The following is a 144179-nucleotide window of genomic DNA, read 5'->3' as shown; positions in this document are numbered from 1 at the left end:
CTATCAACGAATCTACACTTTCTCGGTTTAATATTCCTTTACATACTCTATAAAGTGTAGTTGTTACTACAATGTACTCGCCTGCGGCTCGTACATTCCACACGCGAATTTACACTTTCCTGTTCATTCTCCTTAAAGGCAGTGGACACTATTGGTAATTACTCAAAATAATTGTTTGTATAAAACCTTTCTTGGTGACGAGTAATGGGGAGAGGTTGATGGTATAAAACATTGTGAGAAACGGCACCCTCTGAAGTGCCATAGTTTTCGAGAAAGAAGTAATTTTCCACGAATTTGATTTCGAGACCTCAGATTTGGAACTTGAGGTCTCGAAATCAACCATCTAAACGCACACAACTTCGTGTGACAAGGGTGTTTTTTCTTTCATTATTATCTCGCAAGTTCGATGACCGATTGAGCTAAAGTTTTCACAGTTTTTTTTATTTTATGCATATGTTGAGATACACCAACTGTGAAGACTAGTCTTCGACATGACAATTACTAGTGTCCACTGTCTTTAACGTAGTTATACACAGCCTGCCTTCCGACCACGCCCAGTGGGTCCAGCGTCAAACTTGTTTCCGGGGGCTGCTCGGAGGAGTTTTAAGGTGTCGACCTTCTCCTGACGGAGTGTTGAGGATCCCAGTGGGTCGTTAGTAATCCCGTGACCGACACAGGATGAATAATCGTCAACCTCGTCATCAATTATTAGCGAGTATAGTCTCCGCCTTTGGCGCCAAACTACGGTTTCGGATTGTCTGCTCAGGGGACGTGGTTTAATTGAAAACAACATGGCTACCGGAAGCATCTGAGTCCTGCTACATACATGACCCAATTTCATGGCTCTGCTTACCGTAAGCACCGAATCGGCGCTTACGGAAGCAGGAAATTCTGTGCTTACGGCAAGCGTATTTCACGGGTTAGTGGCGAATTTTAGCTTCTGCGCGTGCGTACTCCCCCGTTACAGTGGCTCAGGCTAGTATGATGCGCGTGCTTTGCGTACGCCCTCAGGGCTTCAAACGAGAGGACGGAGCCTGAAGCCGAATACAAAGCCGAATCCGTTGTTTCTAAAAGAGCAACACTATTCAATATTTATTAAAAATAAACTTGAACGAAATCACTAAAACAAATTTGCCTCATCGTACTTGTTCGTTTCGAGTTAAGTTATTATTTTGGTCGTATGCTTGAAGTTTTCTGCGCTGCAGTTCTGCTGAAATTTGGAAAAACTAACAAACTTTATATTTTATTATACAGTTTTGTTTTACTACTATTTTTTTCCTCGCCGCTGGCAGCGCACTCGTACGTTCTGACCCAACATGCCACTCCGCTAGCACTTTTGTGTGTTTACCAGTGTTGTCCAGTGCCTTTAATGTGTTTTCTACAAAACACACTAAAAACCTACTTGGGCAGCCCTCACCTTGATCCCAGGTCCTCGTTTTGGGCCGCACACATCTTTTTTTCCAGGTCAGGCTGCCACAGGCAGTAAAGCTTGGATTCTTGTTTTGTTTGTTTGCACATAACTGGTCACCTGATAACTACAGGTACCTGCTACCCAGAGCCAGTGATTCGATTGGATACAATGATTGTCATTTTATAAACGCAGTGACCAAAAGCTGCCGTAGCTGTATTTGTTTTGATTGGTCTGAGGTCACCTCGGACGACCAATCAAAACACAGATATGGAAAGCTTACTTTTAGTCGTCTGCAAAATGTTGGTGTATAATCTGACTGCGTATCTCTGGGTGCGTTCGTTTAGCTTCCCTGGGTCAACCCCGAGGTGTGGCGTTTTTTTTTTCCAGGACGAACAAGTGCAGATAATTACCCACGTGCGTCCTGGAAAAAAAAAACCCACCACTCACCGGGGTCGACCCATGGAAGCTAAACGAACGCACCCTCTATATGAAATGTAGGTCAAAGGTGTAGATACACGCCGGCTGGAGGCCGGTCTCTGGCATTATTCACAAGCCTCGAAGTGTGACGTCAGATGTTCAGGCTAACACTGACCCAGAAATGGGTCAGATCCATGAACCGGGTCAATTCTGACACAGGACAATTTCCTTTATCACCTCTCACTGAAACAAAAGTTCGCAACTCTGACAGAATCTTTGAGCTGGCAATACATTGTCAAATCCACACAACCCCAATTAGACATCAAGTATTTAACGTGTCTACTATCCCTATCACACAAACATTGCATAAGTTACTTTAAATTCTGTCACACATTTAATTTAACAAACACTCCTTTTCCGAATCAAATCTCTTTGGCAAAATACCCTCAGGGCAAAACAAATATTAAAAAAAACGATTGACCTTGACACCTTGCCCTCTTCCATGACGTCTTTGCGAACGTTTTTAAATCCTGCCCTCATTAATTATTTAAACAATTACTGTAATTGATGTAATTTCACAGTTAGTGAAGTGCCGACAAATAATATAATATGATTTGTTTGTTTCGTGAGAAATTGCTTTGGACCAATTGAATCGTATAACCATTAAGTGGCAAAAGGGATTCGAACACAATTAGCTAAAAGCTTAAAGGAATGGCACACAATGGCAATTTGGAATAGTTTTATTCTTATTCTTGTTTTCTTATTCTTATTAGGAAAACTGAATGTGTATTGTTACATGATTACTGTCTTATACTTACAGTAAGTGGAAATCAACGCAATGAATGTGGACAAACCTCAAATCGATACCCGCTGCCAAAAACATAGGATTTGAACTGCCTCTAGCTACCGGGCAACCTCGGTAGTCTAGTTGGTAAGACACTGCTCTAGCCAAAACATAGGATTCAAACTGCCTCTAGCTACCGGGCAACCTCGGTAGTCAGACACTGCCCTAGATTTGCAAGGGTCCTGGGTTTGAATCCCACCCGAGTAACATGCCTGTGATATTTGTTTTCACAGGACTCGGGAAAGTACTGAGTATACAGTGCTAACACACATCGGTGTATGGGTAAAAACCCAAATTTATAAACCTCAAATCCTCAATGTTCTCTAACTGAATTAATCTTTTCAAGCAAGTTCAAGGTGGGTCTGTCATACATCATATTGCCATGATTAAAGGCACTGGATACTTTTAGTAACTACTGAAAATAAATGTAAGCATACAAAACTTACTTGTTAGCGATCAATGGGGAGATGTTGATAAACATTGTGAGAAACGGTTCCATCTGAAGTCACGTCGAAAAGAGTTATTTTCTCACTCAAATTATTTAAATTTTGATTTGGATACCTCAGATTATTATTTTGAGGTCTCTAATTCGAATTCAAACATCTGAAAGCACACGACTTCGTGTGACAAGGTTTGAGCGTTGGCGTTCTCGGTTTCTTTTTCGTTATCGGGGCCTTACAGACAGCTGTCTGTGTGTATGTCTGGTCCAACACTTCTACGCAACATACACTTGAACTATGGTGTCTGTGTGGGGATAGGGGTTGAGTTTTGACATCAATTATTACAAACTTGAAATGTGTCACATAACAAATACATGATGATGTAGTTGAGACTTCATGCACACACTTATGAAAGCTTTGCGTGGCAGCCATGAAGGTTAACAATGAAAATATTGCCTGTGTAGAAACAGTTTTTGTTCGCCATGGACGCGGTAAAAAATTCACGTTCGAAAGGCGACGCGCGAAAATGAACACGGGAGATAGGCCTTTGACGCGCTAATTGTCACGTGCTGACGGCAAAAGGTCACGTGCTTACTTCGTATCGGTAAAATTATCAAGAACCAGGCCTCGGCGCAGGTTTAAACCACTTGTTGAAAACCTCATCACCACACATTGATTCCCTTATTAATTAGGATGTATCCTTAAAGGGTGTATGTACTTTTTGTAGGGAAAAAAACCCACAGTTTCCACAGATTTACACTAAACCTACACAGTTTAAAGATAATGATAGTAGAAAGCTTCCCTGAAAATATTACTTGCTGAGGTGCTGTAGTTTTTGAGAAATGAGTAAAACAATGTCATGAAAATAATTTTGTCTCATGAGACGAAAATTATTTTAATAACTTACAAACGTATTTTTATGACATTGATTTACTCATTTCTCAAAAACTACAGCACCTCAAGTAATATTTGAAGGGAAGCTTTTCACTATCATTATCTTCAAACCCTTTTAGTTTAATGTAAATCTATGGACATTTTGGAAAAAAGTACCCAAATCCTTTAATTTTTTATTAACTCCTAAGGAGTCATAAGACTATAGTCCTAAGTTAGGACCATATTTGCGAAATCGACCCCGGTCACATGGGGCCGGGTATCCAGGTCATTTCTGACTCGGGAGTTTGTAGATTTTGCGAGGTTGACAGAAGGGGAGAAAATTGGAAACAAAAGTTTGCACATTATTGTTTCCCATATAATTTTTTATTTAAGTCTTTAAAATATTTGAATAAGATTACATTGACTTTTTTTTCTACTTTGTCTTAACAATGACAGTTGTCTTTAGTTTATGTCTGGTCATTTGAACTATTTGTAAGCTCTAATTATTGCGCGAATTTCAACGCTTTCAGCATATTCGACACAATCAAGGTCTAAATACTGTGGTTATAAATAATTTTTAATATGTTTTATTTTGTACAGTTTAATAAGAATTTTCAAAACTACAACTACGTTACGTGTAAGGCACTATTGTGCACATCAGTTCAAAACAAACGTGGATTGAGAGTTAATTAAATGATTACCAAAAACAACACCAGATAATATCAATCTTCTGCAAAAATACCGTCGCTCAAACAATATATATTATGACGTTCAAAAAGAAAAAAAGGGAGCCAGTCTAAATTCATCTTCTAGCCTCGGTTTGATCAAACTGATTTTGAATGGAGGACAAAACAAGATCAATTCATTCAATTCAATTCAAGATGGGGACACTATGTGCAGATAATTATAAGGCATCGCCGATAAATGTGATACTTTTACAAACTATAGGTGGCAGCAGACTTACCAGGTAAAATCACTGTTTTTGGAAATGTGGGCGTGCTTAGCTAGAACGACGTGAACATAGACCTTTTCGCAAATACTGGGGCGCGCGCGTAAAGCTTGGAATTAGGTGCATTGTGGTCTTGCTGGTAGCAAAATTTGATTCATATCTATCCCTCAATGCACCTCATTCAACAGTCTGCGCTTGCGCATTGGTATTTGCGATAATGTCTATTGGACATTTTGCCTGGTAAGCCTGCTGCCACCTAGCGTTCAAAAGTATCCACTGGTAGACACGGCTACGGCTACGACTACGGTATAGCGACTATGGCTACTGCTTGATCGCCACGTCATCGTTTATGATAGTACAGTATACAATGATGAAGTACGGTGTATGTCGTGTTAAAGGCAGTAGACACTATTTTGTAATTCCTCAAATAATTATTAGCATAAAACATTACTTGGCAACTAGTAATGTAATGGGGAAAGGATAGTATAACATATTGGGAGAAACGGCTCCATCTGAAGTAACGTAGTTTTCGAGAAAGAACTAGCTTCCACGAATGTGATTTCGAGACCTCAGAACCTAATTCTGGGGTCTCCAAGCACACAACTTCGTCTGTCAAGTTTTTTTCTTTCTTGTTGCTTCCATTATTATCTCGCAACTTCGACGACCAATTGAGCTAAAATTTTCACAGGTTTGTTATTTTAAGCATTTGTTGAAATACACCAAGTGAGAAAACTGGTCTTTGACAATTAACAATAGTGTCCATGTGTCTAAAGTACGATACGTCATCATGATAAAGTACGTTGTATCACGCTGAACTAACGGTATGTCATGAACATACCTTTAGCGAAATCCTTAGCAGTAGCTGTAGCCGCAGATTTAGAATACTTGAACAAAGATTCTTAGAAAACGCACATATTTCAGTTTTGAAGATGACATGATGCAACTTCGAAAGGTAAATGTATCTGGAACAGCTGGCATCAGTGTATCCGTTAAATGTATCTGGGTTCGTATAATAATATGTGTGACAAAGTCCTCTCTACAATCGGGTTACTAAAGGGGCGCACACGCACCAAAACCACCAAAGGGTTTATGTCGTCTAGTACCTGTACGTCCTTACACTACTCTACCTAGCTTGACGTCGAGCGGGTCGGAGAGAATTAGCACCGGGAAACGTATCCCATCACCTGAAATTATTCAAACAAAACATAACATTATTATAATCTTATTGATATATAGTGGATGAACTTTGGAACACAAAGTGGCAATATTTACCGGGTAAAATCTATTTATCACGTTAAATGTGCGCATGCTCAGAAGTACGTGGGCAATGTAACTGTACCTGGTAAGTCTGCTGCCAGCTAGCGTTCAAAAGTCTCCAATTTAATTTAAGCAGCCGTGTGGTTGTTATGTTAAACCTCAACACAATAAATGAACTCGCTTCTGATTAGGGGTATGGACAATGTTTTACGTTTTTGTATGTATTTGTGTTTTAGTCCCTACTAAACATTAACAGTGTGAAAAAAACAAACACAACTGGTAGCACTTAAAGACCCTGGATCCTTTTGGTAATTGTCAAAGACCAGTTTTCTCACTTTGTGTATCTCAACAAATGCATAACATAACAGACCTGTTAAAATTTGAACTCAATTGGTCATCGAAGTTGTTGGGAAAAAAAGGGGGGAAAAAACTATCCTTGCCACTCTTGTCACGCTTTAAGAGTGCTTGAATTCGAGACCTCAGCTGAGGTCTCGAATTAAATTCAAATATTTTTTTTTTTCATTTTTTTTTTCAAAAACTATATTACTTCAGAGGGAGCTGTTCTCACAATGTTATATACAATCAACAGCTATATCCATTGCTTGTTAGAGATAATTAGTTTTTAATTCCAACAATTGTATAAAGTAATTACCAAAAGTATCCAGTGCATTGAGTATTGAATCCAACAGCTTTGTATAAAGTTCAACCCCCCTACATCACTTCTCTTTTAGTAACGTATACTTTTTACGCACCAACTCACAAAATGCCCGGTCGGTCTGTAATGGTTTTTGCCATTCTCACAGCGGCAACTTATTTGGCTCTCCTGAATAATAACAAACGTCCTCCATGTTCGAGACGGTAAATTCGATTTCACGGTGTATCAAGAAAGGAAACAGATAGCCGGCCACAGGTCGGAAAATCTGGGCTATTGAAATCTAATTTTATTTAATTAGTCCAATAAAAGCAGATAGGAAACCTGGATAGTTTGAAGTCTAGGTTTGTTCATAAAGACCTTGTTAGACTCGGAGCTCAGGTTCCGTCTAATCTTACCTCCATCTCTTTTGTCGTCTCTCTTGTCGTTGGTGAAGAAACTAGGGCTCAGGGATCCGGTGTCGAATTCTGAGGGAGAAATGAAGTAACGGTTTCATAATAAATGGTTTATATAATGCATTTTGTGGAATGAATGACATCAGGGAAGGAAATGGAGGGAATGGAAGGTACCGTTCCATTGAGGGTTTAGGAAGTTGGTCTGCAGGCTTATGATAGCAAAGTCGGGCAGAGTACAATTATCGCTTAATGTTTCAGCAAAAGGTTGACCTCTGAAGTAAGGTAGTTTTTTAGAAAGGGGTAAATTGTTACTTAAATATTATAAAGGTTTCAGGTCTGGAGTCTTTTAATGTAAGGCATCTGAAAGCAAAAATTTGTTTAAAGGATTTGTTTAAAGGATTAACCTTACAGGGTTTGAAGATAATGACAGTGGACAGCTTCCCTTCAAATAAATACTTACTGAGGTGCTGTAGTTTTTGAGAAATGAGTAAAACATTGTCATGAAAATACGTTTGAAAATGCTTAAAATAATTTTGGTCTCATGAGACGAAAATTACTTTCATGACATTGTTTTACTCGTTTCCCCAAAACCACAGCACCTCAGCACGTAACATTTTCAGGGAAGCTTTCTACTATCATTATCTTCAAACTGTGTAAGTTTAGTGTAAGCTGTGGACATTGTGTTTTTTTGTCCTACAAAAAGTAAATACAGAAAGTAAAATGTTTTCTCTTTAATTTTTCTCTTGCAACTCTGATGACCATTTGAGTCAAACCTTTCACAGATGTGTAATTTAACAGCTGATGCTCTAGTCACCCACTCCAGTCTTTGTATTTTTAATTAATCCAACCCTAACTTCTATCTTTAGACCATGTGAACTGTGTTTACAATAAGTGTGACCTTGTACATTCTTTGAGTATTCTGGCAGGCACAATACTGCACAGGTCATATGGGAAAGTTTACATTTTGTGTCATAATTTCCACATAAACCCAAGAATTATGAAAGTAAAAGCTGGACAAGTTTTGAGATGTGCCCCCTTTCATCATATCAAAAATTGATAAGAATTAGACAGTGCAATCTCCATGGAATGTCATATTTTATGATGTCTTCCATTAGGCTGTGTACAAATCGTGCCTGCAGGAAGTCCAGGCTCTGTGGCTATTTTGTATACATGTCACAGGTCACATCGCCAACAGCATGTACTTTGCTTGCCCCATCACTGCATCATTATGACGTAGTTGTTGATAGAGAGCTCATGAAGGTTTTTAATGTAATTAGTTGTTTCTTTACTAACCATTATATTCCTTGCTTCTAACCATCTGTGGTGATCGTAATAGATAATATTATGAGCTTATAACCAGTCAGCTTTTACATGTTTACAAAATACCTTTTATTTTTTCTCAGATATCTAAATCAATATTTGTAAAATTATTCCTACCTTTGTTCTTCCTGCTAAGTAGGTCAAATGCAGGGATTCCAGTCAGTGTTGCTCGCTTTTCCTCCTCATCTAGAACAACAAATAAAACCAATAAAAAAATATTAATAATAAACCAATTAATAAATAAAAAAAAAAAAAAAAATCTGGTTTGACCAGACAACTTAAACAACTAGTGGATAAAGAACTATATCATGTAGTTCTGAAAAACGTCGAGAAATATCGGTAGATGGTAACATAACAGCAATGTCTTGGAGTCATGTCGCAACGGTGGGATTTTACGGTCAGTAGTTTGCCAAGACTAACAGCTGAGGTTGTCTTTAAATATATTATGGGGACGTATAATGTAATCAATTAAAGACAGTGGACACTATTGGTAATTGTAAATGACCAGACTTCTCACTTGGTGTATCTCAACATATACAAAAAATAACAAACCTGTGAAAATTTGAGCTCGATTAGTCGTCGGTTTTGCGAGATAACTATGAAAGAAAACAACACCCTTGCCATATGAAGTTGTGTGCTTTCAGATGCTTGATTTCGAGACCTCAAATTCTAAACTTGGGGTCTCGAAATCAAATTCGTGGAAAATTACTTCTTTCTCGAAAACTACGTCACTTCAGAGGGAGCCGTTTCTCACAATGTTTTATACCATCAACCTCTCCCCATTACTCGTTACCAAGTGGGTTTTTATGCTGATAATTATTTTCAGTAATTACCAATAGTGTCCACTGCCTTTAATCTGGCAGTTAACATTGAATATTGTTTTCAGTAAATGAGGAAGAATGTTACTATACTGCGAGGAGGTATACGGGCTTCTCCCATTATTGTTGAAGGGATATATTGAGCTAAGTTTATTTAACAACGTTTCAAAGCAAACATCAACTTCGAAAATAAACAACCATCAGATAATTATCACATGATTTTTCTGGACGACTTCGACAAAGTTCGGTTAGAATTGACATGGGTTCGGGTCATGTGAGTCCTTTGGGGTGTGCATAAAAAAAAAAAATATTGTACCCACTATGTTTAATTATAGTTTATCAAATGGTTTGTATCATTGAAACACACACACAAATAATCTAAACACGTATCCACGTCATAAAACAAATGGGTGTGGGGCCTACACAAAAGTGGGTGCTTGCTTTAAAATGAGTTCAAAATTAAACACTGTTTTAAGAGTGCAGGAATTTGTCAAAAATACCCAGAATTCAGGGAATCCCAGGTTACTCAAAACATGCGTTAGCCCCCCCCCCCCCCCCCCCAAAAAAAAAAAAAAATAAAATAAAAAATAAAAATAAATAAAATATTACTATGGAAACGTACAACCCACCGTTTGACGTGTTCCTAGAAGCTTCTGCATCATAAAAAAAACTCCAATTGCCAGCGTGAATGTACTTTCAGTTAACCTAAATACAATTATTTTGCAGTTTCTGTGGAGCCATAATTGTTCACTTGACACTAATGACAAATGCCTTGGTCATTTAGTTGATTTATACTTTTGACAATCGTGTCTGTTTTCATTAACTGCTTTTCATCATCGGTGGGGCGGTGTTTAAATGAATGAGATCCATAATGAAGCAAATGTATACATACGATTGCAAAGGAGGGAGCGATTATAGATATGACTGCACTGTGGAATTGTGCGCATTAAAACGGCATGGTTATCCCCCTTGTTGTTTGGGTTTATCGTGGAATTGACGAAACTTGTTACGTGTACGATTAGAGGCATCGGACACCTTCGGTGATTGTCACAGACCATTATTCTCACTTGGTGTTTCCCAATTACATACTTACAATTGATAAAACAGTGACAATTTGGACTCGGTTGTCATCGAAGTTGTCAAAGAATAATGCTAGAAAAAAAACCTTGTTGCACAAAATGTGTGTGCTTTCAGATGCCTTAAAAAGGCTTCACGCCTGAAATCTTTAAACCTTTTACTAATACAAATACAAGAGCTCCCCATTGCTCGTTGGCAAGTAAATTATTATGCTAACAAGTATTTTGAGTAATTAGCAAAAGTGTCCAGACTCCATTGCCTTTTTAGATGAGGTTGCCCTTTACTTACCATAGTCACGCTTGCCCATCATGTCGAATGCTGAGATGCCGGTTAGACAGGCCCTGTTTGCATCATCTGTTTACAGTTAAAGTAGTAATTAAATAAATAAAGTTCAAACTGCCAAAAAAGGAAATACCATGCGGAGTGTCCTGGCCGAGTGGATAAGAGCACCGAAATCAAGCTCTGGTGCAGAGTTCTGTAATAATTAATTAATAAATGTGAAAGAACAATTAACTGTCACCAACTGCTTACCAACCCAATAGACCTATGGTATGAATGAATAAAAAAAAAAAAAAAAAAAAAAAAAAAAAATAGGCTTCTGCTAGGGTCGACACGTCAGGCCATTAGTAATTGTTTTGCAGCTGATTAATAATATAATATCCACATAACGCCTACTACACTTTTTTTTTTGTAAAATCATTACGTGTGGAAGTGTCGTGGCCGAGCGGCGGTTAAGATCACCGAACTCAAACGCTGGTGTTTCTGATCAGCAGAGTGTGGGTTCGATTCCCCAGCCGTGACACTTGTGTCCTTAAGCAAGACACTTAACCATTGCTTCGTCCTTCGGATGGGACGTAAAGCCGTTGGTCCCAGGTGTTGTGTAACGCATGTAAAATAACCCAGTGCACTTATCGAAAAAGAGAAGGGGTTCGCCCCGGTGTTTCCTGGTTGTGGCTGCTTCATGCGCCGTAGCACCTTGTAAACCCTCATAAGTGCTACATAATTTGGTCTCAGAATCCATCACTGCAATAAACCTATCTTTCTGAAAGTTTGTATATACTCAGCGCCTTGAGTACTTTGTTTGGTAGATACGTGCGCTATATAAGACTTCGATTATATATAATGAATAGGGTATTTTGCATTCAATGTTTTCATTAAGTGCCTTTTCATCTTTGGTGGGGTAGTGTTTAAAATAATGAGATCCTTATGAAGCAAAGGTATACATACGTTTGTGAAGAAGAAAACGATGTGGTGGCACTGTGGTGACTTACTCCATGGTTAAAATGGGATAGTTAACCTTTTGTTGTTGGGGATTATCGTGTATAATTGACGAAAATTGCACTCTAAAAACTGTCGGGTCAGAATTGACCCGGAATCCGTGTCAATGTGACCCGGAATCCGTGTCATTGTGTGATCATACATTTTGTTAATAGTGGGGATTTTAGCTCGGATTCCGGGGGACATTGACACGGATTCCGGGTCAAACTGACCCAGAAATGGGTCTGGCCCCCTTTGACCCATATCTGGGTCAATTCTGACCCGGGAGTGCTACGCATACGATCAAATGCACCGGGTATACCTTTGGTAGTAGTCAGAGACCAATGTTCTCACTACGTGTTTCCCAACAATCATGTTTATCATTAATAAAACAGTGAACATTTTGTCATCGAAGTTGTCAAAGAATAATGCTTGAAAAAAACCTTTGTTGCCAAAATGTGTGTGCTTTCAGATGCCTTAAAAGAGCTTAACGCCTGAAGTCTTTAAACATTTTAGTGAGAAAATACAAGAGCTCCCCATTGCTCGTTATATTAGCAAGTAAAACAATATGCTAACATTGCAAGTATTTTGAGTAATTAGCAAAAGTGTCCAGACTCCAGTGTCTTTTAGATAAGGTTGCCCTTTACTTACCATAGTCACTCTTGCCCATCTTGACGAATGCTGAGACGCAAGCCCTCTGTTTATTGTCATCTGTTTAAAGTTAAAGTAGTAATTAAATAAATAAAGGTCAAACTATCCAAAAAGGAAATACCATACGGAGTGTCCTGGCCGAGTGGATACGAGCATGCACCGAAATCAAGCTCTGGTTCTGAGTTCCTTTAAGCAGAGTGTGGGTTCGAATCCCGTTCGCGACACTTGTGTCCCTGAGCAGGACACTGAACTATAATTGATTATCTCCACCACCCAGGGGTAAATGGGTACCCGTGAGGGCAGAGATTGGTCTTGTAGTTGGTGTAGTTGAGTAGCGCATATTATAGCGCACAGGCTGTATACTCCCCAGGGAGCTGAGATGGTTTAAGGAATGATTTAAGGCCCAGTGACCAGGGGTAATAATGTCGGAAGCGCATCGAGACATCGTGAAAAGTGCGAAATAAAAACGGGTTATTTTTATTAAAAGAATGGGCGACTGTGACATTAGCCAGGACACTTGTTATGCAATTTTTATTTAACGCAATATCTTTGTTTGTATAATGCTGATTTATTTACAGAAATGTACGACGAGTGTCACGTATGACACATTCAGCTGATTGTAGTGCATTTGTTCAGGGTACCAGCCAAACCTCTCTGGCCATTTTGAGGGTTGTGTTTGTTTATTGATACTCAACATCTGATTATAAAAATAAAATCCATCAATAGCATACTAATAAAAAACTGGATGAATGTAGAGTTCTATGCAAAGTTTGTTTCGGAAAAAAAAAGAAAAAAAAAAGAGAGAGGTTGATAATATTGTGAGAAACGACTCCTTCTGAGTGTAGTTTCGAGAAAGAAGTACTTTTCCCACGAGTTTGATTTCTAGACCTCAGATTTGGAATTTAGAGGTCACGAAATCAAGGATCTGACAGCACACAACTTTGTGTGACAAGGGTGTTTTTTTAATTGGTTCTTCACTATTCTCTCGTGACCCAGATGGCCAATCGATCTCGAACTTTCAATTCAATTCAATTCAATTCATTAAGGTTTATTAAAATTATCACAAAACATGTTTGTCAGTTTATGTATATGGTGGATTACATAAAGTGCTTAGACTCCAAGCAACTTTTTTTGCTAGCAAAACCAATTGTGTAATGTTCCTTTAAAGAAGTGAAACATTCCAGCAGTAGTTTTCGATCGTCAAAACTGAAACTGAATTGTAATTTATTACCATTTATACATGTTTAAATGTTGTAGCAGTTTTCATAATGCATAATGTGGGCTCCACGTCTGAATCATTCACAATGAATCATTTATGGAGTCAACGCCATCTCCCGCGCAAATTTGATAAATTTCCATAAAACCAAAAACAATTATTATTTATTATTAGTTGAGGCAGTGGACCCTATTGGTAATTAGTCAAAAAAATAATTTCCATAAAACCTTCTTGATTACGAGTTATTGGGAGAGGTTCGATAGTATTAAACACTCTGAGAAACGGCTCTCTCTGAAGTGACGTAGTTTTCGAGAAAGTAATAACTTTCCACACAACTTCAGATGCATAACTATAATATAGACTTCAGGCCTGAAGTCTTTAAACATTTGAGGGAGCCGTTTCTCTCAATGTTTTAAACCATCAACAGTTCTCTATTGCTCATTACCAAGTACGTTTTAATGCTAACCACTGGTTTAAGGAATTAACAAAAGTGTCAAGAGCATTGGAATACAGAGGACATGAGAGGACACAATGCGAAGTGACAACAACAAGCAAGTATTACTAACCTTTTGCTCGTTTGCCAACCATGTCAAATGCTGAAATACCAGTTAACATCGCACGCTTTGCCTGGTCTGGAAAGAAAAACATTCAAAACATACACAAGTTAAAACTTGTTGTTACTCTTTATGGACAGACGTACCCCCCTACTGTGTTTTTTTGTCCTGTCCCGCGAATTTTTTTTTCCACAAACGACATTGCAATATTTGTTTTCCTCTGCCTCTGTGACTGGCCCTTTCCGTCAACATTACGTCATAATGAAATTGGCATGCTCTTTTACCAAATCATTGCAATGCCGTTTGGGGGTGGGGGGGGGGGGAAGAGAAAACAAGAAATAGGGGCCCGGTGACCAGTCTTTTTTCTTGATTATTTCCTCAATGTTGTGTATTTTAAAAGGTGTTCAAGGGCAACTCCATGGGGGCAGCGGGCCATTCCCCCCCCCCCCCCAAGGCAAATAATAATAATAATAATGATAATAATAACATATATCTGTTAGGGATGTAACATTAATTTTGGTTTACTGTGACACAAATAATTTCTGCTTATCTGTTCAACGGGACAGACTTACTTATTTATTTATTTTATTTTAAATCTTTAGACATGCACAATAGTTACAAGCTGTACAGGGGCTGTCAAGGTTAAAACAAAAGTATAAAAACTGTCATCAAAAGATGTGTAAAACCAGACCCCTGCCAACTATAAAAATATAATTATACAATATAATAGTCACGGGCATAGTCACTATGACGGCAAATTGATAGAAAAAGGGGGCATAGCTAATTTCCATGACTCCATTTGTAACCAATCAGATTAGAGGATTCTGTACATGTGGTATATAATACAGGATACACCCCCCCCCCCCACCCTAGCTAATTACTTTGCAATCACTTGACAGGTGATCACTTTCATATTTGATCAAGCAAAGCAACATGTGGGGGTAGTCGTGACCCGTCGAAGTCAGCCATATTCCTGGAATCTGTCATGTCATTGTAATAATTAATTGATAAATGTAAAAAAATTATTAGCCAGCTGTTGCAAATTGCTCATCAACCAAAATGACCTACATGTATATGAATGCCACAAAAAAAAAAAAAAAAAAAAAAAAAAAAAAACATCGAAACGTCAGGCATTCAATTATGGTTTTGCAACTGATTAATAATATAATATATACATCACGCCTACTACACGTTTTTGTTAAGTCATAACAGGTATTTTGCATCCAATGAAAGAGCATTAAAATAAACAAACAAACAATTGCCCGGCTGTCTGATAAAGCTGCTTAATAGGTTCCTATAAGCTGCTTTAAGAAACGGGACACGTTTGATAATAACTGTCAAAACCAGTACTACCACTTGGCAGGTGTAAACCAACATAATATGCATAACAAAACAACTGTGGAAATACTGACTCAATTGTTCATCGAAGCTGCACGGGAATAATGAAATAAAAAACACCCCCTTTGTACAAAATTGGCGTACTCGTTACAAAAGAAGTTATTATGTTAAAATTAGCCAAGATTGTCCAGTGCACTTAACCAGCAACAAAAGGAGGCAGTGTTCCATTCAAATTATTACTTTTTTTATATTTTTTATTTTTTTTTATTAACTATTATCGTCTGAAGTAATTTCAACCCACTGTTTTTCTCAAACACCATGATTAGGTCACGCTAAAATGTATACATAAATATGTTTGTCTTTTGTGTTTGTTTGTAAGTTATTAATTTACTGTCTTTGTATAAACTCGCGTAAGTCTCTGTATCTGCTATATTTATTGGAGCATTTATTGGAGCTTGTTTTGTTGATGTATGTTGTTGCTGATGTTTGTTGTTGAATAAACGGAGTTGCATAACTCCAGATCAAGAGAAAAAAAAATAATAAAGTTGAGCCGTGAATAAAGACATCACACGGCTTAGCTGACTTGGGGTCTCTGCGCCGAATAATGTTTTCGTCGGGTGATAAAATCAAACATTTATTGATAAATGTAAACAATTATTAGCCAGCTGTTGCAAACTGCTCATCAACCAAAATGACCTACAGGTAAATGAATGCCACAAAAAAAAAAAAAAAAAAAAAGCGTCGAAACGTCAAGCATTCAATAATGGTTTTGCAACTGATTAATAATATAATATATACATCACGCCTAATTCACATTTTTATTAAGTCATAACAAGTATTTTGCATCCAATGAAAGAGCATTAAAATAAACAAACAAACAATTGCCCGGCTGTCTGATAAAGCTGCTTAATAGGTTCCTATAAGCTGCTTTAAGAAACGGGACACGTTTGATAATAACTGTCAAAACCAGTACTACCACTTGGCAGGTGTAAACCAACATAATATGCATAACAAAACAACTGTGGAAATACTGACTCAATTGTTCATCGAAGCTGCACGGGAATAATGAAATAAAAAACACCCCCATTGTACAAAATTGGCGTACTCGTTACAAAAGAAGTTGTTATGTTAAAATTAGCCAAGATTGTCCAGTGCACTTAACAAGCAACAAAGGAGGCAGTGTTCCATTCAAATTATTACTTTTTTGTTTATTTTTGGTTTTTTTTATTAACTATTATCGTCTGAAGTAATTTCAACCCACTGTTTTTCTCAAACACCATGATTAGGTCACGCTAAAATGTATACATAAATATGTTTGTCTTTTGTGTTTGTTTGTATGTTATTAATTTACTGTCTTTGTGTAAACTCGCGTAGCTCTCTGTATCTGCTATATAATAGCAGTATTTATTGGAGCTTGTTTTATTGATGTAGGTTGTTGCTGATGTTTGTTGTTGAATAAACGGAGTTGCATAACTCCACATCAAGAGAAAAAAAAAATACAATAAAGTTGAGCCGTGAATAAAGACATCACACGGCTTAGCTGACTTGGGGTCTCTGTGCCGAATAATGTATTGTTTTCGTCGGGTGATGATACAATTAAACATTCAAAACAAAAGAATGTTTAAATAAGTATTCTTTACTGGAATGATACAAGGTGTTTCGCCAGTTCATTGTTTGTTGGATTACACGTTTTAAGCACAAAATAGTACGGCCAACCTCCCTGAATGAATCCATTAATATTGGAAGATGAATTAATGATTCGGCGTTTCTGGTATTGTTGATTTCAATTATCACAATAATGACCTTGCCAATGTGCTTCAGTTGCATGGTGAAGGCCCGTTATTATTGCGCGGTTTGTCGCATGTAGTTTGTTCTGGGTAAACGCAACCATGTTTCCCTTATGGTTTAAGTTTAATTTATACTTCTGCTTTTGTGTTGACATGCCCCCACAGTATAATTTAGTCGAGCTTTGTAGTAGTACTATGTGTACACCTGTTTTGAGGGTAGTGGTTAGTAGAAGAACAACCGGTGGTTGACAACTCAACGTTTCGATCAGTATGTTTCTATCATATTCTTCTCCTGACGACCAGAGCATATAACTGATCGAAACGTAGAGTTGTCAACCACCTGTTCTTCTACTAACCAACCCTACTCAGAAGCTTTACACATGGTGCTGCCGTAAACCTCACCTAACTATACTCCCACCATGCCAAGTTTCAAATCTTACCCACAATACACGTTAATCCAACACTAAACTGATAATAGAGTAATGATCACCCAGTCACGTGGTGAAGTCAGATTCTTTGAGGCGAAGACCCCAATTGGCGCGATATCAATGGATGGGGCAGTCTCACGTGGTCTTTCCCCACGTGCCTGGTTCAGCGTTTAGACAGTTTATCGCCAATGGCCTATTTGAATGCTGATTTATAGTGATCACGTGATATCACGTGACATCGCAAGTATCCGCCAGGAGTATGGCTGGTAGAACAGAGTGCATTACCATCCCAACTTTTAACGAAATAATTATGGTTAAGTGCCTTGCTCAATAGCACAAGTGAATAACCTGTATCGAACCCATTGAGTTGCTAATTAGGTCCGATATGCTAAAATACATTGAATGCATTAAAGCCATTATACACTTTCGGTAAACAGTATTGTCCAAGTCCCACACTTCGTGTATCACAACTTATATATAAAATAACAATCCTGTGGAAATTTAGGCTCAATCGGACATCGGAGTCAGGAGAAAATAACGGGAAAACCCACTCCTGTTTTCGCGCGTTTCGCCGTGTCATGACATGTGTTTATAACAAATCCGTAATTCTCGTTAACGAGAATTTATATTGTTTTACCGTTTTTTCAAAAAGTAAAGCATTTCATGGACTAATATTTCAAGAGAAGTCTTTCACCATTACCTTCTGTAAACCCTGTAAATTATTTGTAAATCTGTGAACTTTTTTTTTTCTGTACCGAAAGGGTCCAATGGCTTTAAGATGAAGATTAAAATATTTTATTGTCATGATACAAAAACATGACACTTGTCTTCCCTGTGTAAAGGAGACTATACAATACATACAAGAGAGGCATAGCAAAAATAGACAACAAAAATAAAATTACAATTTACAGATATATAAAAAATATGCATGAATAATATGAATGGTATGAATATTATGCATGAATAATATGAATGAATTATTCCTGGGTGCAATTCAAACTCTGTAAAGTGGAAAACAAAAAACATTAACAATAAGTCGGGACCAAGCCTTATTGGCCAAGTTGTATTGTACTATAAGTATTGTGTATTTATTTAGTGGGTTTTGTTTTATCGTTTGCTGTTTAAGACTGGGTTGCTGTAAAAATCAAAGATATTTTTAAAATGTTGGCAGACTTCAAAAAATGGATTATGGCAAAACTCCATGTATGAGTAGGTGTGGGTACACAATACACAAAAATCGAAAAAAAAAGTTATATCAGACATTGGTTGCCATGGTTACGGCCAAAATAAGATTTTCAGCAAATTTTCCAAGTTTTCACCCTTTTTAAGAGTTAAAATATAGGTAAATTGAAAGCACTGGTACGTCTAAATGGGAAAACGTTTAAGTTTTTCTTTCACACATATTGCACAACCATGTTTACTCTTTCAGAAAATGTTTATAAAAATTAAGTGTGCGATCAACTTTGGATCAAACCACTATTTCAAATAGGGGTGTTTTTGTCATATTTTCTTACAGCGAAAAATAGGGGTCTCGAATGGGGCCATAAGTCCGAAAGTGGCACTTTGAGGATTATGACACTTTTATAGTTGGAAGATAAGGTACCAACCTACATAAAAATGCAATAAAATGTTTTGGTATTTTAAGTGCGCGAACACAGTTTTGCCGGAAAGTTAGCACTTTGGCAGGGCAAAAACGCAACAAATGGCAACAAATTATACATTATTATTAGGTAAAAATATTAGTTTTTTTTTAAGTTTTTTAAAACCTTATGGGTGGATGGGACTTGAGGTGCATTCAAACAAACTAAACTTTTGAAATCACCATATAGCCCGTTGCCATGGTAACAGCTCATTTGTGGTTGGCTTTTTTTGGCCAATTTGGGGGTCAAAATAACTGTATTTTAGCATATAATTTATTTGCAACTCCACCCAGCCAATGTGCATTTTTTTTTTCATAAAACCTTTCAAATCAATACATTGAGTCGTCCTATTCTTTACTTGAGACTAAAAAATTATTGCTTTAACTTTTACCCTTATGCTATTTTTAGAACATCATTAGCGCATGTTTTTAGAAATTTGCAAAATCAACATTTTTACCCTATTTTTGGCCCTCAAAATGACAATTTGCCAGGGGTCTCAGAATGTTTTCCTTTCGGTTGTATTTCGAGCCAACATTGGTCCTTCCATTTTGAGAAAAACTTGGGCAATAGTGTCCTGTTGTAACAGTACTGCCTAAAAAACAAAATGAATTTTTAACTTGTTTTCTTTAGATTTAATAAATAACACTAATGAAATAATACATTTAAGTCTTCCATCAATCCGGCACCTTTTATGAGCACCCTGTAGTCTTGTGGACTACCCAACATTGATCAAGAATATTTTTAATGACCTTAGTTTTGGATTTCATACACCCCCTCCCCTGCATGCCCCGCCCCCAAGCATATCAAATTTTGTTGACAATGCATTACAAAGCGCCTCCTTTGTTGAAAGTCCCTTTTTAAAATTTCCATTGTACATCATTAATAGTAGGAAAGTTTGTGCTGTCTTCAGTCACCTTTAGGGAATATTTGCCATTTCGGTTGTGATTGGGCGATTATTTGTGTTTTCATGTCTGGGGAGCACAAATAGGCAACTGTATGCCTACCATGTAGTGACACTGCTTCAACATGGTAAAATTTGAATTAATTCTCTTTATTGGCATTTCTTACATGCTGAACAATGATGTTGACTGAAAAAAAAGCAAGGCAGCTTACAAGTATAAACAATATAACTGTATACAATGTATAGTTCGAAGACTCACCCCAAGCTAATTCGGCCGGTAATAGTGTTAACCGGCTATGTTCCATTAGGGAACTTGGAAATTAATTGATTTACGTAACCATTAATTGTACACGCAATCACTGATTATGTGATGCCTCTGCGCAGTGTTAAGGACGTGGTAGACATTTTTGATGTTCAAACGAAGAGCTGTGAACGTCCATTTTGTCAAGAAAATTTAACATTTTGTTTAAAGTCACCTGGAAATAGATTTTGTTTTCTTTCAAACATAAGAGTATTTGCTTACGAACAATAAAACATTTTTTTAGTAATTGTTTGTCACGATTTATATGTTTAAAAAATATATAAAGTTGTTTGGGGGCTGACTCCGCCTACCCCTTTTGTGACGTCAATCGAGGCAGACTTTGCCTGCAATGCGTATAGTAAACACACGTGCAAAGTACATGTACGTCCAAGTCGTGAGTTGGTTCATTTCAAAAAGTGTTTTCTGCATTCAGCAGCAATACACCTGGTCGGCATTGCCGAAAAAAAAAAGAAAAAAAAGAAGAAAAAAAAAAAAAACACTCACGACTTGGTTCGTACATGTACTTTGCAATTGTGTTTATTCTACGCATTACAGGCAAAGTCTGCCTCGATTGACGTCACGAACAGCGCCCCTTTCAAATTTGTAAATAACATAAGAACTGATTTTTTTAAAAACCTTAGTTAACTGTTTATTCACATTCAACTCATCAAAACACATATATTAATGACAAAAGCTTTATTTTTTAAAAAATACCACTTCCAGATGACTTTAAGACTGTATAGCCAAACGTACATGTAAATGACCACAAACATACCACATAATCTCTTTGTGATGCATGTTTATACAATTGAGAGTTATATTTTTATACTTGTAAGTTGCTTTGCACTATTGTGTGCCTGTTTTTTTTTTCAATCAACATCATTGTTCAGAATGTAAAAAGTAATAAGAGAGCATTTTTTTCATGTGATTATGAAATTTGCAAAATAGGCATGAAGTTTCTGGCAACACTGTTCCACAGTTCAAAAAATACAAAAACTTTCTTTTTTAAATATGTGATGCCTGTTTATACAACTGGGAGTTATGTTGTCATAAGATGCTTTGTTATATTTTGTCCTGATATTTTGTCAGTCTTCATCATTGTTAACATGTAGTAGAAAGTCATAAAAAGAGCATTATTTTACAACTTCAAATCTATACAATCGCCAAAAAGCATGACGTTTCGGACAACACTGCTCCCCAGTTCAACAAATACCACAACATTTTTTTGAAATTCCTACAGACCAGTATCTTATCTTTCAAGCCCGGTAGCCCAACTTGCCTAAAAATGCTACTTTCGGACGTCTGACAAACTTAGCAACCCCCCCATCCCCTATTTCCCAAATTGAACTTTGTTAAAAACACCCCTTTTTGAAATAATGGATTATTCCATTCACAATTGACTGTACCTGTGTCAGGTGCACTTTTGGAAAGACCAAGGGTGTGTATTTACCATATTCAGTTGAAAGGCAGATAATATATTTGGTCTTTACACAGTGAAGCCTTCAACTTTGGGTAATTTTAAGAAAAGAGCTAAAGTAGGTGAAATATGGCAATTGTCTTATTTTTAACCGTTGTCATGGAAACCAAAGTGCAATGCAAAAACTTTGTTTTCTTTTTACACTTTGGTTGAAGGAATTAACCTGTGCAAAGAGTAAACAAAATCCATTAAAACAAAAATTCACATTTTTTTGTTATACGATTTGAAAATAAACCCATTTTTTTCCAAAAAAGGACGAAGTTTATGGCAGCACTGCTCCCCAGTACAACAAATACCAATTTTTTTTTTTGAAATTCTTACAGACCAGTATCTTATCTTTCATGCCTGGAAGCAAAACTTTCCTAAATATGCCACTTTGGGAATTCTGACAATTTTAGCAACCCCTGTATTTCCCAAATTGACTTTTCCTCAAAACACCCCTTTTTGAAACTACGGAATCTTCCATTCACAATTAATTGTACTTTTGTCAAATGCATTTTTGGAAAGATTAAGGATGCATATTTATCATACTCAGGTGAGAGGTAGGTCCACTATTTGGTTTTTACACAGTAGAGCCCTCAACTTTGGGTAATTTTTACTCGTGAAAAGAGCTAAATTAGGTGAAATATGGTAATTTTCTACTTTTGACCGTTGCCATGGTTGATGGCCTTCCATTTTTGAAAGTCTGCCACCACTTCTTTGATTTTTAGAGCAACCCAGTCTTAACAGGGCGAGTTTTAACCCTTTGTTAAATGAGCGGGACTTTTTCGATGATCGGGAACAATGGAAAACAAAACCAAATGGACTGATAAGCATCATTGACTACGTTTAATACTACTACTATGATTTAAATATTAATTTATCTAAAGTTATATTTCTGTTTTCGTTTTTGACGATTTGCTGTAGTTTTTAAATGAGCTTGAACTTGTCAATTAACAGGTACAGAAAACAGAACTAAAATGCACTTATATGATAAGGATGAGTGACTACATTAACTATAATAAGTACTACTATTGTTTAAATATTTATTTGTACATTTATATTTTTACTATATTGCTGTACTGTATTTTACTTTTTTAAATTGATGTAAAAAAAAGGCACTTATCGAAACAAGTGCCTTTAACTCAACTCATCCATCAACCAATGAAAACATCAATAAATAAATACATCAATTAACAAATACATCGACAATGGGCACATAAATGAGAAGCGGTTTTATGCCTATAATTATAGTGCGCTGTTTGAACTGTGGCACTTAACTGTTAGATTAAGCTTTAGTGGCTATATCTGTCTAGTTTTTACGGGGTTTTTTTCTCGCTTTTTGTTTTTTTCTTATTCAACACGTAAAAAGGCATTGGGAACCAGTTTTCATCACTTGGTGTATCTCAGCATAAGTATACAGGAACAAACCTGTGACATTTTGGGTTCAATTTGTCTCCGACGTTGCAAGAGATTAAAGAAATAAAAACGCCATTGTTACACACTTTTGTGTGCTTTCAGATGCATACAAATGGCTTCAGGCCTGGATTCTTTTATTATTTTAGTGATAAATTACCTCTTTCTCGGACCCCAGAGGGAGCCGTTTCTCGCAATGTTTTATACTGTTTTATGTTATCTGCTCTTTCCCAAATTAATGTTTCAGCTCACATTAGTGTCCAATGCCTTTAAAGACTCGCTGTAGATGCGAACCACTCAAAGTAAGTATAGTAACAAACAAAACTATTTATTATAAAAAAAAAAAATAAAAAAAAAAAAAAAGTGGGCCTACTTGAACATCAAGTAGATTCAAATGAACAATACTGATCAATCCATACAATATTTTGTTCGTTTTTTGGTTCAATGTGATGTTGTGTGCAAGTTGTAATGCTGATATAAAGTGTAATCTTTTCACAATGACCAGTTTAGCGCAAATTAGTTCTACTGCATGCCAAAACAGGTCCATTGTATTATAGCTGTCAGTGTCTGTAATGACTTATTTATTAGTTCTAAACAAAACAAAACAAAACAAAGTTGCTTAAATAATCGGGGGGAGGGGGTCGATTTTCAACGTCCAACTGTATAACATAACAGGTAAACAACATGAATTTCAACATAAATGACGAACCTCAAACAGTCGTTGAATAGTGAATGTTTAAATGAAATGGTGTACTTATTTTGATACAAATTGATCCGCTGGTGGAAAACGTAGGACAATTCGATTATTGAACAACAGTGTTGAAAATTGCATTTGTGACAACTAGTCACTCTTTAGGAAATTAAATTACGTTTTACGTTAGCCTGTTTTCAGTAAAGGGCGAGCATATAGGTTTCATGGGGCGCATAGCTATCAGGAAGTAAATTTGTTGATGATTAGCTCGTGAGTTTAAAAACCAAATACAATTCTTGAAACGAAAAGTAAAATGATAATTCGCTTTAGAATATCACTGCTTTTTTCTACCAGCCACAAATATTTTAATATTGTTCGTGAAACCGTCTTTAAAATAAATTAAGATTGAACAAAGAAACACATACTAAATTGACCTCTGGATTAAGATGCCGGCGCTCAGATAACTGAGCTACCCAGAGCCCTATGTTGGAATGTCTGTTTTCGTTTTCGTTTTCGTTTCTCCCCGTCTTACATACAATACCGTCAATGTGATTGGCCATGTTTCTATTTGCCTCTTCTTCCCCTTCTTTTTTAGCAACACCCTGTTAATTTTCCTTTTTATTTGACTTACTATTTTTATGAGATAATGTTTTCAATTGTTAACTAAAAGTGAACATAAATAAACAACGAACTCACCATCGCTTCGTTTTCCCATCAGATCGAATGGTGCAATGCCGGTAAACTTCTGTCTCTTTGATTTTTCTTCTTCTAAAAACACAAACAAAAATAAGCAAACAACGGTTTAGAAGAAATACTTTTTTTTTGTTTTTGCTTCGACAAGTGTGTGTCTTTCGTCGTTTCGATTCCCGTCGTTTCAATCCTGCTTTTTGTCTCCAAAATGTTTAAGAATTAAGTCATTTATTTTCTCTTCAGATTTTCAAAAGAAAACATGGACAACACTTTCGATTCAAATTCAATTTGTCTTAAGTCGAGTAACTCACCATCGCTTCGTTTTCCCATCAGATCGAAGGGTGCAATACCGGTAAACCTCTGTCTCTTCGATTTGTCTTCTTCTACAAACAAACATAAAATAAACAAACAACGTAAGAAGAAATAAAGACATTGTTATACTTGGTTTTGCTTGCTTCGACAAGTTTTTGTCTTCCGGTGTTTGCTTTGATTCCCGTCGTTTCAGTCCTGCTTTTTCCAAAAGAAATAAGGAAATAATTATGTATTTTTTTTCTGATTTTGAAAGAGAACTCGGACTACACTTTCGATTCAAAATCAATTTTGTTGAAGTCCAGTAACTCACCATCGCTTCGTTTTCCCATCAGATCAAATGGTGCAATGCCGGTAAACCTCTGTCTCTTCGATTTGTCTTCTTCTAAAAGACAAACGTAAGAATAAATACCTTTAGGTGGCTTTGACCTATCTGTGTCTTCCGGTGTTCTTAGTACTTTCCCGTCTTTTCAATCCTGCTTTTTCTCAAAATATTAACGAAGCAAGTCAAACTTGTCCTTACACAAAAAAAAGGGTTTATTCAATACGGTCTAATTAGACAACTTTCGAATCAAACTATACACAGTGAACCTATAGCCTTTCTTAAAGAATGAACTCACCATCACTTCGTTTTCCCACCATATCGAAGGGTGCAATACCGGTTAACCTCTTCGATTTATCGTCTTCTATAAAAATAAACAACATTTAAGCAGGCAACATGAGAAGAAATACTGGAATGTATTTAAAATCACTTTGATTTAATTGTATTGTTCAGTGTGTTTGTTTTTTATTCCATTTTCCCCCTGTATTTTCAGTCTCGCTTTCTTAAAAACAAAATAGTTAATATTTTGATTTTTCCTCTTTAAAGGCAGTGGACACTTTTAGTGATAACTCAAAATAATTGCTAGTATAAACCTTACTTGGTAACGAGTAATGGGGAGAGGTTGATAGTATAAAACATTGTGAGAAAGTGGTTTTCGAGAAAAAAAGGACATTTCCATGGCAAACTACTTTTTTTGAATTTGATTTCGAAACCTCAGATTTAGAATTTTCTCTCAACCAATGTACTCACCATCGCTTCGTTTTCCCATCAGATCAAAGGGTGCAATGCCGGTAAACCTCTGTCTCTTCGATTTTTCTTCTTCTAAAAGACAAACGTAAGAATAAAAACATTTAGGTGGCTTTGACCTATCTGTGTCTTCCGGAGTTCTTAGTACTTTCCCGTCTTTTCAATCCTGCTTTTTCTCAAAATATTAACAAAGCAAGCCAAACTTGTCCTTACACAAAAAAAGGGTTTATTCAATAAGGTCTAATTAGACAACTTTCGAATCAAACTATACACAGTGAATCTACCTTTCTTAAAGAATGAACTCACCATCACTTCGTTTTCCCACCATATCGAAGGGTGCAATACCGGTTAACCTCTTCGATTTATCGTCTTCTATAAAAATAAACAACATTTAAGCAGGCAACATGAGAAGAAATACTGGAATGTATTTAAAATCACTTTGATTTAATTGTATTGTTCAGTGTGTTTGTTTTTTATTCCATTTTCCCCCTGTATTTTCAGTCTCGCTTTCTTAAAAACAAAATAGTTAATATTTTGATTTTTCCTCTTTAAAGGCAGTGGACACTTTTAGTGATAACTCAAAATAATTGCTAGTATAAACCTTACTTGGTAACGAGTAATGGGGAGAGGTTGATAGTATAAAACATTGTGAGAAAGTGGTTTTCGAGAAAAAAAGGACATTTCCATGGCAAACTACTTTTTTTGAATTTGATTTCGAAACCTCAGATTTAGAATTTTCTCTCAACCAATGTACTCACCATCGCTTCGTTTTCCCATCAGATCAAAGGGTGCAATGCCGGTAAACCTCTGTCTCTTCGATTTTTCTTCTTCTAAAAGACAAACGTAAGAATAAAAACATTTAGGTGGCTTTGACCTATCTGTGTCTTCCGGAGTTCTTAGTACTTTCCCGTCTTTTCAATCCTGCTTTTTCTCAAAATATTAACAAAGCAAGCCAAACTTGTCCTTACACAAAAAAAAGGGTTTATTCAATACGGTCTAATTAGACAACTTTCGAATCAAACTATACACAGTGAATCTACCTTTCTTAAAGAATGAACTCACCATCACTTCGTTTTCCCACCATATCGAAGGGTGCAATACCGGTTAACCTCTTCGATTTATCGTCTTCTAAAAAAATAAACAACATATAAGCAGGCAACATGAGAAGAAATACTGGAATGTGTATAAAATCACTTTGATTTAATTGTATTGTTCAGTGTGTTTGTTTTCTTCCCCCCCCCTGTATTTTCAGTCTCGCTCTCTTAAAAACAAAATATTTAATATTTTGATTTTTCCTCTTAAAAGGCAGTGGACACTTTTGGTAATAACTTAAAATAATTGTTAGTATAAACCTTACTTGGTAACGAGTAATGGGGAGAGGTTGATAGTATAAAACATTGTGAGAAAGTGGTTTTCGAGAAAAAAAGGCATTTCCATGGCAAATTACTTTTTTGAAATTGATTTCGAAACCTCAGATTTAGAATTTTCTCTCAACCAATGTACTCACCATCGCTTCGTTTTCCCATCAGATCAAAGGGTGCAATGCCGGTAAACCTCTGTCTCTTCGATTTTTCTTTTTCTAAAAGACAAACGTAAGAATAAATACATTTAGGTGGCTTTGACCTATCTGTGTCTTCCGGTGTTCTTAGTACTTTCCCGTCTTTTCAATCCTGCTTTTTCTCTCAATATTAACGAAGCAAGTCAAACTTGTCCTTACACAGAAAAAAGGGTTTATTCAATACGGTCTAATTATACAACTTTCGAATCAAACTATACACAGTGAATCTACCTTTCTTAAAGAATGAACTCACCATCACTTCGTTTTCCCACCATATCGAAGGGTGCAATACCGGTTAACCTCTTCGATTTATCGTCTTCTAAAAAAGTAAACAACATATAAGCAGGCAACATGAGAAGTAATACTGGAATGTATTTAAAATCACTTTGATTTAATTGTATTGTTTAGTGTGTTTGTTTTCTATTCCCTTTTCCCCCTGTATTTTCAGTCTCGCTTTCTTAAAAACAAAATAGTTAATATTTTGATTTTTCCTCTTTAAAGGCAGTGGACACTTTTAGTAATAACTAAAAATAATTGTTAGTATAAACCTTACTTGGTAACGAGTAATGGGGAGAGGTTGATAGTATAAAACATTGTGAGAAAGTGGTTTTCGAGAAAAAAGGACATTTCCATGGCAAACTACTTTTTTTGAATTTGATTTCGAAACCTCAGATTTAGAATTTTCTCTCAACCTATGTACTCACCATCGCTTCGTTTTCCCATCAGATCGAAGGGTGCAATGCCGGTAAACCTCTGTCTCTTCGATTTGTCTTCTTCTAAAAAACAAACAGAAAACAAACGTTAGAAGAAAATACAGACATTTAAATTAACTTTTTCTTTCGTTTTGTCAGTCCCGCTTCTTTGAAAAGAAAACAATTTGATATCTTGCTTCAGCTATTCTATATAAACAAAAGACAATTAAAAATACGAAGGCCTAAACATAAATACAAAAATAAAAATAAAATGTTTGCTCGGAATTAATTGTATTTTTTTAGTTTTCTACTTTGTCTTCCGGCTTTTCAGTCCTGGTTAATTCTGAAATTAGATTAAAGAAAATAAGTTAAATATTGTACATAAAAATAAGGACATGAATTTTAAAGAGAACCCTGTTTTTTTCTCAATCAATGAACTCACCACCATCGCTTCGTTTTCCCATCTGATCGAAAGGGACAATGCCGGTAATCTTCCATATCTTCGATTTGTCTTTATTCAAAAACAACAAATAAACAAACAACGTAAACAGAAAATACCGACATGTAATCAAATTTACTTTAACTAAAAAATCGCACTAAAAAGTGTCCTGTTTTGTTTTCTGGCTTAGGAGTCCTGCTTATAGACCCTGGGGTGGATTTCACAAAGAGTTAGGACTAGTCCTAACTTAGGACTAGTCCTAACAGATATCATAAACATACAGCTAGTCCTAAGTTAGGACGGGTAACTCGTCCTAACTCGAGATAAGACTAGTCTTAACTCTTTGTGAAATCCACCCCATGATACTGGTAATAATACATTGTCAAAGACCAGTCGTCTAACTTGCTGTATCTCAACATATACATAAAATAACCAACCTGTGAAAATTTAAACTCAAACTCGGTCATCGAAGTAGCGAGATAGGAAAACACCCTTGTCACACGAAGATGTGTGCTTCCAGATGTTTGATTTCGAGACCTCAAATTCTAAATCCGAGGTCTCGAAATCAAGTTCGTGGAAAATTACTTCTTTCTTGAAAACTATGTTACTTCAGAGTGAGCTGTTTCTCACAATGTTTTATACTATCAACCTCTCCCCATACCTCGTAACCAAGTATGTTTTTGTGCTACTAATTAATTTGAGTAATTTCCAATAGTGTCCACTGCCTTTAAAAAACAAGCAATAATACGTTACTCTTCCTAGATTCCAACACACAAAAAACCATTAGAACAAAATACAGGATTGTATTTAAAATATGCTTTGACCAAAATCTATCTTCCATTGTTCGTTTAGTTTTCATTCCTAAAAGTTTATCTGATTTTGAACAAGAGATTGGACTACACTTTTGATTCAAACTACGCGGTGAATGAAGCCTTTGTTTTTATCAGAGAATTAAACGTTTTTGTTTGATTTTGAAAGAGAATGTGGACTGATTCAAACAAGTGACTGACCATTGCCTCGTTTTCCCATCAGATCAAAAGGTGCGATGCCAGTAAACCTCTGTCTCTTCGATTTGTCTTCCCCTAAAAACAATACAAAAAAACAGTGTATAAACTAAGAAAAATGTACAGACATGTATTTAAATTCGATTTGACTATAGACGATGTGACCTGTGACATCACAGCTTTCAGTTTATTTTTGTTTTCCGTCTTTTTAGTCGCACTTTGTTGAACAAAGTGTTTGATAGATGGATTTTTTCCTGTTTTAAAACAAAATGAAAAAACTTAACGTAAAAAGAAATACATGACTGTTGTTTCGTGTGTTTTCAATCCTGATTTTTCCAAAACATAAAAGAACAAACTAAATTTGTCTCTAAAAATGCTTATCTTAAATTTGAAGAGAGCATGGACTTAACTTTTGTTCCAATTTCAATTTTTCTTAAGTCGAGTAACTCACCATCACTTCGTTTTCCCATCAGATCAAATGGTGCAATACCGGTAAACTTCTGCCGCTTAGACTTGTCTTCTTCTAAAAACAAATAAAAACAAATAACGTACAAACTAAGATAAAAGTACAGATATTTACTTAAATTCGATTTGACTTTAGCTTTCCGTTCCGGTCCCCCCCCCCCGTCTTTGTAGTTCCACCTCGTTGAAACAAAGTATTTTAATAGATGGATTTTTCCACATTTAAAAAAATAAAAACTTAACGTGAAAAGAAATACATGATGTTGTTTCTTGTCCTTTTCAATCCTGCTTTTCCCAAAATTTAAAAGAACAAACTAAGTTTGTCTTAATAAAAACTTATCTAAAGTTTAAAGAGAGCATGGACTAAACTTTTGTTCCAAATCCATTTTTTCTTTAGACGAGTAACTCACCATCACTTCGTTTTCCCATCAGATCAAATGGTGCAATACCGGTAAACTTCTGTCTCTTGGATTTTTCTTCTTCTAAAAACACAAACAAAAATAAGCAAACAATGTACAAGAAGAAATTCATTAAATTTTGCTTTAACAAGTTTGTGTCTTCCGGTGTCCGTTGTTAATTCCCGTCGTTTCAATTATGTTTTATTTTTTTTTTATTTATTTTTTTTTTCAAAAGAAATTATGAAGTAATTAATTAAATTTCTGATTTTCAAAGAGAACATGGACTACACTTTCGTTCCAAAATCAATTTTTCTTTAGTCGAGTAACTCACCATTAGTTCGTTTTCCCATCAGATCAAATGGTGCAATGCCTGTCAACTTCTGTCTCTTGACTTTGTCATCTTATTAACAAAAAAAGTAGAATAGTGAAATAACTAAATGGATAAGGAAATTGTTCATCTATGTTTTTGTTTTCTGGACGGGGTTATAGCTATTTTGAGTAAAGATGTACCATCACAACGACCCTGTATACTGGTAATTATAAAGTCCAGTATTCTTACTTGGTGTATCTCAACATTTATGCACAAAATAAGAAACATGTGAAAAATTAACCTCAATTGGTCGTCGATGTTGCGAGATAATAATCGAAGAAATAACACCCATGACACACGAAGTTGTGTGCTTTCAGATTCTTGATTTCGAAACCTCAACATTTATTTCTGAGAACTCGAAATCAAATACAAATATTTTAGATAAAAACTACTTCTTTACTATACGTTACTTGAGAGGGAGCTGTTTCTCACAATGTGTTATACTACCAACAGCTCTCCGTTGACCGTTACCAAGTAAGTTTTTATGCTAACAATTATTTTGAGCAATTACCATAGTGTACAGTGCATGCCTTTAAAGCCATTATACACTTTCGGAACAGAAAAAAATAAATACAAGTTCACAGGTTTACAAATAACTGACAGGGTCTACGGAAAGTAATGGTAAAGGACTTCTCTTGAAATATTATTCCATGAAATGCTTTACTTTTTGAGATAACATTAAAACAATTATCAATTCTCGACATCGAGAATTACGGATTTATAGTAAACACATGTCATGACACGGCGAAACGTGCGGAAACAAGGGTGGGTTTTCCCGTTATTTTCTCCCGACTCCGATGACCGATTGAGCCTAAATTTTCACAGGTTTATTATTTTATATTAAAGTTGTGATACACGAAGTGTGGGCATTGGACAATAGTGTTTACCGAAAGTGTACACTGGCTTTATAAATAGGAGGTTGTTCACTTCGCACCTTCCAGACACGTGTGTTGCATTTTGAGCGCGCAGACGGCAGACGATAACGAGTATTCAAATTAAACAAACATGCCCCTTGAACATGACATTATTTACCGTGAAAAAAAAAAAGTTATTTAAAGATCTGTTAGCACTATTGGTAATTACCCCAAATAATTGTTAGCATAGAAAGTTATTTGTTAACAGGAATGGAGAGCTGTTGAAAGTATAACCATTGTGAGAAACGGCTCCCTCTGAAGTAACGTAGTGTTTGAGACTTCAGGCCCGAAGCCCTATTTAGGCATCTGAAAGCACTCACATTTTTGCACCAAGGGTGTTTTACATCTACATTATTTTGCAACGTCGATGACAAATTGAGCAAAATTTCACAGAATTGTTATTCTATCCATAATATGTTGGGAATGGGATACAACAAAGGAAAAATGTCCCTAAAATAATGTCATTACCAAAGGTGCCACGTGCCTTTATCTATGCTTCTCTTTCTGTTTTTCTCAGAAAACCGTACTGCAAACAACTCTGCAATTTATGATGATACATTATTGCTACCAATCAACTTTCAAACCCCAAGGGACACTCTCTAAATGTAAAAGAGTGAAAAACACCACCCTTTACATTTCGAGCTGTCCGTATGGCTCATCAAAAAGAGTGGTGGTTATTTCACTCTTTTAGAGGGGTTTCACTCCAGGACAGAGTTTTATTTTGGTTTTTGAGGGTTTTTAGTCCATTCTATGGTTTTTATTTGAAATTGTTGTCCCTTCCTCTTATCGCTGCGGTGTTTTGTTGTGGGTGTAGTTTTTTGTTTTCAATAGTCTGGTTTTGCTTGTGTTTTGATGTTTTATTTTGTGTGATTTTTAAATGTTTCAGTGCAGTCACCTTTTTATATTGTACAATTATATTTTTATCGTTGGCAGGGGTCTGGTTTTACACAATCACATCTTTTGATGACAGTTTTTATAATTTTGTTTTAACCTTGACAGCCACTGTACAACTTGTAACTATTGTGTATGTCTAAAGATTTAAAATAAAATAAAATAAAATAAAAAATAAATAAAAAATCACTCAAAAAGATGCAAAATTCAATCTAAAAGAGTGGAAGACCACTCGAAAAAGAGTTATCATTCATATAGACCATTGGATGATCGCTAGAATTGTTCAAAACCGTTACCCCAACTTTTGGACCACGCAATTTTTATATGTAGGTATGAAATAAAATACAGAAGATCCATTACTTGCTGTTGATTGGCGAAAATTCTGCACCGAATCCCGAAAAGAAACAATTACAGCGACAAATAGTGATGTCAAAATCATCGGAAGCCTGCGATGTGGGTGACGCCATTCGAAGCGTTATTGTGTTTCGTTCCCACACTGTACCATTTAACATACAGTGTATTTCTTCAAACCTGAATAAAAGGATGCCGATTTACAGGCTCGTTCGACAAAATTATAAGTTATCACACAAGCGCGAGTGGAATACGAAGAATTCGATAATTTGATAATAAAATGTTGACACCATAGATATAGTATACAAATATTGACTGCTTTGAGTGTTATGGTTAAAACTATGACTCCCGAGGTGATCCCCGCAGCGTTCTATTTTCCCGAGGCGAAGCCGAGGGAAAATATAACGCTCCGGGGATCATCGAGGGAGTCATATAGTTTAAACCATTGCACGAGTAAAAGCAGCCAATATTGTTTTATAACACCCCAAACATTTCTAAATACTGAACAGACTTTACAGACATGAATGCTACAATCCACGGACGACGCGAATACAGATTGCAAATACTATGTAATCCGAAATGGTTAAAGACTATTAATTTATCATCCTCGTACACGCAACGGACGTCTGGGTACTGCACGTCGTGTGCTAGTCTTTCGGACTAGCGCACGGCAAACCGATGCACGGCAAACCGATGCACTATCACACGGCCGTCGTCTAGCAAAACAAAGACATATCATGTGACGCGCTCTAAACCAATGAAAATTCAGAATATTGGTAAGGGGTGTTTTAAAATAGAATAACTAGATCTGGCACGGGGGCCGCCTTTGCCTATCTCCCGTGTACATTTTCTGTGCGCTGCCGCCAGCACGTGACTTTTTGCCGTCAGCACGTGACATTTAGCGCGTCAAAGGCCTATCTCCCGGCCCGTCCCCATAGATATAGAATAGAATAACTAGATCGGCCGCGCGTACATACGCGGGTTCTGGCATGGGGGCTGCCATTGCCTATCTCCCGTGTACATTTTCTGTGCGTTGCCGTCAGCACGTGACTTTTTGCCGTCAGCACGTGACATTTAGCGCGTCAAAGGCCTATCTCTCGTGTTCATTTTTGCGCGTCGCCTTTCGAACGTAAAATTTTTACCGCGTCCATGGCAAACAATTTTATTTTCTACACAGTTAATGGCACGTATGTACGCGCGGCCGATCTAGTTATTTAATTCTATATCTATGCCCGTCCCATGTTCATTTTTCGCGCGTTGCCTTTCGAACGTGAAATGTTTAATCGCGTCCATGGCGAACAACAACCTTTTCTACACAGACAATGGCGCGTATGTACGCGCGGCCGATCTAGTTATTTTAATTCTATATCTATGGTTGACACACACGCACGTCGTAGCAACGAAAAATAAGTGGCATTGTACTTGATGTTCAATCAATAAAAATCATGGATTTTCGTATGTTTATCGGAAAGAAAAGGAGAAAATTGACATCGTTCGCATTAAACACTTGGAAAAGGTTCTTGCACTGCCGTGAACGATGGGTAAATAGTCCCAGTGAATACAAAAATTACCCCAAAAATTGGTCTGCTCACGAACTGTGCAGTTTTAGAGCTTAGCAACAACCAATTTCGGATTCAGTACCATTGAAACCCCTTGTGCGTCTAATTTTAATGCGGTGCAGAGATGGGGACCACGGAAACCCAAAAATAGGCCCCTTATCAATACCCATCCTATGGGTCTTCAAAGAATGCTTTTTCACTATTTTACATTAAGAGAGCACCAGCTCTATTGAATATGCAAACATGTTTCATTAACAGGGCCCAATTTTATAGCGCTGCTTAGCGGCCGATTTTGTGCTTACTTTGCAATTTCTATTTCATAGCGCTGCTAACCGTAAGCACACGAAAAGGCATGCTAAACTTCCGGTGCTTACCGTACGAAAAAAAATGACGTCACAATGCAAATCCACGGTAAACACGCAATATGGCCGCCCAATTTTTCTGCTAGTCTGTGAAATACGCTAAGGCTTAAGCAATTTCTTTCTGCTACAGTAAGCACGCAAATTTGCTTACCGTGAAGCAGCGCTATGAAATTGGGCCCTGGATGGAAATATTAAAACACACATTTCCAAATTTTGTACAAAAGGCCTACCTTTTAAAGGGTTGTATTCAAACTGCTCTGTGTCTCTTATTGGCCAATCAACGCTAGCCTTACTGCTGTTCTCTTTCACCTTGTCCAATGGCGCAGCAGAACACAAACCGAGGATTACGCTCAACACCAGCAAACCAATTAGAGCTAAACAATTGGTCACAGCCATTTTCGAAATGCCTGCTGGGAAAAAAAGTAACATTAACAAACTTGAAAATCAGTATGATCAGGAAGAACGAAAAAAAATCATTTCTACTCATTTAAAGACAGTGGGCACTATTGGTAATTGTCAAAGAACAGTCTTCTCACTTGGTGTATCTCGACATTATGCATAAAATAACAAACCTGTGAAAATTTTAGCTTGATTGGTCGTCGGAGTTGCGAGATAACTATGGAAGAAAAAAACACCCTTGTCACACGAAATTGTGTGCTTTCAGATGCTTGATTTCGAGACCTCAAATTCTAAACTTGAGGTCTCGAAATCAAATTCGTAGAAAATTACTTCTTTCCCGAAAACTACGTCACTTCATAGTGAGCTGTTTCTCACAATGTTTTATACTATCAATCTCTCCCCATTACTTATTACCAAATGAGGTTTTATGATGATAATTATTTTGAGTAATTACCAATAGTGTACACTGCCTTTAAATTCAAGAACATTTCTCCAATACACTTTAAAAACTGGGGTGTTAAAATTGACTCAATTGATATCAAAAAGAATCAACATTTACACCACAGGGTGTTACAATTAGACTAAATTATGTCAAAACAACTACACTGGTGTTATTCAAAGACTTTGGGTATATTTTTGAAACACAACTAAAATATGTCGACGTATTAACATTAAACTATAACAGTTTGAAGATAATGATAGAAGAAAGCGTATCTTAAAATATTGGTTGCTGTGGTGCTGTAGTTTTTAAGAAATTAGTAAAACATTGTCATGAAAATACGTGTTTACATGCTGAAATAAATGTCGTCTCGTGATCACTGATACGAACATTATGTTCATGACATTGTTTTACCCAATTTTCAAAAACCACAGCACCTCAGCAACTAATATTTTCAGGGAAGCTTTCTACCATCATCAAACGGATAAGTTAAATGTAAATTTGTAGACAATGTGTTTTTTGACCAACAAAAAAAAGTACATAGACCCTTTAAAACAATGATGTCAGTTGGGATTCGAGTGGGTGTAATTGTGTGTACAATTTCATCAATGATACTTCACGGGGGCAACGAATGCGATTGCCCCATGCCCCTGGTTATTGCAATTCTGCCTGAAAATGATCCATTATGTTATTTTAATTTCCTAAGGGTGCCCTTTATCAAGATGAAAAAGCATTTATGTCCTTGCCCGTTCAAAAACAAAGCATAATGGCCTGACAATGATATATTTAATTGTTATCGTTATCAATTGGTTGGTTTTAGCTACAAGTATAGACAAGTTCCAGCTGACTTTATTGGTTTGAAGTTTGGTATCAAATGACTAGTATACCATGCTGCATGGCGTGACATGGCCAAGCCGTCTATCCAAGCTCTGGCGTTGTCAGCAGCAGAATAGGGGTTCGAATCCCGGTCAAGACAGTTTTGCCTATGAGCAAGGCACTTAACCATTATGCTTCAACATAAAAATGGGAAGGTATTGCATTTTGGTCTACAAACTAGGTTAACATTTCATAAAACCTGTAGCTCAAAAACGTGCCGAGCACTGACCAGTATTGCCAGAAACAGGTTACTACCCAAAATTAGTTTACACTGTTGTGACTGGTTGCCCAACTCAATGTTTGCTAAGAAAGCAGTTTTTTCTGCTTAACAGTACGATGAAACTGTGCCCAGGTTCCTAGTGGATGACACTATTGCCTACTCTACGGATTTTGAACGTGCCCCTGGTAACAGTTGATTATGTTATTCAGCCAAAATACAATTGAGTGTAGCCCTGACCTTGAAGTGGACATCGGCCTTGTGATGTTAGGCGATTTATCATAAAATACATGATACGAAACAAAATTGTAGTACACAATCTACTGAACAGTTTCATCTAAACGGGCACAATTTAAAATTAAAACGATTTTTTTTTTCTAGAGCGTTCATACAATGTCAACACTCAGAGTTGTGTCTACTAAAAGGATTTGTGTACTTTTTCTAACACAAAACACAATGTCAACAGATTTACATTAATCTTACACCGTTTGAAGATAATGATAGTAGAAAGCTTGCATTAAAATATTAGTTGCTGAAGTGTTGTATTTTTTGAGAAATGAGGAAAAAAATGTCATGATAATGTGTTTTTACAAGTTAAAATAATTTTCGTCTCATGATCAGTGAGACGAAAATTATTTTCATGACATTGTTTTACTCATTTCTCAAAAACTACAGCACCTCAGCAACTAATATTTTCGGGGAAGCTTTATACTATCATTATCTACAAAAACTGCGTAAGTTTGTGAAAATCTGTATGTGTTTTTTTTGTCCTACAAAAAGTACATAGACCCTTTAAAGACACTAAACACTAGTGGTAATTGTCAAGGACCAGTCTTCGCAATATTGCTGTATCTCAAAACATAATGGGTTCGAATCCCAACCGAGTAACATGCATGTGATACTTTTTTTAAAGGACTCGGGAAAGTGCTGAGTATACAGTGCTAACACACATCGGTGTATGGGTAAAAAAAAAAAAAAAAAAAAAAAAAAAAATATATATATATATATATATAATATACAATATTCTTTATCCCCGATGCAAAATTAATATCTATTATATCGTTGCGGTACCCGCTGCCAAAAACATAGGATTCGAACTGCCTCTAGCTGCCGGGCAACCTCGGTAATCTAGTTGGTAAGACACTGCTCTAGAATTGCAAGGGTCATGGGTTCGAATCCCACCCGAGTAACATGCCTGTGATATTTGTTCACAAGACTCGGGAAAGTGATGAGTATACAGTGCTAACACACATCGGTGTATGGGTAAAAAATAATAATAATAATAACAATAATACTAAACATAATGCATAAAATAACAAACCTGTGACAATTTCAGCTCAGTTTGTCGTCGAAGTTGCGAGATAATAATGAAAGAAAAAGCACCCTTGTCACTCGAAGTTGTGTGCTTTCAGATGCTTGATATGACTTCGAGACATCAAACTCTTATTTTGAGGTCTCAATATCAAATTCGTGGAAAATACTTCTTTTTTCGAAAACCACGTTACTTCAGAGGGAGCTGTTTCTCACAATGTGTTATACTATCAACCTCTCCCCATTAGTCGTTACCAAGTAATGTTTTCTGCTAATTAATTATTTTGGCCACTGCCTTCAAAAGTACGTCAGATAATAAACAACGTTGTTACAAACTTAAAATGTGACATGAAAGGTACTCTTCCTTGATGAATATAACCACATTCTAAAAGAAGAACAAATGTTTCAAAAATCAATATATAACGTCGGCAATGTTGTTGTCTCTTTAAAAGTTCGTCATAATTCCCAACGTTCTTACAATTTTAAATTGTGAAGTTATGTGAAGGTACTTACTTTGCTTTACCACGATGGTAGAAACCAGTGTTAAATCAACCCAAATTATCTGCGCCCGATCGGTGGAACATCCACGCACTTAATGTGCTGTATTGTCTGCGTATTATACATAATATCAATCTCTTAATGGGATGGAAAAAAGCTCCAGGAGCTAGCCGGCCAATTGTGCCCACGATGCGTGACGAGAATTTTTCATTATTTTTAGAATGTTTGTGTTCTTCTAATTAATCTTATAGCTATATAAAACTCATTCAGGGGAGTTTGTTGTGGCTAAACGGCTTATTGCTCGCTCATGGCGTCAATAATCATAAATCAAGTGATGTAAATAGGGTCATAAAAATGGCATGTGCAATCATTTGTACTGTTAGGTTCACATTGTAGTTGTTTTTGTCACCGTTATGCTCAATTAGCCGAGGCTTGCCGCAGCAACATGTGTCATCTCTCTCAGTAGTGTTGGTTCTGAGAAGAAGTGGTGGTTGACCACACAGACAAGGGCATCAAAGCAAGTCAAACATTGTGGAAGTTTCAGCTGACATAGGCATTCGTTATTTCCGCAAAGTAAAAATAATTGTAACCAATTAGGTGCCTAGTATGATTTAGGTCTTTTTTGTTTAACACAAAACATAATGTCGACAGGTTAACATTAAAGTCACCTGGAAATATAATTTTTTTTTTTCTGTCAAACATAAAAGTATATGCTTACGAACAATAAAACAATTTTTTTTAGTAATTGTTTGTCACGATTTGTATGTTTAAAAAATATATAAAGTTGTTTGGGGGGCTGACTCCGCCTACCCCTTTTGTGACGTCAATCGAGGCAGACTTTGCCTGCAATGCGTATAGTAAACACACGTGCAAAGTACATGTATGCCAAGTCGTGAGTTGGTACATTTCGAAAAGTGTTTTTCTGCATTCAGCAGCAATACACCTGGTCGGCATTGCCGGAAAAAACAAAAAAAAAATTATGTGAAACGTACAAACTCACGACTTGGTCCGTAGATGTACTTTGCAATTGTGTTAACTGTACGCATTACAGGCAAAGTCTGCCTCGATTGACGTCACGAACAGCGCAATTTGTAAATAACATAAGAACTGATTTGTTAAAACCTTAGTTAACTGTTTATTCACATTCCACTTATCAACACACATATATTAGTGACAAAAGCTTTATTTTGAAAAAATACCACTTCCAGGTGACTTTAAACTTACTCAGTTTGAAGATAAATATTACTTACTGAGGTGCTGTAGTTTTTGAAAAATTAGTTAATTTAGATGATTTTTTTAGTAGTCACTGGCATTAAAATCCATTAAGTGTCAAGCTGTTACATTCACTTGTCAACAAAAACACTGATGGAAATAAGGTGTTTGTGTTATTGTTGGTAACACAATAACCCATATTTTGTTTTCTGTATTTTTTATTTTTTTTATTTTTTTATATTTTTTTTTATGCAAGTCGCCTGACACACAAGGTCTTAAAACACTTCAAGGTGTGGGCTACCATTATTTTTTTCCAGAGGCCATTGCCACCTACTCCCAGGGCTCAAACAGGGTTACCTATTGTACAGTCCATACGAATGTAGGCTTGGGTATCATCAATTCGAAGCATGGTCGGTAGAGCACAAAGCACTACCTCCCCAATTTTATGTAGCAAGTGTCACGACCGGGATCCGAACCCACACCCTTCTGATCAAACGCTAGTGCTTGAATCCGGTGCTCTTAATCGCTCGGCCATGACACTGCCACAATTGCAAATGATCTGACTTTAACCCCTTCAAGTTAAACTTGGTTCTTGAAACAATAATTTAGTTGTGGATAACAAATAAAAGAACTCACCCCTCAATTCCACAAGTTTCCTGAGGATCCAGCACCGACAGAACTTTCTGACTTATGTTTAGGTACACTCCTAGTGTGTCCATTCCTTTTATACACTATCACCACAACAACACAACTATTCCATCGTGATGAAATCGTGACCAACTTGGCTAGTAACATCCGTCATGGTTAATTTGGATAAACCCCTAAAATCACGACGTTGTTAAAACCACTGATTTAGGTTGAAATATTGTGTTTTTGTTCTCGTGACTTTCTTCTCCTTTTTTCCCCTCTTTATACCCGAGGCCATTGGCCTCAATATTGTTTATAACTGCATTAAACTCCAAGCGTCATCGACAGACTCCGTTCGTCATTGAAGACATTGTCTTGCCCTATGTACATATGGTTGGTGTCAAACAGTCTTAGAGGGAAATGGTTTTATAAATTAAAGACACTGGACACTATAGGTAATATTGTCAAAGACCAGTCGTCTCACTTGGTGTGACACACTTGTCAGAAGAAGTTGTACGCTCAAATTCGAAATCTGAGGTCTCGAAATCAAATTCGTGGAAAATTACTTCTTTCTCAAAAACTACATTACTTCAGAGGGAGCCGTTTCTCATAATGTTTTATATTATCAACCTCTCCCCATTACTCGTTGCCAATTAAGGTTTTATAATAATAATTATTTTGAGCAATAGTGTCCACTGCCTTCATTTTTGTGAAGAGATATCGAGAATTGATATTGCCCCATTTTAGCTTGTTCTTTGTTATTGTTGATACCACACAGTTTCCACATTATGCACCGACCACAAGCTGGTTCGAATCCCATGTTGCTATTATAATAAGACCGGGTATGTCGACTCTTTTTTGTCTCCAAAGTATGTAAGTATGGGACTGCATTCGGCGGTAGAATATCATCTTGCAAATACCAATCAAACAAGGTGTTTTTCATGAGATGAGGGTAAATTATGTCCGATGAGCTCACTGGTGCAAATCATTGTGTAAACCATTAATGGTTCTGAAAAGCTTAATCGGTTTGATTAATGAGCATTTCCTATTGACCATTCACAGACAACGGTAATTTTGGCACATTTGATTTGTGACTTTGCCTCATTGTTACTCGTGTTGCCAAGTTCATCAACATGTAGTCATTGCAAATGTGGTATCATTTTAAAGAGGAACAGTTCAGCTTTGTATTGATATATACCAAATACAAAGAAATTATTAAATAATAACAAATATATTGGATTGAAAAAAGTTTCCTTACTTTTTGTGAGCAGTTTACTATTGGCGTCAAAAAACCTTAGAGGTAAATGGATTTCGATGTGAATGTTTTAGCAGGTTTTTGAGATTTTTGTTTTACCACACAGTCTTCAAACATGCACCGGAAGCGAGTTGGTTCGAATCCCAGACTGAGATCTTCTAACGCTCCAGTCCCAATATTGCAAGACCGAGTGTATCGTTACTACTTTTATTTTGTGATCAAACTTTAAAGGCAGTGGACACTATTGGTTATTACTCAAAATAATTATTAGCATAAAACCTTACTCATAATAAGTAATGGGGAGAGGTTGATAGTATAACACATTGTGAGAAACGGCTCCCTCTGAAATAACGCAGTTTTCGAGAAAAAAGTAATTTTCCACGAATTTGATTTCGAGACCTCAAATTTAGAATTTTAGGACTCGAAGTCAAGCATCTGAAAGCACACAACTTCGTGTAACAAGAGTGTTTTTTGTTCCATAGTTATCTCGCAACTTCGACGACCGATTGAGCTAACAAAATTCCACAGGTTTGTTATTATTATGCAATGTTGAGATACACCAAGTGAGAAGACTGGTCTTTGACATTTACCAATAGTGTCCAGTGTCTTCAAATTGCGACTGTCCACTCACCTTGCAGAGCACACAACGTTCACAAAAAAAAACATTTTTGTAAAAAAAAAAACTTCAAAAATACACCATAAACACTTGATGTTTTTGATTATTGTTAATTTTATCACTTATAAGTATGTTTGTAGTCTTTGCATTTCGTTTAGTTATACAATCATTCATTTGAACAATAAGGTAAAGTTTAAAACTATACAGAGTATTGTGTGGGTTAGTTGATATTAATTGCGTATTGTTTATGAGGCACGATGCAAGTTAGACTGTGTACACTCATCGTGATGAGATAATTATTGCCGCTTCTTTGATTGTAATTAGACACTTTTAGGTATAAACCAGTTTAACTTGTTTAACTGTATTAGGTCCTTACCCGCCTTTGATGTGCGAGCACTTCCTGCTCACGCAAGCCATGCTTAAGCCCGGTTCAAACTTCCTAATGCGTATGATGAGTTTTTCAAAATGAAACTTAGGCCGTACACACTAACCGGATGGGTAGTGGAAATGGCTCAATATCCAAATGTTTTTGTAACACATTAACTCAACTATATCCAAAACCCTTGCTTTTACCACAAAATCCACAATTGTTATCTCTACCCCATGTACATCATTTTGTTCCCTTGTCAAACTCCGTCATGTATCAACTTAAACACACAACAGAATAAAAGGAAACCACCACGTATTCGACTTGTAAAACCAAATCGTAGACAGACATTCGCACCACCCCCCCCCCCCAAAAAAAAAAAAAAAAAATAAAATAAATAAATAATAAACAATAAAATAGATTAAATGAAACAAAATAAAATAAAATAAAATAAAAAATAAATAAATAAATAAATAAAAAATACACGAGAGAGCTTAGCAATCATCCCTTGCTAAATTATAGCAAGGCTTCATCATTTTGCAAAAATGTACCTCGAGTAAAAGGACCACTATTTGTGTACTGTACATGATCACTTGTAAAATATTGTCATAATTGGATTGCTTGATTGCTGGATTGTTATTACTTTAAGAGAGCAGGGTATGGGTCTGTGAGTGCACACCTTTTGTCATGCTTCTCCCTGGACGGCATCAACTCGTCTCGTTGCAATGCCAAAATGAATTAAAACTAAATTGAAAACAAAATAAATTACCTAATCATCACATTTTACCGCTTCCACTTCGAATGCCTGTTCAACCTGTCTGATAGCGTAAAACTCGGTGCTGATCAATCAAAACCAACACTCTTCACGAAAAAAATAAAAATAAAAATAGTAATAAAAAACAAAATTATTTATAAACATAATAGGCTTAAAAAAGCTAATTTTGTCTAACGAGATTTGATCCCCATGGGGTTCAGGGGCTCATGATTTGTAACGAGGCGTGGTGGGGTGACTTATGCTGGTGGATTACTAGATTATGTGAGCCTGACATGATGGGCTTAACAAGCCAGATAGCAAGGTGGCAGCGATCACGGCTTCCTACTTCTCACAAACACGATGTGATGTTGGGTGTAATCTCTTTTTAAATTAGCCATGGGTTTATTTACTCATTTGTGTTGTTGCGGTAATTGTAATAAAGGGGGCTTCTTCTTCTTCGTTGGCGCTCAAATCCTTCACTCGATGGCGCTCATGTCACTTCCTGGTCACTGAGCCATTTATTTATTTCTCAGCTCCCTTGGGAGTATACAACATGTGGGCTGCCAAAATATGCTGCACACCAGGCTAAACCAATCACAAGAACCACATTTTGCACTCGCAACCTAATTGCCCATTGGTGATGAGAGGCAATTATAAGTATGGGGAAGTCAAGTACGCAATTGCCAATGACCGGGATTCGAACCCACACCCCGATGGCCAAGCCTCAAGAACTTCTGTCCGACGCTTGAAAGACAGCGGACACATTTGGTAATTGGTAATATACCCCACCCAACATATGCACATTAAACATAACAAACCTGTAAACATTTTTAATCAATTGGTCATCGAATTTGCAAGAGAAAAGTGAAAGAAAAACCCTTGTCGCACAAAATGTGTGTACTTTCTGTTGCCTAAAAGAAGACTTCAGACCTGAGATCTGTTTTCAGAGTTCAATATTTTAGGGAGAATTGATTACCTGCTTCTCAAAAAATATGTTACCTCATTTGAAATGTATCCAGTCAGTTTCCCGTGTGGTTTATAACATTTTATTAAGTGTAAATCTGTATATAAATATTTACAGTACGAAACCCACCAGGAAATAAGTAATCAAACATTAAATTTTTGAAATTTCAGCGTTTATTATTTTGTTTTACTTATTTTATTGAAGACTCGTGGTCAACAACAACTGTGTTCGCGTCTCCAATTTCAATTCCTATACTCATTGATTCCAGTTTTAACACCGTCTCAAACGAAACGCGTCCACGAATAACCCAAATCAATTAATGACGGGTTGGTACTCGCTCAGCCGAGCTGATTTAGCCGGAAATATTGCAGTAATAAAAGTCACGGTCGAGTTGGCATCTAACATGGTCGCACATAAACGATCATGTCATTTATAGACCACGCTGGTAACGGATGACTCAGTTTTGGACGAGTTGACTGAACTCGGACCCCGGTGCTTAATGTCCCGTGTCGATTTTATCACAAGGCTGTCATTTTTTAAATTATGTTGGTGATCAAGGACCAGCTCATCACTTAAATCATTCATTCATTAGGTATAATGGTTCATTCTTTAAAAAAATATCCCCATGGCGATCAGGGTTCAGAATACGGGCAAACAACATTATGCGATACATTGCACAACAGCTTATGGTGCGTGGGTGGAAAAAAACCATGACAAATCAATAATGTATAACAGCAAGCGTCCAAATTCCACCAGTGGAAAGAATATGGGGAGGGGGGGTCAAGTCGACCCAAATCCTGGTCACTGGTGATTCCTTACTATTTCATCCCTGGAACTCGTTCGGTTCAAAGAAAACACATCCGTCAGGTTGTTTTGACACAGTTATTTATTCAAATTGTGTACTATTTCGAGAAAAAACAAAAAGAGACAACAAAATAAAAATAGAAATACCGTGGGGATCATGCACGAAACTCGCCTGTTCATGATAGGTGACAATTTTAAGTGAGGCGGAATCGTGACCAGTCTGCGTCACATAGCAATTATTAACTGTCGGTAAATCTCATTAAAATATTGTCATACCATTGAAATTAATATTCCCATATCGAACACGTGGGCGATTGTTTGGAAACCACAATTTTTTTTTAGAACATATTTTTTTTTTTTCGGTTTGAGACCTTGGACACCTTTGGTAATTGACAAAGACCGGTCTTCTCACTTAATGTATGTCACCATATGCATAAAATAAAAAAAACGTGATATTTGAGATCAATCGGTCGTCGAAGTTGCGAGAGAATAATTGAAGAAAATAAAAACACCTCTGTTGCACAAAGTTGTGCGCTCTCAGATGCTTGATTTCGAGAACTGAACTGCTGAGGTCTCGAAATAAATTCAAATATTTTAGTGAGGAATTACTTCTTTCGCAAAAGTTTGTCAGTACAATTATTTTTGTCTATGGATCACAGACTGTCCAGTACTTCCGGCTCTAAAACTGACAACAGACTGTCGTTGTAACATTTTACAAAAATCACCCCCTCTATCATCCAAAGTTTTTGTTTGTTTGTCAAGGCAGAATTAGTTCAATCTTAAAAGCAGCGCACACTATTGGTAATTGTCAAAGACCAGTCTTCTCACTTGGTGTATATCAACATATGCATATTATAACAAACCTGTGAAAATTTGAGTTCGATTGATCGTCGGCGTTGAGAGATAACTGTGAAAGAAAAAAAAACCCTTGTCACACGAAGTTGTGTGCTTTCCGATGCTTGATTTCGAGACCTCAAATTCTAAACTTGGGGTCTCGAAATCAAATTCGTGGAAATATACCGAGAACTACGTCACTTCTGAGGGAGCCGTTTCCCACAATGTTTTTTACTATCAACCTCTCCCCATTACTCGTTACCAAGTGAGGTTTTATGCTGATAATTATTTGAGTAAAGGAACTCCAGTCTTTGAATAGCGCTTGAAAAGGTACCGTTGTTATTATTGTTTGCTCAATGCATCTTTTAGGGCTTTTATAAAGTGGAGCCACAGTGGCTTACAGTGGAATAACGTCACACTTGTACGAGCAGCTTCCCGAATACTGTATTCAATTTCTTGTTGAAAAGCTCAATCATTATAAATTATAATTCCAGAGCAAATCCACGAGATAAATGTAAGCGTTTCATTGCCGTCATGGTTCTGAACAATCACATAAGCTACGTTTATATTGCCACAATAACAAAAATGAACAAAAAGTAGGCATAATGACGCGACAGAAAATAATTACCATAACACCTTTTGCAATGTTTGTGTTTGTTTGTGTTTTATTTTTTATTTATTTTTTATTTTATTTTTTTGGGGGGTCGGTTATACTTGTTCTCCAAACAAATGTTGATTGTCAATGTTCCTTTAAAATTGTTGTTTTTTAATTTAAACGTGTTTTTTTTTCTTCGTCTTCTGGTTTCTTTGGTTTGTTCAGGCGTGTTGTTCGTTGTTTAAGAATAGTTTTCCGTTGGGCGATGCTGTGGCTTTACACAGGTTAGACGAACATAAGGAACTGTCATGGTGTGCCGTCCCCGTTAACAAGTCGTCATCGTCTCCTCAATACTTGTGTTTAAACTGACCGCATTCTCGTAAAAATCTGTGGAATGCAAAACTTATTCCATCTCTCGGGTTGAAGTCCAAAAATACCGTGACATTAACCGACACTTTTAAACAATTACTTAACTCCACCTGTTGAGGAGGCGATACAACCCCGCCGTTTTTGTTCCCCTGCCCCCGATGCCACGATTACAGTTTCAAGTCAACCTTGACTTGGTGTGTCCCTCAAGGCTCAGTGCTGTGTCCTTTTGTGCTCTTGACAAAGTGCTGTGACGCAGTGTGACTAATTAGAGACGTAACCATTCATTCAAACACATTTTAATGGCACTGTACACCATATTGGTGTTTATTTAAAACATATGTTAGCATAGCAACTTACTTACGAGCAATGGAGAGCTGTTGATAGTTTGAGAAAAAGCTCCCTCTAGAGTAACGTAGTTTTTAGGCTTTTACTATACATCTCAAAGCACACACTCATTCATTTGTGAAAAAAAGCTTTTTTTTTATAACACAAAGTGAAGATAATGGTATTTGATAATTACCAAAGGTGTCCGGTGCCTTTAAAGATACCGATTTTGTCTTTGGGTGTGAATTGCCCGTGTCAAGTCTCAAAAGATCTTGATAAAAGTCATACCTCGTGAACCGCGACGCATAGTGGCATGATGGGGGCTCTCATCGGTCTTGAACTCAAGACACAATACCGTTGGGTCATTCCTAAAGTACCGTGTATAATTATTACTTAAAGGTGCGAAGTGTGAAAGGCACTTGACATTTTAGTAATTGTCAACGACCAGTATTCTTACTTGTTGTATCAAAACAAAACAACAAAATAACACTGTCTGTGCAAATTTTGACTCCATTGGTCATCGAAGTTGCAAGACAATAAAGAAAGAAAGAAAAAAAAAACCTCGTTGCATAATTAATTTGTGTGCTTTCAGATGTCTAATAACGGTCTTCAGGCCCTGAAGTATTTTATTATTTAAGTGATAAATTACATACCTCATAGACTATGTTTTCTCAAGGACTATGATATTTCATGGGGCGCCATTTCCCACAAAGTTGTATACCACCAAAAGCTCTCCAATGCTTGTTAAAGTAACTTTTTAAGCTGACAATTATTTTGAGTAATGACTATTAGTGTCCAGTGCCATTAAAGGTGTGATGTGTCCTCCTGTACGTTAAAGTTAACTTTATGCACTTAATCAAACTGTTAACTGACATCAGACTGCTGTTTAAACGATGATTCATAAATACCTCAGACAGTTTCGATATTCCTATTGGTGGAGAGCCCGTCACGTGGGGTGTTTAAACCTTTTTGATAATGACGTGTATAACCGGTTGTGAGCGGATACTACGCGCTAGTCTTGGTGCAATTACGTTTCTTGTTACGGGCAATGCGGCCGCTGTCGGTAAGTTGGCCGCGCTGCGTGTGTGTGAAAGGAAAACGAGTCAGAAGTCAGAACGACGTGTGGCCAAGACTATACGCGCATGCGCACGAACGGAGCCGGAATCTGTCGGAAGCGTCTCAGTCATAACAATAAGGACTTTTCGTTTTCGACGACGGATGGTTCTGCGACGGTTGTTCAGCTAAACGTTGTCGTTTTGAGCGCAACGAAGATTCATCCCAAGTACTGTCGTAGAAATTAAGGGACGACCGTCCTCAAAGCCGACGCATGCGCAGATGACGCCAAATGTCATCTTTACCGTCGCAGAACCATCAGTTGTCGAAAACGAAAAGTCCCTAATGCAACACACGGACGTCATATTGTACATGTACACATACAGAGCTCCAGCATATCGGAAACGGATAACTTTACAGAGTTTCTTACTTTATTACACCTTTTCACCAAAAAGGCATTTATAAATGCGAATAAAATAGTTGTCTTGTGATAAAGGCCATCGCCTTTGGCTCGGGCCTTTATCACACGGGAACGACCCTGCCGGTTCTGGCGGCCGTGAAAGAACGAGTCACTACACTATTATTCCCTTATTTATTCGTTTAAAACAAGATAAGTTTAACCAAAATGTCACGTTGGGAATTGAGATTTGTTTTGAGAGAAACTGCACGCGTTTACGTTTACGTTTGTTTCATCAATGCAGCCATAAATCACAGAGTAACACCAAAGGGTTGTCAAACTGACATCGGTTGTGTAGGTCCCTTGGTCTTGGTCTTTATCCTTGTCTCGGGTTTACCGGTTTGTCTCGGGTTTACCGGTTTGTCTCGGGTTTACCGGTTTGTCTCGGGTTTACCGGTTTGTCTCGGGTTTACCGGTTTTGTCTCGGGTTTACCGGTTTGTCTCGGGTTTACCGGTTTGTCTCGGGTTTACCGGTTTGTCTCGGGTTTACCGGTCTTGACGACATCACTGATTGACGGTACATGTATGTTTTACCTAAAACAAAATTACATAAACGTAAACTTCTTTCGGTATCATCTTTTAAGGCTAACATGAAAGGAAATCCAGGCCATTGACGAATAACACTTATTTCTCCCCTGATACAACATCATATTTTGGTTAAATGACAAATCAATATGCGATTGTGACTATGTGGCTTTCATTAAAAACAGGAGATGACCTTTTAAATAATTGAACGAGTGGGAGTCAAGTAGGAGTAGAAAATGTTTTCAAATAATGGTTACAAATAAACAAACTGCGCTTTTCAGAAAAATTCCCCCACGAGAGTGGGTGTCGCGTTGCAATTGATATTGTGTTAATGACAATCATTTGAAGAGTTACAATACATGACCGTAACATACGTTGGAACAAAAGACGCGTGAGAAGAGCTTGCACTGTTATGTCCATTGGGAAAACCGTTGTGTAAATTTGTAAGAATTAATCAGGCGTTGCATGTAAGGGTATACGCAATACTTATTTGTGAATGGCCTCTAAAATTGATTTTGTCTGGTTTACGGTAAGAGTTATAAAGGTGTAGGGACAGAGTTAATGTTGGGGTGAGAGTTTCTAATTCATGTACAAAAAGATCGAGTAATTTTTTTTATTCAAATTGAAAATATGTTAGGTCGAGAATAATGCTGTTGCAAACGCCCAAAGTGCAAGCAAGTTTGTTTTGGTTGAGATTGTTGTTCAAAAGTGTAACACGAGCTGGTGCGGTAGATATAAAGAGAAGAGAATGTGTGAACAAAACAAAATATGTACAAATATGATACAGGATGATTTCACAATGAAATATAATAAACTTTTGGGTGAAAGGTAAAATTATTTACTTATTGTGATTAAAGCCTTTGGACACTTTCGGTTAACAGTGTTGTCCAAGGCCCACACTTCGTGTACCACAACTTATATATAAAATAACAAACCTGTGAAATTTTAGGCTCAATCGGTCATTGGAGTCGGAGGAAAATAACGGGAAAACCCACCCTTGTTTCCCCACGTTTCGCCGTGTCATGACATGTGTTTAAAATAAATCTGCAATTCTCGCTAACGAGAATTTGTATTGTTTTAATGTTTTCTCAAAAGGTAAAGCATTTCATGGAATAATATTTTAAGAGAAGTCTTTCACCATTACCTTCTGTAAACCCTGTAAGTTTTTTTTTAAATCTGTGAGCTTTTATTTTATGTTTTTCTGTATATTTTATTTTTATTCTGTGTATAATGGCTTTTAAAGTTTATTTTCGAAATTAAATATTTTTTTTGCAGGGATCCCCGGACCGTTAATACAAACATAGTTTTGCACTATCATTTCATCAGCTCGCTAACAAAACATTCGATACATTGGGCCAGTTGTCAACATGATTAACAGGTCAATCTTAACAGTGTGCGGGCGGCAAACTGCCTCACAATCAAACAAAATTATGATTGACCATTATTCATTGTTTTTTTTTAGTCAGCTCGCTAAAAAACAATTGATACATTGAGCCAGTTGTCAACATGATTAACAGGTCATTCTTAACAGTGTGCGGGCGGCAAACTGCCTCACAATCAAACAAAATTATGATTGACCATTATTCATTGTTTTCTTTTGTGTCGTTGGATGTTATAAATAAATATGTATATGTGTGGGTGCCTGGAACAAAAGATATCCATAATCTGAAAAGGTTTTAGAGATGATGTCCGCACAATGCCTTTGCAAAAACTATAACGAAATACTTTACTTATTTAGCTTTACTTTTGAAATTTATTTTCGAATTGACTGAAAATATTAAAGGCATCACTGATCACTGGATCTAAATCGACTGACGAGAATTGTTTGTACCAATGAATAATTTATGATTAGTGCCCGGTGCTTTTAACCAACCAAACAAACAAACATACATTAAACACTAACCCGGAGACAGTGGGCGTTTGAAAGAAAAAAAAAAGATATATTAAGAAGGACAATCAAATGGAATTCAACTATTAATTTTCGTTTCAATTGTACATACTCAATCTGCATTTGTTGTGTTCTTTTGTCACACCTAATTAATGACTCCCCTCTTATTTGTTTTGTATATATTTCTAGGCAACCAAGTCCTTGTATATATTAATTACTTTCATTCCTTTAATTTGTAAATAAGTTTTGGGGTGTTTTGTTTTTGAATGATGAGGTATTTTGTTTTTGAATGAGGAGTCGTATAACTCCAATCAAGAGAAAAAAAAATGATAAGCCGTGAATAAGGCATCACGTGGCCCGGCTGACTTCGGGTGCCTGCGCGGAATGTTTTTTTTTTTTTTTTTTTTTTTTTTTTTTTTTATGCGATGAAATGGAAGTGAGTTTTATGAATGTAGCGTTTGGCTTAACAATCCTTCAAGCTGCCCGGATACGATGCATGTGACATATAAATACATGCGTGAAGACACACTATATGGGGCCGAAAAGATATGACACTGACAAAAGGAATATATTCCTGACATCGATGAAAGCTTTTTGTTATTTTTACTGTGAAATGTGCTGATTGATTTTCTATAATTTGCCGACGGGGAGTTAAGCAAAATATCACTTCCATCCTCACATCAATACTTCGGTATTTACAATAATTGGAACTTGCACATGTTTTTTCATCCAGCACAAAATAAAGGAAAACATAGTTTGATAATATTGAGAAAGTAAAAAAGGAAGCACGCCCCTGCTTCACTAGGTTAGATTTGTACATTACTTACTTGGCACACAGATACTCGTGTTAAACAAATACTTTCACTTGAAACAGTTTTCATGATTTGCTGTAGTTTTGAATATAATGAGGACAACCGGATCTTTGGGAACGAATTCTGTTGTTTAAAAGTCCTACTTTAAACAGTGTTGTAGTTGTAAGCTCATCGCCTGGTGAATGTTTCCATCCATCACCGTTTTAAGATGATATCAATTCCTACTTTCATCTCCCAGAGTTGCTTCCAGCGTAGTGTTTTTCTTTTTGTATTTACATGGATAATATTCCCGGGACTGTTTTGCTCCTTGTAGCCATCACCACGAGTGGCTTTTATTGTTTTAACGAACTTGGATTATAAAGAAAATGAAGAAGAAGAAGAAAAGAACAAAAAAAACGCCGATTGAGATAAAACTGTCAGTGGTTTGTTCATTCATGTATGCAATAAACAAGGTATTTGACAACTACCAATGTTGTATGTGTGCTTCACCGCTTCAAGGATATGTTTTAAAACTGTAGGCTTGAGAAGCTGGGATGCCATCATGACGTTTTATTTAGAAGCACATTCATGACAATTTTCGGAAAATATATATTATCGTGCTCCAACACCAATATTATAAACATTACTACTGACCAAACGTGTATGTAAATGTCTGCACAAGGGCCAAAGCAGTTCCCTTTATATCATCATGGAGGTAGATATATTTCTACCTCCATGGTATCATTGTATACAAGTTAATGAAAAGAAGAAAACAAAACTAATGAAATCTAATATTATACATTATAAAGCAAAACGAGATGTAGGCCTAGGCCTATTTTGATAAGCATGCATTCATTACAAGTAATTCTTACTCTCTTAAAGGAACACGTTGCCTTGGATCGGTCGAGTTGGTCTTTGAAAAGCGTTTGTAACCGTTTGTTATATAATGCATATGGTTAGAAAGATGTAAAAAAAAGTAGAATACAATGATCCACACATATTTGCCTCGAAATTGCGTGGTTTTCCTTTTACTTTGCGAACTAACACGGTCGGCCATTTATGGGAGTCAAAAATTTGACTCCCATAAATGGCCGACCGTGTTTGTCGACAAGGTAAAAGGAAAACCACGCAATTTCGATAGATACCTGTGTGGATCATTATATTCTACTTTTAGAATATCTTTATAACCATATGCATTCTATAACAAACGGTTACATACGCTTTTCAAAGACCAACTCGACCGATCCAAGGCAACGTGTTCCTTTAAAGGCATGCAGTTGACACCTTTGTACTCAACATAATGCACAAAATAACAAACCTGTAAATACAATTTGTTTTTTACTTAAAAAGAAATCGGTTAAAGGCACTACACTCGACACCTTTGGGAAATGGTAATTGACAAAGACCAGTCTTCTCACTTCGTGTATGTCACCATTTGCATAAAATAACAAACCTGTGAAAAATTGAACTCAATTTGTAGTAAGTTACGACACCCATGTCCCACGAAGTAGTTTGCTTTAAGATGCCTTGAATTCGAGATCTCAGCTGATGAGGTCTCAAATTCAATCCCAAAAATGATTTTAGTGAGAAATTACTTATTTCTTCAGAGGGATCCGTTTCTTACAGTGTTTTAAGCTATCAACAGCTCTCCAGTGCCTTTGGCAGTAGCATTGTTTCGTATGTTTCTGGTGCTTTTTATGTAGAACAGTATTTTCCTAGGCCTAATGACAAAATGCGTCCACAATCGTCAAAATTGTGCTTTACATATACAGCCGTGATCTTTGTGGGTTGGTTCTCTTCTTATTAAACAGATGGGAATAACAAATAACTAAATAATATTTATGTCCATGCGAACACAATCGCCCGCGATTTTTAATTTTGTTTTTCTTCAATCAACCCGTTATATAACCTATTTCTTTAGCAGATATTTTTAATAACCCGCTCTCACTGCGCTCTCTTTTAAAACATTATTATTCTATCGTTGACCCAGTCATTGTACAATTATCCCAATGGAGCTTTCCCTCTATTAAGTCTTTCATGTTTACCGCCTTGTAATACCTACAATGCAGTAATCCACCCTTTCACAATCACAATCCTTTGTCTTCACTCTAAGCATATTATTGGTTCTTTGCCACACAATTTGTTTGTAAATTAATAGCTTTGGTTGGCTATACTTCTCTTCCTGCTTTGGATGGATAGGTTTGTTTTATTGTGCTTTCTTATGTGCTCCTCGCTCGAGATTCAGTGCTTATATCCCCCCTCCCACCACACACACACACACCCACACACACAACCATGTTTATGGTGCAGACCGAGGACTTCTCGTTGTTCTCCCATTGTTTATTTTTTCAGCCTTCCCCTCAGGTTTTGTACACAAAATCTACCGAGGACTGTCCCCGGTGTGACTTTTTCCTGTATCCCTTTTGTTAAAGTCCTCGGTTATCAATAGCAGACATGCCCACACACCCACCGTACAGCAAACCGTGTCAACGTTTTGTCTAACAGCGCCCTCTTTTGGTTCAATCGTCCAGGACATAATATCGTTTGGATAAACTTCCATAATGGGAAGCACAACAAACGTTTTTTTTACGCAGTCAAAACATAAACCGTCGGCAGGGCGTGAAATGTTTAGTCTGTAGTAAAATATTAGCCAAGGGGAAGTCAACGATCGATGTATTGATATATCTCTTTTGAATTTTACAAGACGGGCGGACAGCCTCGAAGCAATGTCTGCCCAACAAACAAATATAAAGTTAGAAATCAGCGTAGTGACTGTCCTCCGTGCATTTGCATGTCTGATACAGGACTATGTGATGGATGCACATCCTTCCTATACGAAATTTCAGTAAGTTACCCGATGCAAACATAGGGTGCGTTCGTTTAGCTTCCCCGGGTCGACCCCCGTGCGTGGCGTTTTGTTTTTCCAGGACGAACGTGTGCACATAATTACCCACGTTGTTCCTGGAAAAAAAAAAAAAAAAAAAAAAAAACGCCACACACCGGGGTCGACCCAGGGAAGCTAAACGAACGCATCAAGTAATCAGTGAAACAGTAACCATTGTTATCAATGCTATAACAAGGCATTGCTTACTGAAATGGCGCCCATTCTGTACTTCACGTTGTTGCCAGAGTTGCCCATCTTGAGTCATACAATCTATCGAAAACACACAGTTCTTTATCCCTGATGCAATTGTTTTCTTCTTCAAATAATCAAAACTTAAAAAATAATGGCGCTGTCGGCTACGACCTGTACACGCACTCATGTTGGTAGCTAATTACTTTGAATTGCCGGAATGTAATGTGTATTATTGTTGTAGTTACGCCTGCGTGTTTTAGCACCACTTGTACTGTTTTCAAAGCATATAGAACAATAACTCAAGAGGGCGACAGACTCTACTGTGCTTTTTGCCCATGTGCTGCGTGTCACTGGACGTTAATCAATCCATGCTGGTTCCCCCTTTCACTTGCTCTTCCCTTTGCATAAGGATGACAGACGTTTCTTTTACGCTGACAGGTACTTCAAACCATCAGCACAACGTTATTTGTTTTCAACCTGTTATAGATCATTAGTCATCAGTGCAGTTAACGATCGATGTTTAATAAATCTCTTTTGAATTTTACTAGACGGGCGGACAGCTTCGAAGCAATGTCTGCCCAAACTATAAAACCAAAGTTAGAAATCAGCGTGGGTTAAGTCATCACCCGATAACGGACAAAGGTCATGGGTTCAAAGCCAACCGAAACACCATGGATTGGGAACTTTGTCCTCCGTACATTTCCATAATTGTATGTGTGTACAAGACTCTGTAGCAGATACACATCGGTGCATGAATAAACACAAACTTCGTAAACGAAAAACGCCATGTTAATAAGTTATCCCATGCAAAAAATAGATCAGTGAAATAACTTCCAATGATATCAATGTTATATCAAGGTATTGCTTACTGAAATGGCACCCATTCTGTACTTCACGCTCTTACATTAAACTAGAGCCAGAGTTGCCCATCTTGGGCTACGCGATCTTTGCTCAAAACACAGTAACAGTTTGTTATCCAATATGTATTTTTTTTTCCCAAATAATAAAATGATGGCGCTGCCGTCTACAACTTGTAGAAACACCCACGTAGCTAATCAACTGGAAACGTTATGTATTATTTACGCCTACGTGTTTTAGCGACACTCGTATGTTTTCAAAGCAAGTAAAACGATGACGCAAGAGGGCGGCAGACACCACTGTTTCTATTATTGTGCTTTTTGCGCATGTGCTGGGTTTCACTGGACGTACATCCATCCATGGTGGTACACCCTTTGACCTGCTCTGCCTTTGCATGAGGGAGGGATGACAAACGTTTCTTTTACGCAGATAGAAGCTTCAAACCATCAGGATAACGTGATTATGTTCAGTTTGTAATAGAATTTTAGTCGAGTAACAATCAACGATCGATGTAATAATTATCTCTTTTGAATTTTACTAGACGGGCGGACAGCCTCGAAGCAATGTCTGCCCAAACAAACAAATATAAAGTTAGAAAGCAGCATAGTGGATTATGTCGTTACCCGAGAACGGTACATAGTTTTGTAGTCAATCCCAACCATAGATCATGGGTCGAATTACAGGGATGAGTCATATGTAATCATAGTGATAAGTCGTAACTCTTTGTGAAATCCACCCCTGGAATTTTGTATTGATGCCACGTGCATTTCCATTTTTAGTTTGTGCAAAAATCTGTGACAGATGCACATCGGTGTATGGCTAAACAATAACCGTCGTAAACGAAATAAGCCATGCTTAGTAAGTTATACGATGCAAAAATTGAGAAGTGAAATTATAACCATTGCTATCAATGCTAGAAAAGCATTGCTTATGGTGTCCGTCCGCACTCCACGTTCTCACAATCGGCGCGTTCGGTTAGCTTTCCTTGGTCACTCGGGTGAGCCCCTGACAAGAGCTAACCGAACGATAATTCACCCTTACGTGGTGACGTGAGCCCCTGGAATGATGTCAAAGTTATTCGAACGTACCGGGGGCAGACCGGGTCGATTCGGAGAAGCTAATCGAACGCACCCGGTTGCCCATCTTGAGCCATACGAGCTATGCTTAAAACACGGTGGTAGTCTTTATTCCTGATGCAAATTAATATTTTCACGAAATCAAATGATGGCGCTGTCGTCTAAAACCTGTAGAAAACTCTCACGTAGCTAATCGACTACGAACCTTGTTGTTTTTTATTTACGCCGGAGTATTTTTGCACCACTTGTATTTGTGTCAAAGCAAGTAGAACAATAACGCAAGAGTGCGGCAGATATACCACTGTATTTATTGTGCTTTTGCGTATGTGTGCCGGGTGTCACTGGACGTACATCCATCCATGCTGGTAGACCCTTTGACCTGCTGGCCTTTGCTTAATAGGGAAGGATGACAAACGTTTCTTTTACGCAGATCTGATGGTTTGAAGTTTCTATCTACAGAAATTTCAAACCATCAGGATAACGTGATATGTAAAGTTTGTACTAGAAGTTTATGCCGACTTTTATTCAACAATCACAGTGTTGATAAATCTCTTTTGAATTTTACAAGACGGGCGGACAGCCTCGAAGCAATGTCTGCCCAAACAATCAAATCTAAAGTTAGAAATCAGTGTTGCAGAAGGTTAGAGGTAACACATTAATCAAGATTGGTGTAAGGAGGTGAGTTCCAATCTAACCAAAACATTTCATTTGGGTTTCTGTTTGTTTTAGTTGGTGGGACAAAAAGCTCACTCTGGAAGGTATTGAGTATAAATACTAAGACTATACCCATTACCCATACAGTGTTTTACACATTCAGTGCATGGTTACACAATAAACATCTTATAGCAAAATATTTGGAATCTCGAGCTAAAAAATAGTAATAGAACTGTATTTTTTTTATGTAAGCTCGTCAAAGCAAATGCAGACAAGGACAATGTTGCTTTCAGTGCCAAAGGAAACAAACATTGCTTACTGAAATGGCGCCCATTATGTATGTCACGTTCTTACAATAAATAGAGTCCCAGTAAATTGCCTAGCATAAGCCATTCGATTTTGGTAAACAGAGTAACAGTCTTTATCCCTGATGCAAATTTCACAATCGATTGAGGGCGCTCTTTACAACTTGTAGAGGCACCCACAACTAGTCAACATGCGAAGGGGTGAACGTTTAAAGTATGCTCGCGTGTATTGCAACCACTGAGTTCTGAACTCGGCTCCTGAGTGTTCTTAAAAGCAAGTTTAGAAATAACACAAGAGGGCGGCAGATGTAAACACCAAGGGTGCACCATACTTAAATAAGAACAGAAAAAATAGTTCTTACAATAAGAGTACAGCATGACGTACATCTTGGCAGCTTGATAAATGTTATAATTGTGCACAAATAATTATATTAATAAGGTTGGTTTAGATATTATTTGTCATTAGTGGACTGTAGAACAAATATAAACTCACTTACGACTTGTCATCAAGTCTAAGCTTCACCCTTTGATTTGCTTCACCCTTTGCATGCATTATTATAGGAAGGATAACAAACGTTTCTTCTACGCAGACAGAACTTTCAAATCATCTGTATAGCGTGAGTAGCCAGTCTATGGTAAAATACCAGCCATACGGTAACTCAACGATCGCAGTATTGATATATCTCTTTTGAATTTTACTAGATGGGCGGACAGCCTCGAAGCAATGTCTGCCCAAACAATCAAACCCTAAAGTTAGAAACCAGCTTAGAGGTATATTGAGTTTAAAACTTTCACACGTACACGGCAAGGGTCTCGGGTTCACATCCCAACCAAGTGAGTTTGGATCGGGACCTTTTGGTCCCCGCACTTTTCCATAATATTTGTAAACAAGATTCGGGGACGGTAACACTTCGGAGTAAGGAACAAACAAAACCATTGTAAACGAAAGATGTGCGCAATCTCGGGCTGAAATCATGTGTAATGCCTTCGTAAAGTAAGTCGTGTTAAAGGATTTGGGTACTTTTTGTAACACAAAACACAATGTCCACAGATTTACATTAAACTTACACCATTTGAAGAAAATTATAGTAGAAAGCATACCTTACAATATTAGTTGCTGAGATGCTGTAGCTTTTGAAAAATTAGTAAAAACAATAATCATGAAAATACATTTTTACATTGTAAAATAATATTCGTCTCATGATCACTGAGACAAAAATTATTTTCATGACACTGATTTTACTCATTTCTCAAAAACTACAGCATCTCAGCAACTAATATTTCCAGGGAAGCTTTCTACCATCATTATCTACAGACTGTGTAAGAATAGTTTAAATCTGTTTACATTGTTTCTTTTGTCCTACAAAAAGTACATAGACCCTTTAAGTCCACTGATGCACATTGTGCGACTGCGCCCTCTATTGACTCCACTTTCTTCAGCCTACAATGAGGGGGACACACAGTCAGATATAGAGTCAAGTTCACTTGTAAAATATAATACAAGAACAGTTTAGGAACGACTCACGTTGACTATGCAATAACCGTCATTCCCTGGAGCTCTTTGTGTTTAGTTTATGGGAGGGGGCCACAGCCTGTAGAACATCATTTTTCACCGACCAACGTGTTACCTTTCCCGTGGACTGCAACATCAGACCCCAAATCAGCCAAAGTTATAAATTACTTCACGAACCCAATAAAACTTTGAAGTTCACAGATTAACTGCCGTCCGGAACGCGAAAACAACGAGCTAATTACAATCTATGGAGCAAGTACTACTCTATTCGCATTAAAAAAAAACACCCCCAGCTAATGAGAGTAAAATATACGGTAGGGGGCTGCCTGGCGTAACAAGTACACTGTAAATCTCATTGAGAGTCTACTCTCCCGGCAAAGAGTGCAGATCAAAAACAAAAGCAAAGCTATATTTCTCTCTTCTTCATATTCACCGGTAATTGGGGCTCGATTCTTACGTGATTGATCGAGTGCTTGCTGTATATGCAATAGTCTGGAAGCTTCTTACGACCCCCCACCCTTCCTACAACATGCTGATGAAGAAGATATCATCAGTGACCAGGCAATGTTTTTCATTGATGTGAGAGATTAAGCTAATGAGGATTCTGTTGACGAATTACTTTCAGAATGGTTTTTAATACAATTGTGGGCTTCAATAATCATCGCATACATGCTATCATCTTTTCTTCTTCTTGGTGATTTTTATGTGTATGTTTTGATTTTTTTTTTTCAGAGACTTAACAAAACATGACACTCTTGGTAATTACTTTTTAAGAAAATGTTAGGAAAAAACTAACCTAGTAACAAGCAACTGGGAGCTGTTAGTTTAAGGCATTGTGATAAACGGCTCCCTCTCAAGTATCGCAGTTTTTGAGAAAGAGGTTATTTCTGACTAAAAACAAATACGGTGACTAATTGAGTCCAAATTTGCACAGATTTATGCATATGGTGGGATACACCACGAATACGGGTCTTTAGACAATAATTACAAAGGTGTCTAGAAACTCACAAAATGAAAATCGAAGTATGTGGGCGTCTTGATTTTTCAGAGGGTGAATTTTTCGTGGGAGTAGCTCCGCCATGGGGGTGTTAATTTTGGCACATGCGGCAAATTGATCCGAAAAAAAAAAGAATTCATACAAAATGGCTCGGATCATTTCAAAAAGTAATTTTTTATTTTTTGAAACTTTTAATGAAGTTACGTGGGAACTAGGCCTACGCAGGGGGTTTACGATTCCCTACACACAACCACGACATCTACCATCGTAGATTAATGCCACATTCTCAGATGACCAGAATCAATACAATGAACAGAAAAAAATACTAAACATTTATTTCCACAAAACACACGGGTTTTAACTATCACTTTTTTTCCTTGATATGGACTGCATGTATTTCCATGGATGACTTCAAGTTGAGCCTGACACCCTTACAATCTGTAATTCAGAATTCTTAATAACAAAAGAATGAACGTGATGTATAGCAGTGAACAGTTGTCGGTTACACAGTGCAGAGCTGTGACTTTACAATTAAATTATTCTCCTTTATCTTTTTTTTCTTCACAGTGGCGTGGGTGTATTCACCAGTTTCCATTTGTAAGATCCAAGAATGTATCGGACATTCTTGGTTAATTGTGTCTTTTTTTTTCATGCGCGCTTTTTACCCGTCTGATGGGATGTTTTTGTCCCCGCTCACGTACAGCTTTTATCTGTTTGGTGTTGGATGACAAAAACCAACATTTTGCGGGAGAGAGAGTGATTCTGTTTTACACAATGCGCAATCGATGGAATGTGAACAGCTGTTTCAACGGGGGTTTCTTTTCGGCAAGAAGAAAACAGTCCACTGTCTGTGAATCTAGTACCTAGACTTTGTAATGGTATGTTTGCGGTGTTTCTTAGGCGCGGGTCAATCTAGATTGCGGCCCACACTGAGGTCTCTTTTAAAACCATAGTTTGGGTTAGGTTTCAGCTTGGGTTGGGTTCTAGTTTGGGCCCATGGTTTTGGGCACCGTATCTCTGTTTGAATCCCATAAAGGAAAGCGGAATGTGTGTACTTACAGAGCCTAATCCAAGACCCGAACCCAATCAAAGATTCCGAAATGGGCCACTCTCAAGAAAAGCCACACCCCAATGTGTCCGGGAGAGTCATGGCAAGGTAGCAAGGAATTACAGTCAACCAAAATGTGTGAAAGGATTCTGAATTTTATCAACGAGGTGGTGAGGATTCTGCTCAAGGTACAATACTATTTCCATTCCAGAGAAACATAATGTTGTTGTCTTTCTCTATAAGAGCTATTTAACTAGGAATTATCTGTGATGCATCTTTCTGTGGACATTAGTACCCAGTGTTTTTTAGTACCGAAACGTTTCCGTATAATGCTTACACCTTTCCATACAAAATTGCCTTAAAAACAGGGCACCTTTTGCAATTGTCAAAGACCAGTCTTCTCATGACTTGGTGTATCTCAACTTATGCATAAAATAATCTGTGAAAATTTTAAACTCAATTGGTTGTCGAAAGTTGCGAGAGTATGAAATAAGAAAAAAAAACACCTTGTCGAACAAGTTGTGTGCTTTCAGATGCTTTAATTCGAGACCCCATCCGAGGTCTCGAACTCGATTCAAATCTTTCAAATTATTCGTTACTTCAGAGAGAGCTGTTCATCACAATGTTTTATTCTATCAACAGCTCTCCATTGCTCGTTAACAAGTAAGTTTTTATTCTAACAATTATTTTGAGTACTTACCAATAGTGATCACAGTGCCTTAAAGGGGTCTATGAACTTTTTCCTATTACAAAACACAATGTCGACAGAATTACATAATTAACTTACACAGTTTGAAGATTATGATAGTAGAAAGCTTCCCTTAAAGTTTTACTTACTGAGGTGCTGTAGTTTTTGAGAAATGAGTAAAACAAGTAATTTTTTTTTATCAGTTGTAGCATGTAAAAACGTATTAACCACTTATGTTATGGTTATGGTACAACATCATAACTGGTTGATGAGATTTTGCACGCTAAAAATAATGTTCGTCTTCCCGAGACGAAAACTATGTTGTGATTTGTTTGATTCATTTCCCAAAAGATACAGCACCTCAGTACGTAATATTTGAAGGGAAGCTTTCCATACTATCACTATCTTCAAACCCTGTACGTTTAATGTAAATCTGTGGACATTTGCAAAAAAAAGTACCTGAATCCTTTAAAGGGATAATCCTCTTTGTAAAAATGAGTGAACGAGTGGTGGCAGGATACGGAAAATTAAACCAGTACACCGCCCTTCGCAATAGAGATTAAAGTCTTCTTCCCAGGTGTGGCGGTTTCAACTTTCCGCCGTGTTCAGTTTTCCGAATGACCGAAGTAGTCAATTGTTATTATGCTGTACTGAGTCCCGGAAAACTGAACACGGCGGAAGACTGAAACCGCCACACCTGCCCGCTAGGAGAATCTCACGCATTATTTAAGAGTGGCCAAGATGCTTGGGGGGGGGGGGGGGTTGTTTGAATAACTTCTTTGTAATGTGAGAGGCGGGTGTACAATGCATAATAAGTAGCTTTAAAGACACTGGACACTAATGGTAGTAATTGTCAATGACCAGTCTTCTCACTTAGTGTATCTCAACATATGCATAACATAACGAACCTGTGAAAACTTGAGCTCAATCGGTCGTCGAAGTTGCGAGATATGAATGAAAGGAAAACACCCTTGGCATGCGAAGTTGTGTGCTTTCTGATGCTTGATTTCGAGACATTCAGTTCTAAATCTGAGGTCTCGAAATCAAATTCGTGGGAAATTACCTCTTTCTCGAAATCTTACAACAGAGGGAACCGTTTCTCATGTTTTATACTTTCAACAGTTCCCCATTACTCGTTTCCAAGTAAGTTTTTTTGCTAATAATTATTTTGAGTACTTACCATTAGTGTACACGGCCTCTGAGTGTATTTTGGTCGGCATCCCCAAATCAGCAAATGAAGCGGTGTTCAAAGTGTCTTATGGTCGGCAGCCCCAGATCAGCAAGTGTATCAAATTCAAGTTGTGATCAGTGCCTAGCGTCATGGTCAATATATCGGCCTGTACCCATAACCACGAAGAGTGACAAAAGTCATAAAGATGTTGCAGAACTTGTTAGGCGTTTTCTTTATTCATGTAACCGGCCAATACCCAAAATTGTTTCAGATTGTGTAATATTTATAGATCACAGCTACGCCTCGTTCAAGCTGTGAGCATTTTAATCCCACGGGTCATTTGTTCTCGATCTAAGCACACATCATTAATTGTGGTACCTCTCTCTATTATTCAGGACAGAGAGTTTAAATGCAGTGGACTCTCTTGGTAATTACTCAAAATTATTATTAGCATAAAAACTTACTTGGTAAACAAGTTATGGAGAGCTGGTGATGGTAAAAACATTATAAGAAACGGCTCCATCTGAAGAAACGTAGTTTTCAAGAAAAAGAAGAAAAACAATTCCACAAACTTGATTTCGAGACCTCAGAATTATACATTTTGAGGTCCCGAAATCAAACATCTGAAAGCACACAACTTCGTGTGAAAAGTTTTTCCTGGCATTATTAGCGTACAACTTCGACGACCAGAATTGAGCTAAAATATTCACAGGTTTGTTATTTTATGCATATGTTGAGATACACCAAGTGAGAAGACTGGTCTTTGACAATTGCCAATAGTGTCCAGTGTATTTAAATTTAGAGTCAAACAAAATTGTTTCGTTAAGGAATTATTACCGGCAAGGACGAGCATTTCGATAAAAATGAAAGAGTTGTATGGACAAAAATCAACAACAAACAACGAACAATTAATAACATACATACAAATAAAGAAACAAACACCCCAATAAACAAACAAACAAACAGACTATCAACAGACATACAAACATACAGCAACATTTTGGCAAGGTGGTTTATATCAGTGTCTTAAGTACTTTTTCTTCTTCTTTTTTTACTACTCAAAGACAGTGGACACTCTTGGTAATTATTGTCAAAGACCAGTCTTCTCACTTGGTGTATCTCAACATAAGCATAAAATAACAAACCTGTGAATATTTGAGCTCAATCGGTCGTCAAAGTTGCGAGATAATAACGAAAAAAAAAACTTGTCACACGAAGTTGTGTGCGTTTAGATGGCTGATTTCGAGACCTCAAATTCTAATTCTGAGGTTTCGAAATCAAATTCGTGGAAAATTACTTCGTTCTCGAAAACTATGTTACTTCAGAGGGAGCCGTTTCTTACAATTACTATCAACCTCTCCCCATTACTATTTCCAAGTGAGGTTTTATGCTAATAATTATTTTAAGTAATTACCAATAGTGTCCCCTGCATTTGAAAGGCCCCCTCTATTAAAACCCAAATTCTAAATTGGAGCAAGCATTGCACCAGTATTGAACACTGTGTATTCATTATTATGCGATTGTTTGTCGTTGATTTATAAATAAAAAAATCCTTAAATGCACTAGACAGCTTTGGTAATTATTGTCAAAGACCAGTATACTGGTCTATCCAACATAATTATGTTTTAAATAACAAATCTCTGAAAATGTTGACTCTTTTGATCATCGAAGTTGCAAGAGAATAATGAAAAAAAAAAAAAAAAAAAACGAGAAAAAAAACAATTGTTGCACAATTTGTTGTGCTAAAAGGAACACGTTGCCTTGGATCGACCCCGGGTTGGTTTTTGTAAAACGTTTGTAACCGTTTGTTGTAAAATACATAATGGTTAGGAAGATAATTTAAACGTATAATTCAGTGATCCACACAAATTTGACTCAAAATTACGTGGTTTTCCTTTACTTTTGCGAACTAACACGGTCTGCCATTTATGTGAGTCAAAAATTTGACTCCCATAAAAAGCCGACCGTGTTTAAGCCGAAGAGGTAAAAGGAAAACCACGCAATTTCGAGTGATACTTGTGCGGATCATTAAATTATACTTCTAAAATATCTTTAAGATCATATGCATTTCATAACCAAAGGTTACAAACGCTTTTCCAGGACCAATTCGACCGATCCAAGGCAACGTGATCCCTTAACGCAGAAAGGGCTTCAAGGCCTGAAGGTTTAATATAGTGAGTGAGAAATGACCTCTTTCTCAAAATACTACATTGTCTTTGTTTGTAAGAAGGTGAAAGACAATACAACATGTAACCCTATTATACAAACCAGCTAAATCTTTTAGAATGACTAGTTCCGCCCCTTTGTAATGTGTGTAGACATGAGACCTTAGTTGTATCTATAATAATTATCTTTCAAGTACAAATCTAAGGAAAAATTGTATTCCCGTAACTTTCACTTTTCAATGTGAACACAAACTTGACTTTAATTGTCGCGCTGTATGTCAACCATGTAGGCCCCAATTTCATAGGCCTGCTTTAAACACAAACAAGTAGCCACATATAAGCACAAACACATTATGCCTACCGGAATAAGGTTACCAATCAAACTACCATGTCTAATGCACTTTCTGTGTCTGGTATCCTACTTATTTCAGCTTAGCAGAAAGTAGTCAAGCATAATCTACCAAGCAGCTCTATGAAATTGAGCCCTGGGCTAAGTTGTGCCCTATTCACTATACTTTTAACCCCGTGGCGACCCTTGTGCTGTGTGCAAATGGGTCCAGTGTCGCTGCCAGCCGAGACCGCGTTGACATGTGCATACTAGACTACGTAGACATGGCATGTGGCACACAGCATAACTTACAAATCTAACAAACCTCGTCAGCAAAAATGGGGGGTATTATTTTGAGCTTGAAGATATTGTCCGATATTTTATGGACAATTTTCAAGGAGGCTGGTTGGTCTAGTGGCATGATTCTCGCTTTGGGTGCGAGAGGCCCCGGGTTCGACTCCCGGACCAGCCCTTCATTTTCCAAATTAATTGTTTGCCGAGCCTCAACAATTTATTTTTGTTTACTGCATTTGAAACAAGTTTATCTACAAATAGTTCCTCAGATCTTTAAAATGATAAATGCAAATGCTTGTGGCGATTTAATGTTTCCCCATTACAATTCGTGTTTCAATGTTATTTGCTTCTCATTTGCCAATGACCCAGTTTGCATCACTGTTTACCTGTTTACTGTTTCTTAATGTATGTTGGATGTGTGTTCTTTGCTCAAACAGCCAGCTAATTAACTAGAAATTTAAACAAACCTAGTTGTTTTTGTATTTTTGTTTTTTATTAATTGGTTTATCGTTAAGAACACATTGCAGCCAAAGGCTGAATTACATGCAATTTACAAAGTTGCAAAATACATTATTAAAATTCAGGCAATCTGAGACAAACGTGTACAAGAAAGCACACTTAGACTAACAGTCCTTTAAAGAAGATAATGAAAACATTATTAATTAAATTTGGGTGAACCTCCAAAAAATTGAATGGTTGATACAATACTAGTTAGTAAGTTATTATATATATGAAGCAACTGCACTAATATTTTTTCTTTTCCTTTGCTCTGTTTTAGATTTCGAAATGCCTGTTGAGGAAAGAGAAGCCTAAGCACTGTCTGGGGTGCTTCGTCTTGACCTCGTTATGATTGAAGACACCGTTGAATGTGTGTGTGAATTGACGTGTTAAGAGCTGTTGATCTCGCCTCGGGGAAGAGTACGAGGTAATGGTGTTTTATTTTGGCTTTTACTGTTTCTTACTTCAGGATTCACTTGTATTATTTTGTAAACATAATTTATTGTTTATCTGTCGCATTGTTTACCATCTTCTTAACCATTAGTGCGGTATATTGCCAGTATAGCAACTTGCTAGTATTTGTTGTGTTTAATTACTCTAAATATGAGATTAGTTAAACACAATTTCCCTGACTTCTAAGAGAATACGCTTTAAAAACATAAGTGAATTGTTGAGTGGCCCGGGCAAGGTCGTTTAACCGCCGGATTTTGTACAACATAAACTGGTCCGCTGTCTCAGGGGAATTCCATCATTGACTCTGTGTAGTTATACCATTGTTTGATGACACAACTGACCTCACCCGTGTAAATATTCATGGCCCCGCCCGTGGAATGGTATTAACAATTAATATGGACCGTGGGGTTGCTGTCATATAGAGTATCCTTCCCTCGGACTAGTATATTGAGAAAATCATTGCCATTTGTCAAAACCATGTCATTAAAGGAACACGTTGCCTTGGACCGGACGAGTTGGTCTATAAAAAGCGTTTGTAACCTTTTTTTATTTATAAAATGCATATGGTTGGAAAGATGTTTCAAAAGTAGAATACAATGATCCACACAAGTTTGCCTCGAAATTGCGTGGTTTTCCTTTTACTGTGCGAACTAACACGGTCGGCCATTTATGGGAGTCAAAAATTTGACTCTCATAAATGGCCGACCGTGTTAGTCGACGAGGTAAAAAGAAAACCGTGCAATTTCCAGGCATGTTTGTGTGGATCATTGTATTCTACTTTTACAACATCTTTCTAGCCATATGCATTTTATAAAAAAAAGGTTACAGACGCTTTTCAAAGACCAACTCGACCGATCCAAGGCAACGTGTTCCTTTAATAATGGCACAGTTATGTTATAACGTCCCACAATGAACTCTCGCGCACTTCTTAATGACAAAGTTTAACATGTAATCAAAATTGTAAAATGTAGGTTAATTTTAAGCGTTGTGATTGAAAGTTTAGCTCAGAGATCATTGCGTTTAGTGCAATATGGGGTCAAGTCTGTTATGCGTTTCCGTTTCTCGGTTGAACAAGCCCAGTCACACTTCTGCAGGACAAGTGCGTGTACAGTAAGTGCGTGTGTGCAGTACATTATGATTGCCGTTGCAAGCTTCTCGGACAATCCTATACCGTGTGCGTTAAGTAAATTTGATTGCATGCACTTAACGTTATCTCTGAAGTAATGGCGGTCTTTTGAAAAATCGTAAACCACTCGGGGTTTCTATGGCAAGCCTGCGGTGAATTTCTAAAATTACTAGTCTTATCTCAAGTCAGTAGTAGCTGTATACCCATCCTCACTTCGGACTAGCCTTAATAACTCCTAGTAGGCCTACTATTCCTAACTAATGATCATCTTTGTGAACTCGACCCCTGATCCCTCACTGGGGCAAAAGTAATTGTTTTTAGCTGTGTCATATTAGTTTTGCTCCTGTGTAATCTCAAGTTTTGTTTTTGTTTTGTTTTGGTTTTCTTTTTGGGGTGTGGGTTTGATGCCACACCCTTCACACATTCAGAACCTCTTCCAGAGAGGTTTGCTGGTCCAAATATCCGTTCCCTGTCTAACTTGTGATGTGTGATGGTTACACGCCTCAGTAGCATAATATCGTTGGTGAATGTTGTAAAAATTACCCTGCTGTCAAAGTTCATGACCCTCCGTAGGCCTAAGGTCAATGCTATGTTAACACACTGTAGCTCGCTTTTACAAGGCTGTTTGAGCCAGAATGACCGGATGTATTGTGTCGTGATGTCCATATGGTTTCTTGTGCTATAAATACAATTAATTATATTGATTGGAGTTATGGAGCGCCTTATGCAGTTGCCTCAAAGTTTTCCTATCGTTCCTCCAAACAAACGCAATACCTACGAATGAAGACAGAGTATATACTTTTCGAAACGTCCAGACCACACCAGCTCTTTTCAGAGCCAACACTCCTTCATAAGAGATATCATAGATGGTTGTAACCGCGAGTTTAATATCCAGCAGTTATAGTAACTTCTTGCATTATTCACACCATATCAGTTGTACAGAGTTGATATAATGTAATGCAAGTTGCAGAGCGAGTTTGGTAAAATAATCCGAATCCAAATGTCTTATTCGTGGTTATGGCTGCCTTAACATTGTGACTCTCTATACCTGACCAAAAAGCTGTTTTCTGTAGCAGTATTTGACTGTCACTGATTTTTGCTTTCTTCTATTTAATTCGTCTCCCCATTCCACTGCATCTTTGGACTCCTGCTCACATGGTGTATTTTTACCATGTTCTGTGAAAAGACCTAAACAGGATAGTAAGATACTTTTCTATTTTTCCCTCTTCCTCTCACGTGCAGTACGTTTATCAAATCATTTCTATTCGTATTCCACTCTTTTCTCCTATGGTCGATCTTCGTTATGTTTCTGTCTCCGTTTTTCCTAACGTTCTTCCCCCGCCTGTTCAATACAATTTATATAGAAATACACATTGACTGCTTGTTTTTGCCCTCCCCCCCCCCCCGCCCCCCGACAATGATACAAAGACAAAACAACTGTTAAAGGCAGTGGACACTGTTGGTAATTACTCAAAATAATTATTAGCATAACACCTTTAATTTTTGGTAACGAGTAATGGGGAGAGGTTGTTGGTACAAAACAATGTGAGAAACGGCTCCCTCAGAAGTAACGTAGTTTTCGAGAAATGAGTAATTTTCCACGAATTTAATTAACTTCGAGACCTCAGATTTAGAACTTGAGGTCTCGAAATCAACCATCTAAACGCACACACCTTCTGACAAGGGTGTTTTTTTCCTTTCATTATTATCTCGTACGTTAGATGACCAATTTAGCTCAAATTTTCACAGGTTTGTTATTTTACACATGTTGAGATACACCAACTGTAAAGACTAGTGTCCACTGCCTTTAATGCGTTTTTACTGTTTGTAAAGTCCTGTTAGGATATATATTTGTTCCTTCTTTTTTACTGGTTGTTAGCTTGTTAATCAATGTCTAATGGGAGACTTTTGAACGCTAGGTGGCAGCAGATATACCAGGTAAATTTTCATTGCTTGCGTATCTCCTGAGCATGCGCACATTACCGATAACAATTGATTTTACCTGGTAAGTCTGCTTCCACCAAGCATCCTGAAGTCCCCCGTTCATTGGTTTTGCGCATGTGCACATTTTATGGAACGGGCTAAATATAAATACAAAAATTAGTTGTTATTATTGAAAATTATTTAAAACAGCTTTATATGAAAGACATAATACCTCGTACTTTTCTCACACAGTTTTATTTTTGTAGAGAGGTTAAGCTCTACGTAATTGATTGAGATTCAGTATGTGTATTTGACGCCATTGTTACTTTTTAGTAAATGGCAAAATCAATGAGGATACGTGATGCGTGTTCTACCTATCAAAATTCAAAATGTCTAGGATCTACGTGTTGTTGTTTTGTTTTGTTTTTTTGAAGTAATTGTATGTCCCCAGTTACAAAAAGAAAGCATTATAAAACCTGTAAGTTGTATAAACAATTCTGAAATAATCTACCCTGTCTCAGGAGGAATATGTTTAAATATTTGTTCTGAAGAAAAAAACAATAAGAGCAAAACGTTCTAAAAGACAACATAAATTTTGCGGTTTCACCTGACAACACTTATTTACATTCTTTTATAAGTTTGGTATAATTAAAGGGATACTTTGTTATCCGTAGGCCTATCGGCAATTACACCATCAATACAATTGACAAGTAGGATTTGAAACTTTGCATGGGGGGATACGATATAGAAAGGTTTGCGGTAACACCATGTAATGACTATCTCTAATGAGTTGGGGTGGTTCTAAAAGAGCCGTTGGTTTCAACTCGACGTTTCGATCAGTATGCTCTGCTGATCGAAACGTCGAGTTGAAACCAACGGTTCTTTTCAGAACCACCCCAACTCAATAGAGATAGTCATTACATGGTGTTACCGCAAACCTTTCTATATAATACTATTGACATTTAGCAACTGAATCAGTAAGAAGAAGAATTGCAGCTGTAAATGATGTATAATAATTTTGAAAGAAAACAAACTGTTCCTAAGAAAAGTGATTTTCGATTGAGTTATGTTCTATTATATAGCTCTATGAGGGATTCAAATCATTAAGCCTGACAAACATTTCTGCACGAACCGTTTCTCAGAATGTGTGTTTCATTTATTCTTCCCGGTGCGTGGACAAAACCTCGTCGATATCTAACAAACAACACCAAACGAAAGTGATTCTATTTTTTCAGATAAGCTTTCCTGTGTACCACTATATTTATAGGATTAAAACAATATAATGATTCCAAAAACTTAACCTAATATTTGCCTTTACTTTTATTCCAAATCCCTTTAAGTCGAGCAATCTATGCCCACGCTAAATAGCCATTTATATTTATTACATGCAATGTTTGCTCTGGCTCTGATCGAAATTGTGCCTTATGTTTGACATGAGTTTCCAAGGAAGCTTCCACAACGATTTGGTTTGTAATGTGAAAATGATACTGATTGAGTTTTAATGAACTAATTTCAGTCAGGCCATCTGTGCATAATGCACTTGTTCTTCGTCCTTTTTGTTCAAAAGGTTTTAGATCACTTGTGTTTTTGACCATGACATGAATCCTTACTCACTGCGAATGAAGACGTGTGTCATAATTATGTACCTGCAGAAGTTTCAGCTTCATTTTTTGAGGGAAAAACATATGAAATGTTTTTAGGAGAGTCACATAAAGTACGGTATTATTTTTGTATTATACCAGTACTTTTACTAACCACTACTGGTTAATATGTTGTACGTGCTAAAACAATTGTCATCTCCCGAGACGGCAATTGTTTTCGTGACATCGTTGTACTAATTTCTCAAAAATCACTGCCACCTCGGCAAGTAATGTTTTGAGAGAAACTTTCTACTATCATACTCTTCAAGATTAACACAAGAAGAAGCCACGCGAATACACGAATGCCGCAATTTGCATAATATGTTTGACATAATTTCTATTAGGATGGTCCACGGATGTGGTTTGTAATGTGAAAACGATCCAATCAACTGATTTGGGCATTAATGAACTAATTTCAGTCGAGCCATGTGTGTGCTTTGTGCAAGTTATACTTGTTGTTCGTTTTGATGTTTAAAGTCAGAGCAAACGTTACTTGAGTTTCCAAGGATGGTCGACGAAGGATGTGGTTTATAATTTTCTCGTTCTTGAGTATTAATTCACTTTGTGAAGAAAATTATCATAGGTTATCGTAGGTTTGTAAGCATTGTTGAGCTCACAAAACATGAACACCGTCCGCAAATTTGTATCAGCTCCTCCAAATATAAATAATACTTTAAGAAGAGAAAAATGTTGATAAGTTCTAATGATGTTATACCTCTCCCTAGCCTTTTCACAAGAGGTCAACGGTTGACCTACTATTAGTTACCGAATTGCACATCGTGGAAGTGTCGTGACCGAGCGATTAAGAGCACCGAATTCAAACTATGGTGTTTCTGATCAGCAGTGTGGGTTCGAATCCCTAGCCGTGACACTTGTGTCCTTAAGCAAGACACTTAACCATTGCTTCGTCCTTCGGATAGTACGTAAAGCCTTTGGTCCCATGTGTTGTGTAACGCATGTAAAATAACCCAGTGCACTTATCGAATAGAGAAGGGGTTCGCCCCCGTGTTCCTGGCTGTGGCTGCTTCATGCGCCGTAGCTCTTTGTAAACCCTTTAAAGGAACACGTTGCCTTGGATCGGACGAGTTGGTCTATAAAAAGCGTTTGAAACCGTTTGTTATGAAATGTATATGGTTAGAAAGATGTTTTAAAAGTAGAATATAATGATCCACACAAGTATCACTCAAAATTGCACGGTTTTCTTTTTACGTCGCGAACTATCACGGTCGGCCATTTATGGGAGTCAAAATTTTGACTCCCATAAATGGCCGACCGTGTTATTGGACGAGGTAAAAAGAAAACCACGCAATTTCGAGGCATATTTGTGTAGACCATTGTGTTCTACTTTTACATCATCTTTCTAACCATATGCATTTTATAACAAACGGTCACAAAACGCTTTTCCAAGACCAACTCGACCGATCCAAGGCAACGTGTTCCTTTAAGGTGCTACATATTGGTTCTTAGAATTCTCCTCTGCATGAAATATCCTTCTGAAAGTTTGTATATACTCAACGCCTGAGTATACCTTGTTTGGTAGATACGTGTGCTACATAAGACTTCAATATTATTAATACTATTATTATCCTGAAAACTACCAAGAATTAGAGCAATCGTGGAATCCTTTTTCGTTTGTGGTGTAATTGAAGAAAGGCACCTTAATTATTTCGAGAAAATATTTCGCAATGTCGTCCTTTATTTATTACCATCTCAATTTTCTATCGTTACTATTAGTAATCTCAAATATCATTGTGTTATACGTTATTATCTGTTGAGTACAAGGGGTAATCTACTATTTCGATCTATAGTTTTGTGTCCTATAGTCGTAATTTATCCCAACTCAACTGTGCAGTTTGATTGACGATGTGTAAGACAGGTATTCAAGATTGTCACGTACGCTGGAGCCGTTTCAACGTAGTGCATCATACATCTTTATTCAAGTCTTCCGATCTCATTGCGAATACCCTCTCATTATTTTCTGAGTCTCGTAAATACACGCTCCATTTTCGGTTATTAGCGCGAGAACTCCCCTCCCCAAACAAGCTATATACCTCTGTATTCAAGACTACACGTACGCTAAGAACCATTTCCACGTAGAGCAAATTACATTTTTCATTCTAGTCTTCATTCTAGTCTACCGATCCTGTTTTCAGGGTGCGTTCGTTTAGCTTCCCTGGGTCGGCCCCGGTGTGTGGCGGGTCTTTTTTCCAGGACGAACGTGGGTAATTATCTGCACACGTTCGTCCTGGGAAAGACATCTGCCACACACCGGGGTCGACCCAGGGAAGCTAAACGAACGCACCCTCAATATCTCATTATAAGCACCTTCTCATTCTGTTCCAAGTCTCTTAAAAACACGCTCCATGCTCGGTACTTATCGTGACAACTCCTCTCCCCAAAATCAAACTATGTGCCTTCCCGGGTATTTAAGACTACCATGTATGCTAGTTAGGGCCTACATATAGTACAGTTTCATGCTAGTCTTTACTCCAGTCTTCCGATCCTTTGTTCAGTATATCATTACATACCTTCTCATGTTCCAAGTCTCGTAAATACACACTCCATTTTCGGTTATTATCGCGAGAGCTCCTCTCCGCGAAGAAGGTCTGTCTTTTTCCCGGAACAATTTTGTTTTGTTTTTTTGTACTTCAAAATTGTCACTGTCGTATAAGTGTTTTTCAATGGGGAAATTTGTCATTTTAAATCGATTGAAAAAAGGGAATCCTATAAGGCAGTGGACACTATTGATAATTACTTAAAATATTATTGTTAAGCATTTACTTGGTAACGTGTAATGGAGAGCTGCAGCTGTTGATGGTATTAAACATTGTGGGAAACGGCTCCCTCTGAAGTAAACGTAAAGCGGTGTTTTATATTGTTAACAATAAAATACTTCAGCTGAAGCCTTTTATTGGGCCGAGTTTAAATCACACAAATTTGTAAAACAAGGGTGTTTTTTTCTCTCATTTTTGTCCTGCAACTTCGTTGACCTTAAAACTGAGTCAACAATATCACAGGGTTTAATTGTATGCATTAAATTAGTATACATACATCAAGTGAGAATACTGGTCTTTGACAACTACCAAACGTGGCCAGTGCCTTCAAACAAACAATTCGGGAATATTTTTGAGGATAGAAACTCAGTGCAACCAAAGAAAAAATGCTTAGGGTGAAAGAAATAGAATATGGGAGTGAAGGAAGCAGTTCAAGAGAATCACTGTGTCTTAGGATTGAAGAAGCCGAGTCACAGAGACAAATTGCAAGTCGTGTTCTTACACAATCAATCTGACATTTCAGTCGAGGGTTAAGTGTGGGTAAAGCTGCATCATGATGGATAGACAGAACACGTGGTTATAACCCACAGGGGCCCAATTTCATGGCTCTGCTTACCGCCGAATTCTGCCCTTACGATTCCCATTCTCCCATTGACTTCACGGCACTTTATAAATAAATTAAAGGCAGTGTACACTATTGGAAATTGTCAAAGACTAGCCTTCACAGTTGGTGTATCTCAACATTATACATCAAATAACTAACCTGTGAAAATTTGAGCTCAATCGGTCGTCGAAGTTGCGAGATAATAATGAAAGAAAAAAACACCCTTGTCACACGAAGTTGTGTTGTTGTTAGATGGTTGATTTGGAGACCTCAAATTATAAACTTGAGGTCTGGAAGCAAATTCATGGAAAATTACTTCTTTCTCAAAAACTACGTCACTTCAGAACGAGCTGTTTCTCACAATGTTTTATACCATAAACCTCTCCCCATTATTCATAACCAAGTAAGGTTTTATGCTAATATTATGAGTAATTATTAATAGTGTCCACTGCCTTTAAGTTTAGTTAAGCTGTGTTTTAGGCATATAATTCCTATGCATATGAAACGTAGAGTACGGACGTAAACAAACCAAAAATCCCTTCTAAGCCTGCTTCTGCAAGCGTCGATTTTTTGTCTATTGTAAGCAGAGCCATGAAATTGGGCCCTGGGCCCAATTAAAGCATGTAAGCAGCCGTTTTGTGCTTACGGAGCTTCCCTAAGCAGAATTCCTATTTCATAAAGCTGTGTACCGTAAGCAATGGTAAATGCTGGCTAACCCGCGGTAACTAAAGCACACGAGTGACGTAACAATGCAAACCCACGGTGAACGTGCATGCGCGTCCAGAGTTGATCTGCTTACTTTATAAACCATGGTGAAATACGTTTATGCTTACGCACACTTTTCCTCTATTTAATCACACAAAATTGCTTACGGGTAAACAGCTTTGTAAAATTGGGCCCTTGATTACTACTATGTGTTTTGCATGATTTACACGCTCTTAAATTACTCGAAAAAGTACGAGATACAATCGCGTGTGTGGTGTGCCGTGGCGAAAACACCGTTCGGATTCTGAATTATAATGAAGTCATTAACGAGAGCTTAGAATCTAGTTTTCCCCAAGTAGTGATTTATTCCTTAATTTCACTGTTCGACGGAGATAGTGATCCTTATAATTATTTTGTGGTCGTGCGAAAAGCAGACATTACTCTGACGTCACTTGCTGGTATAGCGTGTACAAGTTGAGTAATGGAAAGTGTTGAGTGAATAATAATTATATAATAATACTAAACTGAGTTTTAAATGTGATTAAAACAGATGGTATTTTGTAAATGATGATTTATGGTGGACGGTGTTGTCAATGGTGCAGTAGTTCTTGTTTCCATTTTAAATATTTCACATGGAATAATAATATGGCATTTTCAGTATTCTCGCTTAATATATCCCAACATGCATAACATATAAAATTAAATGGTGAAATTTCGGGCTCAATTGGTCATCGAAGTTGCAAGAGAATAACAACTGAAAAATCACCCCTGTGCACAAACTGGTATTTACATGCTCCCAAAAGGCTATATTTAGTATTTTAATATCTGAAGAAATAATAATTAACAAGAAAGTTTTTATGCTAACACTTATGTTAATTACCAAAAGTGTACATTGCCTTTAAAGGCAGTTGACACTATTGGTAATTACTCAAAATCATTATTAGCATAAAACCTTTCTTGGTGACGAGTAATGTGGAGAGAATGATAGTATAGAACATTGTGAGAAACGGCTCCCTCTGAAGTGCCATAGTTTTCGAGAAAGAAGTCATTTTCCACGAATTTGATTTCGAGACCCCAGATTTAGAACTTGAGGTCTCAAAATCACCATCTAAACGCACGTTTTTTTCTTCTTTCATTATTATCTCGCAAGTTTGATGACCGATTGAGGTCAATTTGTTCAGGTTTGTTATTTTTTGCATATGTTGAAATACACCAACCGTGAAGGCTAGTCTTGGACAATTACCAATAGTGTCCACTGCCTTTAAAGTAGATTATACAAAATACGTACTCGTTACAAACTGCACCAGCTATATAAGTCACTCTGAATACATAGCCACACAAAGCAAAATATCAACACCGTATTAAATGACACCTCTAACGAATATTTCTTTAATTTTTACTATTAATTAGTGTTATCAAACACCTTTGGGGTTCCACAACGTCAAAAATTAATATTCACCATGCCAAACACACCATGTTATGCATAACGCGACACCCATGTATACTCCTTTATGGTATAGGTTTTCATCCAATAGGTTTGTGTAACCGGCCGATATGGCTAGGCTGCTACACCGTCCCTCGGTCAGTTACCTTTAGAAGGGGCGCACTCTTAATGGCACCGGGCACTTTTGGTAATTACTCAAAATAACTGTTAGCATAAACGCTATTACTTGGTAACGAGCAAGCATAGCTTTTGATAGTATAATCATTGTGAGAAACAGCTGCCTCTGAGGTAATGTAGTTTTTGAGAAAGAGGTAATTTCTTACTCAAATAACAAACAAATATTTCAGCTGCAGACTTTTATTTTGCATCTGAAAGCACACAAAGAAATGCAACAATGTTTTTTTCTTTTTTCTTGCTGTACTCTCTTGCAACTGCGAGACCATTTTGAGCTCAAGTTTAAGTAAACAAACAATAATAATCGGTGAATAATTTACAAAAATCAGTATATTACTTTGTTAACATAATACGAAGCAAAACAAGCGATGTGTAAATATTTGAAGAAAAAAATATGAATACGTTCTTAAAATTGTAGTCTTGGTGCAAGTCAATAGTAATGTGTGCGGCGAGGAGGGAGCGAGTGGGGGATAGCGATAGTTGAGTGATGTGAATAAACAACGTCTTGCAACAAGAATATATGTGACCATAGAGATGTTGTTAGAAGTCACTGTTTAAAAAGGCACGGGGAAACTGGATTTGCAGATCTCTTGAATATGGTTTATTGTTGAATCTGTAAATTGGATGAACATAGATGTTGATGATAGTTCGGCCAATTTAATAATTACATAAAGCAAAATAGTTAAACAATAAAAGCTAATCAATTATAACGAATAGCTTAAATGGAAAATAAATAAAACTAAATCCCGGTCGCCATCTTGGCGAACCACATATCTCATGTTTACCAAAAGAACATTGATTAAAAATACACTAAATAGCACAAATATATGTTGATTTAAAGAATCAATCATTTCTCATGCATTCTATTGATAAATAGGTAAGACTTGGAAGTTTAAGAAATAATGCATAAAGATATAATAAAATAAATAAGAATCATACATGTACCTGTAAATTGGATGAACAGAGATGGTGATGATAGTTCGGCCAATTTAAGAATGACGCTAACGGCGGGAAATACAAATGAGAACGTAGGGGGCGCTACGCAAAACAAACAGGAATTAACTAAAATTAAACGGGGTGTTATTTTATGAACACCTGGCCGTGACATATATTTTTTCAGAACGTAGTGAGAACAAGTTCGATGTGATGTGAGTAGTAGCGAGCGTTCTCAATCATTGTCAGTCCCTTAAATACACTGGACACTATTGATAATTGTCAAAGACCAGCCTTCTCACTTGGTGTATCTCAACATGTGCATAAAATAACAAACCTCTGAAAATTTGAGCTCAATTGGTCGTCGAAGTTGCGAGATAAGAATGAACGAGGTAAAAACATTGTCACGCAAAAATGTGTGCTTTCAGATACTTGATTTCGAGACCTCAAAGTTTAATCCTGAGCTCTCGAAATCAAATCCGTGGAAAATTATTTCTTTCTCGAAAACTATGTTACTGCAGAGGGAGCCGTTTCTAAAAATGTTTATATTACTAATACTCAAACGGCTCCCCATTACTCGTTACCAAGTAAGGTTTTATGCTAATAATTATTTTGAGTTATTACCAATAGTGTCCACTGCCTTTAAACAGCGAATAGCTTCCGGAGGTGTCTCAGCTTGACAGGCGAATTTCACCTTCAACATAACCAAATAAATAGCTCAACATAAAAAATTACACACTTAAATGAAGATCTTGAGGTGAGAAATTTATCGTTTTCCAAAATGTACTTCTAGCGCTAAAACAGGAAGGGTCGTGGGAAGACATAAATCTTCTGTGCGATATCTTAATAGTTGAAAAAGTACGATATCTTTATAGTTGAAACAGTACTCGGGCAATATATAATCTTCTTCTATTGGTAAGACAACTCGACCATAGGATGTTTTCTTTCCGTAGTATCGGTGTTTTATGCGTGGTCGGTTGAGTTTTGATAACACACCGTGGGGCTTGTAAACCTAGTAGGCTAAGAACAGGTTGATTAAAGACGTCCGACAGCAAATGTATTAGATGACATGACCTTTCAGAGAAATTCTGACTTTGACAGAAAGTGAAAAAAATTGCATTTTTTTGTAAAAAAATACATTACAAACGGTAGCTTTAAACCGTAGGAGAAGTTGTGTACAGCCAACTGAATAAAGGTGGTGTTGGGTTTTATAAGATGTGATTGCTGATCAGTGCTGAACGAAAGAACTAGGTCGGAAATTACCTGGGTCTAAATGTGACTGACTCATTCGGGTCAGGCTGACTTTGAGAGCGATGGGATTTTGAAGGATTTCTGCTTCAGTTTCACTTATTTTATTGTATATCTTTGACAAATACTTCTGTTCATACTGACCCAATCAATGGTCCAAACATGCTCCACGTGACCCGGATTTGGGTCAACTCTGAGTCAGATGTTGTAAGAGTGTACGAAATGATCTTATGTTCATGTGAAACTCGAGTTTCATTGCTGGGTCAAGCTGACCTCGAGGCTGGTCAAAATATGGGATTTTTACCAAGATTCTGTGTAGGTTTGGGTTACATCTTGGTTTATTTGACTCATATTCCACTTCATAAAGACAAACAAGAGGGTCAGGTCCCAAGTGACCATATTCCTGGCCAGTTTTGACTCAGGAGTTGTAAGTGTTTTCTCATGATTTTGTTCTTGGGGTGTTTGTTTGTTTGTTAGGGTGTTTGTTTGTTTGTTTGTTTGTTTGTTTGTTTGTTTGTTTGTTTGTTTGTTTGTTTGTTTGTTTGTTTGTTTGTTTGTTTGTTTGTTTGTTTGTTTGTTTGTTTGTTTGTTTGTTTGTTTGTTTTGTTTGTTTGTTTGTTTGTTTGTTTGTTTGTTTTCATTATATGTTGCATAGTCTTTGCAAACCAACAATACTTGTGGCACTGTACCAATTCTGAATCAGCATTTGCTGGTATTTGGGCTTCAAGTAATTGTGCATGTCGGGGTCACTGACACATGGGGCAAAACACGGTGCACAGCCTCTGTGCCGTCAATGGGGCGGGGTGCGCATGATAAGATGACAGCCGATATGGGGAAAATAGAAAGGAAACAAATGAAATGATTGACAACATACTCCGACTTCGTTAATGATTGGCGACATCAGTGAGTCTTCCTTGTTAAGATGGATTACACATAGCGTCATGGTATGTCATAATTATTTGATGATTAATTTGTGACCCGCTACGTGAAAATGAGTCAGATGTTGACAATTTCAAGAATTGAGTTGTATGCATGGCTAGAAAGAACACACCAGCAGCAGCAATTTGGTATTTGTCTTAGCTTTGGGGTGTGTCGCTTTGCTGAGTTACTCCCGTTTGAAATTAGCCAATACATCATTTTTTTATGAAAAACTAATTACAAGTAAAGTCAGGTTTTAAAGTACCATTTCGCACGAAGGGATACTAATTAGACATAAAATGATCACAAAATTGTTGTATTCATAGATTTATTGCCTAAAAGTAAGTGTTCTAAAGGTTAACCATGCAAATAAAGATCTTAAAAAAAAAAACTGTCCATAACTTAATGCATTGGGCGACATCTGACTCATTTTCACGTAGCGGTTCACATATTATTTAGTGAAATGTGTGCTCGTAAACGCGCTTATACGCGCGTAGCAATTTAATCAAATATGGTGGTCAATGAGCCATTTTGAGATAAGGATGGACACACTAATTCATAATACTGCTTGGTGTTGGGTCAATATGTCTAGTGTACATCCAAAACAAACACAGTATTGCTATGGTGGTCACCATATCCCAAAAGTCAATGACGTTATGTGCAATCCATCCATATTTCTATGAATGAGTTAGGCTATGGGCTTATACATGAAAACTAGGACAAACAAAACATGAAATGCAGATTATCCGTAACATTACCCACATAAGTGGATTGCCCACTGGGAATTGTTTTATTTTTATGCAACACGTGAAGGGCACTTGACCTCTTTAAGATGCAAAGTCTAGATACCCCCCCCCCCCCCTTCCCCATTCATCACACTTCCCACGTATGAAGATCTAACTATGATAATGATCACAGACACCAACTCAGTGACGTCACGCAACGCAGTTCTATAAAATAGACTGGGCTATCGTTGGTCTTGCGAACACTTGGATAACAAGCGAAAACAAGCGTACGACATTTTTCGGCGGGAGTTGGTGAGTGTTGCTGTAACGTCTGCAAAGAGTTTTGTTTTATTCTGAACGGTGAAAGTTTTTACTGTTAAAAGGTAAGACGTTGATATTTTTTTTTGTATTTAAAAGTGGTTTAGCGTTTATGAGGTTTGTGACATAAAACTCAGTGTGAATACTTCTTTGTAAAGACAGAAATGTATGGTTACACAATATACCATAAATGTTGAACGTTTGGGGGAGTTCACTTGTGTCAGTTTGAGGCTTGGTAGATTTTCCTTAAGATTTTGCGTCAACTATTTTAAGACAATGGGTTTGGATACTTATTTGTAAGACAGACATTTAGGGGTACACAGTATACAGGGAATGTTAGAAGTTTCGACGACTTTAAATTGTGTTAGTTTGAGGGTTTATATTGATTTTCCTTAAGATTTTGCGTCACCCAATTTAAGAAGATTGTGATAATTATACAAATCAGTTAGATTGCTTCTTTGTAAAATAGACACTCAGGGGTGAACAAATTACAAGGAATGTTAGACATTTCGATGTGTTTAGGTTGTGTGGTTGTAGATTTTCCTTAGATTTTGCGCCACCCAACTTAAGCAGTTTGTGATCATTATACAAAATGGTTTGAATATTTATTTTAAGGCAGAAATCTAGGAAACCTAAATATACCATGATCGTTCGACGTGTTGGAGAGTTCAATTGTTCTAGTTTTAGAGTTTCTAGACTTTCTCTAAGATTTTGCGTCGCTTAATTTAAAGACTCTGGACACTATCTGTAATTGTCAAAGACCAGTCTTCAGCTCAATTGGTCATCGAAGTTGGGAGATAAGAATGAAAGAAAAAACTCCCTTGTCACACGAAGTTGTGTGCTTTCATCAGATGCTTGATTTCGAGACCTCAAATTCTAAATCTGAGGTCTCGAAATCAAATTCGTGGAAAAGTACTTCTTTCTCGAAAACTACGTCACTTCAGAGGGATCCGTTTCTCACAATGTTTTATAATATCAACCTCTCCCCATTACTATTCACCAAGTAAGGTTTTATGCCGATCATTATTTTGAGTAATTACCAATAGTATCCACTGCCTTTAAGAAGTTTGCTAGAGTTATAAAAATCGGTTTGAGTATTTTTGTTACAAAATATACAAGACATTTAAAAAGTTTAGATGAGTTTCATCTGTATTTATAGTTAGATGGTTTCGTGGATTTTCCATAAGATTTTGCGTCACTCAATTAAAGATAGTTATTTATTATCCCTATAGCGAACATGTATAGTTGCAAACACGTCGTGGTTTGTTGTATGCGCTTGTTAAATGGTTAAAAAAGTAAAATACGGTACGATGTAAATAAAACAACCGTATTGACGAAAATAGATAGCTTTCCTTTTCAAATTAAATACGTTCAACTTAATGGCAGTGGACACTATTGAAAACTACTCAAAATAACTTTTAGCATAAAATCTTAATTGGTAATAAGTAATTGGGAGCTGTTGATAGTATAATTATTGTGAGAAACGGCTCCCTCTGAAGTAACGTAGTTTTCGAGAAAGCAGTAATTTGCCACGAGTTTTGTTTCGAGAACTCGAATTTAGAATTTGAGGTCTCCAAATCGAGCATTATTTTGAAAGCACAACTTCGTGTGAAAATGATGTTTTTTCTTTCATAATTATCTCGCAACTTCGACGACCGATTGAGCTAAATTTGTCAAAGGTTTGTTATGTTATGCATAAGATGAGATACACCAAGTGAGAAGACTGGTCTTAGACAATTACCAATAGTGTCCAATGTCTTTAAGGGGATGTTTTTTTTTTTTCTTTTTTTTTTTTTTTTTTTTTTTGAGGCATTTATGACTGCGTTTAAACTTCCATTCTACCCTTCTGACGTAACAGTTAATATTGTGTTATTATCTTCTTCGATTTTGTTTTCTGGCCTTCAGAGTCGGTTTTTTCTGACCTATAAATGCTAACCATAAACAACTTGTTTCTAAGAACTAAAAAGTATTTTAATTCCAAACTGTATTCACAAAGTTTGGGCCGTTCATTTAAAATCTGGCAATTCTCATTTGCCAAACTGTTAATTTTAGTAACTAAGTTTGAACGTTTTTGGTAAAATCGTCACTGTGAAAAATACAAATAATATTAGTCTTTTTTTGTTATGTTTATTACAGGTGCCTTCCAATTACAGAATAACAGACACAGAGTGGAATAAAGGTAAAACATAGATTAGTGTTAAACGGAAAAGTATACAAACCCATGTGGTTTGATTTATCGTTCGAATTGTTAAATTATAGAAATGTAGATTTATACATTAAATTTGACCGTACAATTTTTTTTTTTAAGGTGATGCGTTTTGGGGACATCACCGAAAATCCTGAGCGATTTTTTTCCCCGCAACTCAGAAAGAATAAATATTTTGAAAATGGTTGTACCTCTACCAAAGTAATTTTGGGATCAATGGTACTCGAAGTTGCAACAAACCAATGAAAGAAAAACACCCATATATAGGATTTGAGGCATTGCATGGTGAGGTATCAATGTATATTTGGTTTGCGGTAACACTATGTGTGTATCTACTTGCCAGGTAGAGACTGTCTCCTGACGATGACTAGAGCAAGCTAGTCGAAACGTTAAGACCAATTCAGAACTGACTCCGCGGCAGTACGATCCTATAAACTAAAGTAGTAGTCCAGTCTAATTTCTATACCATCCGCCCTGGTAATAGTTAAAAAGCGGGACAGTTCTTTTCAGAACTGAGAAGTCTCCCGAACCTCCGATTATCTACTCCACGGCAGTTAGAATAAAGCAAGACAGTTCCCTAAGAACAACTCCACCTGGCAAGTAGATACACACATGGTGTTACCGCAAACCAAATATACAAAAACACCCTTGCTGCACAAAATGTGTGTGCTCTCAGATGCCTAACAAAAATGCATATTTGAGTGAGAAACTACCTCTTTCTCAAAAACTACGTTTCATTAGAGTGAACTGTTTCTCACAATGTTCCATTCAATTAACAGCTCTCTTTATTTCTAATAATGTTGAGTAATTCCGCATATGTCAAGTGCCCCTTAAGGTGGAATTTGTTTTCTAACCGGTGTAGACTTACGTCTATGGCCGGGATAAGTTGTATTGATTAACCATCTGCCTCAATCGCTTGCCTCCTTACAAGTTAGTAACACCCAAAGTACAATGTATTAACTAGGGAGGTGTGGGTGTGACATCTTTACGATGCTACCTGCACGCCTCATCTGTTTCAAAGCACCGACTGGTCGGTGCTTTAAGCCCCATTTGCCAAATGAGGCTCCAGCTAAAACAAAAAGGAGCTCGTCTCAGGCCGGTGCACTCTTCCTGGAATAGTCTCTTGGCTCTGCTTTCAGTAACTACGACAAGGAAAACTATATAAGCCGGGTGTTTGACTTATTTTAAAGCGACATGGACACTATTACTTCAAATAGTTTTAGCAACAAAACTTCATTGGTATTACGAGGGAGCTGTTGATAGTAGGCCTATAAGATTATTGTGAGAAACGGGCTCCCTCTCGAGTAACGTAGTTTTTTTTTAGAAAGTAGTATTTTCTGTCAAACAATGTAAGACTTCAGGCCTGAAGCCCTTTTTTTTTAGACATATGAAACTACACAAGTTTGTATAACAAGGCTGTTTTTATTGGGTTTTTTTTCTATTGCAATTTCAATGACCAAATATTCACAGATTTGTGGTTATGTGCGTAATGTTGGAATACACCTAATGAGAATACTGGTCTTTGACTGTTTAAAGGTGTCCATTGCCTTAAAGTTAATAATAATAAAAAACATTGTTGGTTTTTATCGAACAAAAACATATTATTATATAATTTATACATATACAACTTTTTGTTTTCAAACTGAAAAGCCACTTGACAAAGTTCCAAAGTCATATCATTATAATTCCACAAGAGAAATACCATCCGAAAAACTATGTCATACTCGAGAAAAATGTCAAGTGATGATCTCTTAAATCGAAATAAACAACGTTAGTAAATATGGACGAGCACAAACTCATTGACATCACCGTAAATTTGTTTTGATTCTGTCCCTTTTCACGTAATACATTCACTGTATAGTTGGTTATCCAGACTCCCTCAATATGTATGTAATTGATGTTTTCTTCTTTTCTGCAATAAACAAAACCTCGAAATTTCCCTTTTACTTACTTTTTTTTTCCAAACCGATTTTGCGAACTTCCTTTTAAGCTCGCCTCGTAAATATATCTGGCTACTTGCAATTAGAAAGCTAATGCAGAGGCAGGCTTCCATGCGCCACATAAATGTCATGAATTATATCGTCTGATGGCCCTACTTCTTGTCTTTGTTAGTGGTGATAGGGTCTGAACATTGATTACGACTTATAGAGCGAGAAACGAAAAAGGAATCGAGTGGAAGACCAGGGCCAAATTTCATGGCTCTGCTTACCGCTGAATTCTTTGCTAACGATCACGATTTGCCGCTTACGTGCAAGCACCGAATTTCTGTGCTAGCCTGTACATGTAGAATGCCTAGGAACGTACGCACGCGCAGAATCAAAATTTCGCCGCTAACCCGTGAAATACGATTGCCGTAAGCACATAATTCCCTACTTCCATAAGCGCCGTTTCTGTGCTTACGGTAAGCAGAGCCATGGAATTAGGCCTTGTATTTTATTGCAGTTAGTCAGCATTTCGTGGTAGTTCGAATGCCTCCTAAAGCCTGAACATGTAAATGCGAAATTGTAGGTTTAAAGCCATTGGACCCTTTCGGTTCAGAAAAAAAATAAAAGTTCACAGATTTACAAATAATTTACAGGGTTTACAGAAGGTAGTGGTGACAGACTTCTCTTGAAATATTATTCCATGAAATGCTTTACTTTTTGAGAAAACAGCAAAACAATATAAATTCTCGTTAACGAGAATTACGGATTTATTTTAAACACATGTCATGACACGGCGAAACGCGCGGAAACAAGGGTGGGTTTTTCCGTTGTTTTCTCCCGACTCCGATGACCGATTGAGCCTAAATTTTCACAGGTTTGTTATTTGATATAGAACTTGTGGTACACAAAGCGTGGGACTTCGACAACACTGTTTACCGAAAGGGTCCAATGGCTTTAAATCCCGTTCGAGTCAATTGTTTTGTTTTGATTATTCAATTCAAAAAAGAAACATATACCTGATAGTTCTAATTATATTATAAGTATTTCATTACAGTTGTTGTTTCACTTATTTTGCGTTGTTATATTATTTGTAAATTATTTGCCTCTTCTTTTTCAAACGAATGTGCTCTCACCAAACCATTGCAGGTAGGCACGGACACATTATCAGCGTTTGTGTTGAACGCTAAAGAAGCATGGACGTTAAAAAACAAAAGGGTCCACATAATGTAGGGATTTGAAACACCATATAAATCATTATGTGGACACGTCCACACAGCATTTTTTTTGTTAGAATATAATTTTTCATTAGTATACAAAAACAGTTTTGGGAATATTTTTCTTTAAATTTAATTCAGTTGTGGTAATAACACATAATTAACAATTCAAAAATAATGGATTACTAATGCTAAACATGTTTTCATAATATAATATGAATTAAAAATTGCACAAACAAAACTCTGTACATAACATTGAACAGTTTTAACTGTGAATTTTACCCTCTAGAGTAAAGTTAAATCTTAAAGGAATTGAACATTTAGTTTACAATATTATACCATTCCGCATGAATCGCAAGCTTTACTTCACGATCAAACCATTTCCATCTCTCGACTGTGTTCAACATACATGCCGAGATCTATTTCACATCCTCATTTTTGTGAAGAATAATTCTGCCACTCATCAATAGTCAATTAGCTTCATTTGAATATTGGAACACGTGCACCGATTCATATGTCATGCCAGCTGTATGAATGTTGGACCCCATGCATCATTGAATAATTATAAAATCTTTCACAGTTATTTTATTTTTTTCTGAAATGCTAGCTCGTCTCTATGACAGTTGACCACTGCTAGACAACTTGTAGTTCGATAAACATGCAACCCCAGTCTCCTGAAAGAAACTGTTCCCATGAATACACTTGTGTCAACGCTGGGTCACAGTTGTATTTGAAGCTGTTTGACGCATTGAACCGAGATATTAACGCACATTAAGTACACTATTAGCAATTACTCAAAATAATTTTTAGCATACAAACTTTCTGCCTAGTTTATACGTTGTATAAGTTGTGTATTGCTAATTTGTATAGGACGGCAATAGATGGAGGCATCAAGGGAAGTCATTCAAACGGATCGCTGTCATAGACACATAGTCTTCAATGATTAGAAAACAAATTCCACCGTAAGCGGCACTTGACACTTTTTTTTTAGAATTAATCTAAATTATTATTAGGATACCGACTTGTGTGGTAACTAGCAATGGGGAGCTGTTCAAAGTATAAAACATTGAGAGAAATGACTCTATCTTAAGTGACGTAGTTTTCAGAGGAAGAGGTAACTTCTCGAACCAATATTAAAATTTGTAAGACCTCAAGCCATTTATGAGACATCTGAAAGCATACAAATTTGTTTTGTTCTTTAATTATTCTCTTGCAGCTTATATGACCATTTTCACAGGATTGTTGTGTGTATGGTATTATGATGGGATAAACCAACTGAGAATACTGGTCTTTGACATATTACTATACAAAGGGTGTTCAGTGCCTTCTATTATGAGTAATAACCATGGTTTCAACTTGGCTTTATATGGTATGGTTATAAATAATTCAAGGGGCTTCAAAAGCGACAGTTGTTGATACCCAATTGCCTACATCCGTATGGACTGTAAAGGGGGTAACCCTGTTTCAGCCGAAGGAGTAGGTGGCAACGGCCTCTGGACAAAAAAAAAATAGGACACACCTTGCAGTGGCCTTCATGCCTTGTGTGTCTGGCGACTTGCATACAAAACAAAATAATGACCTTGGGCTTGTTTTTGTGTTCGCCCAAGCTACACTCTGCATTTAATCCTTGCCTCCTTTCTAACGGGACAAAAAAGCAAAATGCGTTTTGTAAAAACAAAAAAAAACAAAAAAGTTCTAAATCATGAAATTCTTATTAACGTAGGATTGTCCCAAGTTTATGTATTTATTCATTACCTTTTGAAATCAACACTGCCTCTATCGGGGACAAAGAACAACTCGATTTGATGAGGGATTTGGAGTGGACAAATATTTTAACAAATCAAACAAGGAAAGGTGACATTTAAACAGGTTTTGCAATCAAAATAACTTAAAAGGAGTAAATATTATATACGTTTGCTGACGCGAAGGCGAAATTAAAAATTCAAACAGCATGTTGGAGTGACGCACTCTGCCATCTTACACTTGATAATATTTGCTTTAGTGTTTTATTTATTAATCCAAGTTGATTAGGTCACCTTGTTTTGTATGAACTGTGAATGCACCAGGACGGGTTCTGTTCAGGAAAATGGACGAGAAAATGTAGATTCGCGAATAGAATGTACGAGCCGAAGGCGAACACATTGTTAAATTTGATTTTACATTTTTCAGCTATGTTTTGTTGCACTTTATGCTTTATTGAAGTTAGGAAAGACTTTCCAATTTGAACTATTTACTTAAGTTTGTAATGAATCTACCCTCAATTTTTGATTATGTTACGAATATATAACAATAAAGTTAATATTCGTAACGAAGTGTAGATTCATAAAGAAAATAGTACGACTCTCAACAACGGAGTGACGTCACGGAAACAGTTTAAGTATGATAATCTACCCAATAGGATAGGTCAGATTTTGAAAAAACGTAATAAATAAATAAATAAATAAAGTATTGGGCATGACAAACCCTTCTTTGTGTGTTTGGTACGGATTTAAAATCTGTTCTGTAATTTACAGAACCCTGGTTCAGATAAACTCCATTCCGAGATCTACTATAAATTATTTGGATAATACGATTGTAATGTCTAACCAACATCGGCAAATACAAAGTTACTATACCGATTCTCTAAAGTACACATCCGTCGATTTCACAAAACTCTTCCTAACTTAGGATTAATCTCATGACTTAGGACGAGTCCCAACCCTGCACTGTAGCATGCATACCTGAAGATTAATCCTTAGTTAGGACGAGTAACTCGTCTTAACTCGAGATAAGACGAGTCCTAAGTCTTTGTGAAATCATTACTGGAAAGATGTTGATTTTATGTCATTTTGTAAAAAAGGTTCTAGTAAATTAAATAAAAATTCATTAACAATGACCTTTAAACTTTGACCCCACAGATATACTTAACAGAATGGCATCAACAGGTGTAACCAAAATGGCGGCCGTCATTTTCGCCATCATGTGTCTAATCCACTGCGCATGCTCCCTTCCAGCTCAGAGCTTACGGGAGAGAAGAGAAGCACTGGAGATGGATTCAAGTAAGAATAATAATATAAAAAATAACAATAACTAAACAAACAAGTTTAACTCCTTAAGGGGTTTGGACACTCTTGTGACGCTTGCGAAAGTCCAAAGGTTTACATTGAACTTACTATTAAACAGTTGTGGTATAACGCTTCCCTTCAGATTTTACTGTCTGAGGTGCTGTGCTTTTTTTTTTCTTTCTTTTTTTTAAATAAGAAAACAAGAAAAGAAAAAAAAATGGTCTCAGGAGACGACAGCTATTTTAACGTGTTTTAATTAATTTACTCGACTCTTCTGAAAAACCTACTCTGTGATGTTCACTAATTTTTCAAAAACTTGACTATTAATAAAGCAGAAATTTCACTGAAATGATATTACCTAGGGGCCTACATCTTCATCCACAGTGAGTAGGGATTCATGTCCTGGCAAAAAAAAAAAAAAAAAAAAAAAAAAAGATTTACAAGAGGTATCAAAACCATTTAAAGGGTTTGGATACTTTTTGTACGACACAATACACAACAGTCTACTGAATTTTATTCTACACGGTTTAAAGATAATGATGTTCGAAAGCTTCTCTTAAAATATTACTTGCTGAGGTGCTGCAGTTTTTCAAAACTGAGTAACACTGTTTCACGAAGTTAATGTTCGTCAGTGAGACAACAATTAAAAAGCATATCAGCGGATTTACGTGACTCTCAAAGAAACATTGCTCTTTGGTTTAAACTTCTTCTTTTTTCCGAAAAAAATTGACGACTAAAGAAGCTGGAACTTCTACATGTAAATTATATTAAATACATCTTCATTTTAAAAAGTAAGTTATACCACTTTCATTGATTTGGAATCGAATCCAATGATATCAACTTTTGGATAGGCATCATACAAGTGGGCTGAGTTTGACAATAAACACAGTGGAATTTATTTAATTACCACATAAAAAGACAGAAGATCGTTGCTGAAACTGTAGCCCTGGGGCCTATTTCACACGCAGTTTGAGATTGATCTCATCTTGGTGGGAATGTAAAATGCAAAAGAAAGAGAAGTGTCACAATGCCACTATTGAAAACTCATCTTCAAGTGGAACTTACTTTTTTTTGAAATCGAGACAGGCTCAATGTGATCCAAGTGGAATCTAAAGGGTTATTTATTTAAATAGTAATTGAATCATTTCTCGAAACATCTTCCCCAATAAATGACATTTCCAAATTGTGTTTAACACATCCGTGGGTGGTTGGATCAAAGTCAATACCACACAGCTTGACGTCAGTGTATCAATAAGTGTTTTGAAGGATACATCCGTGCAATCGGGCAAGTTTTTGTACCGTTCTTGTCAACATTTCCCCGTCAAATGTTCCAATAACAGATTTCACCATTTCACCTTCTTATTGTTATTTTACTTAAAGGCACATTACTAAAATTGTGCTTGCTAACGAAAACGTTGCTGGCAGTGCAAGCACTTTGTAATCCACCATACTCAAACAAACAAACCTGTATATTTTGAGATCGATCGGCCATCTGGGTCACGAGAAAATAGTGATAAACCGATTACAAGTGTGCGTGACATCCATTTAAAGGAACACGTTGCCTTGGATCGGTCGAGCTGGTCTTTGAAAAGCGTTTGTAAACCGTTTGTTATAAAATGCATGTTTGGCATTATGTTTCAAAAGTAGAATATAATAATCCACACAAAAACGCCTCGAAATTGCACGGTTTTCCTTTTATTTACCTCTTCGACGAACGGTTGGCCATTTATGGGAAACCATTCAATAGCCGAACGTCTTACTCTTAGTTCGCATAGTAAAATGAAAACCACGCAATTTCGAGGCTTATTGTGTTGATCATTGTTCTCTACTCTGATCAAAGGCAACGTGTTCCTTTGAAAGGAATATGGGTAAAACGCTCCGGGAAATCAGTATTATTTATTTCTCATCAAATAATATGATATTTCAGGCAGAAACTTTCAAGGGATGTTTTCCAATAATATCATCATCATTAGATAGTTGTACGTTTTACGCAAATCTCTGGACTTAGACGAATCTTATTTTTACCAATTGTGTCAAGTTCCTTCAAGTGTTCCATCTTGTAAGGAAAACATCTGGGTTTTTTGAGTGTCAGTTCTTGAAAACCTTCAGAGGTAATTGCTCCGGAGTCATTTTTACAAAACAGTATTTTGACGAATATATTTCCCAAGGGTTTTAAACAAACTCGTATGTGGGTTATTTCTGTGTGTGTAAACAGATGAGTCGGTAGAGTGGGATACCTGTCAGTAAAAGGTGGTGAAGTTTTAAAATAATCCGTGGCTGAAGAAAGATCCATCAATCTAAGAGCGAAGGCGTTGATTTCCTTGAGGGGTACAATCTTATTGTTCAAAAAGAAGTTAAAAAAAAAAAAAAATCAACTGGAATAAAGGAAAATCTTGTAGGGTTTTGATACATTTTGATCAAGTTCTTGACATGAATCTCTATTCGATGTGAGTCTAATTATACCTGCAACAGTTTCAACTTCAATGATCTTCATGTTTTCGAAAAGAAAAAAAAAGTGAAAATCATCGAGCAATATTTTCAAGGGAGTTGCGTAAATCCTTTGCACGTGCTAAAATAACTTTCGTCTCCGGAGACGAACATAATTTTCGTGAATGTTGTTTTACACGTTTCTCAATACTAAGGCACCTCAGTAAGTAATTATCAAGTGAAGCTTTCTACTGTCATTTCTTAAATGTAAATAATGTGGACGTTTGAGTTGTATGTCGTTCAGAAAGTACCCAAACCATTAGAGAATCATGTAAATAGCCGTCTATTTCTTACATGAGGAGTGACTTTCCTCAAAATGTCAGATTTGCTCACGGGAGCATGTGAGATTCGAACCCACGACAAAAAAAAAACCGCACACATAAAGTACAAAGGTTGGTTCACCAAACCGAGTCCTGCTGGGGCTGAGTTGAGAAAGCACATTCAAGTTGGTAACAAACTTGTTTAAATGCACTGGAGTCCTGGACACTATTGGTAATTACTCCCCATAAGTTTTAGCATAAAATCTTACTTTATAACTGGACACTGTTGGTAATAATTATTGTCAAAGATCAGTAATCTCACTTGGTATGGCCAAATAGATGAATAAAATCACAGATCTTTGATTTGTTTTACTCAATACTGGTCATCAAAAACAAAAACAAAATGGTAAAAAGTTGGTAACAAACTCGCTATAAAGGCACGTGACACTATTGGTAATTACTCCCCATAAGTTTTAGCAATACAACTTACTTTATAACGAGCAATGGAGAGTTGTTGATAGTATAAAACATTGTGAGAAATGGATACCTCTGAAGTAAAACATTTTTAAGGGATAATTTCTTACATTCGATTATAAAAAACAAAACAAAAAAAAACTCCAGGCCTGAAGCCTTTAGTCCAGCAATGTCGTTTTTCTATTATGACTCTTTTGCAACTTTGATGACCAATATTGAGACAAACTTTCCACAGATTTGTTATTGTATGCATATGTTGGGACACACCAAGTGATAATACTGGTCCTTGACAATTACCTAAGGTGTACAGTGCCTTTAAGACTTAGTGTTGTTTTGTCAGTTTACCAACGCACACCCTTGCTCTCTCGGTTCTGGCTTGAATTCTTATTCCATGAAAATACAGTCCACCATCTGTGTTTTATGCAGCATGCTTGCCAGTGTGTGGATTCGGTGCAGGTGGTTGAAAAGTGAACATAGAGTGCCGCTTCAAAAACACTCCAGCTCAGACTGGCTTAGCAATTAAAGCACTACCGTCTGTATACAGCCTGCTCGAAAGTATAGCAAGGGATGCGCACTTCTGGATTTGGGTTTAGTTAGGACGAGTAACTCGCAGTCTTAACTCTTTATGACCCCCCCCCCCCTCCCCCGGATACATTTTCTCAACACTCTTATTAGAGCAAAATGAGAAGAGTGGGTGCCGGGTGTGGTTGTTACTTGCTTATGTGGGTTGTGATGGCTCATTTAAAGGTCATTGTCTGTGATGGTGATGATATCAGGTGGTAGTGTGTCCAATCTTTAACTATTTGGGGGAAGTATGAGTATTTGAAGCAGTCGTTGTTTGCCGAGTATATAGTTGGTAGGCCTCAAATACATCCGTGGCTGGTTGTATCTCTTTGATTTGTTTTACTCAATATTGGTCATCAAAGTTGCAAGAGAATAACGGGGAAAAAAAGAAGAAGAAACACATTTGCACAACATTTTGTGTGCTTACAGAGATGTCAAACTAAAAATATTAAAAGACTGCAGGCCTAAAACCGTTTAAAGGCAGTGGACACTATCGGTAATTACTCAAAATAAATATTAGCATAAAACCTTTCTTGGTGACAAGTAATGCGGAGAGGTTGATGGTATAAAATATTGTCAGAAACGGCCCCCTCTGAAGTGCCATAGTTTTCGAGAAAAAAGTAATTTTTTGCACGAATTTGATTTCGAGACCTCAGATTTAGAACTTGAGGTCTCGAAATCAACCATCTAAACGCACACAACTTCGTGTGACAAGGGTGTCTTTTATTTCATTATCTCCCAAGTTAGATGACCGATTGAGCTCCAATGTTCACAGGTTTGTTATTTTATGCATATGTTGAGATACAGCAACTGTGAAGGCTAGTCTTTGACAACTAGCAATAGTGTACACTGCCTTTAAAACTTGAGAGAGAAATTACCTGTTTTCTCAAAAACTTCTTTACTTCAGAGAAAGCCGTTTCTCACAAAGTTGTATTACTCACCAGCTCCGAGCTCTTCGTTGTTCGTTACCAAAAGAAGTTATGCTGGATAACTACTAATTTTAAAGTACAGTGCCTCCTGTGATGGATGTAACTTACAAGTCTCTTTGAGGGGTCTCCCTGCCCTGTGTTTGACAAAGTATAGATACAAACTCTCAATTGCCCTAGACGCCTCTTGTCTGTCGTGATTCTTATCCAAGCTCTTCACCGTCTCGTCACCGTGACCTTTCATTATTGCCCTCAATGTGTTGGCATGCTTTCCCCATGGGTGTGTGGAACACGGTCTTTGTGCCTAAAAGGCTCGGGGAAAGTAACATAATTATGTGGTTAACGATTTCATCACGAATCCAATGTGTAACTTTGGAGGTTACTACATCCTATGCAAATGCTGTGAAAGACCAGAAGATTCGGAGAAGATAATAAAAGTGTCTGGTGCATTTAAAAATGAAGTATTGTCAATAAAACGCCCATGAAAAGAGTGGCGATACACTCTAGAAACTCCCGGGCGATTTTTTTTTTCTGAAGTATAAAATTAAAAATTGGCATCTTGAAAAAAATCCTGTTTTTTTGTTTTTTTTTTTTTTTTCAGAAGGATTCCCTTTGTTATAATCGATTTAGCAAAATCTAATTCCCCATCGAAAACCACTACGTAAGTGGCAATTTTGATATACAGAAGACAAATTGCTTCCTGGGGCAGACCTGATCCATTTTCTACTTCAAGCCGGTACGTATTGGGTTCAACCTGTCCCTAAATCTAGCCCAACTCCTTTAATGCAGCCCAATTGTGGATCTAAATCTACAGCAACCATTTAACCTGATTGCAGCCCAATGCATTAAGCCATGTCCGACGTACGACCCCATGTTCAACGTAGGGCTATCATGCCCAACGAATGATCGTAAGCATTGCGAAAGCAGGTTCAACCATTTACTAAAAACAAAAGGGGGAAAACATTCACAGTCAAAGTGGAACAACAAAGCACATGATTTAAGCACGTTTCTTGTTAGATTGTCGGACAATTTATCATTTTTTTTTACATATATTATGTATATTATTTTCTTATAATTAACCAAAGGGATCCCTAGAGTAATATAGCATTACACGCACAAAGACTCGGGCATCATTTTAAAAATAAAGTCCCCTTTTTACTGGACATGTCCAAACCGGTCTGTCATAAGTTACCTTACAAAAAAGTTCACCGCGACTTTAAACACTTCTAACCCTTCTTCAAAGCTCACCATTTCAATAAATTTGAGACTGGAGAGCGAGTCAAGTCCATCTTCATAGGAGCCCGGTGCCATGTCCATTAATTTCCCAGCCTTTTCAGCCAAATCCCTGGCGTATAATGCCTTCCTCTTCATCGCTCGTGAAAACTGTATATTTCACTTAAATCGCAAATGCTGCAGAAGGAATTCGGTATTTCCAACCTCTCGTGCTCCCAAAGGATGAACAAAAATCGGGTGTTGAAAGGATTCAAATCTCCTTCGTCTCTGGTTCTCCATCAAGATTGACGGTGAAAGTTTTCCAATTATTGTTGACCTTTTTTTAGTTGAGAATTGTGTGATCGACCAGTAATTTACAGTTAGACTCAGCTTTATCAATTACAATGCTGATTGAGTTTAATTAAAGTTAGACATTAGTGGGTTCGGTGGGAAGTACAGTTTGATATATCGGAACACTTTACTGGAATTACTGATAACAGATTTTACAGTGTCGAGAGGGGAAAAAAAAGAAGAAAACAGTTAGGAGTGCCTCCCTCAAAGGCGTTCTGACCAAAGGCTTTGGAAAAGACTTTGGCTGGGTTCAAAACGTAAGGCCGTGAACTTTGCCTCCTGCCCCCCCCCCCCCCCTCCCCCCCCCCAAAAAAAAAAAAAAAAAAAAAAAAAAAGCTGTCGACCGGGTCTGAATCATGTTGAGATCTGCCCAGTTTTGTATATCCCTCATTAAATTGGGGGAGATCGGTTTGAAGCACGCCGATGACCCTGGAAATTATATCTTAGCTGAGCATTTGTCTTCCCTCTGTTTCTCTTTCCATGTTTTGGTGACCAGTTGATAAACTGAGATATACAGGTTCTTTGAAGTTTCTGTATGAATTACATGCTAGTCTCAGACGACGCTGTTTAAACTGTAGTGGATGGTTTGGGTTCATTACCAAACAGTTATGTATTTGTGCATTGAAGTATTGTCGCAGTGGTTGTGTGTAGCACCCATCTACATACAATTTCTCTTCCAGTTCCCTGGTAGTGGTTGTCCATGTACATTAGCTATTTATTAGGAATGAACTATTTTTTTTACCATTGTGTCCTTTTGGTGGGTTGGTATCTTTTCAACTGACATTTTTTTCTTTTTTTCTTCTCAAAATTGTGTTATAATGGCTTGCGAAAATTGGCATGCCTTAATCGTCAGGGATGCAACGAAGACGATTACCTTTATGCCCTCTGGTCATTGTCTTGGTGCACTTCGAATGCACCGTATATATTTACAATGTATTCGACATGGTGCCCTTTACCGAGCAGAAAAGGCCTTGGTGCCCTTGCCCTTTCAAAAATGAGCATCATAGGACTTAACTTTGCCAAACAGTTAAGTTTATTAAGAGTTCTCACTTTGCATACTTGTAGTATGGTTAGCTCATGTACTTTGTTTCCTTTCTGTTCCAGTCATCGTTTCATCATATCAAATAAATATACGAATATTCCCGCTTAGAGCTGGCGGGAATCTGAAGTTGATCGACTACCGGTCTCCCAAATGCCACACCTACCAAATTTATTTAAATGGCTGCTAGCAAAAATTGTCTAACCACCATATTAAAATTCCGAACAGACGTCCACAAGATAACTAGTAGACACGTAAGACAAGGAGAATAATTTAAGCAAATTGCTCTCGGGGTAAACTCAATATGATTTGTACGAATGTTTGTCCGTAATAAACCCAATGTATTTGCGTTTACTAATCACTTCATCTAATCACCTAGTAGGAAAGATCGCCTGACGCTACGAAATGCAAAGCTAGTGTGTGCGTGCATAATCAGTCAATTCGTGGAATTTACACGGTACAGATTCAGTAATGAACACTTTTATCATCTCGATCAATCTGACATTATTGTCGAAATTTACATGAATTACGCGCGGTAATACATTTTCAAATTAGCTTCAACACTGTTTTTCTGTCGCCTGTTGCCAGCAGTTGCCAATCGGCCCCGGGTATTTAACAGGGTGCTGAAGAAAATAGTAATACCATTAATAACTGTTGTATCAGTTGACACAAATGTGTCGTGAATACTGAATAAGTAGCTGGGCTCGGTTTTGGGGCTTACGTTATTTGTTTTGCCTATCTTTAAGGCATTGGCCAATTGGTATTGGGTAATTAACAGGGTGAACAACATAGTAGTTCCATTACTAAGTGTGTTTATTCAGTAGTGACATAGTTGTGTTGTGAATATTGAACAAGTAGCTGTGTGCTAACAAAGTACACCTGTCAGCTCGGAGGGGGGGGGCTATAGTTCATTGTTTTGTTCTCTTGGAGTTACAACTATTTTGTTAACATATTGGATTTTGTTTTACTAATTTATCCTAACTCATAACTCAGATTAAGCTCGATCTTCGATGTTTAATTTGCAAATTTAACATCGACTAGATCGTTTGCAGTACCCGCTGCTAAAACACAGCCTCTAGCCACAGGGCAATCTCGGTGATCTTTATTTGGTAGAGACACTGCTCTAGAATTGCAAAGGTCGTGGGTCCCACCCGAGTAATATGCCTGTGACTTTGTTCACATAACTGGGGTAACTAAGGAGTTTCAGTGCTAACACACATTGGTGTATATGGGTAACAACCAAAATAAATATTCTACCAATATTTTAATATATATACAAAAATAATATACACGCAGTATAAAGACACAGACAGTAAGAATACCAGTAAACATATTTCTGTCTTCCGTTTGTCTCCGTCATATCTCAAGAAAACATCAAAAGCACTCAATCAAAGAATGCCGTTTTAAACCTTCGATTGAAAAATTGGCGCAAATAGCTGCCCCAAATTTCACAATTAGCGCGTGATGAATCTGATAATGATATCAAAGATTCAAGAGAAGAAAATTTAAACACCTTAGTTGGAAAACGAGGACGTCTTAATAATGCAATTTGCCGTTTTTAGTCACCAAACATTATCTTTGATTTCCAAGTTTGATGGACGTTCACAGACGTGACAATTTAAAAATAGAACCAAAAGCCCCATTATGACCTAAGAACGAGTACATTTATTGTAACAAAACCCGAAATTGATTGTGTGGGACTACTACAAAACATCACAATGAACTAACAAGGATGTCAAAATAATATCGGTTGGATTGTTGGATTGTTTCATTCCTATAATATTGAGTTTATGGCCCTACGGAACCAAAACGCAAGAAGATAAAGTTTAGCGCCTAGCCAATGCTGTTGCTATGTAGAGAACTTTCCTCCAATCAGAGGCGATGGCGTAGTGGCGCGGTCGGCCAGACCCAACGGACACTTGCCGCACCGTGACACTGTCTACTCAGGGATCGCGTTGTAAAAGCCAAAGCTACACTTTGTTTTACTGTTTGTAAACAAAATGTAAGGTATGCACGCAAGGTTCCCGTGTTCCATAAACCTGATTAAGTATGCAGTTAAAGGGAAGGTACACGTTTGGTAATTACTCAAAACAAATATTAACTTAAAAACTGACTTGGTAACGAGCGTTTAAGAGCTGTTGATAATATAAAACATTGTGGGAAACGACTCCCTCTGAAGTAACGTAGTTTTTGAGAAAGAGGTAATTTCTTTCTAAAAAAAAAAAAAAAAAAAAAAACTTCTATAGCTATAGAAGTCTTTAATTCTTATCTGAAAGCACACAAATTCGTTCAGCAAGGGTTTTTTTCTTTCATCATCTTCTCGCAACTTCGATGACCAATTGAGCCCAAATTTTCACAGGCTTGTTATTTTATGGTTATGATGGGATACACCAAGTGAGAAGACTGGTCTTTGACAATTACCAATAGTGTACCCTCACTTTAATCTTCCTTTTGGAGTTCATCAGAAAAAGGTTCCACTGTTGATGAGGGTGATGCTTGTATCACTTGGCTGCAATATCGAAGGCACAGTACCACCATGCATGTAGTACAACATAGGGGCCCCAGATAATTGAATATTTATCACTGATTACTATCATTATTATTTTTAACAGGCCGATCGAGACGAGCTGTGGGAGTCAAAATGCCATGGGCCCTTGACGCCCTAAAACAAGAACTTTACTCTAAAGTACAGACCGACAAACTCCGAAAAATCCTGGAAAACGAGAGTAAATTCGCCTTGGCCGGCCGGAAGTAAACAAGAAACACCAGGAACAGTCAGCATCCGGCCTAATATAATAAATGGTTTATTTATTTATTTACGTGTAACATTTTATTTATTTTGAGGCGAACTTCAATAACTTTTGAACGAAATATGAAGTTGCCTTTTCATCTTAGAAAGGGTTTGATAAAAAAAAACATCAAAATTTATTGAAGTTCCTCTTTTGAAATATTATATTTAACATTATTTGACTCAAGTATTTAATGATTCAGTTTGCTGAAAAGAGGAAAAGCGGGTACTTACACAGATACAATCGTGTCTGTAAGGTTCGGTTGCTATTCAAGGGGGCATGCTGCATTATGTTGCTAACCCCATCCATCTCGTTGTTAGCCGCACATTGGTCCCGTTATCAATTTTGGCCCTAACGGCGTGGTCTGCGCTCCAGTATACCACCATTGAGCCCAGAGCCCGCTCAGGGGTAAGAACTGTCAAAGTAACCCATTCCTTTTGGACGGTGTTACCTGTTGTTATGCTGTTAGGCATACAGGGCCGTATCTTAAGAGAGGTGCACCAACTTGCAGTTTATTACTTGAAGGCACTATACACTATGAGTTAGTTACTTACAACATTTTGAGCATGCAATCTTACATGGAAACGCGCAATGTAGATGAATATTACAAGACGTTGTTGAGATACACCAAGTGAGAAAACTGACAATTACCAAAAAGTGTCCAGAGCCTTTAAGCTGTATTCATGTAATTATGTGTTTGTATATTAATGTTCAATGATTCATAAGTGTCAAACCGTCAACCTGTTAGGAAACACCTGTTTGAAGATGCATTCTGGAGAATAGAGAGAATATAGAGAAGCAAAATTGATAATATCAAAACTTTATAAGTTTATGCAAAGTTGGCTTCAAGTGCTAATCGCCTAAAGATTTTATTCTATTTCGAGTGCCCTTGTGGTGTGGTCGAAAAGGTAATGACTTTCAAACAAAAATGTTAAGGTCAGACGAAACCCCGCCTGAAGGGAAGTTTTTAATTAGCATACCTAACGGGTACCAATGATATGCCACCCACGTTAAAATATGGGTTACCCCACACTACCTAAACAGTGAAGGCGATTACACATTGTAACAATGGGTTGCGGTAAATACACACTTTGATAATGGTTTCCCATTCCTTAAACAATTTGTATAAAATGGTAACATATTGCTCTGTTGAATTGAGGGCTAGGGAGTGACGTTTTGGAGCTGTTAAGTAAACCGATTTATTAAATAAAACATGTGATCAATGTTCAACCGGCAATGAGGATGTATGTTTGTTTTTTTCAATTGTTGTTTAGAAAGAAAAAAAACTACGTTTGCACAACCCACTTACCGTAGTTGCTCGTACAAAAATTGCATAAATATATGTCCGCTAATATATAATACATGTGTATTTCCTTTATATTTATTAATGCAATATATTAATTATATTTTTGTGTGTATTTGATGACGTCATTTAACTCGATTTAAACCGCCATGGAGCTTGATTTTAATAAAGCAACATCAATCGTAATAACTAATTCGCCATTTTGTTTTGTGTTTCTTTGTTAATAATAACGTGCTGGAAAGTGGTGTGTTTGGTTCTCCAATGCATCACCAAGAAAGCAACGAACAAAGATGATGACGTCATCCTGACACCGCTAAAGGTGATGAAGATGAACCAATAGAGCTGTGCAGCTAAGGACGTAGAGCGCACGGAGTTGGCCAATGAGCAATCTCCTTTTGACTACCGCTTGAGGTCTCCTTGTCCCTATACAGCGACATCACACTCGTGAGGTCTTTTATCGCCAGTTTTGAATGGGCATCGCCATAAATACTTCATAATAATAATAATAACAATAATAATATCAAAGACTTATATAGCACCAAACAATATACTCAAGGCGCTGAGTATATACAAACTTTCAGAAAGAAAAGTAAATGCAGTGTGATGAGCTTTACGAAGCTTTAAGAGTGTCTATCCAAGTTGACCTGATAAAACTAAGCTAGCATTCCAATGCTACTTTTTCTAAACTTCATGTGATAACTAAAGATCAAAATACTAATACCAAGTTTCGTGATCGCTTGCTGTTGTTGTCACCTTCTGTCTGTAAACATGCAAGCTGAAAGGCGATGGACACATTTCGTAATTATCAAAAACCAGTATTCTTACTTTACTTGGTGTATCCCAACATGCATTCAATTACAAGTCTGTGAAAGGCTGGACTCAACTGGTCATCGAAATTGCAAGAGGATAATACAATAAACTGTTTGCACAACTACATGCTTTCAGATGCCCAAATCAGGCTTGAAGTCTATTAGTATTTGAGTGACAAACTAGGCCTACCTCTTTCTCAAAAACTACATTACTTCAGAGGGAGCCGTTCCCACAATGTTTATATTATTTTATCAACAGCTCTCATTTGCTCGTTTACCAAGAATGTTTTTATGTTTTTATGCTAACAGCTAATTTGAGTAATTACCAATAGTGTCGCGGTGACTTAATCGCTTAAATTTCACTACAGAAAAATGATCGTATCAAGTAATAAACCAATAGAGAAACTATCCAAAACTAATATTGCACAAGATAAGATGTGAATATAATTAGTAAGCTTGCAGATACATGTGTAATATACAGTTTTTGTAGAAGTGTTGGTTCTTAAAAAGAGTCGGTGTGGTCTCAACGTTACGAGCAGTATACTCAGCTCATATATTTTCAGGGGGGAAAAAATAAGCAAATAATGATGTTTGTTAAAAAAATATACCCGCCCGTATAGTTTGACTAAAACCTACATATTCATGTCACTCGTTTGGTGTAAGATGATTCCTCAGCATTTGTCATCCTTTTTATTAATCAGTAAGCGCCTAACGAAATTTGTTCCAAGTCTTCCCCTTTTTTCGTCGTTCTTGGGTTCAACATTTCTCAAAATAACGCACAATGGTTTTTAACGAACATTGCAGGTCAGGCAAACCCCTCTAAATAGCCACCCACCTGGCGTCCCCAGGATTTTTACATTCCAGCCAGAGACCCCGCAAACACGGCTTTGTGTCCCTGAGTCTTGGGTATCGGTTTTTTTAATCAGTTCGATCGTAGGCGTGCAAACTGAAAGGGAATATTGTGCTGTCTGATAGCGATCCTTGCTCAAACATTCAGTTCCTTTTTCGTCATTCGTTTTCTTTTACCGGTTCCATCTTCCTTCGTTTCCCCTGTTTGAATGTACAGTCGCTTTGCACTATAGCCAGCTCAGTTGCACAGCTGTGCAATGCTTCAAAGAAAATTTCCCTCTATAATGTTTAGCATATTCTTGGTATCATTTGCATATTTGAGTGAATAATTTGCATACTATTACTCTTTCTCTTTGCTTTCACCGCTTGTCTCTTCCTGGTGTCCTTTCTCTCCCAATCATAATCCCAGTCCATGACGACGTATTTGTCCGTTTTTTTAAGAGCCACACCCAGGCAGCTCTTTATTTTTCATTTATTTTGTACATTATGTTTTAATTATTTTTAATTATTAAAACAAAAACATTTTTTTTAATTAGGGATTCAACGAATCAGACTGCCTAAAATTAATGGTCACAGAACTTGCCAGTTGGGCCTATCTAGGGAAAGAACTTAAATGTTTTCACTTCATTTTTGCTTGGAATTGAACCTTTAAGTCATAACTAAATAATGTGTTTTCGCTCTATTGGCTGCAGACCGGGTTGAGTCATCAGGGGTTTTAAATATTTATAATTCTTGCTGATTGTTATCCTTGTACTATTATTTAAGTTTTCTGTTTTGCAAAGCCAAACCAAATCATCTTTTTTGAGAGACGCAACAACTGTTATTCTTCTTCTTATTTTTGGTTTTGTTTTTATATATTTTTCTATAAACAAACTATTAACATGATACATTTTTCTCTTCTTAATTGAGATTGTCCTCTTACTTAGTGTCAGTTTTTGTAAACGTTTAACATGGTATGGTTAACCACTGGTTGATTTTAAGAGCCACACCATTGCATATTTTGAGAGACACAACAACTTGTCTTCTTCTTAAATAACATTTTATTTGTTATCATACACATTTATTTGTCTGATTCTTGTTGAAGTTGTCTTCTTACTTTGTACAAGTTTTCTTATACCGTATGTTTTGGTGAACAGTGTTTTTTTTTAAAGTTTTTTTTTAGAGTCGCACCATTTATAGCATATTTCTAGAGACACAGCAACTTTTTTCTTCTTTTTAATTTACATTTTGTTTATTAATATCAATATGATATATATTTTCGATTTGTGTTCGAGTTGTTTTTCTCTACCTTGTTAGTTTTCTTCTACGTATAACATTGTGCTTTGGTGAACCTAGCATTTTCTAAGTTACACAACAACTTTTCTTCTTTTCATAGTTTACATTAGTTTATTATTACAAAGATGATCATTTACGTCTGATTCTTGTTTGACACGTTCCTTCCAGGTAAAACTTTGAGCAATGGTTCCACATTTTTTTTTCTGAGTCACACCAAGTCAGCTTATAAGACACGCAGCAACTTTTGGTGTCTTCTGCTCATTCGCCTGTTATGCAACAAGTGTGTTTTCTATGATTATTCCCCTGCAATTGCATTGCCGAAATACATTAATAATAATAATAATAATAATAATAATAATAAAAATAAAAATAATAATAATAATAAGACATTTGTAAAGCGCCTAATGCAAAAGCCTCTAAGCGCATTAAAAAAACAATAAAATAAACAATTAGAGAAAGATACAAGATACAAATAGGCAAATTAAATTAAAAAAAAAAGCTTTAAACAAGTTTTCAACAAGGACTTAAAACATTGTAAAGTATTAGCTTGGCGAATATGCACAGGAAGACTATTCCAAAGAAACGGTGCGGCATAAGAAAAAGATCTGTGGCCATAAAGAATGGAAGAAGCACTAGTAGCAGAAAGCAATGACTGTTGAGATGATCGTAAAGTCCGAGTAGGGGAATAATGATGAACAAGTTCAGATAAATAAGCAGGAGATTGACATGTTTGAGCCTTGAAAGTTAACAGAAGAATTGCTTCTTGTCGGCATCTCACCTTAAGTGTCAGGTGTCTTCAACCTCTAACCTTTCTAGATCAACCCTATCCAAACATTTAAATTGATATCGCGAGGAACAAGACGATTGCTGGTTTAATTTCCTCTCCCCAGCTTAACTTCAGTTAAAACCGCATCGCAAACATGGGGTATGCCTTCCTTAAAGGCACTGGACACCTTTGGTATCTTGTCAAAGACTAATATCCTCATTTGGTGTATCTCAACTGTGCATAAAATAGCAATTGGTCATTGAGGTTGCAGGAGAACAATGAAAGAAAAAACACTATATAACGTGCATACATAAGTGTTTAACCTTTTTTAATATTTGAGTAATAAATTATACCGCTTTCTCAAAATCTGCATTAGTGCAGCAGGAGCCGTTTCTCACAATGTTATATGATGTCAGCATGTCACAACCAACCCATCGGGGTTGTTGTTGCAACCGAGGAAGAAACCAACACTGCAGAAATAAATTTGCACTCAAGCCAATCAAGATTTTATTTACAAAATATTACAAATTTATTTACAAAACAATTCTGCTCTCTGAGTTCCTTTCAGTGGCCACTGCTTAAACAATTAAATTCACGCCTCAAACTACAATAAATCCAACCTTCAAAATTTACTACTTCCAATCCACGAGCTCTCCATTGCTTTGCTCATTACCAATTAAGTGTTTTATGCTAACAATTATTTTGAGCAATTACCAATATGGTCCAGTGAGTGCCTTTAAATCAAACGTGAAGTAAAAATGCTGAGTCGTCCCAAACGTTTATCCCCGGCGAGCACCCACCGGACACGTCTTGGAATGTCCACACTGAAACTTGACTCTGCCACGGCAGTTTCCCCTCCACTTCAGACAAGAAAGTGCTTGGAATTGTGAAGTCGAATTACGTGGCCTGTTTCCGCCCTTGACAATGTACGCATAGGGCTTCAAAAGGGCCTTACGGATGAGCTCATAATAGCGGGGATGAAGACATAAAAATGGAGTGAAAAAAAAAACATCCTCGTGTGATTCTTAAAACGGGGCAATGGGTTTTCCTGAGAACTATTTGCAGGGACGCGTCAGGAATGATCATTATCTATTGGAGCCTTTAACCCTTTAAAATGTTTTCTCTCGTTTATCTTCATCTACATCTTCTACTGAGACAACAAACAAGTTTCCTGGAAGGACTTTCATTTAGTCTAGAAAGATCTTGCGGTAACCGCATTTAGTTTAAAGGCACTGGACACTATTGGTAATAACTCAATATAATTGTTATCATGAAAACATACTTGGTAACGAGCAACGGAGAGCTGTTAATAGTAAAACAACAATTACTTGTTCAAATGGCTCCCTCTGAAGTAAACGTAGTTTTTGAGAAAGATGCTATTTGTACTCAAAATGTTAAAAGACTTCAGGCCTGAGGCCTTTTATTGAGCATCTGTAAGCACACAAGTTTGTCCAACAAGAGTATTTTTTCGTTCATTATTCTCCGAAACTTCGATAACCAATTAAGTCCAAATGTTCACTAAGTTGTTTTCTGTGTGCATATATTACTGTGTTATACCAAGTGGGAATACTTACCAAATGTGCCCGGGGGTCGATTTCACAAAGAGTTTGGACTAGTCTTATCTTGAGTTAGGACGAGTTACTCGTCCTAACTTATGACTACGCATACATTTTGTATATCTCCTAGGACTAGTCCTAAGTTAGGACTAGTCCTAACTCTTTGTGAAATCGACCCCAGTGCCTTTAAAGACATTTCAGTCTTGGTAACGATGCACACACTTTACACTTGTTACCCGTTTCGCTTGCCCCTATATGCAAATATGTAAAAAATAAAAAAATAAAAAAAAAGTTTGTACCGACATAATTTGTTTAAACAGGGAGGCTAGAGCCCCCAGGTTTTTTTGAAGTTCATTCATCCAAGTATTTGGTTACAGGAGTTTTAAATACTGAAGTCTGGATCATAGTCATCATCATCTTATTAAGTAGGCTGGGTTCACCAACAATATGCCTACAGGCAGCCCCGTAGATGAAAGGAACACGTTGCCTTGGATCGGACGAGTTGGTATACAAAAAGTGTTTATAACCGTTTGTTACAAAATGCATATGGTTGGAAAGATGTTTTAAAAGTAGGATACAATGAACCACGCAAATTTGCCTGCAAATTGCCTGGTTTTCCTTTTACTTTGCGAGCTAACACGGTCGGCAAATTAAGGGAGTCAAAATGGCCGACCGTGTCAGTCGATGAGAGAATAGGAAAACCGTGCAATTTCGAGGCATGTTTGTGTGGATTACTGTATTCTACTTTTACAAAATCTTTCTACCCATATGCATTTTATAACAAACGGTTACAAACGCTTTTCAAAGACCAACTCGACTGATCCAAGGCAAAGTGTTCCTTTAAAGGCAAAAAAAAAAAACACATTGTGAGAAACGGATCTCTCTAAAGTAACGTAGTTTTTGAGAAAGAAGTAATTTTCCACCAAAATATCTGGATTTGATTTTAAGACATCAGAATTGAATTTTTAGGTCTCGAAATCAAGCAACTGAAAGCACATAACTTTGTGTGTCAAGGGTGTTGAACTGGTCGTGGAATTGTCGTCACTTTTTATTTTATGCGATATTAATGATGAAGAGAGGGGCGTTTTTTGTGGTTTGAACGTTTCTGTATTGTTTTTGTTAGTGAGTTTTTTGTTAGTTGTTCTTTTTCCGTGGTTTTAGAACCAGTCAATGGTCAGTTGAAAGTGACTGGTTTCGCTTCTAATCTATTTAGTGTAGGCCCCCTACCACCCCAACTGTAGGTCGTTTCCTTGTGTCTGCCCGTCAAGCCGTTTTCATCTGTATCTTGTTTTTACAATCCATGTACTTTCAAAAAAAAAATGTGTTGCTTGTTCTTGACGAATATTGACTGTGTATTTTGTAATAATGTTTGTTGGCAATTAACAAAAATGAAATGAAATGAAATGACATGAAATGAAATGAAACATAAACGAAAAGTGAAAACGCGTTACGTGTCCCGTCTGTGTTGATTGTCGAAAGGGAAACTCCCACCCCAACCCACCCCAAAACGCAAACCCCACCCCAACCCAACCCAAACCCCACCCCAACCCAACCCCTAAACCCCACCCCAACCCAACCCCCGAACCCCACCCCACCCCAACCCCAAACCCCACCCCAACACAAACCCAAAACCCCACCCCAACCCAACCCCAAACCCCACCCCAACCCACCCCAGTTTGGTTCTGGTCTAGGTTCATTTGGGTAAAGTTATAAGTGAAAGATACGCCAACCTCCTTCTTTGGCGACTGGTGTGCAAATAGAACAGACTACGACCGTCATAGACAGTTAAACACAGTCATTCATCTCACTGAATCCAATCGTGCAACAGGGTCACGTCGTGCACATTCAAATGCCTTTCGTGTACTAAACCCTTGTTGTTGTCCCAAGGGTACCCTTGACGGCCAGTGACCGGCAATGAATGGCTGTTTTCCACGGCTTGTTAGCATCTTCGACTCCATTATGTGCCACCCCGGGAATTGGTTCTCAATGAATACTCATTTACCGTTACGAATTGTTCATTCGTGTTGATAATTCAAGACGCTAAAAAAATCAAATAAAATCACGACAAACAAACGGTTCAATCTGTTGATCGGCAAAATTAAAGGCACTGGACACCTTTGGTACTTGTCAAAGACATGTCTTCTAACACTATGCACAAAATAACAAACCTGTGAAAATTTGAATTCAACTGGGCGTCGAAGTTGCGAGATAATAATGCAAGAAAAAACACCCTTGGTCTCGCGAAGTTGTGTGTTTGTTTTCGAGACTCACGCGTGAGGTCTCGAAAATTGTTACAGTTGAAATACTGTACTGATACTTTCTTAAAAACTACGTTATTTAAGAGGGAGCCGTTTCTCTCAATGATTTATACTACCAACAACTCTAAATTGTTTGTTACCAAGTATATAAGGTTTTATGCTGATAAATATTTTATTGCACTCCCAAACAAAAAGGAAAATCACAACATTTAGCTTAAAAACCGGACTTATAACAATCCCCAAAAGTTGTAAAGCGCCATCTATGACCAAATACATCCGGAGGTGCTGGGGAAAAAGGTAAAAAAAGAAACATTGTAAGTTTTAAAAAATATAGTTAGGTTATCTATAGCAGGGGTGTAATCATAGAGCACTTTAAACAGATATTTTGAAAGAAAGAAAACAATGGATGATAACAAATATGGACTACGCCATAAGAATACCGAACAATGTGATGATGCTTTTGAATGTGATAGATGCAGGGATGTAATCATAGAACACATCAAACAGATATTTGGAAGAAAGAAAAAAAAATGGATGATAACAAATACGGAGTACGCCATAAGAATACCGAACAGTGTGATGATGCTTTTTAGAACCACCCCAACTCATTAGAGATAGTCATTACAATGTGTTACCGCAAACCTTTCTATATCGTATTTCCACCATGCAAAGTTTCAAATCCTACTTGTGATGATGCTTTTTGAATGTCTAGATATTCCGTAGCTTAGATATAAAATAGTAACAAGTTCCTGAGTTTCGAGCTAGATCAAACAGTGTGTATACTTTCAGAAAAATATTGATTGATCTTCGTTTGTTTAATGTTATCAACTAATGGAATTTAGTTTGAGTTGTACAGTATACACAATTGCGGACAGCATGTGTGCACACCTAAGGGGCTAGTCACAATCTAGCAAACGGACTAATAACATAATAATATAACACAATTTGTGAAGCGACATCTAACTATGACCAAACATAATCAGAGGTGCTGGTTATAAAAATCAAATTAATAAAACAAAAATTACAATTTGCTTGTTAGGTTATCAAATTGGACAGTTGATGTAATTATAGAGCGCAAGAGTGATTTGCACATGGACAGAAACAAGTCGGTAAACACATATTATAGTAAAACACCATACATACTTACTGAACATGTGTTTTAACATGCCTTTGAAAATTTCAAGAGATTCCGTAACTTGGGTATCTAATGGTAAATAGTCCAGAGTTTGGGAGCCGATAACTGAAAAAGATATTTTAGTTTTGGGAGAGGAGATAATTTGTTAATCGAACATTGCGACTTGGGGTAAAAGATGAGCAGAGTCAATTGCAGTCATTACATAATTTAATTGTTAGCATAAAAACTGACTTGGCAACGACCATCAGAGAACGGTCGATAGTATAAAACATTGTGAGAAACGGCGCACACAGTTTTTGATGAGAACGAGGTAAGTTCTCACTCAGCTATTTAAATACTTCATGCCAGAAGTTTAATGTTATGGGTCTGAAAGCACACACATTTCTGGAATATGGGCGTTTGTTCTTACATTAATTTTGTGCAAATTCGATGACCAATCGGGTCCACATTTTCACAGGTGTATTATGTTATGCATTAGTTGGGATATACAACTATTGACAGTACAGACCTTTGGCACCCAAAGGCGTACAGTGCATTTTATATATAATATGAATACTTGACAGACTGGAAGCCAGTGAAGCTGATCGAGAACGGTTGTGATGTAATTGTGTTCACGGGGTTTCGATAATACCAAAATGGCACGAAACTTTTATCTTATGTTATTATAACGAAGTTAGCTAATAATTACATCAATGTAAAAGCTTGTGGAGTTTACGCAAACTATTTTGAATTGCTGTACTTAAATGTTTATACTTCAGACCTGAAGCCCATATGGATCTGAATAAAGCACACTCATCTCTGGAATAAGGTCGTTGGTCCTAGTAGTAATACATCATGTGAGGCTCAAAGAATTGTCCAAAACTATATTATTCTCGTGCACTTCGATGATCACTTCGATCAATTGAGTCAAAATTTTCACACTATTTATGTGGTATTATTTTCATGATTAGAAATCAAAGCATCTGAAAGCACACAACTTTGTGTGACAAGTGTCTTAATAAGCTTGATGCTTTGGTAATTGTCAAAGACCCGTGTTCTCACTTGGTGTATCCCATCATTAGCATAACATAACAAGCCTGTGAAAATTATAGCTCATTCGGTCATCGAATTTGCGAGAAAACGCTAAAATACCCTTGTTGGACGAATGTTAGATTAGATAAAAGATTCCTCTAGCTAGAAGTCTTTTATTATTTGAGTGAGAAATTACCTCTTTCTCAAAAACTATGTTACTTCAGAGGGAGTCGTTTCCCACAATGATTTATACTATCAACAGGTCTCCAATGCTTGTTACCAAGTCAGTTTTTGTTTAAGTTAATATTTGTTTTGAGTAATTACCAAACGTGTACCTCCCTTTTATTATACTTGGCAGCACAGGCTGTATGTTATTCCCAATGAAGCTGGGATGGTATGGCCTGTTCGGCAAAAGGAAAACATGTTTGAATCGCAATGATCAATCTTTAGAATTGCGCTTTGATTGATGTTATTGTTATTACACCAACAACAAAAATACGGGGAAAAATAATACACAAACACACAAAATAGACAAACAGACAAACAAACAAAAACAAATAATCAAACAAACAAACAAACAAACAAACAAACAAACAAACAAACAAACAAACAAACAAACAGAAATACAAACAAACAACATGACACGTAAAATGGTGAATGAAGTTTCTATCGACAACGATTATGATATGTAATCCAAGAAAGTTTAATTTCTCAAGCATCGAAACTTATTACATCTCATTTGTTACCTTGTAAAATTCAAGAAATTTACAAATTATAACATCCAGAAAGAAAAAAATAAAGTAATGTGTCGACCTTTTTTTTTTTTTTTTTTGAAAATAGACATTGCATCACAGGCGAAATTAATAGTACATTATACAGTTGACTCTCGCTGTAACAAGATCGCTTCGACTGGCCAAGTTCTCTGTTTAACAAAACACCACAAAAATCTGAGGATAGAGAGGGAAAAGAAGCACAGTTGTAGAAATGAATTTAATGCCTTTGGAAGGTATTATTTAGTTATTTTTATAACGAGGGTCGTGTTCTATCTTAAAAAAATTAACTATTTGATAGAATAAGTAGCCTTTTCTTTTACTAAACATGTTTTATTCCATTAGTTACCAAGTGAAATAATGTAAACAATTGTATTAGTAAGAAGTGGAATTCAGAATTCAGCTGATATGAAAATCCATAGGCACAAACGAGAACCGGATGGGACGTAAAGCTGTGGGGGATTCGTGTATTGTGTTTGAACGTAAAAGCACGCACTAATCGCTTTGAGAAGGGGTTTGCCAAGTGGCTGCCGTGTGCACCTATATAACCTTGTACACTCCTCGATCTAGCACATAGAATTTGTTCGCAATATAAGAAGCTATGTTATTAATAGTATTATTATTAGCTGCTAACGGTCTCCATACAACATTACAACATTTCTTAAAGAGGGTTTCACTTTGTTCCAAGCACCTTCTTGTTTGATATGTGCGCTATAATAATACCATACTATTATTAATTATTATCTTAAGGCGAGCGAAAAACATAGTAACGCCATCTGGTCATAATCTAACGACACTTGTTACATTTGGTAATTGTCAAAGACCAGTATTCTCATTTTGTAAATCCCAGCAGATGCATAAAATAACACACATGTGAACTGTTAGTAGTTGCAAGAGAATAATGAAAGAAAAAAGAAAAACACTTCTTTCACAAGCCTGAACTGAGAAATTACCTCTTTTTCAAACACTACCTTAATACTTCAGAGGGAGCCGTTTCTCACAAAAATGTTTTATAATCAACAGCTCCCCGCTGATTGTTAAAAAGTAAGTTGTTATGCTAAAAAAAAACTATTTTGAGTAATTACCCAAATCTTGTGTAGTAATTGTACACAGCCCCCTCTTGTGTTCGTCCTAGATTAGTTTTGTGGTTTCGGCGGGTTTTATTTTTACAACTATGCTACATAAAACATATCAAAACAATGAACCCTGCATCGCCAAGAAAATAAATATATATAAACTTATCTACGATGGGGAATTCACACACATTTTTTTGAATATTTAAACTCATAAATGCTAATTTACTATTTTATATTTTGGCCTAATTATATTGCGCATCGACTTTTTTTTTTTTTTTTTGTGCATCAAAACTGAACGCTTTTCGTCATATTGAAATACCCTAAACAGTCGTTTACTTGGTTAAATGGATTGGTCATATACAGTAAATTTTATCAAAATATTTAGTTATTATTATAAAAATCAATATAATTTACATAATATTGTCTGGAGGTTTAGCAATTGCGTCATACTGTACAAAGTGTCAACAAACCCTCGGAGGAATCAAATGAAACATAATGTGCATCCCTCCAATATAAAATGTATGTTAATAATGCTGACTGTTTGTTAATCACCCAAAAATTGCAAAGGCACCGCAACAACGGACGGGTTTATTAAAAACTGTGTTGGATTCACGGAAGTTTGCAAATTATGTTAAGACAATTGTCATCAGCTAAGAGTAACACCCGTGGAAGTTGTGCCGTTCTGTAGATACCCGTTATCATTGGCGTCCGCCATCTTGAAATTACTGATAACAGAGACACCGTTAGATTGTGAAATGTTGTCGATGTTGGTTGAGAGTGACCCGTTGGATTGGTTCAGCTCCCTTGTGGAAGAGTCATCGGCGTGTTTGAGGTTCCACTCCATCCGTGTTCGTCGTTTGACTATGATCCAGCAGGCGACTGCAAGCAACATTGAGATGCATTTGAGCCCCGTGGACAGCCCGAGGTAGCGGTTGAAGTATTTCTCGTTGTCGTATTCGAGACAAGCCCCTCGGCGATCGCTGCACGTTTCTTGCCAGAGGATGCACGCGCTGTCGATGGTGGCGCCATAGTAGACTGGTGCCGGGATGTAGCCTGTGGAAGAACAGTGGATTTCAATAGGGGAATTAGAGATGTGACAAAGGATGTGACGTGGCTGCTCGTTTCGCTAATACATTGTATATGCATTTTGTAATAATATGCTGTTTTAAACTATTTTTTTTGCATTTATACCATCGGTCCATTTGGTTGGAAAGTTATTTGCAACGGCTAATTTTATTTCCCCATGCTGTTTTTGACAGTTTTGACAGTTTTGGTAAATAATTATATGTGAATTGAATAGAATTGAAATGATGTGTGGACACTGCAAGGAAATATGAACAGAGAGGGCAGTATACCGCTATCATTGTCACTAACATCTGAAGACAATTCAGCGGTTGTGTTAGGATCATCATTACCTCTCATCAAGCCCTACTAGATCTCAACATGCAAAATTTGGCAAGAAATCGGTGTTTTTGTGTTTGTAAAGTGTCGGTACATCATTGCAGACCAACACATGGAATGTACGTGTTATTTACCGATAGTAATCTCATATTATAATTTCCACGTGTAAATCTAAACACCTTGTTTAGTGCAAAACACTACTACTGAATTGTTGGATCAGACTGCAACTACTTTGAGAGAGCTTTTTCACGTCACACGTGTTGTGAACTGAACTTTGAGACCATTACACCTGCTAACATCCAAGACATGCTCAGCATATACAAACCATCTCGCAACCTTCGTTCTGCAAACAGATATCTTCTTCAATAAATCAAGTCTAATTGCACCTGGGGGACAGATCTTTTTCTATTGCAGCACCACATCTCTGAATCTACCTCTTCACATCAAAACATCCACTTCCATTCACTCAAAACATCTCTCAAAACACACCTCATGTCAATAGATCCATTCTTTTGTATTTAATCTGTTCTTTGTTATTTTTGTTTGAATTTTCTCTGTAATAGCGCCCTCAGCACTTTTGTGGATTTGTGCGCTCTATAAGACCTCGTTATTATTATTATTATTATTATTATTATTATTATTATTATTATTATTATTATTATTATTATTATTATTATTATTATTATTATTATTATTATTACTTACCTAGAAGTCTGATGATGACAAACTGCAAACCAAGCGCAAATGGTCGCTCCTCTTTTTTAACACTCCTAAAATATTGGGGAGAGATGCCAAAAGTATATGTTAAATACAAATTTGTGTGCCTTGATGATTTCATCTTCAAAAAATGAAAACCCATTAGGAATGACGCCATTTTGGAATACAGCGTTCTCCCTTAAAGGCACTGGACACGTTTGGTTATTGTCAAAGACCATGGCCCAATTTCATAGCGCTGCTAAGCACAAACATTTGCTTAGCATGAAACTTCTCCCTTGATAAAAACAGGAATGCCAACCAAAAATTTCACGTGATTTTCAGGACTAGCAAACAACAGCTGAATACCAGTAAGACGCAACATGCAACGACTGGAAATTTTGTTAGCATTCCTGTTTTTATCAAGGAAGAAATGTCATGCTAAGCAAATTTTTGTGCTTAGCAGCGCTATGAAATTGGGCCCAGTATTCTCACTTGGTGTATCCCAACATTGTGTTTGCATAAAATAACAAACCTGTGAAAATTTGAATCAATTGGTCATCGAGGTGGAAAGAGAATGGTGAAAGGAAAAACACCGTAGTTGCACATTGTGTGCTTCCATTATGCCTACAAAAAAGGTCTTCAGGTCTAAAAAGTTTAAATTAATAATGAACATTTTACTGAGCAATTTCTCTGTAGTATGCTGGTGCAATTTATGTTGACAAATGTGTACCCATGTCAATGTAGACTTGACTCATTGTCCCAATCCCAATCCCGTGCCACCCGTACAAAACCATTGTTTTGTGATGTCCTGCATTCCCAAACCTGTTCTCGGGACCAGGGGTGGATTTCACAAAGGTAGTCCTAACTTAGGACTAGTCCTAGACAATGCTAAGAGATAGGACCAGTCCTAAGTTAGGATGAGTTACTGGTCCTAACTTAGGACCAGTCCTATCTCTTAGCATTGATTAGGACTAGTCCTAAGTTAGGACTACCTTTGTGAAATCCACCCCAGGACGGGAAGTTTGGGCCGATTTCACAAAGCAATAAAATTCATCGCAAGACAGATGTTCAGTATTACCATAGTGATTTGTATTGTGACATCACACTTTACTTAGCAATTGCGATTGACTTGCAGTTACGATCAATGCTAGATCTTTAGATGCTAGGGACCTCTCACATTTCAATGATGCCTCCTCTAACGGTAGCTTCAAAGTTAGGGGGGGGGGGACCTATGTATTTTAAATGTTCTTTTGAAAATACTATGGTTTGCTTTGGGGATTTTATAAGGGAGTGTTACTGTTTTCTCACCAAGTATTAACACTATTTTCAATTGAATTACTTGTGACTTTCATCTAAATTTGGAGTATACTTGAGCCTATATAACGGGCAATTCTTGCATAGTAAACAAGCGACATTGATCAACAAACTTGTACAATAAAACCTCACCTTAACACAGTCAGAAGGGCAGGCATCTGCACTACTGACGTCACTCCCACCACAACCAATAGGAGAATAACAAACGGAATGATGGAATTACATTCTGGTTCACACTGCTCCTCTGTCATACCGCCCTCACCCGGGCTGCCAGCTCCAGATGATTGCAAGGCGAAACCTTGGTGGTGGTTGTTCGTGTATTGACTCAAGGACGAGATGTCCTTGTAATACGCGTCGATACAACTGCAGTTTGTGTAATTCTGTAAAACAACAAAACAAATTATACTATTTTTTTTCAATCTGGTCTTAACATCCTGGACTAAAGAATGTTCTTGTCTCAATTATCGAATACAATATGTCCTCCGTGTTGGCCGCACTGTTGTCTTCTGTAGTAAAGAATTACCATTCTCATGGTTTTTTTTTAATGTTTTTTTTTTAGTTTTGTTTTAGGATTCCCTTTTGTTTTGCATCGATTTAGGCAGTACAAAATCAGTCAGTTTCCCTTGTGGTTTATATTGATAAAAAGAACCCCCCATTAAAAGCACTATAACAGTAGTAAGTACAGTGTACATTGAACATTATCGTATGGGCCATTGCCCCATATAATAAACCCTTCTTATACTAAACCTATATTCATGGGCTATATACTTTGACCAGGGCCCAATTTCATTAAGCCTTCTCTAAGCACAGGCAAATCATGCTTAGCAAAAAAACATAGTTACCAGTCAACATTTCTTAAAAGTTTAGGCTAAGTACTTTCCTCTAAACCGCTTTTTGAACTGCATTTTGTGTATGGGTGGTTTTAACCAGTTGGTCATGAAATGTCCTGGAGATTTTATGTTAACACAGTTCAAAACCAGAAATAACTCTATAACTAAAACAAAAATATGTCCACACTCAAATACCCCAAGGAGTTCATTGTGAGACAAATGTCACATAAAAAAAATCCCAACAAATACAAAAATGGAGGGGAAAATAAGTCCAACATCCACTAAGCCCCACTCTGTGACGTCGCGACAGACATAGCGCCCTCTCTCGCGAAGTTATTGGAACCATGACTACGGTACAAATGAGATAAATCCCCCTATCGTGTTCACTTACCGTGGATGTACTCGTACTATCTTCTCCCACTATGATGATATCTGACTGGTCTAAACACCCAGCGTGACATGGGCTGAAATATTTGACACCATTTGATCCGCATACTGGACTGTAGATTAAGTCACTGCACTGACATAATGAGTTACAGGAGGCGGTTAGATTCTGTTCGTAGGATGATCTGAAATCAACAAAATTAAAGTTTACAATTCAGTTATTGTTTGTCTTAAAGCTATGCAGACAGACATTTTAAATGTAAAATTAATGAGTCAGTAGTGTGTCCGAACTGCTTTCGAACTGAAACAATAAAACCCCAGATTGTCATAGATTTTTTTAAACTATTTGTGTGACGTCCCTCCATTGATGAAAGTGTAGACGAATCTACAGTTAACTTTAGAATCCCTATTTAAAATGAAAGTCTTTCCAAATTGAAATGATGTGTTATTATTATTTCAGTTTCTAAAAAACATTTTCCAGTAAGTTTATATACTTTAGTAAAAACATTCTGAACTGATCAAAAAATGGTACTCGATGTTGCAAGCACTTTAAATCAAACGTTGGAAAGTACAACGTTTGGTGGAAATAGTTTAAAGGGACACGTTGCCTTGGATCAGACGAGTTGGTCTATAAAAAGCATTTGTAACCGTTTGTTATAAAAACGCATATGGTTAAAAAGATCTTTTAAATGTAGAATACAATGATCCACACAAATTTGCCTCGAAATTGCGTGGTTTTCTTTTTACTTGCGAATTAACAGGGTCGGCCATAAATGTCCGACCGTATTAGCCGACGAGGTAAAGGAAAACCGTGCAACTTCGAGACATGTTTGTGTGGATCACTATATTCTACTTCAACATCTTTCTACCCATGTGCATTTTATAACAAACGGTTGCAAACGCTTTTTAAAGACCATCTCGACCGATCCAAGGCAACGTGTTCCTTTCAGTCGGAGAATAGATTCTAAAATGTAGATTCGTGACGACAACGTACTCGCCTTCGGCTTGTTAATTCTATCCAAAAATCTACATTTTCTCGTCCATTCTCCTTAACATGATTACACCGTACTTTATAAAGTTTCAGGACCCCCCCCCCCCAAAAAAAAAAAAAAAAAAAAAAAAAAAAAAAAAGGTTTAATAGCTTGGCGTATGAATATTGGTAAAAATATAGTGCACCCACAACGAGCGCAGTTTGGCGCCACCGAACACATAAGCCCAGTTAAGGATCATTGATAGATTATACATGGTTTTATTAAAACCCGTCGTTATCTTTTTTTATTCATTCTAATCACCATGTAACCTTGTGACGTGACTGTTGAATATGTTTGCTTTTGAAGTATAATATTAACAATGGTGTAGATGTATAATTTTAATCTGTAATCTGTACTAGCAAAAGTGAGGTTGAAACCTTCGTGAAAATGGCGATAATTTGTTTCGATGAAAATAAGAGCACTGTTGTTTGCAACTTTGAAAAGAAAACTTTGCGATGGTTTAGCTACATTGACATGATAGGGCGTGGAACTGTCGCCAGTCCAGTTTTCAAGATTATACCTAATGTCAATATTGCATTGTACAATGGTGAAGACTTGTAGTCCAATTATTTTTGTTACTGCAGTGTTTATGTAAAAACAGCAAACTTAAACGACCAGAACATTATAATTCAACCCTGTATTTCTGGTTCACATGGCTTGCAGGCTTTCACTACAGTTACTAATTTCGCTACTGTAAGTTGTTCATTGCAAGAGGTAAGTACAAACAATAAAAATCAAAGGAACAATTCTCCCGAAAAAAATTTTTTACCCGATAGTTGCCCCACTAAAAGAGAATCATTCAATCAGATGTTGTCAATTATTTCAAAAATGGCGTCGATAGGCTGCCTTTCCAGTCATATTGAGTAACAAAACCCACTGCCCATTGCTTATAAAAGGTACATGATTGACCCATACCATGCATGCATTAGCCTACCTTCACACGAACTCTTGTCAAATATTAACCAACATGTGAAAAATAAACACTAGCTACGGCTAACTATAGTACCACGACACGGACAACATTGTAAATACAGCCGGACAGAATCAAATTAATCCTTGGTTAAGCAACCTGGCTTCCCTCGTGATAAGATACGAACATACACATGGCTTCAAGATTAATTAAGTATGTTAAAGGCTCTGGACACCTTGGTTAATATTGTCAAAGACCAGTATTCTCACTTGGTGTATCAATGGAGGTAGAATCTACCTAGTGTATCACAATATTATATGCATAAATAACAAATCTGTGGAAATTTGGACTCGGTTAGTCGTTGAAGTTGCAAGAGAATAATGAAAGAAAAACGACCATGTTTCACAAAATGTGTGATTTTCAGATGTTAACTCTTTCTCAAAAGCTACGTTACTTTGAGGTAAACCAACATGGTTTATGGTACCGATAGCTCTCCATTGCTCGTTACCAAGGAAGTTTTAATGCTACTATTATTTTGAGTGAGTGTCAATAGTGTCAAGTACCTTTAAATCATGGATGTGTCTTTTTAATGGTTCATGTGGTACAGAGAAGATCCCAAACATGGACAATTTAAACTAAAGGCAGCGCTTTGTACACTTAAATACATAGGACACTATTGGTAGTTGTCAAAAACCATTCTTACTTGGTGTATCTCAATGTATAAAATAACAAACCTGTGACAAATTGAGAAGAAAATACACCCTTATCACACGAAGTTGTGTGCTTTCAGATGCTTGATTTCGAGACCTCAAAATCTAATTCTGAGGTCTCCAAATCAAATTCGTGGAAAATTGCTTCTTTCGCGAAAACTACGTTACTTCAGAGGGAGCCGTTTCTCACAATGTTTGATACTCAACAGCTCTCCATTACTTTGAGTCGTTGCCAATAATGTCCACTGCCTTTAAAGTGGTTGTAATTACTTTATGATGGAATAAAAGGATTTGACGTGGCACTGTATCTTTCCTACGTCTTTTGACGTTGATACCGGTTGATATGTCGGAAGACAATAAATGAAACGCTTTAAAGGGAAACCTACGAAGACAAGAAGCCTATAGTGGCAATTGGTTGGAAGCAGCTTTCCATGATATAGAGCAATTTGAGAATCGTTTAAATTCGAAGTAGTGGGTTATGAGAAAATGTTTCAGTTTTCAGTCCATCTGAGAAAATGTTACTGTTAAATACGTTCCACAGATTGTGTGTTCGGTTAATGGATTCATCATCTTGCGAGGACATAACTGCTTCAGATTTTAGGCGATATTTCAAAAGGCTATACCGTCTTTTGAAATGAAATGTTTTCATATACATTAATATGGAATTAAACCAACTAAATGGTTGCATAAACCAAAAGTATAATTGCCCTTAAAGGTCTTTCAAACATAACATTGAGGGTGTGAATAAATGTGCGCATAACTATTTGAACAAAGTCTAACAAGGAGATAAAAAAAAAAAAAAAAAAAACGCGTTAGTCTGACAGATAGAACTAGGAAAATATTATGAGCACTTAAAGGCAGTGGACACTATTGGTAATTGTCAAAGACTAGCTTTCACAGTTGGTGTATCTCAATATAAGCATACAATAGCAAACCTGTGAAAATTTGGGCTCAATTGGTCGTCAAAGTTGCGAGATAATAATGAAAATAAAAACACCCTTGTCACACGACGTTGTGTGCGTTTAGATGGTTGATTTCGATACCTCAAGTTCTAAATCTGAGGTCTCGAAATCAAATTCGTGAAAAATTACTTCTTTCTCGAAAACTGTGGCACTTCAGAGGGAACCGTTTCTCACAATGTTTTATACCATCGACCTCTCCCCATTACTCGTCACCAAGTGAGGTTTTATGCTAATAATTATTTTGAGTAATTAACCATAGTGTCCACTGCCTTTAAGCAACAACTATACTTCATCGGATGCATAATGGTACAAAAATAGTCAGCATGAGACCTAATTGAAATATTTTGAATGAAGATTGATTGTCTGAAAACAATCGAGTCAAGTTTTTTTTTTTACGTGTCCCCCCCCCCACCTCACATTATTTTTTGTTTTCTTTTCTTTTTTTGCACGACTCCGATGTCGATTGAGCTTTGGTTTGTTTCTTGATGAATTACGATCACAAACACTGCATACACTATATAGTCCTTGAAAACAAATAATACCCATGTTCAACATGTTGTGCATGATTTATGTTCGTGGTAACGGGTAAATGCTCCCAGCATAAAATAAAATGGGAGTCTCGTGAGATTTCCACAGACACGTTAAATGTTCATAATATCGAGCAAAGGTGCAAGGTGACGCAACAAGGACAAAGTTCAGTTGCTAACCTATTAGTCAATTTATATTTACAGTTTAAAGGGGAGGTAAAGGCTACGTTATGAGAATAACTCTTAAAACTTAATCTTATTGTAAAATAGTGAAAAAACACTCGTTTTGTCCGCCATACCACTCTTGCAAAGACCCATATGGCGGACAACTCTTTTAAAAGTAAAATACAGGTTCTTTCAACTCGATTTAAAGCCATTGGACCCTTTCGGTACAGGGAAAAAAACAGTTCACAGATTTACAAATAACTTAAGGGTTTACAGAAGGTAGTGGTGAAAGACTTCTCTTGAAATATTATTCCATGAAATGCTTTACTTTTTGAGAAAACAGTAAAACAATATCAATTCTCGATAGCGAGAATTACGGATTTATTTTAAACATATTTATGTCATGACACGGCGAAACGCGCGTATACAAGGGTGGGGTTTCCCGTTATTTTCTCCCGACTCCGATGACCGATTGAGCCTAAATTTTCACAGGTTTGTTATTTGGTATAGAAGTTGTGGTACACGAAGTGTGGGCCTTGAACAATACTGTTTACCGAAAGGGTCCAATGGCTTCAAGTGAAACTCGTTCAAATTTCCCTCAAAAAGCCACCACTTGGACAAGCGAGTGAAATTTATACCCTTTTACATCAAGAGAGTGTGACAATAATTAAACATTTGGTTAGAAGCCCAGAGGAAGTGTTTGAAAATATACTTCATTTTGAGAAATATTTCACTTCGACGTAATGCAGTTATATAGCATTATGTATGCACGCAATAATGATATACTGTTGAATATGACTTGTGTGTTCTGCTTATTAATATTATGGATTATTCTTCCTATGTGGACATTATTCGCTCCAGATTTTGAAATGAGATTTAAGTATTGATTGTATACATGATTTTCAATTATAATCGAACATGTCCAAAAACCAAAGTTATTATTTGCCTTGAAAGCACGCGTGCGTCTGTATTTCACTCGATTGACTGAGTAAATAATACTGGGTTGGGGTTGGGGTTGCGTTTGGGGTTGGGGTTGGGGTTGGGGTTGGGGTTAGGGTATGGGTTGGGATAGGGTTAGGGTTAGGGTTAGGGTAAGGGAAATACACTAAAGGTTGTCGAAACAGTTACAGGTCCCCGTGTGCAAATGGTGTGTCATTATTTTGTTATATTATTATACTTTATCACATTCCTTAGCCGAAATTTAAAACATGACGTCATTATTTTGACCCCATCAACAGTTAGGTATGTTGGAAATGTTATCAGAGTTCATGAATGAACAATACATCTTCAATTACGACAATATCCATACTATAATTATTGAAATGAGACTTCATAGAATGTTTTTGGATGTTGACAACAACATTTTCTTGAAGGGACGGACTCCTGTGTGAAACACCATAGCATTTTACCTCATGTTAACATTCAGGTTAAAGACTTGAGCAAAACAATCAATTTCCATAAGAGTTCTTAGTTACTGTTGGGAGAAAAAAAAAACGGATTGCAAAACTAAATTTACCCGTGGCCTTGGTAGATATTAACTAAACGTTTTCAGTTTTCATAATTAAATGTCTGCCATTATTATTATTTTTTTTTTTAAACCGTTCCCTTATAGTGAGTCATTTGTGCGTCAATTAATACAGTACTCATTAGAATATCCATTTGAAAATGATTCACCATATCCGAATATAATCCATCATATCTTTAATATTCACTGAGGTAGATTTGATTTCGCATCCCTGTTTATTAAACCTAACCCGTACTCTCAATGCAGACAATAACAACATAATAAGTGTAATCAACGGTTGCCTGGTAACAGACTGTCATCCAGGAATTTGAATGATTTTCCCTTCGACCGATCGTCAGAATGAGTAACGGATTTCTGGGCGACTATGATCAAAGTCCATGCTGTCTTGCATTATAATAATGAGGATCTTATTATTCTGGTCGGTAGAAGCTAAACAACGAAATATACATTCTTCTACATATCCGGAATGTTGCTCTATATATTAGAGTGTATATACTGATTGCAGTGTGGTTGGATGTCACGTTTTTATTCCATAACTATCTAGGATGTACCTACCAAATTGGATGAGTGTAAAGTCTGAGCTTAAAGGAACACATTGCCTTAGATCGGTCGAGTTGGTCTTTGGAAAGCGTTTGTAACTATTTTTTGTAAAATGCATATGGCTGGAAATATGTTGTAAAAGTAGAATACAATGATCCACACAAACATGCCTCGAAATTGCGTAGTTTTCCTTTTACCTCGTCGACTAACACGTCGGCCATTTATGGGGGTCAAAATTTTGACTCCCATAAATGGCCGACCGTGTTAGTTCGCACAGTAGAAGGAAAACCACGCAATTTCGAGGCAAACTTGTGTGAATCATTGTATTCTACTTTTAAAACATCTTTCCAACCATATGCATTATATAATAATAATAATAATAATAATAATAATAATAATAATAATAATAATAATAATAATAATAATAATAATAATAATAATAATAATAATAATAATAATAATAATAATAATAATAATAATAATAATAATAATAATAATAATAATAATAATAATAATAATAATAATAATAATAATAATAATAATAATGTTATGTTTTGTTTTGACCAACTCGTCCGATCCAAGGCAACGTGTTCCTTTAATGTTGCGTTATTATACCGAATTTACTTCGTTTATTGTATTGTTTTATTTATTAATTTTTTGATTTGATTCACTTGTCGTTTTAAATTTATCACAGTTTACTCAGGCAAAACAACTTCCAGAAATTAAAATGTACATTACAGAGTATAGAAATATGACTGCGATAATTCAAGTATATTGATATGTATTATGTTGTTTTAAATACCAAGCCAGTGAATATGTGAAAGTCACCCACACGAGCCATCATACATGTACCCCAGACATTGTCAACAAAAACCCGCCCTCAGAAAAAAACAAACAAACAAACAAACAAAACAAAAAACAAAAAACAAATACCCCAACCACAAACGAACGTTTGTATATATTAAACTCGTTATATTCTTCACATTTATTTTTTACTGGAAGAAGGGAATGATACTCGTGACATAGTCATAATTGTGTCTTTCGTCAACTTGATTTAAAACATACCAATTGTCCAGAGAAAATGTATATTTGTATCAATTTGTGAATGGTATGTGATCCAGGGAGAACTGGACGACTTTAAGTAAGTTCCTTATCTTTTAATCGACTTGATCAAAATACATGTCAGAAAAGAAATATTGCAGTAATTTTTTGTATAATAATAGCGTGTACAAATTCCCAAAACCCAATCATTGTTGTAAAGATAGACGTCCTTAAAAAAACCAAGTGAGGAATGTTACCACAATGACACATGTTATATGTCCACTGTTTTCCCCAGAGCGCAATGCCCTGATGAGTCAAAGTCTTTGATTTCCTAGACTAGACTATACCACATTATCAATTGCAGGGGGCCAGAACTTCGGTGTTTTGGTGGTCTTTGCACTCACATACTTCGTGCAAAATAATTTTTACAGACATACAGCTATCAGATTACGATTAGTTGAGCCATTGCGTTATTTTTAGCAGGCTTCCATAATGTCCTGCTGATAACCCGTGCTAGGTTATATGGCTTCCAGAACACCTCCCCACCCTCCCCAACCTTCCGCGCCAATCGAACATTTTTGCTTACTGATGGGGGTTCCAGTAACTAGTAGAATCTTCCCACACTTTGTGTAGCCTCAAGGGTAATTCCCGAACACGAGAAATGTGACATGGAAAACTTACACAGATAGATGCACGGTGCTTTACACAACATATGGGTGATTTCTTTTAGGTAAGAACTGCACTTGTGGGGTACATTGAAATTGTGGACGAGGTACACCCCACAATGTTTTTTACATGACAAACTAACGAACATGGACCATTAACAACACCTGTGCCTAATTTCATAAATCATGTAAGCAGAACAACTTGCTTAGCACAGAATAATATTGCTTAATAGCATAAATAGGTTACCAGCCCAAATTACATTAAGTTTATATAATGTGTGGCTGGTGCCCGGCTCAATTTGTGCTTAGCAAATAAAACTTTTAGGCGGTATTTTCTGCTTAACACACTGTAAAAAATATGTTTAGAGTTACATAGATTAACTCTTCCTGACTCGAGATAAGACTAGTCTTAACTCTTTGTGAAATCCACCCCTGAACTTATGCCTAGAAATGTTTTAAACACTGTTTATAGATTGTTGCTTCATGAAATTGGGCCCTGGGGAAAGTCTTATAGAACTTACCCGTGTATATAAGACGTTGTAACACCAGCCAATGGCACGCTCTCACATCCTTCGGGTATGTACATAAATCCATAGAGAAGACCAGATATTATTGTGAAAGCACATAAGACGTTTATGGTAGACATGAGGTCACGTTTAACCCTGTTTAATATGATACCACCGATGATCACACCAATAGCTCCCGTGGGGACCAGTGTACCTTTAAAAATACAAGAAAACAAGAATGTTGTGGTCTTGAGAGGAGTAATGGTGACATTAGGATTTTGGCAAACAAAACAGGCTTTGGCGTTGAAATAGAAAGGTTTATAAAGAGACCAGCCTCGTCGTAGTCTGGGTTGATTTGTAACACGTGGATAAAGGTCTGTCGTGGTTGTGAGTTGGTCTTTAAAGAGTTTTATTACCTTTTTGTAGATCAAGTGTGAATGAAGATGATATCGTGTACATGTACAAGTTTTTGCTTCATTAGTCGCCAAGTGTTTGAGAAAGAAAAGGGAACTAATCATGATCCGGAGAGTCGCGTAACCACGCTGTACATTACGCTTAAAAACGTGTATGTTAATACTTAGCATCAGATCCTACTTAAAATAATGTCAAAGGACACAAAAGCGTTGCCTGATTTGGGTGCAACATCCATGGCGTTGTTATTTGCACAACTTCTAAAGATCCAACTGTACTTGTCTTATCAGCAAAAGTGAGAGAACGCTTAGTATAATAGGATGTTTTAAATGTTAAATTGTACAAAAATTCGATAACGATTTCAATTAGCTCTTTTACTATAAATAATGTTATCAACGTATAAAAACAAAGTTCAAGTAGTATTTATTGTGTAAACCCTACCCCCTTCAAACTATACGTTGTTTAATCAAATTATGTTGATTCAATGTTTTCTCTTTACGATGAGGATTATTTGTTTGTTCGATAAGTTCATGATTGATTTCCCGTTAAATGTCTGCAAATAAAATGTTGCCTTGCTTCTAAAATTATTTCTCCTTTTAATGCTGAACATGTTTGGTAATCGTAAAAGACCAATTTTCTCAATATTGTTGTAGGTATCGCAAGATATGCATGAAAAACTCTGTGAAAATTTGGACTCAACTGGTCATCCAAGTTGCAAGTGAATAACGAAAGAAAAATCACCACTATTGCATACAATTAAATGTTTGTGTGCTTTCAGATTCCTAATAAAGGGCTTCAGGCATGAAGTTTGTATTGTTTGAGTGAAAAATAACCTATTTTTTTTTAAACTAGGTAATTTCAGAGGGAACCGTAAAAACTAGGTAATTTCAGAGGGAACCAATTCCCACAATGTTTTATACTATTTTATCAACAGCTCTCCATTGCATGTTACTAAGTAAGTTATGTTTGCATTTAATGTGTAATAACCAAAGTGTCCGGTGTCTTTAATGACTCAAATCGTCATTTAGTTCTTCAGAGCCACTTTACCAAACTCAACTCACCTGTTATAAGGTTAGCGGTGGATGCTGGTAGATTAAACTGGTACTGTATAAACTTGGGCGAGAACCGCACAAAACCCGATACAATGCTAAACTCCATTGCAGACGCTACGTTAATAATCATATACACTGGATTCTTGAGTAGGTTCCATATTGCACGAGGCATTTCTGTATTAGAGAGAGAAAGGTGAAAGTAGTGTTTATCAACTGGATGAGAGACTAGTTGGTGGGTATTATCTTAGGTGAAGTGCAAAACCAGAGAAGAGAAAGGGGTTGCCCACTCACATGGGCAGTAGCGTGATCAGTTACCTATTTTCCTGCGGACAAGACGCGTCTTATCTGACGTTTACGACCCCAAAACAAAAAGGCAACCAAATAACGTCTTTATGTCAATGTACTGACACCGGGTGGCGCCTGGTGTTCTTCTGTGTGCGGTTAAACATGCGGCTTATGCGGCAATGCGCTTTGTCCGTTGACATTTGAATTTCTTGGGGTAATTTTAGGGTCCTGCGTCTTATCCGCCGAACGTCTCAGAAAGAGTTTCGTGATTTTTTAACTTTGTAATGTTTTGGGTTTTTTTATTTTGGATTTGATGACGAATATAATGACGTCGCCTAGGCCTACCTACGCGACTTTAGTCTCACTCTTTAAACGTGAACACTAGAAATTCGGAGGAAATAAAAATAATTTTCAGTTGTCAGTTTGTAAAATGCGCTTTATAAGTCTCATTTATTTATTTTATTTATTTTATTTGTCGTTTGATTATTTGGTTTAATCAAACGGAAGACAAAATAAACAATGTGGCTTTCCGATCCATATCAGTAGATTGTTGTATAGTTGGATTCTAACTGAGATTAAGTTTTGAACATTGGTTTTACTTTCGTACATTTTCGTACAATTGTAATGATTGAAAGGAGGGCATGATGATTCCGCCCCCACCTCACCCCAATCCCCCACCTATATATTGTCCATCTTTGGATGACTCTTTTGTTTGTGCTAAAGTAGCTACCGTTCAGGAACATAGGGCGGGAGGTAACCTTTGCCCCCATATCCGGTATGGTACATTTCCGTTATGTAATGTGTTCTACAATTACTCACGTTTTATAGAGACGTCATTAAATGACATCATCATTTGCTCATCATCGTTTGGTGAATTCACAACCTCCTTCCCATCATCCTCCTTCTTTGCCTTAAACGTCTCCTCATGTGGTTTAGGTAGGCTACCTGGGAACGCGTAGACTGGTATCGCTGGTATGGCAATCATAGCAGCACAGATGAAGTATCCTAGCCACCATGCCCCTACCCACTCGGGGTCATTCGGGGTCAAAGGCACGTTCTCAGGAGCCACTGTATTAAAGTCAACGTAGAAGCCGAGAACGAGGGCACTCACTCCGAAGCCCACTCCGGGGCCGACTACCGTTGTGCAGAAGAAAATGGCTGCCAATTAAAATAAAACAAAGACAAATATAAACTATAATATTAAATATATAAAAATCATAGGATTCGAACTGGCTCTAGCTACCGGGCAAGCTCGGTAGCACTGCTCTATAATTGCAAAGTTCGTGTAGTGGGTTCGAGTCCCACCCGAATAATATGCATGTGATTGTTTTCACAGAACTCAGGAAAGTATACAGTGCTAACACACATCGGTGTATGGGTAACAACCAAAATAAATATAATGCAAATTGAACATGTGTCAAGAAACATACTTATACGTTGTATTATACTAATTTAACTATTTTACACGATGATGTTATGCATTCGCGATGGTACAAGAAACAAACTGAAAAAACGTCATTTAAATATGGAAAAAGATAAACTGAGGATGCCTGTTTGTCTGTCTGCCTGTCGTCTGTCGGTGTGTTTGTATGTTTGTTTGGTTTAGAGTTTGGGGTTGGTTTTTGAGTATTTTTGCTTTGTTTTTGTTTGTTTGGTGATTGTTGGCTTATGTGTGTTTGCTGGGTATGGTGGTTTTTTTTTGTGGTAATTTGTTTGTTCGCTTTCTGGCTGGCCCTTTCTTAGTTTTGTGGCTGAAATTTTAAGGTTATTCTGTTCTGAAGTTCAGTCCCGATAATGGGTTCGCATCACGGCAAAGTCATGTATCGTGTCGTTTCGTTTCTTCGTCTTGTTTTTCTCTTATTTTCTTTGCGCAGCGTTTACCGGATATCCAGACTAGTATAAGAGATTGTATTGTCAGAAATAAATATTTATTCTGAAAAGGAAGTTGGTCACATATTACGTTTTGTTTCATGCAAAGACAGTCAGCTGAAGCTTTGTCAACAAAAGACAAAACCACAACTGAAATAAAGTCTAAGAGTCGAAAACGAAACTAAATGCGAAAGAAAAAAATTGTGTTCAGTGAAAATGTGATTTAAACAAAGAATAAAGCAAACCATAACAAGTCTAATTTATTATCTGCTACTTCATGTTTAAGTCAACAAAATTTATAACAAAAGTAGACATGAATCGCCAATCAGTGCTTTCCAATGACCTCCATATTTGTCAGAGCCTCTTTTATATTGTTTTAGCTTTTTCTTTTCTTTTGTAGCAGGAAAATTTGCCTAATTTAAAAAGAATGATGTTTTATCAAGCTTACGTTAAAGGTGTAGGTTTAAAAGTTCTGTAATGTAATTATATTACCGGAGTCTTATAAAGCGCACGTGTCTACCATAAAACAAACTCAAAGGCGCTGGTATTATACATTTACAGAAAGAGGTTATTGAATTTATAAATTAATTCTAAAAACCTAATTATGTAGCACCTTATAAGGGTTTACAAGTTGATACGGCGTATTTTTGGCAGCCACAGCAAGGAACACCGGGGCGAACCCCTTCTCTTTTCGATAAGTGCACTGGGTTATTTTACATGCGTTGCACAACACATAGGACCAACGGCTTTACGTCCCATCCGAAGGACGAAGCAATGGTTAAGTGTATCCGAGAGCTTTTATGTTACGAATGTATAGTAAGCATTATGTTATATTATTTCGCCTGAAATGCCCCGTTGGTTATTTACAAAGCAAATCAAATTAATTGAAATCTACGAGAAAACAAAAAAACTCATGCACGAATCGTTTCACAGATTCCTGAGAGTTGGTTTCTGCTTCTGTCTCCATGGTTTCTGTTTGCAATTAATGATGCAGCCAGGGATGTGATTTATACCAGCTGTCATCTCGCTGAAATGTAGATGGATCTTATGTTCGTGTGAAAATACCGTAACAAACAGAGATGATAAGGTATTTAACCAGAATAATTAAAAACAAAAGTATACAGTAACTAACCGCCAAGCAATGTTTTATCCAAAATAAAAGATATTTCTCTATGAGTTTTTATTTTATTTTGAACATTTCCGTTTCTTACCGATCAGTACTATTCTTAATAGCTGATAATTGACACATGTGATTTTTATTTTCTTTTTACCTTTATCTTTTATGGAAATAATGTATGTTAATCAGCATCATGCGATTGGAAAAGCAAAACAAGTTGTGTCCGGTTAACCACAAACGCACGTGTAGAATGATTTAATCAAACTCTTTCTGAAACTTGGACGCCAGCACCACAACAGACCAAAGAAAAAATAATCAAGCAGCACATGTTATTCTGTATAGGAAAAGAGGTTGGCACACCGCCCCTCCCCCCCCCCCCAATCATTCTCTGCAGTGTAATTAAGCTGTCATGATGACATTGCTTCGGAATTATGGAACTTAATGTTGATAGTCGAACCAATAAGAGGAAATGTCATCCTTGATATGATAAAATAAAACCAACATTGCATAACGCCTATCACTGTTCATACCAGAGTGCAATTTCATAGAGTTGCTTGAACACAAAACGTAGCTAAGCAACAGCAAGTGTGCTTAACAGAATAAGGTTACCAGCCAATTGACCATGTCACATTTACAAATTGTGACTGGTATCCTTCTCATATCTGCTAAGCAAACATTTGTTAAGCAATTATGTTCTGCTTATATAAGCAGCTCTACATCGCGCCCCTGAGTTAATACTAAAGTTAAACACATGAAGAAAGCTTGTTTGGCTATGATATACCCTAATGTTTTCTTACTATAGGGTCGAAGGTTTATTTGCTAAGTCGTAACTTAAACCTCGCCCAAAGAATATTTCCAAATCCTTCTTGATAAGACAGCACGTTGTGATGAGATCATAACAAGGTGATATAGGAATGGTTCCGCAATCATGGAGTGAAACGTAACTGTAGTAGGTTTTATATACAGAATGGAACCTATTTTCAAGGGTTCTTAATAATAATAATAATAATAATAATAAGACTTGTAATGCGCACATATCCACCCTGCTGGGTGTTCAAGGCGCAGTTCTTTGCACAATTGTTGGTGCTGGCTTGCTAGACAATTATTTTCACCGTTTGTAAGCAGGGTATCCCTTAAAAAAAATTATATAGAATTTCTATAGGCAATTCTATAGAAATGTTTTATAGAAATTCTTTAGAAAAATGGGCCACTTTTCTATACGAATTCTATAGAAATTTATAAAGGAATCCTATAGAGTTTCTATAGAGTTTCTATAGAAAATATAGAGATTTTTTTATAGAATTCTGTAGAAATTTTGGGTAAGAATTCTATAGACCATTTTAATAGAATTCTATAGAACTTTCTATAAACAACTTAATAGAATTCTATCTCTTTTCTGTAAAACCTGGAACCAGATTCTTTAGAAAATTTGATTTTTCTATAAACCATTTAACAGAATTCTATAGAAATTTGGTAACGTTTCTATAGAACCTGCAATAGAATTCTATAGAAATTGGGTTTCTTTTCTCGCCTTTTCTATATACCATTTGATAGAAATTTTGCATATTTTTTTAAAATAAAAAATGCATCAACATTCTACGAATGTTATTTATTTAAACCATTTGACATAGAATTCCATAGAAATCTGGCAAATTTGCTATACAGTATACACCATATAATTGCTTGTTTTCTATAAAACGTTCAAATAAAAGTACTTCTTGAGAAATCCTATGTATATCTATGAAAGTCGTTATTTCAAATGACGATGTTAAGCAACAAATATCTTTGGAAATGAACTTTCACAGGTTTAGTTTTGTATCGCAATTACCAAATGTGTACCCTTCATTTAAGATAGGTGAAACATGTAATGTAATGTATCAAGTTTAAACAAAATTCCATTATTTACAACATTCTTCAAATGAAGGATACTTTGTCGCTGAAAGATGTACATTAGAATTGTGGTTACAATACAGTTTGTTAAGTTATTTATGCTATGGACCGGCACTGTTTTAATAAGTTATTTTAAAAAAAACCTGAAAAATAGAAAAGCTACATAACATAGAAAAATGGGCAGCGATCACTTCCATCTATATCATCCGTTCAATATTCAGGCTACAGGAAGCAAATACATTTTGTCTATTTGAAGGAATGGCTACTACATACTACACAATGGCTTTCGATGTAATTCATGATAAATGAGCAACCCCATTGTAAAAGCCAACTGTCATGTATATGCTACATTCTCAAGTTTTAAAAATAATCCAAATAGTAAGTTGCGTTTGCTTAATTTGTACTATAAAACAAAATTTGCGCAGTATGGTTATAATTAGTACAAAATGTAATGAGTGAGAAAGCAGTGTAGATAAAATACATGCACATGCAGCACCTTTTGTTGCGATACCACCACAGGACAGGATTAATCTCTTTTTGGAATATTTAATTTGGGCAAGACGTACACTTTTGGTAACTTTGTCAAAGACCAGATCCTCACTTTTCTAACATAAGCATACAATAACAAACCTTGACAAGACGTTTAAGTACGATGGACTGTTGTTGATGTGTTTTTTTTTTTTTTTTTCTCAATTAGCATGTTTTTGATGAATACAAACTTAAAATATTTGAAAATGAAATATTTAAAATATCAAAGTGTACGTTCGTTGATTGATTGAACATTGATAAACTTATTTAGGTTACGTAGCCACATATTCCCACAACTGATCACAACTGGGTGTTTCTGTTTTGTAAGATTTACCGATTGCAGTTTATGATCATCCCCTATAATGCAAATCCTTAAGTCTCATCACAAACAGGAACTAAGGGGACGAGTTCTTATCAGAAATGTACTCATCAAAAGTTACAGATAATGTATTAAAAACCAAACCAAACCGCAAACCAAAGTCAAATCGAAACTCCTTCAGGGTCTACATTAAATCTGAATTATCCGTTAACTTGAAGCACGTAGTGTCTGGGTATTCAAGAGCTTCGGTCTCAAAGTCTGGGCTAAATTTCATGGAGCTGCTTAAACACAAAGATGTGCTTAAGCAAAACAATCCGTGCTTAGTAAAATAAGATTACAGGCCCAGACTCCACTCAATTAATATGCTACGTAAAACAGCAGACAAATACCAGTCACAACTAGCATTGTATGGCATGATTTTTTCGTCAGTTGTGTAAAATAAGCATTCAGCTATTTCGTGCTTAAGCAAGCTTTTTGCTTACAGACACTGACACCTTTGACAGTTGTCAAAGGTCAGTCTTCTCACTTGGTGTATCTCAACATAGTATGCACAACATCACAAACATGTGTAAATTTAGCTAAATTGGTCGTCGATGTTGGGAGATATTAATGGAAGAAAAATCACACCTGTCACACGAAGTTGTGTGCTTTCAGATGCTTGATTTCGGGACCTCAAATCTAACTATGAGGTATTGAAATCAAATTCGTGGAAAATTACTTCTTTTTGAAAACCGTTTCTCACAATTTTGTACACTATCAATCTCTCACAATTTCTCGTTACCAAGTAAGGTCCTATGCTAATAATTATTTTGGGTATTTACCAATAGTGTCCACTGCCTTTAAGCAGCTCCATGAAATTGGGCCCTCTTGGCTGAGTCATCAGAGTATGGGTTCGAATCCCGGACATGACACTTTTGTTCTTTGGAATGCCACTAATGTTTACTTTGGTGAGACACTTGACTGTGATTGTATCTCTTCATCTATGGCAGGGTGAATGGGTAGCTACAAGGATGTTGTAGATTGTGCACTTGCATGTACAGCAATATGGCTTCCGGTGAGGCATTACAATACATCAGAGGAGTTGAAACGGTTTCAAAAACGGGAAAATTTGATAAAACGATTTAGAGTCTGCTCTTCCTCATTCCTGGGAGATCTTTAAAGTCGAATCTTAGTCAATGTTGTGGCCCAAAATAACCTAATTCAGCCGGTGTGTCCCTTCAAGGCCCATTGAAAAGGCTGTCATAATTGTCGATCTAATTTATGATGGTTCACAGAGCTTTATAAATACTCGTCTACTAATTGTTTATGCCTCTGACAAAGGTCCAGTTTGGATCGAAAGCTATGGCTATCTACCCTACTCATTTCTATTATCACCGGTTACCAGGGTTGTGCTGTCTGCGTCTCAGCGGTTTTAACAGAACCCCCATCAGTCGTATTAAAACAAACATTTGTTTCTGTCGTGTATCTTGTGATCCGTTTGGGATGATCCATTGGAGATCCTGTATCTTATATAGGATTTGAGGCATTGCATGGTGGGGTATCAATGTATATTTGGTTTGCGGTAACACCATGTGTGTATCTACTTGCCAGGTAGAATAAAGCAAAACAGTTCCCTAAGAACAACTCTACCTATGGCAAGTAGATACACACATGGTGTTACCGCAAACCAAGTATACATCCTGTATCTTGTTTTTATTTGTTATAACCATTTCAATTTCATCATTTCTCAATCCCTGTTCTTTGGATATTAGTGGATATGTTTATATTTGTACGTATTTGTGCCTCTGACGAAGGTCCTGTTTGGATCGAGGGCTAAGGCCATCTACCCTACTCATTTAATATTTATATATAATATTATAATAAACACAGTTTGGTTCAAAGCAATCGCACAACGTCGGTAAACGGTATTGTTCAAAGGCCCACATTTCGTGTATCACAACTTATATATAAAATAACAAACCTGTGAAAAATTAGGCTCAATCGGTCATCGGAGTCGGGTGAAAATAATGGGAAAACCCACATTGTTTCCGCACGTTTCGCCGTGTCATGACATGTGTTTAAAAGAAATCCGTTATTCTCGATATCGAGAATTGGCAATTATTGTTTTAATGTTTTCTCAAAAAGTAAAGCAATTCATGGAATAGTATTTTAAGGGAAGTCTTTCACAATACCTTCTGTAAACCATGTAAGTTATTTGTAAATCTGTGAACTTTTAATTATTGTTCTGTTCAGAAGGTGTATAATGGCTTTAAAACTTGATTGACTCATACCCAAAAGAATAGCCGATTCACTTCTCCTCACGAAGTCATCTATGTATGTTGTGCCTAGCGTAAACATGGAGGTCGAACCAACCCCAATGAGCAGCATGCCTGGTATAAGACAAGCTAACGCAGCCGTAACAGGCTCCTCTGAGGTGTTACACTCGGCGTCAGTGTCGACCGTCGGGCCCGGGGTGGCGCTCCCGTCGACGCAAAGCAACGAGTCGGTCGAGTTGTCTTGATTTCCGGCAACGTAGTAGTTCCCGGTGACAAAGTGTGATAGTGGGACGATGCATGCGCCTAGGGCCATGGTCCATGCACTCCAGGCGATCCATTTGGGACGGTTTGATGTGGGACGACCCCCGTAGTAACTGGTCAAAACGACGAGTAGAGTACCAATGTCATAGCAACTGATTACGAAACCTGTTAAAGAGAATAGAAAGTGGTTTTGTAAATCTTTTTTTTTTTTTAAACAGAATTCGGTAACACACGAAGTGTTTTCTGTAACATTATGTGTAGATTATACTTGCTGCGTAGACTAAGAATTTGTCTTGCTTCATATTCAACTATACAGCGATGTACATTATATACAAAAATCGGGAGACTTCTCAGTTCCGAAAAGAACTGTCCTGCTTTTTAAGTACTACCTGGGCGGAAGGTATAGTAAATTGACAGGGGCTGTATTTTTGTTTAGCTTGAGTGGATCAAGGGGACTTCTCGTAATTAACTTCACTAATGCGGAGTAAGTTCTTAAAGGAACACTTTGCCTTGGGATCGGGCGAGTTGGTCTTTGAAATGCGTTTGAAACCGTTTGTTATGAAATGCAAACTGGCTAGATAGATAATTTAAAAGTAGAGTATAATGGTCCACACATACATGCCTCGATATTGCACGGTTTTCCTTTTACGTCGCGACTCGCGAACAAACACTGTCGGCCATTTTGTAGAGTCAAAGTTTTTCCTCCATAAAATGGCCGACCGTGTTTGCTCTTTTCATAACCAAATGGTTTCAAACGCTTTTCAAAGACCAACTCGCCCGATCCATGGCAAAGTGTTCCTTTAATAGTGGTCTCAATGTTTAGACTAGTTTTCTCTAGTCAACTTGACCCTAACTTCACATAAGGCTTTGCCTGTGACGTCACTTCTGCACCATTTTAGCATAGATATATATTTAGCTGAATAAGGATTTCACCTTTGAGATTGAAGTTCGAAGAGGAAATGCATAGAATACAATGTACAGTGCTACAACACGAACCCATGCAGTCATGTATCTAACCTTGACTTGCCATTGACCTATTTCCTTCAATTGCCACTAGACTCCACTGTCACAAAACCGTGACAAATATTATAGCATTCATACGTGTAAACAGTTGTGCACAATGCATGATATTCAAAAGATCGTAGGGTTAACAGTGTTTATGTCGAGTGTACCCATTCTTATGGCAACGTACACGATAAACACGGTTCGGGATTCGGCATAACAGTTTTATTGTAATATTCACGGCCCATGTTTGTCACATGCGCTTGGGACGTGGTGGTTATTTTTTAACATATAAATAGTTTGCATGTAAAAATGTTGTGCTTAAATACATACATGTCATTACGTATAAGCACCTGGTAGTTGACTTACAACCCTATGCTCTAGTCAGTGCATTTTACCTGAGTTTATTCCCATGGTAACTGATAGACCTATATCATTGTGCAGCCATCTTTATTTTCTCCAAATGATATCAATACAAAACCGAGGCTGGAAGAACAAACTAGTCTGGTACATGATTATTAGCGTTCATTTATGTGATTCGAGACGAAGAACATGACCAAGACCAGGAGGCAGCATGATATAGGTTTATTGGATTTGATGTAACTATTAAACCATTATGTCTCCGCTTATTTCTTTTAATGGTTTAAAAGACTCGCAGTAAGGAAACTAAAATATTGTCTAAAATGTACAATATCGTAGATAAAACAATAAAAAACAGTAACTATTAAATTACTCATAGCCTACGAAACAAAGCCGCGAAGAGAAAGGGGGCAAATAGAGTTTGAGGACAAACTCATCTGAGACCACCAACTTTTAGTGTGATTGGTTAGAACATTTTCTACATTGATGTAAAACACATACAAAAGACTATGATAAAATAATTATTGTGTTTTTGGAAAGTTGTCAACTGGAATCTACAGATATATCTGTAAAATGCCCCGTGACTTGGCTATTTCTGAAGTCCCATAATTATAGAACGATGTTTGTTTTGGCATTTCGTAATAATCCGTCCCTTCAATGGCTTAAAGGCACTGGACTTCTTTGATCGTCAGAGACCAGTATTCCCACGTGGTGTATCCCAGCTTAAGTAAACAAAAAATAAAAATACAAATCTGTGAACATTTGGACTCAATTGGTCATCAAAGGTGCAACAGGATAATGAAGTAAAAACACGTTGTTGCACAAAGTATAATGGGTGTGCTGTGCTTTCACGCAATAATATTTCCAACAAAGTATGTTTTACTCTACCAACGGCTCTCCATTGCTCGTCTACCAAGCAAGTTTTAATGCTAACAATTATTTTGAGTAGCAATAGTGCCTTTAACGGCAAACAAGGGGAGCTGAGTTAAAGAAGCAAACTTAAAACACTATTTTGGTGTCTGGAACATGTTCAATTAATTTAAATCCCTAAAATTAAGGTACAACAAAAAATCGGTTCAAAAGGTGGTAGTGTTTTCCAGATGTTGTCGTAAATGTGGAGAAGTTATCATGTAATCCGTAATTGAAAAAAGAAAGAAACCTGAGGAGGGTTTCTCCGTATACCATTTCTCAAATCTAAACGTTTTTTTTTTTTTTTTTCCCCTCTCTCTCTAAAAGAACATTCCTTTGATTGAAGGGAATTGTTTACGTTGTACATTCATTATCTATGCAGTGCTTCTAGCAAAATAAGTGGTCAAATTTATGGCAAATAATTTTTTTATAGTAATTTCCGAAGGCATGCCCTCCCTTTAACTAAAAGTCAATAATTGACTTAGTTTTTGGTTACAGTTCAACCATAGCTCCAGTGTTCAGCCATGTTGAGTACACTCTAAAAACGACTGTCAACGTTTGGTTATGCAAAATTCCTCCTCCCATTATTTGGTCAGTACTTCATTTGCATAAGTTACATAATATTGGGATCGGTACACCGGTGTTTGTGCGCAGCTGCGAGGGGGTAACCATGTTTGCCTATTGTGTTTTCTATTTTCGATGATTAACTCAACTGTTATCATAGCATTAATTGATAAACCAGCTTACCGGATTGGCTTTAGAAAAAAAGCTCTGGACACTGACGCTTTCAAATACACACCAGGGCCCGATATAGAACTGCTTAAGCAGAAAATAATAATGCTTAGCAAAATGTCTGCTAGTGAACAGGGTACCAGTCACAAATTGTGCATGTGACGTGGTATGTTGGCTTGTAACCTAACCCTGGTAAGCATACTCGTGTTGAGCTTATAGCTACTTACTGTGCTTAAGCATCTCTATGAACTTGGGCCGAGGATGTATGGAATTACTCCACACATATTTTGGATTGCCCCCAGATTCTACTCCCATATTGTTTACCATAATGATATACCATTGACATAGCTAACCAAAGGGTGGACCTTTTGGTCACACTATCATCAAATTTTGACTATCATCAATTGACTATCATCAAATTTGGTCACACTACCATCAAATTGTGTTCCATGACACCCATCCAACCCAATAAAGGCACAATATCAATGCGTGCGGTATTTAAAATCGCACAGAAATATCCTCCCGGCCGCGTGGTAAGGGGTTTACAAAAAACTCTCCGAAATGATTCAAAATGTTACATTATGCAGGCCTATGTGCTTCGTTTTTGAAAGGGCAAGAGGGCACCAAGGCTTCTTATCCTTGGTGAATGACACTCTATGAGGAAATTGTAAACTTCTACTGCATGTAGCGGTTTTCAACCTTTCTCCTTCTCATATTTTCCTTCAAAAATTGCCGAGGTGACATCCCAATTTGAGATTTTAAAAGTGCATGATTGATTGTTGCTCTAGTTCAACAAAGTGCGCCTTTGATCATTCTTGGCAACACAAAATCGTAGAATACCTCTGAGATCATCTGTAAATTGGACTGGCCGGTCATGCACGGGTTAGTGGCGTGTCAAATGACAAACCAGACACTCTCAATAAAAACATCCAATTGTAACTCGCACGTATCATAATACAAAAGTTATGAATAATGGTTTTTAATGGCTGTCTTTTTTACCCTGTCTTCGCTTCGTCTTGTTGATTTTTTTTAAAGGGTTTCGATACCCTTTTTAGATTAAGTTTGTGGCTATGGTATGAATCCCTACGAATGGAGTTTGTGTACGCAATTATTAACCTTCATTAGTCGTCAAGTTTAAAGGCAGTGGACACTATTGGTAATTACTCAAAATAATTATTGGCATAAAACCTTTCTTGGTGACGAGTAATAGGGAGAAGTTGATGGTATAAAACATTTTGAGAAACGGCACCCTCTGAAGTGCCATAGTGTTCGAGAAAGAAGTATTTTTCTACGAATTTGATTTCGAGACCTCATATTTAGAACTTGAGGTCTCGAAATCAACCATCTAAACGCACACACCTTCGTGTGACAAGAATGTTTTTTATCTTTCATTCATATCTCGCAAGTTCTATGACCGATTGAGCTCAAATTTTCACAGGTTTGTTATTTTATGCATATGTTGAGATGCACCAACTGTGAAGGTTTAGTCTTTGACAATTACAAATAGTGTCCGCTGCCTTTAAGAAGAAAAACAATGATGAAAATGACAGAGCAATGTTAGTCCGTCGTACATGATAAAATAATTATGTTCGTGAAACTGTTTTTAAAATTTCTCAGACACTACAGCATATCAGCAAGCTATACTTTAAAGGGGAAGGTACACGTTTGATAATTGTTAGAGACCAGTTTTCTCACTTGGTGTATCCCAAATAAGTACAAAATAACAAACCTGTGAAAATTTTGAGCTCATTGGTCATCGAAGTTGCGAGAAAATAATGAAAGAAAAAAAACCTTGTTGGACGAATTAGAGTGCTTTCATATAATATTATGAATAAAATACTCCGCATGGCTGGAAGTCTATTATTATTTTTAGTGAGAAATTACCTCTTTCTCAAAAACTACGTTACTTCAGAGGGAGCCGTTTCTCACATTTTTTCATACCATTAACAGCTCTACAATTCTCGTTACCAAGTCTTTACCAGTATTTAACTTGGTTTGAGTATTTACCAAAATAGCACTTCCCTTAATAAAGAGTAGTTTCCCTCCATCATCATCTTTAAACCGTGTAAGTTTGATAGACCTGTGGACCTTTTTAGGTTTTTTTTTCTTTTTTTTTTCTTTTTTACAAAAAGTATTTGGATGTGCTCCCCTCACGGCTGTTGATCAGGTTTCAAACACAAACCACACTCTGAAAACTTTCTGGTCTGAAATAACCCTCTTTGGTCCCATGGGTTCCGGCCCTCGTTTGTGTCTATATGGATTTCTGTTCAGTATGACCCGGAATTACGGACCCGGAATTCAGGTCAACTTTGACACGGTTGTTAAAGTGTAATTATAATAATAAACAACGCTTATAAAGCGCCTTACATCCATGACTGGACCCCAAGGCGCTGTACACATTAAAAATAGCTGCAAACAAGAGCAAAAATGATCAAAGAGCATAAAAGATTTCTAAAAATATAAACCACAAAATGGACCAGCCAATAGTTAAAACCACAAACCGCGAAATTATATCTAATTAAACATAATACGCTTGTTGAATTGTGCTGGTCCTTCTCAATTAAAAAAGACCTACCCTTAACTCACGCATGTAATTATTTTGTTGGCTAAAGGCTGCATCTAATTATTGTCTAAACACGATATAAAGGTGAATTATTCTTGGGTTCGTGTGAACACTTTATCATCAGATATTTATGCAATGGTTTAAAACACAATAGTTATAGTAAGTATTGTTGTGCTCTCTTATCAGCTATACAGACATCGTGTCAAGCTATTCGAATAATTTCAGCAATGAATTTCTATAATTGGTGGTTGAGTTAATCTCCGTATTTTAGATTACGGCGGGTGATCACATTTTAGTTTCGGTTTGGTCTTGGTTTGTTTTCACTCAAGATCTATTGTACAGAACATGACACTATTATTAATTTTCAAAGACAAGTCTTCTCACTTGCTGTATCTCAACATTTATATGCATAAAATAACATGCCTGTGAAAATTTGGTCGTCGAAGTTGCGAGATAATAATTGGAAAAATGGGAAGTTCTGTGCTTTCAGGAAAAATACATCTTTCTTAAAAACTACGTTACTTCAGAGGGAGCCGTGTCTCACAATGTTGTATAATATGAACAGCTCCCCATTGCTTTTTACCAAGTAAGTTTGTATGCTAACAATTATTTTGAGTAATTACCAATAGTATGTAGAGCCTTTTTAAAGAACTATCTGAAACTATAACGGTTGTTTGAAAAAAACAAAAAAAAAACTGCGAGGGTGGGGATGGGGGGGGGGGGGGGGTTACTGGGGACAAACCCTCTGTTATCCCCGTTATAAATGCTAAGTAGACTAGTCTATGTCTTACCTGTCAATGTACTATTGAAGTTGAAGTGCTTTTCAATACTCGTGACCGCACTACTTATATACCCAATCGTGAGTCCCGCCTCGGTAAGGGAAAGAATACTACAGAAGAGTACGAAGAACCTCCCCGTAGCCAGTCTACGTAGACAGCTAGGGGTCCAACAGCAATAACCACAGTCGGTGTTCAAAAGGGTCTCCGGTAGTGAAGATGTACCCTGTATGCCAGTGACATCTGTGTTTGTGGGGGATACCTGGACATGTCGTGGGGAGCCCTTGTATAAAGCATCCACCCCGACGTCTATTACCGTGGCGTGGCTGGGTAGGCTCTCCTCGCCATTTGCCTCGTAGGCCGGGTTAGTGTAGCCGTTCTTCACCGGCTCCTCTCCATGATCACTGGCAGTGGCAGCCATGATCCCTGCCCCCTCTCTCGCTCTACCACCCGGCACAGATTTTAACGGCACCCAAGCGTTGACTCAGCAATAATGATGGGAGATACTGTCCCCCAAAACAAGCCGTCTCACCGTTGTTTAAACCCTGCCTACAGCAGACAACCAAATTGTGTTTACTCGATGCTGTTGTAAGCGCAACAGCAACATCAGGCTATTGTTCTCATTATAGGATAAAGACAGACCTATACTAAATCCCAGTCAAAAACCGTTCAAGTCAAACACACGTGTAGAGCAATAGAGAACCCAAAATCGACACCACTTCCCTCTAACTGCTGTGAACAATATCCAGGTTTTTTTTAGCGTACCAGTCACGGGTCGAGAAACACATTATACGCAAACATCGCGTGTTTTGTGAGCACAGTTATATCAGTAATGACAAAACTCGGTTGATACCATGTTGGTTAATAATTAATCTTGCTCAATCGTTTCATTTACGCGCGATTACTGATACGGAGATGTGTGTGCTGCGAATTAAGGTTCCCAGGCAACATGTAACGTGAACATTCGCTCCAAAGCAGCTTAAAGGCACTGGACTCTTTTGGTAAATACTAAAATATATATATATAAGTTGATATTGTACAGCATTGTGAAAAACGGCACCCTCACAAGTAACATTTTTTTTTTAAAGGGGTTATCTCTCACTCACAATAAAATACTTCTGTTGAAGCCTTTTATTATACATCTGAAAGCACACAAAAACGCAACAAGGTTCATTTTTGTTCATTGTTCTCTTCCAAATTCGTTGACCAATTGAGCCAAAATTGTCACAGATTTACTATTGTGTTTGCATACGCTGGGAATAATGGTGTTTGGCAATAATGATTACCAAACGTTAAGTTCCTTTAACAAGTGCGCTGAAAGGGGGCTTGTTTAAGATAAATCCAAACGGAAGCTAT

General features: G+C 37.0%; 2 protein-coding genes, 1 long non-coding RNA gene and 1 other non-coding gene across 15 annotated transcripts; 2 read left to right on the top strand and 2 right to left on the bottom strand.

Moving 5' to 3' along the window:
• Positions 1 to 4556: 4556 nt before the first annotated feature.
• Positions 4557 to 40830, bottom strand: LOC139949606 (uncharacterized). Of its 12 annotated transcripts, none has more exons than XM_071948030.1 (24): positions 40746 to 40830; positions 35388 to 35564; positions 31042 to 31110; positions 30723 to 30794; positions 30302 to 30373; positions 29857 to 29928; positions 28850 to 28918; positions 28420 to 28491; positions 27969 to 28034; positions 27665 to 27736; positions 27220 to 27285; positions 26916 to 26987; positions 26464 to 26529; positions 26161 to 26232; positions 25709 to 25774; positions 25402 to 25473; positions 25091 to 25162; positions 24786 to 24857; positions 14144 to 14209; positions 12362 to 12421; positions 10742 to 10807; positions 8676 to 8744; positions 7242 to 7310; positions 4557 to 6118 (listed from the first exon to the last, which is right to left on the bottom strand). In XM_071948030.1, the coding sequence occupies exons 2-24, from the start codon at positions 35551 to 35553 to the stop codon at positions 6048 to 6050; spliced, it is 1689 nt and encodes a 562-aa protein (XP_071804131.1). In that variant the 5' UTR covers positions 35554 to 35564; positions 40746 to 40830; the 3' UTR covers positions 4557 to 6047. The 12 variants fall into 12 exon arrangements, with proteins under 12 accessions (XP_071804131.1, XP_071804137.1, XP_071804135.1 ...); XM_071948036.1 differs by having other exon boundaries at positions 25402 to 25470; XM_071948034.1 differs by having other exon boundaries at positions 26464 to 26526.
• A 25781-nt stretch (positions 40831 to 66611) lies between these two features.
• Positions 66612 to 66683, top strand: Trnap-ugg (transfer RNA proline (anticodon UGG)). The gene has a single exon. It is a non-coding gene; the product is annotated as a tRNA-Pro (tRNA).
• Positions 66684 to 81933: 15250 nt separating this feature from the next.
• On the top strand, positions 81934 to 101961 carry LOC139949597 (uncharacterized). The gene is made up of 4 exons (XR_011787559.1): positions 81934 to 82053; positions 84125 to 84167; positions 90231 to 90371; positions 100303 to 101961. It is a non-coding gene; the product is annotated as an uncharacterized lncRNA (long non-coding RNA).
• A 10203-nt stretch (positions 101962 to 112164) lies between these two features.
• Positions 112165 to 143615, bottom strand: LOC139949939 (solute carrier organic anion transporter family member 5A1-like). Its single transcript, XM_071948525.1, has 9 exons — positions 142839 to 143615; positions 136236 to 136646; positions 129062 to 129400; positions 127967 to 128131; positions 126510 to 126708; positions 117920 to 118097; positions 116831 to 117078; positions 115394 to 115458; positions 112165 to 114340 (listed from the first exon to the last, which is right to left on the bottom strand). The coding sequence occupies exons 1-9, from the start codon at positions 143242 to 143244 to the stop codon at positions 113934 to 113936; spliced, it is 2418 nt and encodes an 805-aa protein (XP_071804626.1). The 5' UTR covers positions 143245 to 143615; the 3' UTR covers positions 112165 to 113933.
• Positions 143616 to 144179: the final 564 nt, after the last annotated feature.

The sequence above is a fragment of the Asterias amurensis genome, chromosome 17 (assembly GCF_032118995.1).
Source record: "Asterias amurensis chromosome 17, ASM3211899v1".
Lineage (NCBI taxonomy): Eukaryota > Metazoa > Echinodermata > Asteroidea > Forcipulatida > Asteriidae > Asterias > Asterias amurensis.
This window is presented reverse-complemented; position numbering and strand designations above follow the sequence as displayed.

What these genes read in the sequence shown, in the direction of transcription:
- LOC139949939 (XM_071948525.1), bottom strand. Translation starts at nt 143,244, where the DNA reads ATGGCTGCCACTGCCAGTGATCATGGAGAGGAGCCGGTGAAGAACGGC. An exon ending in CTTCAATAGTACATTGACAG is followed by an intron (nt 136,647 to 142,838) that starts GTAAGACATAGA and finishes TCTCTTTAACAG; the next exon opens with GTTTCGTAATCAGTTGCTAT. An exon ending in GCCCTTCTGACTGTGTTAAG is followed by an intron (nt 115,459 to 116,830) that starts GTGAGGTTTTAT and finishes CCAATATTTTAG; the next exon opens with GAGTGTTAAAAAAGAGGAGC.
- LOC139949606 (XM_071948030.1), bottom strand. Translation starts at nt 35,553, where the DNA reads ATGGCTGTGACCAATTGTTTAGCTCTAATTGGTTTGCTGGTGTTGAGC. An exon ending in GATGGGCAAGCGTGACTATG is followed by an intron (nt 8,745 to 10,741) that starts GTAAGTAAAGGG and finishes TTGTTGTTCTAG; the next exon opens with ATGAGGAGGAAAAGCGAGCA. An exon ending in AGACGACAAAAGAGATGGAG is followed by an intron (nt 6,119 to 7,241) that starts GTAAGATTAGAC and finishes GAATAATTTCAG; the next exon opens with GTGATGGGATACGTTTCCCG.